The sequence below is a fragment of the Chamaea fasciata genome, unplaced genomic scaffold (genome assembly GCF_029207755.1).
Source record: "Chamaea fasciata isolate MVZ Bird 193981 ecotype frontalis unplaced genomic scaffold, bChaFas1.0.hap1 SCAF_28, whole genome shotgun sequence".
Classification (NCBI taxonomy): Eukaryota; Metazoa; Chordata; class Aves; order Passeriformes; family Sylviidae; genus Chamaea; species Chamaea fasciata.
In genome coordinates, this window is record NW_027094113.1 from 1113172 (window position 1) to 1253461 (window position 140290).

The 140290-nt window shown below is 56.5% G+C and overlaps 2 protein-coding genes across 9 annotated transcripts; both read right to left on the minus strand.

Moving 5' to 3' along the window:
* Positions 1-1409: 1409 nt before the first annotated feature.
* UQCR11 (ubiquinol-cytochrome c reductase, complex III subunit XI) lies at positions 1410-4632 on the minus strand. The gene is made up of 3 exons (XM_066205421.1): positions 4525-4632; positions 3154-3288; positions 1410-1655 (listed from the first exon to the last, which is right to left on the minus strand). Exons 1-2 carry the CDS (start codon positions 4572-4574, stop codon positions 3168-3170), a joined length of 171 nt encoding a protein of 56 aa, XP_066061518.1. The 5' UTR covers positions 4575-4632; the 3' UTR covers positions 1410-1655; positions 3154-3167.
* A 2752-nt stretch (positions 4633-7384) lies between these two features.
* Positions 7385-91871, minus strand: TCF3 (transcription factor 3). 8 transcript variants are annotated; one of them, XM_066205684.1, is made up of 20 exons: positions 91708-91871; positions 89490-89591; positions 82384-82456; positions 48010-48083; positions 46842-46935; positions 37383-37450; positions 34242-34371; positions 32601-32650; positions 27004-27106; positions 26301-26440; positions 26034-26160; positions 25078-25136; positions 24305-24383; positions 22868-22941; positions 22036-22239; positions 20526-20649; positions 19665-19827; positions 18519-18757; positions 14644-14788; positions 7385-13742 (listed from the first exon to the last, which is right to left on the minus strand). In XM_066205684.1, exons 2-19 carry the CDS (start codon positions 89562-89564, stop codon positions 14646-14648), a joined length of 2019 nt encoding a protein of 672 aa, XP_066061781.1. In that variant the 5' UTR covers positions 89565-89591; positions 91708-91871; the 3' UTR covers positions 7385-13742; positions 14644-14645. The 8 variants fall into 8 exon arrangements, with proteins under 8 accessions (XP_066061781.1, XP_066061780.1, XP_066061786.1 ...); XM_066205683.1 differs by having other exon boundaries at positions 46842-46938; XM_066205689.1 differs by having other exon boundaries at positions 19680-19827; positions 91708-91870.
* Positions 91872-140290: the final 48419 nt, after the last annotated feature.

The following is a 140290-nucleotide window of genomic DNA, read 5'->3' on the forward strand; positions in this document are numbered from 1 at the left end:
AGGCTGCCAGAGCTCCAGGAGCATTTGGACAACACTCTCAGGGATGCTCAGGGTGGGACTGTTGGGGTGTCTGTGCAGGGCCTGGGGTTGAACTTGAGGATTCCTGTGAGTCCCTTCTCACTCAGGATATTCCAGGATTCTGTGATCGCATCTTACTGGCCACAGCAGAGCAGCAAAGGCAGTTTTTGCATGTGAAAATTATTCTTTGCCCCTAATTCATTAACAATGATGCTGCTGAAGCAACACTAAGAAATTTTACTGTTAATTAAGTAATCCAAGTATCCTGCAGAGTGCCACAGTTTGGGCAGGCTTTCCAGCAGTTTCCCACAGAAACATCCCTGAGGGTGACAGAGCCCTGACAGTGACACACAGGCAGCACAGCTACAACTGGGAATTTTCCCCTAAAGAGATTCAAACCTTGCATTACAGCCAAACGTTCTAGTAAGATTAAATTGGGCACTAAGCAGAGAGAAAACTGACCCTGTTCTCACACAGAGGAAGTTTGTTTGTAAATTCTGGTCGTTGTGAAAAGGGATGAACTTTTCCCCCCCGAGTCTGAGTCATCTGTGGCTGAGTGGCAGAGACCTGAGGAAAATAATCCTCCTTCTCCTTTTTCAAACAGCTAAAAATGCTCATCTAAAGGGTTGTGTTTGGGGGTTGTTTTATCCTCGATTTAAGTTCACAAATAAATAGATCTATGGATTGAGAATATAGATTCTTTTACTGCTCAAACCCCAAATTAAGAACTGAGCAGCTCTCTGAACCTCTGGTTTTCATCCTGGTACAAAGAAAGACACAGCATTTGGGGCCTTCTTCAAGCCCCTAGATTAAGCCAGAAGAGCTTAAAAAATAGACCATTTCAGGGGTCCACGAATTGATGTTAAAAACCCCAAATCCTTTCTTTAAACTAAATTTCAGCAATCTGTTATCAAGAAACTCTGCAATATTGGCTGTGAAAAGTTAACTGTATCCATGAGGCCACAGTGATCCAGGAATGATAAGCCTAAAATCAACACATATCTAAGAGTAGCTCAAGAGCTGGAATTGATATAAATAAATAATCAAACTCAGCATTCTAGTAGCCAGTGGTTGATTCCCAAGGAACCTGCACAGGAAAAAAAGGCAAACACATGGCAGACTTGCCTTAGGACACACTGTCCAGCAAGCCAAAGACATAACATGGTGCCCAGAGAAGTTGTGGCTGCTCCTGGATCCCTGGAAGTGTCCAAGGCCAGGCTGGACAAGGCTTGGAGCACCCCGGGACAGTGTCAAGTATTCCATCCCAAACCAGTCTGTGATTCCATGATTCTATATCCCAAAAGCAAACCAGGAGTCTGGTCTTAAGAATGTGGACTAAGATACACACACACACACACACACACACACACAAATACCCCAAACCCACCCCCTCCAAAATCATTCACTTGGTTTATTTTGTACACCAGGTTTATAAATTACTCCCATCAAGGCAAGATGTGCTGGGAAAGTGCTCAGAGGAAGTGGTCAGTGAAGGTGAATTTGCTCACAGCTGCTCATCGGAGAGAGAGACAGACAGATCACAACTTGTTGCAGAATCTGTATTGGGCATTTCAGGGTCAGCCCCAGCAGGGTCTCAGAGGACGGATGGCTCCAAACACTCTCCAGCAATGACAACCCTACAATAAACACAGAGCAGTCGTTAAGCAGAGCTTCCTGCACAGTGCCACAGCAGCTAACGTGCGAGATTTCAAAAGCCTCCAGTATCCAGGCAGGAATTTTCTGCTTCAGGAGCTGAGCCAGGTGCAGGTGTGCAGGCCTTGAGCCCCTTTGGAAGGGAGCACAGGCCACCACAGACACATCTCCTTTCTCTGCTCCTCTTTCCAGAGGACTGACACTGTTGGCTCAGGAACAGAGCTGACAATTTTTAAGGAAGGAAAGACCTTAGAAGGTAATTTAATTGCCTCCACATAACTTGAGAGCATTTCCACTTGAAAACTTTTCTCCATCCAGGTTGAATGGGGCTTGGAGCACCCTGGGATAGTGGAAGGTGTCTCTGCCCATGGCAGGGGGTGGAACTGAATGGGCTTTAAGGACCTTTCCCACCCCAACCATTCTGTGATTTTATAGTTCTATGACTTGTCTGCAAACATCACAGTGACCCAAAATGCCTCCAGTTCAGCTCACTTCCAAGACAAGTTTCATTCCTCTCTTGGTTACAGAAGGATCTGTGCAATACCGAGTTTGCAAACAGTAAATCATTTCAACTGCAACAATTATTGCTAAAAAAACCTTAAAAAGTACGGTCTGTGCTTTCCAAACTGACTGACTTCCCTATAAAATACTGTGTAGCTGGAGCACAACTAGCTCACTTTGATTAATCAACATTTAAATGTAACAGTTATTCTGATCAGAAGAAAAACACTGAGGTGGACAGAGCTTCCTCTGGACTCGGAGTTTCCCCTTTAATGGAAATTTCCCTTTTTCCCTTTAATTAGCATCCTTTAATGAATTGAAAAACCTTCCTGACTCCCTTCTAGCTGCAGCAAGGAATAAAGAAATCCAAAGCCTGCCTACTAGAAAGAATATGCAGTTAGAGCCCCAACAAAAGGATGTCTAATTGCTGTTCCTGTTTCAGAACATTCAGAACAGCATTTCAATTTACTTTTAATACCAGTTACAAGGTGCAGAAAGGAGTCTGAATTTGCCTAGTCACAAAACTAGTTCTGAGCTCGTAGCCCTTCTGCTCAAGAACAGAAGTAAACAAATTCGTCAAAAGTTCCAAATTAACTTGATTTGACCTCTTAAGAACCACACTATGTTGTGGAAAAACTGCTGCTTGCAAAATAATCACTTGAAAAAAATATTCTAATGAATGTTTCATCCTTCTGGTGTTCTGTGAAGGTCCATTAAAAAAAAAAAAAAAAAGAAAAAAAAAGACTGTGCCCCAGGCAAAGAGGAAACCCTGTCACACCAACACAGGGTTATCGTCTTCAAGTGTTCCAGGCCAGGTTCTCCTGGACAGGGCTTGGAGCAACTTGGGAGTAGAAGGTGTCCCTGCCCATGGCAGGGGGTGAGCAGGATGAGCTTTACAGTCCTTCCAACCCAAACTCATCTGGGATTCCATCATTTTATAATGCTATTGATTAAGCCAAGAGATGCACAAACAGAACTCACCATTAGAGGGAAGCTCAGTCTTCAGTTTTGTACTTGCCGCCGATGTAGGGAACATACTGCAAGACCAGCTTCCAGTCTGTGGCCCAGATCACACCAACACCAGCCACACCACCCCATGTCACAAGGGTGGGGGTCCTAAAGAAGGGACACACACCCAGGTACACAACAAGTTACCGCTGTGAAAGGCCTGGCAGATGCTCATGGCTGAGGTACCTGAGAAAGCCACTTCAATCAGGAAAAGAGCTTAAAATTCTGGAATATCCTGAGCTGCAAGGGACCCACAGGGATCATTGAGTCCCACTCCTGGCCCTGCACAGACACCCCAACAATCCCACCCTGGGCATCCCTGAGAGCGTTGTCCAAACGCTCCTGGAGCTCTGGCAGCCTCGGGGCTGGGACCATTCCCTGGGGAGCCTGGGCAGTGCCCCAGCAGCCTCGGGGGGAAGAACCTTTCCCTGAGCTCCATCCCAAGGCCTGACACAGCTCCAGCCCTTCCTGGGCTCCTGTCCCTGTCCCAGAGCAGAGCTCAGCCCCTGCCCCTCTGCCTCCCCTCGGGAGGAGCTGCAGCCCCCGAGGAGCCTCCCCTCAGTCTCCTCTGCTCCAGCTGAACCAGCCAAGTGCCCTCAGGCTCTCCTCAGACCCTTCCCCAGCTCCGTGTCCCTCCTTTGGACACTCTCCAACAGCTTTGGATCCTTCTGATCTTGTGGTGACCAAACTGGACACAGAAATCTGAAACAACCTCACAGGCACGGAACAGCTTTAGTTCTCAGGGCAGCCAAGATATTTAACAGTAAAAAGGTCATAGTCTTTTACTTAAGAATACTACTACTCAACAAAGAGAAAACACCCTGCCACACACTGCTGCAGCCACATCCCGTCGATTCTGCCCCGCCGAACACTTCGTTTTGCCTCCCACAGCCCTGCACAGGGCACACAGGGGCACTGCTATATTTATAAATGTGAAATACAGACAGCGCCGGGTGGGCCGCAAGTCTTTCCCCGACCCCTCGGCCCCGGCCCGCACCCCAGCGCCGCTCACAGAGCGCGGAGGGAACGGGGAGGCCTCGGGCAGGGCTTGGGGAAGGGGTCGGGACGCCCTTCAGGCCCCCACAGAGCGCGGCCGTGCTCGGAGGACGCGGTGAGGGGAGCACGGAGCCCTGGGCCAGGCAGACAGGACCCGGGCGGGGCGAGCAGAGCCCGGGTCGGGGCGGACAGAAAGCCCCGGGTCGGGGCGGGAAAAGCCGGGCTCAGGGCAGGCAGAGCCCGGGGTAGAGCGCAAGAGCCGCGGTCAGAGAGGACAGACAGCCCCGGGTCGAAGCGGGCAGGCCCGGGCAGCCCCAGGGCGGGGTGGGCAGCGCGGTCCCTCCTCACCAGGTCCGCAGCAGTTGCGCGTAGCGCGGCCCCAGCAGCTGGCTCAACATGGCGACGGCGCCGCCTCAAAGTGACCCCGAACGCCGGCGCGGCGGCGGCGCCGCTCTGAGCACGCGCGGGGCTGGAGAGGGGCGGGGCCGGAGCGGGGCGGGGCCGGAGCGGAGCGGGGCGGGGCTGGAGCGGGGCGGGGCCGGAGCGGGGCGGGGCCGGAGCGGGGCGGGGCCGGAGCGGGGCCAGAGCGGGGCGGGGCCGGAGCGGAGGCGGGCGGGGCTGGAGCGGAGGCGGGCGGGGCTGGAGCGGAGGCGGGCGGGGCTGGAGCGGGGCGGGGCCGGAGCGGGGCGGGGCTGGAGCGGGGCGGGGCCGGAGCGGGGCGGGGCGGGAGAGGGCGGGGCGGGGCCAGAGGGAGCTCCGCACGGGGCTGGGGCGGTGCCCGCGCCTGTGGGGAAGGGACACGGAGGCGCTGCGGGGACGCTGGTATTGAAGCGACACGAGCCGAGGGGACGGGTTGTCCCCACGCCGGAGAGGGGACACCAGCCCTGATGAGACACGGTCTTTGATGGGACACGAGCCCTGAGAGGACGGGCTTGTCTCTGTACTCGAGGGGGGACGCGAATCCTGAGGGGACAGGACCGCTGAGGGGACGCGGGCTGAGGGGACGGGCTGTCTCCACACCGGCAAGGGGACACGAGCCCTGAAGGGACAGTCTGTCCCCTTGTTGGGAGGGACAAGAGCCCTGACACCAGCCCTGAGGACATGAGCCCTGAGGGGACACGGGCCCAGGGGACGGGCTGTCCCCACACCGGAGAGAGGACAGCAGCTGCCGTGGGGGAACAGGCTGCCCCTGCTCTGGAGAGGGGACATGAGGCCTGTCTTGGCACCAGAGCGGGAACACGAGCCCTGACATGAGCCCTGAGGGGACAGGATTTCCCCAGGCTGGAGAGGGGACACAGGCCCTGAGGCCTGGCAGTGTTCCCGCGCTGAGCTGGGACAGCTTCTCAGCCTTCTGTCCTGGTGGAAATGCCCCTTCCCGAAGCGGTTTCCCCAGAGCCCACCAGTGCCTCCGCAAACTCACGGCCACTCAGTCTCCCCCTGTAGGAGAGGGTTTCCAGCCAGGTTTTTCAGGAGAGGGTCATAAGATCACCATCAATTCAATGATGTTCCCCAGGCTCTGCTCAGAGCCTGCTCAGCCTCTTGTGAACTTGAAAGAGGAACACTGGAACAGATACCCCAGAGCAGCTGTGGCTGCCCCTGGATCCCTGGAAGTGTCCAAGACCAGGCTGGAGGGGGCTTGGAGCACTCTGGGCTAGTGGAAGGGGTCCCTGCCCATGGGATGAGCTTCAAGATCCCTTAGAACCCAAACCATTCTGTGATTCCGATTGTCTGGCAGCGGGAGCATGACATGGTATTTGCCCACAGCTCATCTCAGCTCATCTCCAGCTGATAAGTGACTCATCTCCAGGGAGGGAGTGCTAGAAGGAACTTCCAGTTCTGCCTCACTTGGTGGCCACTGCTCAGATCTTAGGAAGCTCTATGGTCTCAGCAACTCCTCTGTGCTGCTCCTTGTTCCTGTCCTTACTGGCTCTCCCAGCCCAAGCCTGCTCTGGACACTGGCACTTGCCTGCTTTATTATGCTCCACCTTGTGCATTTGTTGAGCATCCATCTTCCAGGCTGCTCCCAAGCACACACTTCTCCCTCGTCTGGATGTGAGTTGTAAACCGCTGGCACAGACTGCCCAGGGTAGTGGAGTCACCATCCCTAGAAGCATTCTGAAAATGTGTGGATGTGGCTCTTGAGGACATTTTTAGTGGTGAACATGGCAGTGCTGATGGCTTAATGGTTGGACTGGGTGATCTTCAAAGTCTTTCCCAATCTTAATGATTCTGTGATTTTATGATGGAGTCTAAGGAAGGACTGTCATTCCATGCACCCAGAGCAGCTTGGGAAGGGCAGAGCTGCCTCACTGCTGAGAGAAGGCACCCAAGGCTCAGGAGACTTAACCAACCACTGCCAGAGTCACTTCTCAGTTACTCTGGACTGTTTGTCCTGCTCTGCGAGGACAAGCCTTGAGCTGGAGCCACACAGTGAAAACACAGGCAGCAAACCTGGGAAGGAAGGCTGCATCCAGGCAGATGCTTTGTCACTGGAAGTGTCCAAGGCCCGGTTGGATGGGGCTCGTGGTCCAGTGGAAGGTGTCCCTTCCACGTGATGGGCTTTATGGTCCTTTCTAACCCAAATCAATCTGTAGTTCTGTGAAAGTCATGGGGGACGTTGGAGCCTGAAGGGCAGGAGGATGGCACCTGGTGCGGGTCAGGCTCTGTTCCCTTCCCAGGGAACAAGGGACAGGACAAGAGGAAATGGCCCCAAGTTGTGCCAGGGAAGGTTTAGGTTGGATATTAGGGAAAATTTCTTCACAGAGAGGGCTGTCAGGTACTGGAACAGGCTGCCCGGGGCACAAGGGTGAAGTCACCATCCCTGGAAGTGTTCGAACAATGAATGCGGTGGTTAGGGCAGGGGTTAGTGGTGAATTGACAGTTGGACTGGATGATCTTAAAGGTCTTTTTCAACCTTAACGACTCTGATTTGATGAATTTCTTCCATCACCAGTCTGTGCTGGGCTCCTGCGATGGGCTAGGGGCATTTAAGTGGATTTCCCACTTGTGGGTGCTCCCCAGGGCCAGAGGTGAGGAAACAACTGTCATGCAGGGGGCAGAATCCACACCCAGAGCAAGCGTCTGAAAACCTGTCTGGTGTTTTTGTTCATTTTTTTGTTTTTTAGTACAAGGCATTGCCTTTATTCCAACTTTTAATTCCTAGGGATACATTATCTGAAGGACACACATGGGGATAAAAGAAGTAATATTGTTATAAAATGTCACATTTATTGCTACATTACTGTTATATACAGGACAGTTCTCAAAATCTACTTTAAAAAAGTTAGGATTATTTAAAAATTCCAAATAATCCAGCCAGCTGTTTTGACACTTGTATAAAATTATTTAAAAAAATGAAAACAATTCATATCTTGAGGCACTCAGAAACACAATTTCATCCCCCAATTGTGATTCATTTCAAAGAGCAATGCATTTCCCACCCCCAAATACTTTATCTTTTTTTTTTTTTTTTGCTGGGTTAGGCATATATATATATATATTTACTATATATATAGTTCAAAACTATAATGTGTATCTGATTTAAGAACAAGGATTTCAGCCACTTAAGTACATCTGGATTTACAGGTAGGCAGCATAAACATCAAAAGCAAGGACCATTTTTTACTTTAAAGGCCAAAAACCAAAAACAACCCAAAACTTTCTACAGGGTTAAAAATAAACAACTTCCGCAGGCATCTCCCATCTGCTCTCCCACCCCCCATTCCTACAAAAATATAGAGCAAGAACATCCCAGGAATGCTTTGTTTCCCCAGGGAGCTGCAGCCCTCGGCACCCAACGGGTCATTCCCACGCGTGGGGTTGGGATCCTCCCTGTCCTGCCTCAGCAGGTGCCTCTTTCCCCTCTCCTGGCACATGCACAGTGGCTGCCGTGTGGCTTCCCACGGCTCCTTCCCTCCCCAGTGGCTCCATGGTACAAGGTTTGCTCAAAAGCTGCTGGGTTCAAGTGGTTTGGGAAGACGTGGCCCTGGGAAGGGGGACCCGCGGTGTTCCCAGCTCGCTGCCTCCAGGAGCTCCAGGGCTGCCCCAGGCACAGCCCAGGGATGATGCAGGGCACGGGGATGCTCTTTGGCAAAAGGCCTCGGTACCAGCACACCCCCTTTGGAAGCAGAAACCCCTTTGCTCTCCCGAGCTGGTGCTGCAGCCACGCTGAGCTGAGATGTCCTGGGGTGAGTGCTACAGCCTCGCCCTCCACCACGGCGGGGCTTGGCTGGGCCAGGGTGGGAATGGAGAGCCCTGAGGAGCAGGAGGGATACAAAACCAGGGGAACAGAGATACCAGTGTGGAGACCCACAACAGGACTGCCCTTGGCCTTGGGCTGGGCTGCAGATGGACACGCGAGGTTTGGCAGAAGGTCACGTGGAGCCTGCACCACCCTCCTAACCAGAGCCCACCGCCCTGTGGAAGTCCTGCAGGCCAAGGCACAGCAGTGCTGGCTCCCCACAAGGGCTGAATTGTCCTGGAAATCCAAGAACAGAGCACCAGGTCCCCCGACACCTGCCCCAAGGGCAAGGAGAGGCAGCTGTGCTGTGGGACAGGGCAGCACCCATCTCCCAATCCTCGTGCCTGCACCCCAGCCGATGGAGAGCTGCTGGCATAGGCTGCCCCTCTGCAAAGGGAAACAGCTCAGAGATGCTGGCTGGAGAGACTGGGGAGCATGAGAGGAAGGGAAACACTCCTTCAGCCTTGGGGCAGCGGAAGGAAGAGCAGCCCCAGCCAAGCCTGAGGCTCAGTTGTCAGAACAGGGCAGTCTGGGCAGCAACAAGGTGGAACAGCTTCTCCTTTCAGGGGGCTGGGGGGATGAAGGATGCTGGCAGTGCCCCACCAGCTTTGAGCAGAAGGCACAGGAGGGTGAAGGGAGCGTGCAGGAGCCCCAGGACCAGGCCCTGCCCCCTCCAGTTCAGTGCTCAGTACGAGTTGGGTGTTTCTGCAGTCTCATCTGTCCTCTCCCACCTCCAGGGCACAGGTCTCAAAACGCTTTTAGAGCTGACAGGAATGAAGCCGGACCCTGAGGGCAGCAGGGAGCAGGAACTCAGGAGCAATCATAGGCAAGAGCAGAGAGAACAGCTGGGCTGGGATCTGCAGAGCCCTGGGAGAGGGAAGAGGGATAAGATTTGCATAGGATTTTTAACAGGGCAAAGACCTTGTGCAAGCTCGGGGTACAGGAAACAGGCCTTGCTATTGCTGGTGTTGGGCAGGAATGGGGGAGCCCAGTGGCCAGGGCTTGCTCTGGGTAGGCCAGCACTGCAGGCAGGGACTGAAGACTTGTTCTGGCCCAGCTCCGTCCCCACTATAGCACAGCAGGGCCTGCAAGAGGAACTTGGGTTCCACTGGCCCCAAAGTTGGCAGCAAAGCTCAAGGGGTGCAGGGGATTGGCGGTTCCAAAGCCTCCTGTTTCTTGAGCCCCCACAACTGGAACCACCCAGCAAGGGGCCAAAGGCTCTGCTGGCTTCAGTGGGGACACAAAGGACCTTAGAGAGCAGTTTCTGCACTGACTCTGGAATTACAGCCTCCTGAGGAAACCACAGCTTGATTCCATCCTTCCTGCCAACACACCTCTGTGGGATAGCTGTGAAAGCAGGGGAGCAGAGAGCCCCGAGAGATGCTGCCTAATGGGGGGGTCACGGGTGTTTGCCAAACAGCTGGAATTCTGCTCCCTGGGCTGCGAGCAGGAGCAGCCAGGCTGCCACCACTGCCTGAGCACCAACCCATGAGGCTGCAGCTGCTTTGCTCTGGGGAAAAAGCAGGTGAGAAGGGAGAAAACCAAAATCTGCAATGATACTGTTCATAGACTGGATTCCAGACACTCTCCAGTACTGTGGCATGCACAGCTTGTGTGCAGGGAGGCAGGGGCTGGCTGAGTGGGGCAGGAGGAGGCCCCTGGGCTGGGGACACAAGAAATGTCCCATGGCAGTGTCCCAGTTCTGCTGCTTCACTGGGATGCAGCTTGGGAAAAGAGGAACTAGAGGTTGCACAGAAGGGAAGGCAGCCTCCCTGTCTGATGAAGGAAGCTTTGGGGGCTCACTGGGCCCCAAAGAGGAGGGCACGTGTCCCCAGGAGCAGCCATGCAAGCAAAGGCTGAGAGGAGGAGCAGAAAATGGAATAAATGGCACCGTGAGCCCACCCGTGACACCTCTCCTGGTGTGGGGGACACGCAGACAGGCAGAGGAGCAGGTTTGGGGATCTGTAAGATCCCAAGTGGAATGGAGCAGAGCTGTGGGCTGGGGAGGGTGCAGACCTGGCCCTCACTGACCACAACGCTTAACGACAAGAGTTTCCTTGCTACAGGGTGACATTTAATGGCTGGGCTGGTGGTATTTGGGGGCAGCACATGGCAGTGATTGTTTTTAGAAAAGCCACTTCCCCTGGGAGGTTACAGGCACTATGTTCACACTGAGCCAAACACACTGGCAAGACAAAGGAATTTTCCTTGCTGCTCTTCCCAATTGTTCCCTGAGCAACTGGAAAGCAGAGATGTCACTGAGGCCAAACTGGGCTGGCACACAAAGCTGCCACCCTGTGCCATCGAGGCAACTGCAGGGACAGCACTGGACCCCCTACACTGTGCTTTCGAGATGGTCTCTCCAAACCTTGGCTCTGAGGGCTTATGCTCAAGGATCTTTACCCAAGCCTTGCCATGGAAGGAAGTTGGCTGGATTTGCTGTCCAGGTAACATCTTAAACCACCTAAATGCAGCTGAAAAGCCCCATTTTTGTTGCAAGGCCTGGGGATTCAGGGATGGTGAGAAAGACTCTGGCTCATCACGATTACTCCCTAGCCTGCAGGACTCAGAGGAGATGAAGAAGTTCAGCAAAGCTGTGAACAACTCATACATCTTCTCAGACTTCCAATTTTGTTGAATTTATGGATTTTTCTTGACTAGTCCCTTTAAGTCCAGTTGTCCATGACTGCCACCTCCAATTCTTGGGGCAAAATCAAAGGGGTGATGAACTTTTAAATATTTTTGTAGGGTTTCAAGCTTTCCAGGGCTGGGACACTGCTCCATCCCTCCTGGCCCTGGGACAGGGGCACTGAGCCAGCCCAAAGCCCTGAGCAGAAGGTACTTTGCAGCCCCAGCACTGTCTCACCAACGGAGTAGGAACTCTCACGGAAGAAACAACAAGCAGCTGCTGAGCCTTCCAATTTGCACTCCAGAGCATGAATGGGAGTCAAGGCTGCCACACATGGAGGAAAACCTCATCCACCTCCCTGCCCACTGCTTCAGCAGCCAGAAGAACTCAAGGGAGGGAAGTGTCGTAACCTAATGAGCTGATTAGGCTAAAATGTGTCTGTTGACACAGGCAAGAAGAACCTGGGTTACTGGAACCACTGAGCTTTCCTGGCCTTCCCAGGGACAGAGCTGGGGCTGCCAAGGTCTCACCATGCAGAAGGAATGGTGGGAGCAGCAAGCTGGGGAAAGCCAGGAGCACCCAAAAGCTTCAGAGCGATGGTTGGATGTTGGGGAGCCCCAGGGCAGGGCCAGGGGCAGCAGGGACAGTCCCATCCTGCCCTGGCACTTGCAGTAGCTCAGCTTGGAGCTGCCACAGGGGCTGAGGCCACAGTGCCCAGGTGGGGGTGGGAAATAAGCACTGCCCTGAGTGCTTCCAGCAGGGTTTGCCAGAGCACAAAGCACAGCTGTCAGCATGGAGGAGCACCAGGCTATGCCAAAACCTGGGGTTGCTGGGAAGTGCCACAGGACCTAATCCCGTGTGCCAGTCCCTCCCTTTCCCTGTGCCAAAGCAACACAGCTTCCCCAGGAGCCCAGGCCGGAGCAGCACAGGGGAGAGATGGACCCTGCAGGGGAGAGGGGAGTTCCCCACATCCCCCCAGACCAGCACCCGCATCCCATGCACCATCCTGCCTGACTGAGCTCTGCAGAGCTGGGGAGAACCAGGCACAAAATGTTTCAGAAGGGGAAGGAGAGGGAAGAAACAAAGAGTGAATTCCTGATGGATGTTTTTCCATGGCCATCTCCAAACCGGTTGCTGCAGCTCAACACTGCCCAGCATCTCTTTGTTTGTTCCAAACCTCTGGGGCATCCAGAGGGGCTGCCAGGGATCCTCCTCCTGCTGAGCACACCAGAGTGGTCTGGAGTGACTGGGAATCCCTTGCAGCGAAGGGATGGGTGGCCCAGCTTGGCTGCTGGAGCACATGGTGCAGGAGAGGGGCTCCTGCTGCCCTCCTTCCCAGTGCTGAGAGAGGCGCCCACGTGCAGGTGACGGTGCCCACTCACATCCCACGGCACAGTGCTGAGCTCAGTTTGCCTCCAAGGATGCCTGGGAGATGTGACAGTAGGTGACAGTGGGGTGTGAAGCCACCCCTCTCCCCGAGCCAGCATTTTGCATCTCCGATGGCGGTGGCTCCACTGCGAGAAGGGATCCTGCTGCTGGTCATGGCTTTGCCAAGGCTGGAGTGAGCCAGGTCGCTGCTCCTTTCCTGCCTCCAGCATCCTCGGATCTGCTGCTGCCCAGCTTCCTGGCCCTGTATCCCACTGCTGCTGCCGTGCTCCGGCTGCCTCTTCCAGTGCTCCAGCTTTGTTCAGTTGGTCTTTGTTCAGTGCTGCTCCTGGAAGTGCCTCCAGCAGCTCTGGCATGTGGGAAGAGGCGCTTCCCTCGTGCATCCCTTGCTGCTCTGCTCACCTGGAAGCACCTCAGTGCCTTGGTTCTCCTCCACCCGGGGCCTGCTCTCTCCCAGCAGCTCGTCCTCCCCACGGCGATGCTCCGGAACAGCCGTGGGCCACGTCCTCTCCCACACGGACCCGTGGGATCTCCGGGAACAAAGCAAACCTCACCAAGCACCTCGGTCACCGCCGGGGGGAGCGGGAGCACCGCTGCCACTCGCTTTGCTGTTTAACTTCCTTTGCCCAAATCAGAAGTGGCCAAAGCAAAGAGACGGTGAAGTCACCACATGAGTTTGTTTTTTGTCATGGAAGGTACAAGCCAGGCAAGGAAGAACATTCCCTCACTGTGGCTACATTCGCTTTTAGTGGCTTTCCGAGCCGAATCTGAGAATTCCTCTCTTTATATCCAGTCTCTCTTAATACAATTTTAATATTCTGGTTGATCCTAAAGATGCAACGTTAACTATAGAAACAGCAGCAGAAAAGCGGAGGGTACAAGACATGTTTTTATACAAAAAAAAAATTTTTCGTTGCTTACAAAACATATGCAAAAGAAGCTAAAAAAAACCAAAAGGCATTGCTATTTGTTCTACATAAAAAATCTCATAACTAATGTTCTTTTTTTTTAAAAAAGAAATATCAAGCTTAGGCACAATTTTGCTGCTGGCTGCTTGTGAACAAGCCAAGAGAACACGCCACCCCCTCCTAACTGAGTGATATGTATTGACTGTTCTGCACTTTATACTTAAGGCAATTTTTTGTTTCCATTTTGTTTCTGACAAAGTGTTTTTTCCACCCCTTACGTCACGCCAGGATCCGTCTGCGTGTGTCAGTATGAGCAGTACTACAGTTTATGGTTCAACAGGGTTGCAGGTCACACTGAGGGTTTTCTTCCTACAGATCTCCGTATCCAGAGGAACAAAAAGATCTACAAATAAAATAAAATTAAAAAAAAAAAAAGAAAAATGAGAATAAAACTGTGCTCCTTGCACAAGGGGCCCCAAGGCTCCTGCTGCAGCTCGTTCCTGCAGGGCTGGGCAGGGCTGCAGCTGAGCTTTGTTTTGGTCAGGCCATCCCCAGGCACCCCCTGGAGCAGGGGACACCAAGGGACTGTGTCCTCTCCGTGCACTCCACGGGATCAGCTCCTGACCTACCACTCCTGGATCTGCTCAATCCCCCCACCATCTCTGCACTGCTCAGATGCTCCTAGGTTCCCTTAAAAACGGGAATGGCCCATCGCAGCCTGTGCCTGCCACAGCCTCACCAGGGGTTTTCACCTTCTCTGACTCACTTGGCATTTCTGGGACCTGCCCAGTCCCTCTCATAGGGCCACAGGGAAAAGGAACTGCTGGTTTCCAGTAGCCAACTGGGGCAGGACTGGGAGGGGCAGAACAGAGCTGAGCCCACTTAGAGACCTCCAAACCCCCCATCCCAGCTATGGGGCTGCACTCTCCTGTGGGCCAGAGGCTTTGGATATCCATGGGGCATGTGACACACAGAGAGGATCATGGAATGGGCTGGGTTTGAAGAGACCTTAACGTTCATCTTATTCCACCCCCTGCCATGGGCAGGGACACCTTCCACTGTCTCAGGTTGCTCCAAGCCCCTCCAGCCTGGCCTTGGACACTGCCAGGGATCCAGGGGCAGCCACAGCTGCTCTGGGCACCCTGTGCCAGGCCTTGCACACCTGCAGGTCATTGATTTCAGGGAAATGAAGCAGGGCCATGGCTGGTGCTGAGGGAGCGGGGCTGACCAGCCAGAGCAGAGCAGGGCGTGGGCACGGGGCTGGACCCACACTGGGATGTGGGATCAAAGGTGGGGAACGGTACCTTTACATGTGTCCAACAGGGTTGTGACCGTCTCCTAGACCAGGATGTGAAGCTGACAGTGTCATCTGGGGGTCTCCTACCACTCCGGACACTTTCTCCTCTTCCCGACGCTTCAAGCAGGCCGCTTTTGGGTTCAGATTGCGCTCTGTGCCCAAAACAGCAAGGGAGGAGAGCAACCTCAGTCTGGGCCACAGCATCACCCCTGGCAGCAGCATCCCAGAGGGACAGCGGGGACAGTCCCAGGCAGGCCCGTGTGAGATGAGCTCCGCGCAGCACTCGCTGCTGCCTGCAGTCCCTGCAGCAATCTGCCAGGCCCCACTTAAACATGGAATCATGGAATGGCTTGGTTGGAAGGAACGTTAAAGGCCATCTTGTTCCTACCACCCCCTGCCATGGGCAGGGACACCTTCCACTATCCCTGGTTGCTGCAAAGCCCTGTCCAGCCTGGCCTTGGACACTTCCAGGGATCCAGGGGCAGCCACAGCTGCTCTGGGCAATCTGTGCCAGGGCATCTCAATGTGCTTGTTACAGGAACCCCCAAGTGCCTCAGGCAGCACTCAGCGTTGCCGACTGAATTCTCCAAAGCTGCTTAATGGGATCCAGGTGCCAAATTATATTAAGCATGAGCAGAGAGAGAGAGGAGTCTCAAATCCACCCCGGGCCAGGGCTGGGGCGTGTTCAGCACGCAGAGGTGCTGCTGGTGCTGCAAACACACACCTCACACTGAAAGCAGGAGTCAGGACAGAGAAGCACGAGCATGCAGAGACAGGGGGAGAGACAGGCCCCAAAATGCACCTGCCAGTGGTACCATACCTCGTACTTGCTGCTCCAGGCCCAGAATGACCTGCACCGCTTGCTGTAGGATGATCAGTTTGGTCTGTGCTTTGTCCGTTTTTAAGTGCATCTGGCACATGCGTCCCAGTTCTTTAAAGGCCTCGTTAATGTCCCGCACACGCACCCTCTCCCTGGCGTTATTGGCCATTCTCCTCTCCCGGTCCCTCAGATCTTTGTCCTCCAGTGACAAGGCCTCGTCTGTACTGCTGGGTTCATAGCACCACAGGGGTTAGTCAGGGGGTGTCACCGAGGGGGGCTCTATGTTGCCGTGCTGGGAGTGCTCCGGGTGTCCACTGGAAATGACCCAAACGGCCTCACTTTGCAAAGCCAATGCCTCCGGGTGCTTCGCAGAGCAGCCCAGGCTGTGTCAGCTCTGTGAGCCCAGGGAAGGTGCTGCCAGCACAGGACCAGGTGCCCAGGGGGCTGGAGGGGCCGCTGGGGGCAAGGGCAGGCATTGATGCAGCATCACCCACCAACACCTTCGACCCTCTGCAAAATTTTGCCTTCCTGTTTGTTTTCAACTGAAAACTCAAAGACTGGGGGAGCGTCTGCCAAAAACATCGGGTTTGCCCCCCCAGGAAAGATTTTGGCAGGAAGCAAAACCTTCTTTGTAAGATTTCCTTCCCAAACTCCACCTGCAGCTCCCAGTGCTGGTGTTTGGAGCAGTGGTGCTGCAGCAGCAGGAGCAGCCTGGTCTGGCACCCTCTTAGGGGCCAGGGCAGCATTGGGAGCAGGAGCCTGGGCTGCTCTGAGGATCAGACTCAGATGCAGACACTGAATCCCGATCTTCTTCCATACAGCCAAAAGCCTGCCAGGAGGGGTGATTTTCTTTCCCACACACAGTCAGAAGCTCTGGGAGAGGCCCCACTGCTGACAGCACCCCAGGGATGCCTGACACAGGCTGGGATGGGGGGAAGCAAAGTTGTGCTGGCAGCATCTTGAACCGTGGACTTGCCCATCCCCTCAGAAGCCCCAATTTAAGCCCAGACGACCTTCTCCCCCAGAGCAAAACTTCTTGCAGGAAGACACCTATCTGAGGAGGGTCCTTGGGTGAGACCTGACACTGGGACAGCCTGTGGCCTTGGGCTCCTGGGGAGCCACGTGGGGATAAGCCTCTAGCAAAGAGGAGCCGCAGAGTCAGAGCCTTCTTGGAGAGTCTCCGGACAGTGCACGGCCAAGTGAAGGGGGAGCCGGGGTCCCTCAGGCAAGCACTGCCTGTGTGGGACAGAGTCAGTGGACACACTGCCCACTGGCCCTGCTGCACCCTCTCCTCGCTGCCTTGTCCCTGTCTGTGTCCCCTCCTCGCTGCCCCAGCTGGCACTGCAGCCTTCTCTCCACACGCCCAGGACAGGTGGGGGATGGGGCCATCCTGGCACCTGTGCCCCCCATGCAGGATCCCAGATCCTTCCTGCAGCACAGGCTGGTGGCTGTAGATCCTTGCTGGTGGCCAGTCCTGGCTGGTGGCTCCCCCAGCAGGGACAAGGCTTGGATGTCACAGCTGGGAGCAGGACAGAGCCATGCTCCCACCACCAGCACATACCAGTGGCAGCTTGCACTGTGTGAGGATGGGATGCTTTGGCTGCCTTGTGCCCCTGGGGGTCACCAACCAGCCTAAAACCTGTCAGTCTCCTCCTCACCCTTCCTGTAGCTGCTGTGGCAGTGAGAGGATCCTGGCAGCCCCTCTGGGCACACGGGGACCTGATGGCCCCATGCCCATGGTAGTGCTGCCAGAGGGGGGGTGAGGGAGGGATTCTCTCCTGGAAAGCAGCACAAACCCACAGAGGGGACACTGCCTGTCTGCACTAACTGCTGAGGGAGGCTGCAGGGCTCAGCCACCTCCCTGGCTGCCTCCAGGAAGGGTTTAAAAAGGGACAAGCGTGGGAGACCAAAGTGAACATGGTGCCAACTCTGCCTAAGCCCTGCCCCACCCTCGGTCCTGCCTGGGATCCTTGAGCAGCAAGTACAAGGTAGAGTGGGACCACCAAGAGGTCACGGCTGGGGCATGTCTGTAGGAGATTGGAAAGAACAGAACCAAAAAATAAAAACTCGAAATAAAAAAAAAAAAAAAATCAAAAGGAAGGGGAAATTAAAAAAGAAGACAGGAAAAAATATACATGTTATGAAAGGCAAAAAAATTACAAACTGAAGAGAGGCACAAAGGACTCCAACATCAAGGCACAGCAAGGCCAGCAGAGAGGAGCACAGCCAGGCACAGCCCCCGACGCGTGTTACGACAGCTCTGCAGAGAGAAAGGGGTTATCTTGCCCGGCACCCCGCGCTGCAGGCGGAGCAGGAGCGGGAGCATGCACTGCGGGATGCGGGACAAAGCAGCCACCCCTCGCTTCCCTCCCTGGGATGGTGCACGCACACCACGGTGCACGCACACCACGGCGCACACGTGTGTGGAAGGGAGCGAGGGTGCCCTGAGGGTGTCCCGGTGAGGGGCAGAGCCTGCAGGCGCCTGCTGGCAGCTCCAGGCTCAGAATGCACGGTGTTCCCAGCCTGTGTCGGACACCAGCGAGTGCAGGCAGCGAGGGCTGCTCAGCCCAGGGCATCCTGCTGCCCTTGCGCAGCTCCCGTGGTCCCAAGGCTTTGCCAAGTGCCACACTGCGGGGACAGGAGCACGGAGCCCCCATGAGGCACAGAGCGGACAGGAACGGGCTCTGTGCTCAGAGCAGCCCTTGGAGACGGCAGAGCTGGACACCTCTGGGAGAGTTTCTAGTGGGGTTTCTGTCACTTTGCTGGCCAAGCACTGAGCACTCCTGGCTGCGGGGAAGCAGGACAGCACAGGTGTCCCCACAGGGACTGGCATGCAGCACACGCAGTGGCAGCGGGGGACAAAGGAGAGAACAGCAGGGATGGATGCAAAAAAGGCAAAAAAATAAAAATAAAAAGGACACTGACAGCCTTGGGTTGGTCCCCAAGGCCACAGGGGAGAGAGACAGTGCGAGGCACCACAGCACGTCACAGGAGACAGACAGACAGACAGCCCCGTGCCGATCAGATACGTAAAATATCACCACTCCGGGACCCTCACTGACCTCTAACTTGTTGCTCCAGGTTCAGTATGACTGATACGGCCTGGTGTAGGATTAGCAGTTTGGTCTGCGGTTTTTCGCTGTTTAGGTGCAGTTGGCACATGCGTCCGAGCTCTTTAAAGGCCTCGTTGATGTCACGAACCCGCAGGCGCTCACGGGCATTATTGGCGACCCTCCTTTCTCTCTCTCTCTCGGCTTTTTGCTCTGGGGGAAGAAGATCGTCCTCCTCATCCTCATCTTGACTAATGGTTTAAAATAAGAACGAGACAGGGACATTCCTCGTGTGCACTCTCAGCACTGGTCAACTCACAGACAAGAAACACATGGTGATGCACCACGATGCCGAGCCCCCCGTGTGCCCTGCCAGCACCTGCTGGCCTGTGCCACATGCAGGGACACACGGGGGCTTCGGAGAGAAGCAGTTAAGGCTCTTCTTCTGCCTCTTTTCTGTTTTGTTTTTAAACAGCAAAGAAAGAAACCACAATGTGATTAAGGCCTGAGCTTGTTGCCGGGAGAGTCCAGGGTGACCTAGACAAGGTGAAGGCCAACACTGGAATCCCCAGCTGGAATTTGGGAAGATGCAGCCCTCTGCCTCCAGGGCAGGAGTGGGGCTGGTGCTGCCTCTCTAGGCACCATCACCCTGGTGAGGTCTCCAAGCTGGTGGCAAGGCAGCAGAGCAGCCAACACGCTGAAGGACTCTACCCGAGCCACCGCCACTCCTCTGGCTGGGTGTGACAGAGGATACAGGAGCCCAAAGCAGAGAGCAGAGATGCTCCAAGGCAGGGAAGGGGTCAAACCGTGTCTGGATGGGGCTGAGCACTTGCTCCTTCCCTGCAGGGCGCCAAGTGCCCACACAGGCAGGTGGGGGATAAGCTGCATCCCTCTGCTTTAGGAGCATGAGGACACCCTGAGGCCACAGGGACAGGAGCCAGCAGGAGGGTGGCAAGGACCCTTCCCCCTGGGGCAGTAGCAGGAGCCCAGGCTGTGTGAGACCACACCAGGCTCCAGGGTGGGCAGGGGCTGGGGGGGTCTGTGCTGCAGGACGACCACAGGCCAAACCAGGCCAAGCCCAGTGCCTGGGGAGTCCTGGCAGCTGGACCCCAGCCCAAACACCCCTGGCCTGGGAACAGAGAAATTGAAGGGAGAGACCTGTTCAAAGAGCACCTTGTTCTGTTCCGGGAGGGTTTCAGCTCCTTCTTCTCCTCTTCTGAGTTATCTGCCACTGACGTGTTCTCTTCATCCTCCTTCTCTTCCCTCTTTATTTCGCTCGTTCCTGAGGAGACGCTGCTCCGCCCCAGCCCCCCGGACAAACCTGCAGAGAGCAGAGCCACATGCAGAGCTTGAGGGGCCTGGCCCACACAGGAGGCTGGGGGTTTCCCAGGCCCTGTTCCTGCAGTGGCATCCCAAACTCATCCTGCATTGCTGCTCCACACTCAGGGAAGATGGGGGGTGCTGGTTCTGCCCTGCTGACACTTCCCGTTCTCCCTCTTACTTCCCAGACCCCCCAGTTTGGGAACCCAACCTACACAGCAGAGCACTATGAACTGTGCACCCACACCTAGCAGGGGGGACAGGAAAATACAGGTCAAACATGTAGGGTTAGATGGAATATTGGGCAGGAATTGTTCCCTGGGAGGGTGGAGTGGTCCTGGCACAGGGTGCCCAGAGCAGCTGTGGCTGCCTCTGGATCTCTGGAAGTGTTCCAGGCCAGGTTGGACAGGGCCCATGGGAGGGGGTGGTAGGGGATGAGCTTTCGGGTCCCTTCCAAGCCAGACCATTCTGGGACTCTGTGAAACCTCTGGAAAAGGCTCCAAGTAGAAACTGCCCTGTGAATGCTGCAAGGAAGCACCAGCCTTGCAGAGACATCCATCTCCTCCCAGGCTGCTCCTGCACAGGCCTGGACCCAAGCCCCACAGGTGACTCCCCACACTCCCCAGCAGGTGAACCCCCAGCACAGGTGAACCCTTGCACAGGTGAGTCCCATCCTGCAGCCCTGCAGAGCTGCCTTACCACTGTACGTGTCCTGCTGCCTGCTGAGGTCCGGGAGGGAGCTGGGCTGTGATGGAAGTGTGACATGGTTGTGGAGCAAGCTGGGGTTGCTGGACAGCGCATCTTCAGGGTGGCCTCCTCCCACCTGCAGCACAACGAGCAGAGCGAGCCTTAGGGGGGATGTGTCACAGCCAGCGGGCAGTGGGGACACTCACCTGGGCAGTCACCTGGGCAGTCACCCAAGGACATCCCCAGGGCTCCAGGCTGAGGCACGGCCGTGTGCTCCCCTCACACCTCCACAACTGAACTCTGGAGTGTGGGGGGGAAGAGGCAGCCTGCTCCAGCAGCAGCTCTGGGACTGTGCTGGGGACACGGCAGCTCCAGAGCCCCTGTCACTGCTGTCCCCTGCTCTGAGGAAAAGCCCCTCTGTGCCTGGTGCAAGGCCAGCACACCAGAGAGGACACATGTCCTGTGTCCATTGAGCACCACTGTTTCTGCCACCCCCCAGTGCCACCAGAGCAAGGGACATCCCAGCAACATGAGCTTGGCTCAAACAGGCTGGAGGCAAAGAGTGAGGGCCCCTTGTGAGCCCACAGCCCCGAGGCTGTGCCACACAGGCTGGGGACTGACAGGACAGAGCTCCCCTGCTGGCAGCACCCTACAGAGAACACGTCTCATTCCCTGCTCAGGAGCAGAATCCAGGGAGCCTGGAAGGGGATCACAGCTGGTTCTCTGGAGACTGGAGATGTGTCACTGCTGCAGCAAGCAAGCAGCTCTGCCAAAAACGTGCTGCTGTGGTCACCAGCCTCTAGACAAGGGGAGACCCAGGTGACCCAGCATGGGACGCCAGCATCAACGTGCCCAGGGTGCCCTGGATCCACCACATGCCCTGAGCTGGAACGAGCCCCCACACACCAGCACTCCCCATGTGCACAGAGGGACGTGGTGCCCGCCCAAACCATTCAGAGCAGGGAATTCCTGGCACTCCTGTACCCACTGGATCCCTCTTCTCCTCCCTGCATATCCCAGGGATGCCTTGAAGTTGTTTTGAGAGATTTCCAATCATGTTGCAGGGAAGGAAGAGCAGCTCTCTCACCACCTCTGCCTGTCCTGAGAAGGGGCACAAGGGAAGGGCACACAGAGCTCGTGCCAAGGGCGGACTCGATGTCCCCAGGGCAGCTGTGGCTGCCCCTGGATCCCTGGAAGTGTCCAAGACCAGGCTGGAGGGGGCTTGGAGCACCCTGGGATAGTGGAAGGTGTCCTTGCCTGTGGCAGGAGGTGGAACAAGATGAGCTTAGAGGTCCCTCCAACCCAAACCACTCTGGGATTCTGTGACTCAACTCTCCGTTGCAGGAACACGGGAAGTGACTTCTGTGCCTGTCACCCATGCAACGCTGCTAACACCTCACCCAAGCCGGACCACAGTGAGCTATTCTTGCACCACAATGTCCCCCTGAAGGCCAGGGCACCCCACGCATGACACGTGTCTCCAGCGTGTCCCTGCCAGCTGCCACAATGCTCCCGCACTCACCAGACTCGGGTGCCTGTTCCCCAGGGCCATGACTGAGGCGGGGAAGGGCTGCCCCAGGCTGCCCACGGCGGCACTGTGTGGGGGTGCTGAGCCCAGCAGCCCGTGCATGTCTCCGTGGTTGCTGGGCATGGCAGAGGTCTGGCCCACGGCGTGGTTCCTCAGCACATGGATGGCTTCATCCAACCTGTCTTCCATCTTGTTTTGCTGGAAGGGCAGGACAGAGACAGGTCTGTGTTAAGTGCCCCATCCCTGGAAGTGTCCAAGGTTGGGCTTGGAGCACCCTGGTCTAGCAGAAGGTATCTCTACCCATGGTGGGGGGGGGGGAACTGTATGAGCTTTAAGATCCCTTCCAACCCAAACCTTTCCATAATTCCAATCCAATTCCATGACTGCAATCCCATAAAGCCAGCAGCCCCCTGCTGTTCTGCTCTACAGAATGACTAGTGGCAATCCTGGACTCAGGTGCCACAGGGCAGGGATGGGGAGAAACAGCCCCCTCAGCCAGTGCCACTCCCCAAAGGCACGATGGAGCACATGAGTGGAGCTGCTCAGGGCAGGGAGACAGAAACCTGCCAGGAATCCCTTGGCCTGGGCCAGACCCCCAGAACAGGCCTGGGCCAGGGGCAGGGGTAGAGTGCCAGGCTGCCAGGGGACTCCAGGTCAGGGATGCAGCACCTGGCTCTGCTCAGCTGCTGCCACCCAAATACCCATCGCTGACCAACCAGCTGATTTCAGGCATTCAGGGCAGAGAGCGTCGCCCAAAAACCTTTCACCACCAAGCCCTGAGGGATGAGACAGGAAAGGAGAAGCTGGAATTTTTGGTGCCACTCACCAAAGTGTGGAGGCTCCCTTCGTAGCTGGGAGATAAGGCACCCGCTCCACCCGCCCGCGGCCACTGCGACGAGCCTGGGGACAAACACAGAGTTAAAAACCGGCCACGGCCACGGCGGCCACTAGATGGGGCTGGAGGCTGGGGCACCGCGGCACCGCACCGGCCACCGGCCGCGGACAGCACTGCTCGGCACAGCACGGGCCACCACGGCACTGCACGGGCCACCACGGCACTGCACGGGCCACCTCGGCACTGCACGGGCCACCACGGCACTGCACGGGCCACCACGGCACTGCATGGGCCACCACGGCACTGCATGGGCCACCACGGCACAGCACGGGCCACCACGGCACTGCACGGGCCACCATAGCACTGCACGGGCCACCACGGCACTGCACGGGCCACCACGGCACTGCACGGGCCACCATAGCACTGCACGGGCCACCACGGCACAGCACGGGCCACCACGGCACTGCACGGGCCACCATAGCACTGCACGGGCCACCACGGCACTGCACGGGCCACCATAGCACTGCACGGGCCACCACGGCACAGCATGGGCCACCACGGCACAGCATGGGCCACCACGGCACTGCACGGGCCACCATAGCACTGCACGGGCCACCACGGCACTGCACGGGCCACCATAGCACTGCACGGACCATCACGGCACAGCACGGGCCACCACGGCACTGCACGGGCCACCACGGCACTGCACGGGCCACCACGGCACAGCATGGGCCACCATGGCACAGCACGGGCCACCACGGCACTGCACGAGCCACCACGGCACTGCATGGGCCACTACAGCACTGCACGGGCCACCACGGCACTGCATGGGCCACTACAGCACTGCATGGGCCACTGTGGCACCACGTGCTCTGCATGGGCCACTACAGCCCCACACAAGTCCCCATGGCAGTGCATAGGCCACCATGGCACTGCTTGACACCTCATGGGCCACCACAGAGCTGTGTGGCGCCGCACGGACACTGTGGCACTGCGAGCTCTGCTCTGGCTCAGCCTTCAGACCTCGAGAGGTGTCCAAATGTCCCTGGCCTCGGTGACTCGCTGTGACCTCAGGGCCAGGTGACGCTGCACCCCAGGCACAGGGAGCCTGGGCACCAGCTCTGCTGGGCACAACAGCACCCCTGTCCTGCCCCAGGGGACCAGGAATGGGCTTTCTGCAGGAGCTGAACATGGGTTTTAACCACTTGGCTGCTTCCCAGTTCCCACTGTGCTTCTCCCCTGGGAGACAAATCCAGCCACAGCCTCTCTGAGATGGGATGCTCAGGGACAGGGTCAGGAAGGGCAGGAGAAGGTCCTGGGGCTGCTGCCAGCCCTGGGTTGAGGGTTTGGGGCTGACCTGGGAAATTTTCTGCCCGAGAGCTCCCCAAAGCAAACCCGCCCCCCCTTACCCTATACATTGTCACTCACCTGCGAGGCCCTGCGGGGACCCGACCGGGGTGGAGGGGTTGGAGGAGAAGTTATTGCTAGAGTGGTCAGGGGAGTAAATCTGCAGGGACACAAGGGGGACAGTCAGCAGTGCCACCCTGAGCTAGCTGCCCCCCCCTCCCTCCAGTGGCACTCTCCACCTGCTGGGACCTCCCTTCCCAAATCCACAGCCAGCACAAAGACTGAGCCCAGTTCCCCCATTAACCCCGGGGTCTCTGTGTGCCCACCGTCACCACCCCTGAGTGCAGCCCCTGCTCTTCAGGTCCCCTCTCGGGAGGAAGCAGGAGCTCTCAGGAATTGCTGCAGGGTGCACTGCCAGCACCCCTCTGCCACCATGCAAAGATCACTGAATGGGACAGAGGCAACTCTCTGGTTACCCCGTGAGACCAGTGCCCTCCAGTTTGAACCAGCAAACACAGGGCAAGGACTACTGGCACCTGCAAGTCCTGCCACAAGGTCTGTGTAGGGTGATCTTGGCAAAGCAGAACCAGCCTGGGAGGGCACAGAGCAGGTAATGGGGCTGCAGGGCCACCACAACTTGCAGTGCCTCAGTTTCCCTATCAGTACCCTGAGTTTCCCCATCCACCAAAAGGTGCCCGGACTGAGATGACAGCACATGGAGAGGGGAAAACCCTCCCTCAGAGGCTGCTGTGGATTTGGGCTGCATTCACCAGATGTGTCCATGTTCCCTGCTGGGTAAAGGGTCCCTACAGCGGCAGGACTGGGAGTGGGTCAGGACTATCCCAAACTCTTACCGAGGCCAGAGCCTTCCCAAGTGCATCTCCGGAGCTCCCGGCTGTGGTTCCTCTGTTACCTGCCAAGAGAGGACACAGCTGCCACTGCCAAGGCCTCAGACCCCAGCAGGACATGGTACCCTACAAGACCTTCTTTGGGGTCAACTGCTCTGGGCTGGAAATTTTCTGCTTTTAGTGCTTTGCTTGAAAATTAAATGTTTGTCCAGCTCAGAGCAGCTTGGACGTGGGGCACCTTCCCCTGGAGGCTGTCAAGGGGCTGCAGGGACATCTCTCCAAGCTCTCGGCTGGAGGTGTAATGCCACCAACAGCAAACAGACATCTCTGCTGCAGCACAGCCACTGCCATGGGGCATCTCAAACCCCAACAACCACCAATGCACTGGATGATCCCGCAGGTCTCTTCCAACCTTAATGATATTTTCATTCTATGAATCCCAAACTTGCTTCTCCACAGAAAAACAAGGTTTTTTCTACAAATCTGTGTTAGGATCCTCATTTCCTGGGGAACAGGAGCTCATTCCAGTAACAGGTTTTGTAACAGGTTCAGCAGGGTCAGAGAGTCAAAGCGCTCGGTGGTTAACGTGGCATCCAAACCCAGCACAAACATTCCCATTCTGGATGTAGGGGAGCAGCTGCACACAGGTGCGAATCCATCCCACAGCTTATCTAACCCACAGCAGCTCCAGGAGATAATGCCAGAGCTCCTGGGCTCCTCCCAGACTCGCCCCACGAGATGTAAACCCCCAGACCAGCACCCAAGTTCTCCAGCAGCAAGAGCCTCACTGTGCCTCTTCCCCGGGCAGGGACTCCAGGCACAGGTGACATACGAGGTACCAAAGGTGTCTGGGTGTGTTGGATGTGTCAGGCACCAGGTTTGCCCAGGTTTTCCAAGGTTTCCCACAGGTGAGCCTGTGCCCGGCCACGGAGCGAGGGAGTCACTCTGGTGACTGGCCATACCCATCATGTTGTCTGTGCCGCTGATCGGGGGCGTGTGACTGGACACTCCGTACGCTGTGGAGGCTGAGGAGAAGCCGGACACAGAGGGGAGGCCACCGTTCACCTCTCCTGAATGCAGCTGGTAGTTCTGGCAGGGAGGGAGAGAGGGGTGAGAGGGACCCTGGAAAAGCTGTGGGGTTCAGCAGCTGGGGCAGGACCTAGGTGGCCCGAGCCCACAGCCAGGGGAGAAGGTGACAGGGAGGTGACACAGCCATGGGGACACGTTACCATGCGTTCGTGCTGATGTAAACTGTTGAAGCCACTGGACTGCGGGAGTGGGGACGAGGAGCTGCCCAGCATGGCACCGTAACTCGACTGGCTCATGGCACCCGGGGAACTCCACAGGTCTGGCGAGTTATGGAGTCCGTCTGCAAGGAACCCATAGCTGAGTGGGGCAGGGATAGTAGCAGGCAGCCCCCAGGCCCTGGAGGGGGGACAAGTCAGCCCTGGCTGAGGGGCTGGGACTGTCCCCGCCACATCCTGCCTGTGCTGAGCATCACTCGCTGGGAAAATCAGGACAAACTCTCTGGGACAGGGACAGGACTCCAGGAAGGGCTGGAGCTGTGTCAGGGGTCAGGATGGAGCTCAGGGAAAGGTTCTTCCCCCCCCGAGGCTGCTGGGGCACTGCCCAGGCTCCCCAGGGAATGGTCCCAGCCCCGAGGCTGCCAGAGCTCCAGGAGCGTTTGGACAACGCTCTCAGGGATGCTCAGGGTGGCATTGTTGGGGTGTCTGTGCAGGGACAGGAGCTGGACTGAAGATCCTTGTGGGTCCCTTCTCACTCAGGGTATTTGATGATTTTGGGGCTGCGTTGTGTCTCATGCACTCTGGCTGTGAGCTCCCTCCAGATGTGCAATCCCTCCCATGGTCCATAACGGGCAAGGCTGCCCCTGCTCTGCCTGCCTTGTGGATCACAGGGCTGGGAATAACTCACCTGTCATATAAAAGGCTCCAGGATACACAGTGCTGGGAGGTTTCGAGGGAGTATATCCAGCTGGATCCCTGCTGTAGTCATCACCTGAGTTGGATGGATACACCTGGGGGTTGAAGAGAAGGGCTTGGTCAGTCCATGGCCCCATATCCTCACCATGGCTGCCCCCATGAACAGCTTAAACTTCAAACCTCAAACTTCAGCAGTGTTTGACCACCTCTCCCATGGCAACAGAGCAGCAAGTGCTTCACTCAACTGACCTTTCAAGGGTGTGGAGGGACAGGACACACTGCCAAAGGGCAAAGATAGATGGGAGATTGGGCAGGAATTGTTGGCTGTGAGGGTGGGGAGGCCCTGGCACAGGGTGCCCAGAGCAGCTGTGGCTGCCCCTGGATCCCTGGAAGTGTTCAAGACCAGGTTGGAGGAGTCTTGGAGAAGCCTGGGCTACTGTAAAGTGTCCCTGCCCATGGCAGGAAGTGGAACTGGATGGGCTTTAAGGTCCCAACCCAAACCATCTGAGGAGTTCAGGAGCTTTGCTTTGATTCATCCCACAGCAGATCTGGGGCAGGGAACTGGACACAGCTCTATGTGGAGCAGGGCAGGGGACAGAGGGCAGAGCAGAGGGCAGAAGGGACAAGGCACAGGGCTCCTCTCTGTTCCTGCCACCCTCCTTGGCCTCCAGAACCTGCCCAGCTCCAGCAGAAGTTTCGACTCTGCTCCAGTTCCGTTTTCCATGGTTATAACTTTTTCTGGGTAACCACAAAAGCCACCACTGCTGCAGTGACCCCACACTGGGGGGACAGGCTGGGCGGTGGCAGCGGGCGCCCGTGTGGCCTCGGACCCCCCTGTGCCAACCCTGCCCTGTGCCAGGCTCTTGAGCACAGCCCCCGCTCAAAGCCCACAGGGAAACCAGGCTGAGGGGAAACTGAGGCACGGGGGCCTGAGCAGCCCCTCACAGCCACTGTCACAGGGGAGGGGACAACTCTCAGACAGCCCTCACACAGCTTTTGGGTCAGATTTCTGCAGCACTGCTCAGCTGTGTGATTTAACAGCACATTAAGCAGACGAAAAAGCTTTTCCTTCTCTTCTAAATTAACCAAACCTATCCTAGAAAGCCCTGACTGAGAATCAGCTTCTGCCAGGACAAAAACAGACTTTTCTTTTTTTAAAGCAAAAATTCAACATACAAAGAAACCGAAATGGCACTCAAAGAAACTGAAATAGCACTCAGATGATGTGAGAACTTTTGTCACAGCTTATTTTCAACCCCTTTGATTCATTCTGAAACCGATAATCATTTTTTTTAAATCCAGCCGAAAGCAGAGGTGGGGCAGGGGCCGGGCTCTGCCTGGCACACACAGTTCTCTTTGGAAAGGAAACTTGCCTGAGTTTCTTTTTCCCCACAGCCAGCTGCTCCCTTCCAGCCCTGGTCCTCACCAGCAAAAAAGGACAAAATTGATGGTGGGGAGTAAAAGACACAGAGAATCCTTAAGGTTGGAAGGGACCTTTAAGATCAAGGCAAACCATAAAAGCAGCACCACCATGCTCACCGCTGACTCATGTCCTCAAGTGCCACATCCACATGATTTTTGAACAATTCCAAGATGGTGATTCCACCATGGCCCTGGACAGCCTGTTCCAGGCTTCTTTTTCTTTAAATAAACAACCCCAAAGCACCCAGAAATCCAACAAGGGTCAAGAGAGCTGGTAAAGGGTCTGGAGCCCCAGGAGGGGCTGAGGAAGCTGGGAAAGGGGCTGAGCCTGGAGAAAAGGAGGCTCAGGAGGGACCTTGTGGCTCTGCACAACTCCCTGACAGGAGGGGACAGCCGGGGGGTCGGGCTCTGCTCCCAGGGAACAGGGACAGGAGGAGAGGGAACGGCCTCAGGATGGGCCAGGGGAGATTTGGACTGGATATTGGGAAAATTTCTTCACTGAAAGTCTGGTCAGGCATTGGAACAGACTGCCCAGGGCAGTGGTGGAGTCACCATCCCTGGAAGCGTTCAAACAACGTGTGAATGTGGCACTTGGGGATATGGGTCAGCAGTGGCCTTGGCAGTGCTGGGGAACAGTTGGACTCTGTGACCTTTAGAGGGCTTTTCCAACCTTAATGACTGTGATTCTACTGGGAACTCGTAAACTAAAGACAAAAAAAAAAAAAGAGAGGGGGAAGGGCAAATCCTGACAGACACTGGCAGCTGCCCTTTGTCCCTTGCTCAAAAAAGAGAATTCCAGGCCCTGGTCCCCAGGATGCTGCCGGGTGCTGTGGGCAGAGGGGCCGCCCGTGGGCTGGGGGGGATGGGGGAGGCACTGCAGATCGGGAATCCAGCAAATTGACTTTTCCTATAATTTGATTAAATAGCGGGAGCCAGGACAGGGAATGGAGTACAGCACGTCTGAGAGCCCCGCGCCATCTGGCAGGGGCTGGCTCGGGGCCAGGCGCCCGGCAGCTGCACCAACAACCAAGCCAGGAACCCACGGAGAGAACAACGGGGATAAAATGGCAGGGATGGAGGGACCAGGGGTGCAAAGCAGGCCGGAGGCAGAGCAGGGGGACGTTCACCTTGCTGTGCATCCACCCTGCTCCACCACCCCTGGAACATCTCCTGCTGCCTCCTGGGAGGCCAAATTTCACCACAATCCTGGCTCTGACCGCTGCTAATTTTCCCTTTTGCTGCCCAGCACAGGGGAGGCTGTGAAAAGCCAATTCCATCCTTCTCTGCACGGGCCAAGCGCGGCGCCAGGAGCGGGGAGCCGTGCGCGGGCACGGCAGCGGGGCTGCGGCCAGGCCAGGCGCTGCAGGCAGCTGTAAATCAGGGCCAGGCCCCGTTCCCCAGCCCGCGGCCCCAGCCCTCACGCCGGCGGCCTCGGGGACCTCCAGGTGAGGTCATTTCCTCCGGTTAAAATCTGCCAGCGCGGCGAGAGCCGCTCGAAAAGCCCCAGCACTGGGATTTGCAGCGCTTTGTGGTCTTGGGTTGTTTTTCCCTCCCTGTTTTTCTTGCTTAAATGCAGGAGCTGGGGTGGGACTTTGGGCAGACTGAGGCTAAACAGAGCAGTGATCAGACTGGGAAAGCACAGCCTGAAACAGCTCCCAGCCACTGAACTCAATGTGGCAACAAAATCCTGCAGGAACCAACTTGCACAAAATCCCTCCCCGGGCTCCTCTGGCACTGCAGCCGATGTGGGGCCACATCCAGCCCTGGATCCTGTGCGCAGACACAGCTGCCCGTGGCCAGGAGCTCCAGAGCTGCAGGGAGGCTCCGAGGGGCTCCATGCCCTGCGGGCAGCCCCGCGCCAGCACCTACTGCAGAGAATCCCAGCATGGTTTGGCTTCAGAAGGACCTCAAAGCCCATCCAGTGCCACCCCCTGCCATGGGCAGGGACACCTTCCACTAGCCCAGGATTCTCCAAGACTCTTCCACGCTGGCCTTGGACACTTCCAGGGATCCAGGGGCAGCCACAGCTGCTCTGGGCACCCTGTGCCAGGGCCTCCCCACCCTCACAGGCAACAATTCCTTCACAGTATCCGAGGTAACTCTGTCTCCTGGAACCCCTTCAGGCCCTGCCAGGGGCTCTGAGCTCTCCCTGGAGCCTTCTCCTCTCCAGGTGAACAGCCCCAGCTGTCCCAGCCTGTCCCCAGAGCAGAGGGGCTCTGTGGCCTCCTTGGGACAAAAGCCCCGAGCCCCAAGGCCCTGGGTCCCCAGCACAGGTACCTTTGTGGTCGTCCCTGCCTGGCATCACTGCTCACACTCCCTGCATCCCCCCACGCTGCCGGTGCCTCTCAGTGCCTTTGGCATCGCTCCCTGTTCACCCACCCACCCTTAACTCCTGCAGCCGCTGACCTCGGCGAGTTTTCAAAGCAGCTCGGGAATTACAGATTAAAGCACTTCATTTTAATAAGATGCTGATTAACCTATTTATTTTGCACGGGGTCCAGCGATAACGCGGGGCGGGCTCCTGCATGGGCGAGTCAGACAAGAAAGAGCCTTTGATCCGCTGCCTTTGAGGCCACTCCTGCTTCACACTTCTCCTGCCGCCTAGGCACGGATCTGTCTCCCCAGGTGTGGAAGTTCAAAAACAAACCAGGAAGCCAGAGCTCCCAGCACAGGGAGGGTGAGGGAAAGAGGCAGAACCAGCCCGTGCTCTGAAAATCAGAGCTTTGGCATCAATGGGCAGCTGAGGCGACAGCCAGGGCAGAGAGGGAGATTTAGGTTGGATGCTGGGGAAAAATCCCTCCCTGAGAGGGTGGGGAGGCCCTGGCACAGGGTGCCCAGAGCATCTGTGGCTGCCCCTGGATCCCTGGAAGTGTTCCAGGCCAGGCTGGACAGGGCTTGGAGCACCCTGGGATAGTGGGGAGTGTCCCTGCCCATGGCAGGGGTGGGACTGGATGAACTTTAACATCCTTCCAACCCAAAGCATTCCATGATACTATGAAAGGCTGGAGTGCAGGTGCCACTCAGACACGGGGAAGGGGCTGAGCTGTGGCAAATGCCCAGCAGCTTCTCCTGTGGGAATCAGGGCCCTCCAGGACGGGAGGACGGGCCCAACCCCAGCACTTTGAAATTCGAGGCCAATAAAGGCCATTTGTCCGGGGCGATGTTTTCCCCACATGTCGACTAGGGTTTAAAGCTCCAAATTTCACACAGAAACTCATGGCAGTGACACGGATTGTGACTCAAACACGTTTTCCCTGTAAAAACACAGACTCTTTGGAGCTGTTTTCTGCCTCACGTGGATCCACATGGACCCTCCAAAACCCCCAGGTCTGTGAGCCCAGCCTGGCAAGGCCTTGGTGCCCTCCTCTGTGTCTGTCCTCCAAAACCAGCACCTCGGGGTCCAATCCCGAAGGCAGAGCCTGCGGTGGAGGACACAGCCCTGCACCGGTCCTCAGGGAACGCCACAGCACAGATTTCCCCCATGGATGGGGGTGTTCCCTGGGGAATGGGGGAGCGTCACACCAGCTTTGGCGGAGAGTGAGGCCACAGCCCCAGCACAGCCCGGGCCTGGGGACAGAGCCCAAAGGGACACAGCCGTCCCCCCAAAGGGACACAGCCGTCCCCCTCCAAGCACGCAAACATTCCAGCCAGGAATGCAGCCCCGGCCGCCAGACAGCTCCCGTGTTCCTGCAGGAACTCTCCAGCCCGCTCCAATTAGCTTTCCTGCAGATCCCATTACTTGCAGCCACAAAGACATTGTTCAGTTTATTGGAACAGCCTAACAGTTAACTGGAACAGCCGCGGGAGCAGGGATAGCGTATTCCTGCAGGCTGCTCAGCTTTCCTATAAAGCAGCGCACACCTGGAGCGGGCTCAGCTGCCTGCCCCCAGCGCAACTGCGCCGCTTCCCCTCCCGCACGAAACCCGAGCCCCGGTGTCGCCTTTCGCTCGCGACATAGCGCCAAACGCGGCACAGGCTGCGGGGCAGGGGCCGCGGCTCCGCTCCTTCCCCACGGAGCTCTCCCACCGCTTCCCGTCCTCCCAACACGGGAAATCCCTTCCCCATCCCGCTAAAATCCCAGCCCGCGATGTCTGGGGCTCCGGGGCACAGCGGGCAGGGATGATTCCCAGGGCGTGGGGAAATGGGGAACGTGCTGCTGCCACTTACCGAGGAGGGGAGTCCAGGAGGCACCTTCCGAACCTTTTTGGGCTGTCCATCTGGGGCAGAGAAGAGAGGATCTGAGTTTTCAAGGGGGTTAGAGGGAGGGGAAACGAGCTGCAGCAAAAGTCTCCGGGGTTGGAAACTGCAGGTACAGTCAGGGCTGAGATCCCAAATGTCCCGTGGCCAACGAAGCATCAACAGTGAAAATGTCCAGGGATAAGCCTCTCCAAATCTTGTCGCACCCTTTGGGGGCAGGTTTGACACCCACACAGAGATCCCAGGATGGCAAGGGCTTGTTGGGAGAGACTGAACCCATGAATATAATAACATTTAATGTTATAACCCCTTATTGGGCTTTTTTTTTTGCAAACACTTTTAACTTGAAGTGGGTTTGTGGAGAGAGGATGCAGAAAGGGAACAGATGCAGGGCTGGGCTGTATTTTCATTTGCTTCCTACACAGGGATAGATCTGGGAAAGCTTCACTGCTGCAGGAGGCAGGGATGTACTTCCCAGGGACAGACCCCAGTCCATCTCTCCAGTTCCAGCTCTGGGGGGGGACACAGTGTCCTGGGGAGAGGGGATATTTCAGGGAGGTGGTGGGGAAAAATCCAGAAGTGGCTCAAGGGGAAGCACTGGCTAATTTTTTTTAAATCTATTTTTCATAATTATTATTTTTATAACTACTTTCTCCATAATTTTTAAATTATTTTTCATAATTTTAAAAATTACTTTTCATAATTAAGGAAAGCCTTGGCTGGGGGGTGAAGGGTGCTAACGCAGGAACCTGCCAAGACAAGGACTCTGCTGGGATGTACCTCCAGAGCAGAAATTCATCCCACGGAATGCTAGAGAATCATTTTCCAGGCTGAAGTGGCAGCACCAGAGTAGGTGCCTTTTTCTGAAAAGCACTGAGAAATGCACCCATCACTGGGTCACTTCTGGTTTCACTTGTTGGGGATAACCCAAAATAGCAGCAGGAAAGTGGCTCTGGAGGGTGCAGGGGGAACTGTGATGAGAAACACAAGTTCTGGGGAACTGGAGCTTGTCTTCCCTCTGAAGTTAAACTCACACCTGACCCCAGCCTTCAGTAAAAGCTTATTCCCAGGTTGATCCAGACATGGGCAAGCCCTGCCTGTGGACAGCGGAGCGGCAGGGAGAGCTCCCAGAGCAAACATTGCCTGTGTCCCAGGCACAGCCCTGGACCTCCCGCTGCCTCCTACACCCTGCCCCTGCCAGTCCTGCCTGCTGCTGCTCCAGGAGGGCCACCAGCCACAGAAACAGCCTACACAGCAGCCCAAAGTTTGCCAGTAAGGACAAGTGATGGGCACTGTGGCTGGAGGTGTTTTTACAAGAACCTCAAGCCGTTTGCTGCTTTCAGCTAATCTGGCATTTTCCAGAAAGAGGGAAATTGTACCTGACTCTGAGCCCCCCTTTTTTGAGGTTAGATCTCTCTTTATATATATAAAAGAGATATTCATATGTGTTACCTCCCCAAAAAAGAGCAAAGGCCAAATTCATGCCAGGGGCACACATGGCAACATCAGTCCCTCATTCCCAACTTCAATGTCCTCGTTCCCAAAGGCAGATCTGACGAGGGCACCTGCCCAGGTGGTGTGGTGGCACCCGGCGGACACGCAGTCACTCACCTATGCTGCTCTCAGCACCTCTCCTGCGAGGATTGTTGGGGTAAGAAAAATACTGAGACCCCGCTTTGCCCCCAGTGGGGGAAAGTGTGCTCGGACTGGCGATTCCCATCTCGCTGGGCAGGAAACCGGGCTGCAAACAAGGAGAGAGAAAAGCCCTTCCATGGAATTACACTGGAAAACGACTCGCTGGGAGAGAACAGAGCTGCTTTGAGCCACCTTCACACCAATTCAGCTGAGGGGAAAAATAAACATGAGCCAAGGGGCCAGGAGGGAAAGCAAATCCGTAAATATGGGGGTGGAGGTGGGGGAATAGGTGTGGGGGAACAAAAGGGGCTTTCAGCTCGTGCTTTCCTGCTGGACCCCAGCAAGGAGCCTTTGCAAACCAGGGATGCATACCAGAGGGTGCCACGGTGGGGGACACTGTGGTCCCACGGTCACCTTGATGTCCAGGAGGACAGGACATGTCACCAGCCCATGTCGTGCCCAGTGCTCGAGAATGGCACTGCCACTGCTCAGGGTGGTTTTCTCCCGAGTTTTATCAGGGAAAAGCCAAATCCCTCTTTCTAAAGCCAGGAAACTCCTCCCTGGTGTTTTTCCCAGGTGACCTTGGGCACGCTGGGAAGCGGTGCGGAGCCGGGGGAGCCGGAGCCCAGGGTGCTCCCTCCTGGGACAGAGCCTCTCCTCCAGCACTGCCCCTCTCACCTCGGGAGGAAGTTCAGTGTATTCACATGGAACTGCACAGGGCTGGCAAAGGGCCCTCAAGTCCCAAAAGCTCAGCTTTGACTCATCTTCCGAGGGCAACACATGGAAATAAAGGAGGATTTCAGGCTTTTGAGAAACTGGAAAGAAAAACCTTTGCTTTCAAGCTCCGTCTCCTCCAGAAAGGGGTCAGGGAGGGAAAGAGGAGCTCGTGTGTTCACAGCTGGTGACATTCCTGCAATCTGTTCCACTGCTCAGGTTTCCTCTGCTCTGGACCCGCTCCCTGCGCAGCCAAGGAAAGCACCCCGAGGGATCCCGGGAGCTGCTGCCCTGCTCCTCCTGCAGGCAGGAGACACACTGGGATATTGAGGCAATTTCCCAGGGAAAGGGGTTTTCTTCCCGTTTCCTCTCCCTGGGGATGCCCAGAAGATGGTTCAGGGTTAAACAAGCGGGAAATGCCTTGTCAGCTCTGCCCCAGAGCAGGGCACTTTTGGGAAGAACCTGATCCCCATCCAGGCCATCCCCACCAGACTATTTTTCATCTTTTCAGAAACAAACCAAAAAAAAAAAAAAGTCAACCCCCCCTCACTCCCCCAAACTGGAGCCAGAAGCAACAACTGCTCTGGGGGCCACAGAGGCTCCACTGGCCTCCCCCCACCCCCACAAGGGGGTTTTGTCTCCTCTCCACATCAAGTGGGATTTGCCACCCGATCCCGAGTGCTGTGCCCGCCTCTCCCGGGGCCTCTCCCGGCCATTTGCCCCCCCATTTCTGTTACCTTATATTCCCCCTCCTCCACAAAAGCCCAGCAAAACCATCACATCCAAAAGCAACACTTGGCACAGGGCCCGGTTTTCTTTGAGCAGCTTCAGTGGTAAATGAAATCCACTCTGGCACAGCCAGCACAGCTGCTCCAGCAAAGGAAACATCCTCACTTCAGAGAAGAGGAAATTATGACAAATTTGTGTAAAATTAAAACATGTAATATGTGTGTGTGTACATGGATAAAATAAAAGCTGTCCAGCCAAAAGCTCCTCCCTTGGCTCCAGTGCTGGGACGGTTTCCCCAGGGCCACGCTGGGCTCTGAGGGGGCACTTGGAGGCACACATCAAAGGGAGGTGCTCACTCCTTCCCGAAAAACTATTTCTGGATGCTGGTGGCAGCAGGGAAGGTTATCTCAGGGCTGCTCCCCTGCGTTCCAGGCTTGGATTGACGCCTGTGGTATTCCCCACAGGAAGCAAAGTTGTTTCCCCAAGCAGGTCCTGCCACGGGGTTCACATGGGGTGACCCAGTGGAGCCAAGCTGTGTCTGAAAGAGGCGGCTCTGCTGTGCCAGGTCTCTTCCAGGATTGTGGTGATCGTGGAGTCCCAGAAGGATTTGGGTTGGATGGGATGCTCAAGCTCATCCAGTCCCACCCCCTGCCATGGTGGGGACACCTCCCACTGTCCCAGGCTGCTCCAAACCCCGTCCAACCTGGCCTTGGACACACTGCCAGGGATCCAGGGACAGCCACAGCTGCTCTGGGCAACTTCTACCAAGGCCAATTCCTGCCCAATCTCCCATCCATCCCTGCCCTCTGGCAGTGGAAAACCATTCCCTGTGTCCTGTCCCTCCATCCCTTGTCCCCAGTCCCTCTCCAGCTCTCCTGGAGCCCCTTCAGACCCTGCCAGGGGCTCTGAGCTCTCCCTGGAGCCTTCTCTTCTCCAGGTGAACAGCCCCAGCTGTCCCAGGCTGTCCCCAGAGCAGAGGGGCTCCAGCCCTTGGAGCAGCTCAGTGGCCTCCTCTGCACTGGCTCCAGCAGCTCCACGTCCTGATGCTGGGCCCCAGGGCTGGACAGGGAGCTCCTGCTGCAGGTCCTGCATCAGCAACCCCACCATAAAACCAAAGCTCCACCCGACAGTCAAATGATGCTGCAGCAGCACAGAAACCACCTCAGAGACCCTCCCCAGACCTGGGACACAGCGCACTGGCCAGGGAACTGGGAGATGCTGCTGAAGAGGGAGAGGGAAAGCCCAGGGCAGGCAGTGCAGGGGGAGGGAGCCTCCTGGCACGCTCCCCTGCCCACGGCCAGCCTGGCACAGGGAAAGGTGTTGCTTAAATCTGACTCCCTGGAACTCCCCAGCAAGGCAGCGTGGCTGTGTCACGGCTGATCAAATACAAACCAGGAGCAACAATAACAAAACGAGTGAGGCTGAGGAAGAGTGGGAAAGAAGCGAGAGGGTACTACAACCAACAGTTTCTAACCTCTGGCTACTCTTCTGAGCCAGCAGCACACACTACTATGAGCCCCCAACACTCCACAGAGGTTTTGGGAGCAGAGCAGAGGCTTCCCAGGACCCCGTGCATGGAGATGAGGTGTAAATCCAGGCTGGTTCTCATTATCAGACTCTCACTCTCGGGAGCCAGTAAATGAAGCAGAAAATCTCACTGCATTTTATCATTACCTGGTTTAGTCCTGGCATCCCTGAGTCTCTTCCAAATGTGGAGTATGAGGCTCTTTCACTGCTCTTCCCTGCAGATGGAGAAAAGGAAAGACAAGGTTTAGGGTAAGAGGGAAGTGGTTTTTGGTTTTTTTTTGCCTCCAGGCACCTGGATCCTGCCAATGGACAAATCCTGTTCCCATGAGGCAGCTCATCCTGCCCTGCCATGAAGAGACAGCCCGAAAAGCTCCTGCTAAAGCACGAGGTGCTTTAAGTTCATGGAGAGCAGGTCCATAAACACCAAAAGCCTGGAGCTGCAGCAGCACAGGGACGTGCTTGTGGCCATGGAAACTGGCAGTGTCAGCCCCGAGCCAAAAACTCCCTGCAGACACCGGAGACCTGGCCAGCTGGACTTGGCAGAGGCAGGACTGGAGCAGACCAAGGGCCAGGACAAGTGACCAGACTCCGGGTGTGCTTTCCAGACAACAGGAAATGCAATCCCGGCACACAAGAGCTGAGCTCCTGCTCCACACAGGGCACTGGACACCTTCTTCCCCTTTCCTGGGGGAGGCTCAACTTCCCAAAACCTGCTGTTCCTCACAGCCAGAGCATTGCTGCCAGCTGGGATCTGTGTGGGAAAAGCCCTGTGCCAGCGGTGCCTGCGTGCCCCTGTGAACTTTGTAGAATTCCAGAAGGATTTGGGTTGGAAAGGACCTCAAAGTCCATCCAGTGCCACCCCTGCCATGGGCAGGGACACCTTCCACCACCCCAGGCTGCTCCAAACCCCATCCAACCTGGCCTTGGATACTGCCAGGGATCCAGGGGCAGCCACAGCTGCTCTGGGCACCCTGTGCCAGGGTCTCCTCACCCTCAGAGGGCAAAATTCTTTCCCAATATCCCATCTCTCCCTGCCCTCTGGCAGTGGGAAGCCATTCCCCCTTGTTCTGGCACTCAGGATCAGTGAGGGTTTCTCTCAGAACCACCTCACCCTGCACACATGCAGCTGAAAGTAAAGTTTTGAAGGAGTCCAGACTCCTGGTGGGATGTTCCCTCTCTGAAACATCCTGGCACTCTCTTGCTTCATGCCCTGGGCACGGTGTGGCCCCAGGCAGCAGCACCCAGGGGTGCCAGGACAGCAAAGGACACAAGGAAGGGAGGAAGGGAGTGGTTCTGTGCTGTGCCTGGAGCACCTGGAGGTACAACAATGTCCTTTGGGATTCTCTCCATCCCCCTAAAGCAAAACCAGACCCTCTTCTAGTGGGGAACAGGCACTCTACCACCCCCCACCCCCAAACCCTTACCGAAAAGGGGATCACAGATCACATCCTGCCTCCGGTCTGGCTTAGTGAGCAAAATTGGGAGGGGCAGGATTTTGCCAATCTGCTTAGCCTAAAGCCAGCCCTGAGGCCACTAAGATGCAGGTTAATGCACTGGGGCGACGCTGGGGCTGGCAGGACCCTCCCCACACCACTTAAGAGGTTTTGGGGAGCAGATGAAGAGGGGAGGGGAAGCAAAAGGCCTCAAATCAGCCCCCCTTAAGCACAGGGCCCAGAGACCAGAGAATGCCAGAGTGGTTTGGGTTGGAAGGAATCTTAAAGATCATCTCATCCCAGCCCCTGCCATGGGCAGGGACACCTTCCACTGTCCCAGGTTCCTCTTAGCCATGTCCAGCCTGGCCTTGGACACTGCCAGGGATCCAGGAGCAGCCACAGCTGCTCTGGGCACCCTGTGCCAGATGGGAAAAGAGAGAAGGCTGCTTATTTTGCAACCTTACCATGGAGGTCTTGACCTCAACCCAAAAATATTCGTGTGGATCCTCCAGTACAACCCCCAAGCCCCAGACCCCAATTCCTGATGGGAAGGTCCTGGCAGCCTCCCCCTCCCTCCATCCAGTGACAGCCAGAGGCTCCGGGGGCTGCTGCCATTTCCTTTCAGAGGCTTAAACGTTAAGTAAACAAAGGTCAAAATGTCAGAGGATGGATCTCCTAAATGACCTAATTTCTAAAAGAGCTTAAGAGCTCGATCCGCCACAGCACCAGCCACGGGCACAAAGAACTCAGCAGGTTGTGGTATCAGGCAGGTCTTGATTACTCCTAAGGCAGAGGAAAAGCAGGGTAATGCCAAGGGGGGTTGGCTGAACAGCAGCAGCCAGGTCTCCCATCTGGTAACACACTGCTGCTTCCATGTGGGACTGGAGCGGAGAATCACGGAATCACAGAATGGTTTGGGTTGGAAGGGACCCTAAAGCTCATTCAGTGCCACCCCTGGCCACGGGCAGCGACACCTTCCACTATCCCAGGGTGCTCCACACCCCATCCAGCAGCCTCTGCCATCACCTGAGAACTCGGGCTGAACCAGGGCGCTCCTGGCTGTGTGTGGGAAGGTGAAGGGACACTGGGCAACCACCAGCGATGTGATGTTCAACAAGGGCAGGTGTCAGATCCTGCCCTGGGTGGGGCAGCCCTGGATGTAGGGACAGACTGGGAATGAGAGGCTGGAGAGCAGCGCCGTGGGAAGGGACCCGGGGCTCCTGGTCGATGGCAAGTTGGATCTGAGGACAGCTGAGTCCTGGCAGCCCAAAGGGGCACCGTGTCCTGGGGGGCACCAGGCCCAGGGAGGGATTGTCCTGCTCTGCTCTGCACTGGGGCAGCCTCACCTCCAGTGCTGGGGGCACTTTGGGCACCACAAGATCAGAAGGATCCAAAGCTGTTGGATACTGTCCAAAGGAGGGACACGGAGCTGGGGAAGGGTCTGAGGAGAACCTGAGGGCACTTGGCTGGTTCAGCTGGAGCAGAGGAGACTGAGGGGAGGCTCCTCGGGGGCTGCAGCTCCTCCCGAGGGGAGGCAGAGGGGCAGGGGCTGAGCTCTGCTCTGGGACAGGGACAGGAGCCCAGGAAGGGCTGGAGCTGTGTCAGGCCTTGGGATGGAGCTCAGGGAAAGGTTCTTCCCCCCGAGGCTGCTGGGGCACTGCCCAGGCTCCCCAGGGAATGGTCCCAGCCCCGAGGCTGCCAGAGCTCCAGGAGCGTTTGGACAACGCTCTCAGGGATGCTCAGGGTGGGATTGTTGCGGTGTCTGTGCAGGGCCAGGGGCTGCACTCATGATTCTTGGGGGTCCCTTCCAGCTCAGGATATTCTGGGATTCTCTGACCCCAGTGCCAGATCTGCACTGCACTGCTCCAGCCTTCTCTGGATGTCTCTCATTCCTCACTCAGCACCTGCTGCACCCTTGGCTCTGTGGGTGCCCCATGGGATGGGGGACATTTCGGAAAAAGAGGGCAGCCCTGGGCAGCCCCAGCTCATGCACCCTCCATCATCACATAACAAGTGAAAAAAGCAGTAAAAAACTCAGCAGAAGAAATTTCACACTTAACTGTTTATGAAAATAAAGCAGAAGAAAGAATGGCAAACTTTTCTGGATTGGAATGTACCTAAATTCAAAAGGTGCACAATCTGAGCAAGGAAAGGCTAAACTTGCCAGCAGAAGGAGCAGCTTCTGTGGGCAGGAAGATGGCACAGGTGACAAACCCAGACCCACCCTGTCACCCCTGAGCATCAGCCAGGAAAGGTGGAAAAGCCCCAGAGAGGAGGCAAGGATCAGGATGGAGACATGTCCCAGTAACTTGGGAAAAACCCGCCAGGAATCTCCCAAACTCCATCTTGCTCCCACCAGAATTACTGAACTCCTGCAGATGGGCGTGAAGGGGTCTTGTGGGAGGAGGAGGAGAAGATAGTGGGAATAAATCCCTTGAAGAGGAAAGGGGTTTCCTTTGGAAGGAGGTGAAGGACAGTGGAGGCACCTCGAGTCAGTGCACCCTGACACTGGCTGAGAGCATTCAGCATTTCCAGATCTTTCTGGCATCCCTCTCCTGCCTTTCCCCCTGCCAGCTCCTTCTCCTGCCCCTCATCTGCCTGTGCTGCCTCCAGCCCTGCCTAAGGAGCCATTTCCCAGCCTCTCTCCTCTCCCAGCATGTTCCCTCTTGCAGGATCCGGCTGCGTGGGGCTCTGGGATGCCTCCCCCAGCCCTGCCTTCACCCAGGGCTTTTCCAGAGGAGCCCCCCACGCCGTCTGTGTGACTCCTCCCAAAGGCACATCTGCTCCTGAGCTTGGAGACGGGGTGGAAAAATAAAAACTGCTCTTCCCAGAGGTTCCCACCCGCTCTGGCAGTGTCAGGCATTGGCTCTGGCACCCTGAATCATGGCAGCATTTCACCTCCACCAGAGCAAACTGCTTTTAAATAAACTCATGGGTTTGCCATTTCTCTCACAGACCACAGAATCACGGAATAGCCTGAGCTGGAAGGGATCCACAGGGATCATCGAAGTCCAACTCCTGGCCCTGCACTTGTCAGCCCAAGAAAAAATATTTAAATGCTGCCTACAAGATTTTCCAGCACCCACTGGCAGAACCAGTGCCCCCACATCACCCCAGCCCCAGCACAGCCACCACCCACCATGCACCTCCCCCAGCCCCACACTGCTAATTCCATTAGAATTCCATTAGAATTCCAGCCTGGGGGAAAAGGGGAAGCAAAACACAGCCAGGGATTAAAAATGGGGAGGAAAAAAAGAAGTTAAAAAACCAGGAGCAGCGACAAGCCCCTGATTAAACCCATTGTCCAGGAAGACCCCAATCTACAGGCTCTGACAATACCCACCCGATTAGGAACACTGCTCTGAAAGGCAGCTAATTACTAGAAATAATTACTAGAAAGAAATCTGTTATGGCTTATCAGTTTCCTTGCTGTTTAACCATCCCACTCCCTGCCTGTCCCTGCTAAAGATGAATGGTAAATTGTGAAATTGGTGAAATCTTCAAACAGACAGAAAAGCCCATCTCACCCTCCTCACCCTCTGGGATGAGCCAGTTTGTTACTGTGCTGTGTCCTGGCACCACCTCGGGACAGCCAGGGATGTCCCTGTCACCTCTCCCCACCCCAGGCTGGGAAGTTCAGAACCCCCCAGGAGGTTCCCTGTCCTCCAGGAGCAGCACCAAAGGCTCAAAGCTGGAAAACTTGGAGGAGGGAGCAATGGAGGGCTCAGACAGTGGTTCTGCACCTGCTCACCTGGTTCAAAGCCTCCCACCCAGCAGCCTGGGATGGTTCTCATTCAGAACACTGATGGTGTTTCCATTCAGGCACTTAGATCCTCAGAATCCCAGAATATCCTGAGTGGGAAGAGATCCCCAAGGACCATCCAGTCCAGCCTCTCCCTGCACAGACACCCCAACAATCCCACCCTGAGCATCCCCGAGAGCGTTGTCCAAAGGCTCCTGGAGCTCTGGCAGCCTCGGGGCTGGGACCATTCCCTGGGGAGCCTGGGCAGTGCCCCAGCAGCCTCGGGGGGAAGAACCTTTCCCTGAGCTCCATCCCAAGGCCTGACACAGCTCCAGCCCTTCCTGGGCTCCTGTCCCTGTCCCAGAGCAGAGCTCAGCCCCTGCCCCTCTGCCTCCCCTCGGGAGGAGCTGCAGCCCCCGAGGAGCTTCCCCTCAGTCTCCTCTGCTCCAGCTGAACGAGCCAAGTGCCCTCAGCCCCTCCTCAGACCCTTCCCCAGCTCTGTGTCCTTCATTTGAACACTTTTTAATTTATTTTCTTATTCTTTTGACAAATTTAGGTTATTCCATCCAATGCAACACAGCCCAGAGCTCCCTGCCTAGCCCGTCCTGCAGGGAGCTCTGATTTTCCCCATCAGCTGCGGAGCTGAAGCTGTGGCAGAGGAAAGTTACTGAAGATTCCCCTCACACTGTGCCTTTAATGAGAGCAGAAGGGGCATCAGCCTCAGCCCTGTTGGAGCCCTGGATGGGGGGAGCATCTCGCACAGGAGCTGTGTCAGTGCAGCCCCTCTCGGGCCCCAAAGCCAAGCTCCCATTGTGACCCAAGCTCATCCAAAGAACATCCATGAGCTCAAACTCAACAGCTGAACAGAAATCAGTGCTTTTCCTTTCAAACTGCTTTTGGATCAGGCATGCACCCTGTGATCCCCATGGTCACCACCCCAAGACCGGGCTGGACTGGGGTGAGGAGCAGTGACCGTCCCTGCGGCTGCTGCTCCTGCTCTGGGGCCACCGCAGGGAACCACAGGGATTAAATCAGAGCTTTGTACTCCCCCAGCTCCAGCCCAGGGGCTGAGCAGCCCCTTCCTCACTGCCCCTGGGAGGGGACTTGGGCTGGGGAGGGGAACCCTGGGCAGGGGAGGAGGGCTTGTGCTGGGATGACACCAAAAGGCCCAAGTGGGACAGGAACAAGGGGCAGGGATGCAGCCTGCAGCGATTTCAGGGATGTGCTGGCAGTGTCCTGCTCCCCTCAAACTCAGACCTGCTTTCCTTCTCTCCTGGGCCAGGCAGATCCCTCCAGCCCTGCCTTTCCCAGGGAGTTTGCTGCTCGTGGAGTTTGTGACACCAGCTCCCAGCACAGAGGTACTGGGCAGAAATCCCGAAGGACGCATTCCACTGCTCCCTTACCCAAAGGGCCGCTCCACCCTGCAGCTTCCCAATCTCTCTCCTTGCTCCTTGCTCCCTGCTCCTGTCAGATCAGCCTGAGTGGTGACAGGGCTGGTGCAGGAGGGGGAGCACTGGCTGCACCTGCGATCCCCCTTGGGATCTTCAGGGTCCTAAAATGCCACCAGCCTGCAGGGACAAGGGAAGGCTCCACCCTGGCAGGGATGTGATTGATCACTGCTTCGAAGCTCAGGCTGGCAGGAGCTCCTCAGCCCACCAAAGACTGGTTGGAGCACAGCCTTCTTTGCCACGTAGAAAACTGTGGCAAACAATCGCCATTTGCTCCATTTCTCTAACATGTGCTGCCTGCTGTAGTGTCCCTTTGCTGTGGAAAGGTGCTCCCTGTCCCTAAAGCCCATCCTCAGAGGATAGGGGGCTGCAGCCTGGCCCTGGGACATGCACAGACTCCAGGAACGCAAAATCCAAAGGCGGGGGGATCCCAGGAGGAGCCATCTCCACCCTGACTGCTCAGAGCCCCAACGCTGGTTTTGGGGGGCCCTTTCAGCTCAGCGTCCCTCTCCACTGGCCCAACCTACCACTGCCAACACAGAGCATCAATGCTGCTCCCAAAATGGTTCTTCCTGCTGTTCCTGATCCTCCTTGAAGAAATAGAGGTTGAGTGGGAAAGAGAAAAATTCTGATCTTGGATTAGGGCTTAGATGTTTCACACACCTTTCATCCATCAACTACCACAACATGTTCATCCTCATCTGCTCCCTCCACCTCCTCAGATGTTAAAATTCCCTGGTTCCACTCAACCACCTCATTAACATGATCTTCCCGCCCTGAGGGGCACCTTGCTGGCAACCAGGGCCTGGCAGACAAGGGGACACATTTCCAAAACTCCCCTTTCCCTCCCATTTTTCCTCTGCTTTTACAGAAGCATTCTTTTATTTTCCTGCCTTTCCTCTTCCTTATCCCTTTGCATTTTGCCACTCTAAAAGTTTTCAGAAGCAACTTGGAAAAGAGGAAGAGAAAATTCCATCCCTGCTCTTCCCCATGTCCTTCTTTCCCAGCACATGAGCAAAGAGGTAGGTTCAGATGAGATATTGGGAAGAAGTTGGCTGTGAGGGTGGGCAGGCCCTGGCACAGGGTGCCCACAGCAGCTGTGGCTGCCCCTGGATCCCTGGCAGTGTCCCAGGCCAGGCTGGACAGGGCTTGGAGCAGCCTGGGACAGTGGGAGGTGTCCCTGGCCATGGCAGGGGTGGCACTGGATGGGCTTTGAGGTCCTTTCCCACCCGAAGCACTCCATGATTCATTGATTCTACAGTGAAAACTGATTTGTGTATTTTGGAACCTGCTCCCAGACAGCTTTCTGCTTTAACCACGTTCAGGTTTAGGAACAAAAGGCACTTGGAAATACGAGGAACCCTTTCCCCCTTGCCTGTTCCCTATTTCAGTGGTGGAGCTCCTGGTGCTTCCCCTGACCTCCCTGGGGAGATGCAGCCCCTTGAGCGTGGGGCCAGAGTGTGGCCACAGTCCTGCTGGCCACGGGGTCAGTGCTCACCCTCAGCTCCAGAGCCACTGGAAATCACCCACTGAGGCTCCAGCCCCACGTGCTGGGGACCGGTTGGGCTCGCAGGAGAGCCGCAGCGGCTGCCAAGGACCCGGAGCCCCGGCTCTGAGAGGGAGCCAAAGGCATCTTCCCCACACACATCAAAGGGGAAACCTCCGTGATCCTCCCGGGCGGCTCCTTCTCAGCTGGAAACTCTCAAGGCTGCCTTGGCCCCAGGTGTGGGATGGGCTGGGATGGGTCCCCCCACGCACATCCCCCCACAAGCCGTGCTGAGCTGCAGCAGGACTCTGCTGTCCTACCCAAAAACGCCTCTGTGCTCCACTTACATCCGCCTGGGGCAGAGAGGGAGAAGGAAGATCCCTCCTTGCAGAGGGGCAGGGGGAGCTGCTCGGAAAGGCTCATCCCCCTGCACAGGATCCCCAAGGGACACCCAAACATTGTCTCCAATAGCACAAGGAGTGAAAGGGGGGAGCAGAGCTCACACTGAGCCCCAAGCCCTGACCCAGGCCAGGAGGGGCCTGGCTGCTGCTCCTGTCCAGCATGACCCTCTCTGCTCTTCCCCTTCGCCACCACATCCACAGGGGGATTTTATGTTGGGGGCATTTTCTGTTCCGAACACGATTCCCTTTTCTTACCCCTCCCTCCCAACCACGAGCGAGCCCTGCCCCGGCCCTGCTCCTTCCACATGTGCTGGAGCATTTCAACCACCCCTGCGTGGGCAAAGACGGGAGGACTAACCCCAATTCCTGACCTAATGCCATTAGAGCTCTCTAAGCCCTCCAGGAGGGATATTTTCTGCTCTTAATCTCTCCTCCCACCCCCGAGCTGGGAGAGGTGACTGGGTGAATGGTCACATGCATCTGGCCACGCAGGATCACCGTCCCCAGCGCTCTCTGTGAGCTCCTCACGCTGCCTGCCTGGAGCTGGGGATGGAGGAACCAGACAAGGCTGCTGGAGCCTGGCAGGATATGGGAAGAGGCCCCTCCAAACCCCGCTGCAGCAAAGGGAGCACCCCCAGATCTCTGGGAAGTGACACAGCCACCAGCCCCTTGCAAGCCACAGTCACCCAGTGGGCCTGGTTGGAAGTAACCATGGTGGGATCATCTGGTGCCACCTCCCCACTTAAGCAGGGTCATCCCAAATCCTTAATAAATCCTTAACAATGAGCATCTCTCCCACCCCTAATTCCCAGCTCCCAGGAGCACACTCAGCCCATCCCGGCAGGCGTCGATCCCTGCTGCTGCCTCAGGGTGCTACCATAAAGCAGGGAAAAATACCCACACACTGGCACAACTGGCACAGCTGGCACTGATGGAACCCTCTGGGTACCACCTCCCTGGACCACAGCTTGGAGACCACCTGGAGCAGGTCCAGCGCAGGGAACAGCAATGCCGTCCCAATGCTCCCCCCACCAGGGGCCAGCCAGTGCCACGTGTCCCCTGCCCTGGGGACTGCCAGGCAGCTGCAGGCACTCACCCACGAGTCCAGCTCCCAGGAATGGTGATGAGGAGATGCTGTTGTGGGATGGCAGGTCCCGGTGCTCACCGTAGTGGGGCCCTTCTCCATAGCTCTGCTGGGACAACAGGGGACGGTCACACCCGAGTGCGGGGATGCTGAGCCCAATCCCAAAACACGAGGCTGCCAGGGCCCAGCCTCCCCCAGGAAGGGACAAAGCCAAAGGCTCTTTGTGAAAAGGGCAAGGAATGGATTTTATCCTCATGCCAAGAAGAGGGCTGGGCAGTGCAGAGGCTGTGGTGTTGGGAGAGGACATGGCAGCTGGGGACATGGAACCACACTTTGCCCCATGCTGGCAGCTCTTGGGCAGTTTGGCACCCACCAGGTAAGAGCCAGGCAGCCCCTCCCTGAACCAGAGGATGAAGGGGCAAGGAAAAGGCTGGATAAATATAACTGTACCCTTTTAGATATATTTATATAAATATATAAATTCTAAATATACAAGTGAGAGTTGACACCACAGCCCCAGCTCTGTCACTGACTGGAGGGGAGGGGAAGGTGCCATTGCAAAAATGAATCTCACAAACCCATCAACACAAAAACGACACCATTTCCATGAAGTTTGTGGCATTTCTGTCTTCCCACACTCAGGCCCCAGCCATGAGGTGTTGCAGCCTCAACTCCTTCCCTGCAAAACCTTTCCCAGTTCTCCATCCCCACCGAGGGTGCCATGATCAGACAATGTGGTGCCTTGCAGGGACTCTCTCCTCAGGTTCCCAAAGTGTTGTGGGGTGGGTGCTCACGAAGCTTTGCCACCAGACGAGATCCCTCAACCCACTCAGATCCCTCGACCAACCCACTTATGTCTCCTCTGGGGACCTGTCCCAGCCCCTGGGCCCCCTCTCCCCACAGCAACACTGGGTGCAGGGAGGGAGGTGCCCGAGCAGCCACAGGAGCCCATCCAAGTGCAGGTCTGGGAGAGGGTTTTGGAGGAGAAACCTCAAGGGGACCTCAAGGCAGCAAAGGCTGGGGAGATGGGGAAGGGGGAAACCCTTGAGAGTTCACAGAACCCGTGGTGTCCAAAATGGGGCAAGAAAAGCTGTTGCAGGGTTAGACCCAAGGCTCTGAAAGGCCTGAGAAAGACCCCGTTTGTTTTGGTTGGAGCTGGGTGTTTGTGCTTTGTCCTTACCCTTCCTTGGTCAAACGTGGAGCTGTTTTGATCTGCCGTTCCCCAGGAACCTGATCCCGATCTTTCATCCAAGCCTACCGAAAAACAGGAAGAACAAAGGTTACTCTTTGCTTTATCAGCAAAGCCTCAAAGGTGTTCTCGTAAAATTAACTCTTCCTTCTACAAACAAAACAATATTTTCATTAATAAACCACTTCCACTTGGCGTGACCGAGCCTCCCCTCTGCCTCCTCACCTTCCCACTCCCGCTGGGAGTTATTCCATAAACTTCAAAGCAAATCCCACCACAGCCTGGAAATGGTTCAAAACATGGGACAGTGGGAAGAGGATAAACAAGTATTTTAACTCCTTTATTCCAGAGAGCACCCATGAACCTCCTTCCCCCGGAGAGCGACGGTGAAAGGGACTGAACTATAAATCAAAAACACATTGCATCCATTTGGATGCTCCAGCAGAACTTGAATTTTGCCCATGGTGCTGCAAGATCATGGGCCAATTCTGTTCAACCTGAGCACAGTGAAAGAGTGTCCAGAGGTGAAATCCTCAGGTGGGAATTGCAGGGGGTCCAAAGTTACAGAGTGTCCAGGTGTGTTCTTGCAGCCCCCCAGGGTTCCCCTGAGGAAGTGGGGCCATCAGAGCACATCCCCAGCCTTCTCAGGTGTAGCCCTCCCAAGTATATCCTCAGCAAAAAGGGATCCAATCCACACCAGCAGAGGAGCAGGCAGACGGTTTTGCAATGTTTCTGCACAGGCTGCGGTGGGAAATCGGCTCCTTTCATCCCCTGCCAAGTCCCTGCAGGCAGCACCTCCTGGGCTGCACGAGGCACCCAGGGGAGTCAGATAATCATGGAATGGTTTGGGCTGGAAGAGACCTTATTCAGCTCATCCCACCCCTGCCATGGCAGGGACACCTCCCACTGTCCCAGGCTGCTCCAAGCCCTGTCCAGCCTGGCCTTGGACACTTCCAGGGATCCAGGGGCAGCCACAGCTGCTCTGGGCACCCTGTGCCAGGGCCTCCCCACCCTCACAGCCAACAATCCCTTCCCAATCTCCCATCCATCCCTGCCCTCTGGCAGTGGAAGCCATTCCCTGTGTCCTGACCCTCCATCCCTTGTCCCCAGTCCCTCTCCAGCTCTCCTGGAGCCCCTTCACTGAGCTGGGAATGTCCACCATGACACAAAAAACCTTAGGATGTTGCATCAGCACAGCTCCCACAGTTCCAGCTGATACCACAAGCACAAGGAAGGAACCTTCCCTGGAAATCATCCTCAACCTGACTCAGCTGGAAGATATCTGACTGTGCTGCTCCATCTCCTGCTCCAGTGGGTGACCAGGGGCTGGTGAGCAGCAGTCAGTGTTCAAAGGGGGAAAATCCAGGGATTTGAGAGGGGCTGGCCAGGGTGGGGGCATCCATCATCTTTGGAGGTGCTGCACAAACACTGTGAACTCTGCTGGGTTGGACAGGGAGAAATCCCAGATCTGCAGAAGCCTGAGAGTGATGGTGGCACCAGCCATGGACACTTCCCAACCCATGGACACCCTGAGCCCCCCACCAGGGGTGACGGCCACACCGGCCCTGGAGTGACCCAAACTCTCCCAGCAGCATCGCCCTGCGGCAGCACCAGGGCCCCAGGGCTCTCTGGGGACCCGGCCTGTGCTGGTTCTTCCAACGGGGATGGCACTTCCAGGGGCCCCGGGGTGTCCTTTTGGGAGCTGGGTGGCAGCAAGGACATGGGGGCAGGGGGTCAGGGCTCACTCCCATTTCGCTTGGCAAAGCTGATTATTATGGCAAACATGCCTCAGATTTGTCTCGTCCGCTCCCCTCACTGTTCATTTAACCAGAAACTTCTTTCAAATTACATCCTTCTATTTCTGTGCCTTTGTGTTAATCATTTCCCCAGAGAATTGGTGTTTAATTGCTGTCTAATTTGCATAATTATGCATATTAATCTCCACACCTAATGAATATTCATAATTCTCATTTAGATTTTGTTTTCTAATCAAAAATTTCCAATGTGATTACTGTGCAGAGCAGGGATAAGCCTCTAATAATACCTTGGATACTAGGGAGAATTACTGCCAATTCTCCCACCTCCTACTTCCTAGAATAAACTTTTGCTTTGCTAATGTGTTTTTCCAAAGCAATTCATCTGCAATCCCTGCAAACCCCGGCGAGGCAGGAGGCAGAAACGCTCCTTTGAGTCATTTTGCTGTCACAGGTGGTTTTAAAGCTCCCCAAGGGTGGGGGAGAAGACATGAGCAGGATGAGCAGCCTTGGACATCCTTGGAAAAGTGGTCCCTTCGGGCTGGAAGGACAAGGACTGTGGCACCACAGTCTCCAAGAGGAACCCCAGGAGCCTCAGAGGCAGAGGGGAAGCCAAGGTGTGGGGGGCCAGGTCCTGCCCTACGCAGGATGTGCTTTGGAAGTCCTGGGTCACCCTGGATCACCCTGACCTCTCACAGAGCCCTTGGTCCTGCCACCAGCCCTCCAACAGCAGAGCAGCATTCCCAGGCCAGAATATGCCTGGAAAGGATGCTCAGTGGGCTCTGGAGGGAGATAGAGTGCCTGGAAGTCCGGGGAAATTTTCCTCAGGTTGCTGAGTCTTCCTCCCTTGAACATCCCTTCAGACATTCAAGAACCTTCAGATATTCTCTTGAGTTACGCCAAAACAATCTGGACACAATCTGTGCTCTGGGATGCCCCTGCCTGAGCAGGGAGATGGGACCGGTGAGCCACTGTGGTCCTTCCAAGCTCACCTGTTCTGGGATTCTGTGCCAAAATTCCTGAAAAATTAAAGTAAATCCTTGCCTGGTGCCCCCAACGAAGGAGGGAAAGGAGACACAGGAGGAAAGTGAGTGGCACAGGGGGAAAGGCTGAAGATGAGGGTCACACATGCCCTAGACAAGGACAAACCCCTGCCACGAGCTTCTGCACCCTGTGGTGCCACCACCATGGCAGAGACCCTGGAGCATTCAGCCAAACCCCTGAATGCTCCAACAGCCACTGCAGAGGATGAGCCACTTACTCGGGGCATGGCCGGGTCCCCGACCCCTGCTTGGCCCCTTTGGGACCCCAAAGGGGGTCACAGCAAACCAGCCCTTTTTTTTTGAGGAAGAAATTCCTCCCTATGAGGGCAGGGAGGCCCCGGCACAGGGTGCCCAGAGCAGCTGTGGCTGCCCCTGGATCCCTGGCAGTGTCCAAGGCCAGGGTGGACTGGGCTTGGAGCAGCCTGGGATAGTGGAAGGTGTCCCTGCCATGGCAGGGCTGGCACTGGATGGGCTTTAAGGTCCCTCCCAACCCAAAGCAGTCTGGGATTCTGGGATTCTATAACCCCTGGGGAAACCCAAAAGGTCTCTTGTTCCCTCCGGGTATTTCCTGTGGCTGCCAAGGTGAAGTGAGCTTCCACTCTCCCACCAAAGCAGCAAAGAGCATCCCAAGGTTCTGGAAGCACCTCTGAAGGTGCCCATGCCAGCTTTGACTGATGTCTCCTGGAAAATAAAGTCCTGCACCTTCCCCAAGCTGCAGCCACTGGCTTGAAAGGTGCCAGCAAAAAAATCTCCCTATTTTCAACACCTGCAGGTGTTTTAGGAATTCAGGAATTTCTGGGATGAAGCCAGGAAAAAGCAGACTACCCTCTTTCAATGTCTAGCATCTGTCCTACATACCCTCCCAGCCCAGTCTTCCCTCCCCTCCTATTCCTGATGATCTACAATTTCACAGCAAATGCCCTCAGCCAGCCCTGCAAAATCCCAAGGTTTGGCCATGGGCAGGAGTGTCTGGAAAAGCTCCCACCAGCAGGATTTGCTCCATCCCAGCACAAAGCCCCTGGACACGGTGTCACCCCAAACACGGTCACACATCCTGGCTCTGTGAGCACGGAGCAGCCAGGCTGGACACGAGTGCAGGGAGAGGATGGGGCAGAAGAGAGGGAAGCTGGGGTGGGAAGGACACGTCGCAGCAGCCTCTGGGCTCATCCAAGGGGACCCCAGCAGCTGTTGAGGTGACCCAGGTGCCCAGGGAAGGGTCAGAGGCACCTTGGGGCACCTGGGAATGTGTTTCCCGCCTCCGGGCATCGCCCAGGAGCTGCCCCAGGTGAGATGGAGATCCCATGAGAATCTCCTGGACCCCAACTGCCCCATACTTGCAGACAGATCTGCTGCCTTAAAACACCCACAGTGCTGGCAAAAAAAAAGCATAAATCCAAGTCACCAAAGAGAGACCATACCCAAAGGGCCACAGAGCTGCTCCAAGGGCTGGAGCCCCTCTGCTCTGGGGACAGCCTGGGACAGCTGGGGCTGTTCACCTGGAGAGGAGAAGGCTCCAGGGAGAGCTCAGAGCCCCTGGCAGGGCCTGAAGGGGCTCCAGGAGAGCTGGAGAGGGACTGGGGACAAGGGATGGAGGGACAGGGCACAGGGAATGGTTTCCACTGCCAGAGGGCAGAGATGGATGGGATATTGGGCAGGAATTGTTGGCTGTGAGGGTGGGGAGGCCCTGGCACAGGGTGCCCAGAGCAGCTGTGGCTGTCCCTGGATCCCTGGCAGTGTCCAAGGCCAGGATGGATGGGGCTTATAGAAGTCTGGGATAGTAGGAGGTGTCCCTGCCCATGGCAGGGGTAGGACTGGATGGGCTTTAAGGTCTCTTCCAACCCAAACCTTTCTGGGATTTTGTGATTCTGTGACTGAAAACCCCCACGGCACTGAGCTGGATTCTGCCTGCACGAGGGAGCTCCATCCTGGCAGGGCTTGGCTTTGTCACTCTTCCAGCGCTCTCCCACCGTGAGGTGTGCAAGGTTTGGAGATGCCCACGTGCCTGTGCTGCTGGCAGGAGCCAACTTGATTTTAAAATAACCCCATTTCCCAACTACCCAAGTTAAGGCACACTTTCCAATTGAGAAACGACAAAAATAGGAGCTACCTCCTCTCACCATTAATACAGTTATTAAACTGCGTACAGATTAATTGTGCATTTTAATAACCCTGAGCATGAATATTCATAACACATTTCTTGCTCATGCTCTAATTAAAACATACTAATAGAATAAGATGTAGCTGTCAGACAGTCTTTTTTTTTTTTTCCTCACGGTTTTCCTGCCGCAGCCAAGAGCTGATAGACAAGAGCCGTCCTAAGCTTCAGCAGGGATAAAAATGATTTCACCACATTCAGGCTCAGAAAAACCATCCTCAGTGCAGCAATGAACCCTCGCAAAGGCTATGGACAAGTGTCCAGTGACACAGAGCAATGAGAGCTGTTCCCATCCGGGAGGAATGGAACCTCTTTGGACACACAACTCCAACAAGAAAACGCAGGACAGTGATAGGAAAGGGGAACTGTTTTACCGAAAGGAGGACAGATTTGCTTCAGATATTGGGAGGAAATTCTCCCCTGTGAGGGTGGGCAGGCCCTGGCACAGAGTGCCCAGAGCAGCTGTGGCTGTCCCTGGACCCCTGGCAGTGTCCAGGGCCAGGCTGGAGGGGGCTTGGGGGAACCTGGGCTAGTGAAAGGAGTCCCTGCCATGGCAGGGGTGGCACTGGATGGGATTTAATGTCCCAACACCCCAAACTATTCCATGTAAAGGCGTTAAAAGGGGGCAGGGTTCTGTGATCCATCCCACATCCCTCCTGCTCAGTTCACAGCCTGTGCCTTCCAGCTGCCATCCATGGGAGCCAAAAATGCCGCACCAAGAGAGGCTGCCCTGGTTTCAACAACCAGAGCCCCCAGACCTACCCAGGCACAGGGGCTGCTCCGGGAGCCCCGAGCACAGCACGTGGACACGGTGTGGGAGGGAACGTGGCTGTGGAGTCAGCTCTGACCCCCTGGACACAGGCAGCCTCTGGCCTTTGTGTGAATGGGACAGGGTCAGGAGTTGGACTCGACGGTCCTTGAGTGCCCCTCCAAACTCCGGATATTCCAGGATTCTGTGAAAGAACTTTTAAAACAAGCCCAGTCCCTAACAACTGCTTTGCTCAAAGCAAAGCTCAAGGGGTGTGCAGCCACCTCTCTGGATCCAGAGGACAAGCAGGGCTGGAGAACAGGATGTTTTGCTCCTGAGCCCTCTCAGATACCATTTGTAAAGCATATACAGAGTTTTTGCTCTTAAATCCTGAAATAAAGGATACCCTGAGGAGAACACGCACTGCTGGGAAGCTGCAGCACCGCAGGCTCAAACCATGGAATGGGTGGGCAGGAAGGGACCTCAAAGCCCATCCAGTGCCACCCCTGCCATGGCAGGGACACCTCCCACTGTCCCAGGCTGCTCCAAGCCCCATCCAGCCTGGCCTTGGACACTGCCAGGGATCCAGGGGCAGCCACAGCTGCTCTGGGCACCCTGTGCCAGGGCCTCCCCACCCTCACAGGGAGAAATTTCTGGGATTTCTTCCCATCACTCGAAATGTCCCAAAGACACCTCATTTTCACTTGTCAGGAGGAGGAGGCAGTGAGGGACCCTCACAGCAGCCCCAGGGGTGACACTGGAGGACACTGCTGGGGTGTCTGTGCTGCTGGAGCTGTGACTGAGCCAGGCTGAGCCTCTCCCTCCCCCTGGCCTCCACAATCTGCCCTCCCTAATCTGATTCCAGCAAAATGACTGGGCCAGGCTTTTTTTTTTTTTTTTTTTTTTTTTTAATTCTATTAGAAATATTTAGGCCAAATCCCTCCTGTGGCTGGAGGAGGTTTGGAAGCAGCTGTAACTGCCACGAAGGTGCATCTTCCATCCTCAACAGAGACCACGCAGTGCCCACAGTGGGGATTTGAGGGCCAGGAGGGAAATTCCAGCTTTGCAGCCACAGCAGTGCCCCAGGGCTGGAGCGGGACAAGGATGTGCTGGCAGCTGGGAGTAAAAAACCCCACAGCCAGCAGCTTTTCAAGCTCATGGAATACTTCGATCCATGGAATGGTTTGGGTTGGAAGGAGCCCTAAAGATCATCTTGTTCCAAACCCCCTGGCATGGTTATTTAACCCAGAGAAGCCCTGCTCCCCACCTGCCTCCCTCGGGGGTGGGACAGCACAGGCCACCACAGGCAGGGCCACCGGTGCCACCGTCATTTGATTTGAAGCAGAGGTGACAGAAGGCTGCCTGATAAACACTTCCAAATTAAGCGGCTTTGTGGGCTAATCGCTCTGGCGATCAGCCCCACAGCAAAATCTCTGCTAAAAGGGATTGGAAATCAATAAAATTAGTTGACTAGTAATTAGCTTTAGTCCCAGGAAAACCAGCAAAGTTGTTTTTCCTGAAGAGAGTTGGCTCCATTTGGTGACGGACACCCCCCAGGAAAGGCTCTGAGGTGCTGGCACAGCCCCTGTGAGGGAAAAGGGGGTGCTGGAAGCAGCTCCCAGAATTCCTGTTTATTTACCAGCCCCATCCACCCCCAAATAGGAAAAAACAGCTGTGAGTGGAAGGCAGCCGGGAGCTGTTTACAGGACGTCGATTGTGGAGAGGACCATACAATTTGTTCACTTCCTTTTCCCGCTGCACGACAAAACAATTAAAATAAAAATAAGGGGGGAGGGGGGTGGATAAAAAACCCACCCTGAACACCTGGAAGGCAGCACCAGGTCCCTGGCAATGCCACCCTGGAGGGCTCTGCTCCTGGGGCCGGCCAGGGGACGTTTTATCCCCTTCACTGCCTTGAAATTTGAGGTTGGACCAAAACTGACTGGTTGTGACAGAGAGGCTCAGCTGTTCCACTGCTCTGGAAGTGTCCAAGCCCAGGCTGGACAGAGCTTGGAGCAACACGGGATACTGGAAGGTGTCCCTGCACATGGCAGGGGGCTGGAACGTGCTGCCACTGCCAGACCTGTCCAGGGGCATCAAACGGGCCAGGTGGCATTTCCCTCTGGGACAGGAGCCCAGGAAGGGCTGGAGCTGTGTCAGGCCTTGGGATGGAGCTCAGGGAAAGGTTCTTCCCCCCGAGGCTGCTGGGGCACTGCCCAGGCTCCCCAGGGAATGGTCCCAGCCCCAAGGCTGCCAGAGCTCCAGGAGCGTTTGGACAACGCTCTCAGGGATGCTCAGGGTGGGATTGTTGGGGGGTCTGTGCAGGGCCAGGAGTTGGACTGATGATCTTTGTGGGTCCCTTCCAGCCCAGGATATGCCAGGACTCCATAAACAGATGCTCTGGACCAGGAGAGCCCAGTGACACCATGCCCCAGACCGTGCACCCCAAGGGGGGACACACAACAGCACCCACATTAAACTCACAGATCCCTGCATGATTTCTGGGGCAGATTCTGCCCCTTTATCTTTGTGATGATGAATGAACCCAGAACCCAAAGCCACGACAGGCCCATCCACCCCACACACCCCCCTGATTCAGGGAAGCACCTGCTGCTGCCGCCCCCTCCCCAAATGTGCACTCAGGGATAATTTTTGACTTCAAAAAGCTGATGCCACCACTTTGGTGATTGTTAATTCCTCTGCTCAGCATCTGCTCAGCATCTCCTGCACTGTATTCCAGTTCAGCAGTTTCTGCACACACACAGATGGGGTTTAGGAAATCTTTGGGGCTGAGGAAAAATACCAGAGAACCAGGGAAGGAGTGGGGAAAAATGATCCATTGGCTTTCCATGAGGGATAACTATGGGGAGAAATTGAACTTACACCAAAACCAAACAAAGCCAGAAAGAGGGGAAAGAGTCAAAGAAGTGCTTTAGCAACTCCCAGTCTTTGGGAAGATGCTCTGGTATCACTGAAACTGCTCTCAAAGGACAGGGCAGGCTCCAAGGCAGCGCCTGGGCTGGGTTTGGGGGTGCTGGTGTGGCATCCTAGAAACAGAATCCTGGAATGTCCTCAGCTGGAAGGGAACCACAAGGATCACTGAGTGCGACTCCTGTTCCTGCTCAGGACACCCCAACAATCCCACCATGTGCATAACCAGTAATAATTGTATGCAATAATAAATAAATAATAATAAATTTATTTATTATTTGCAATAATAAATAAAAACAAACCAGTGCCCAGCAGAAGGGTGTGGAAGTTCTGGAAAAACCAACAAAACCCAACCAGCAAATCCAGCCATCCCTCACTTTAGACACGAGTCATATTTGCAGATGTAAAGGAAGGCCCCCATGGCATTTTAGGGAGTGATTTTATGGTAACCAAAATAAAAGCTTGCCTTTGTGTTAAGTCATCGTTAAGGAAATTAATAACTTGCGCCAGCCCAAGTCTCATCAAGGCCTTACAAAACGACTGCACGGGGGTGCCCATGGTGGCACTGGGGCACAGCCACCATCCCTTGTGACCAGAACACGGGCAAGGACCTGATCCAGGCTGCCAAGGTCACACCAGCAGTGAATCATTGGGCTGTGCTCCTCCTGGAGGATGGGTCAGACTGGACAGGAATTATTAAACTAAAAAATGGGGATGGATGGATGGATGGATGGATGGATGGATGGATGGGAGCAGCCCTGGGGAGAAGGACTTGGGGGTGCTGGTGGGTGAGAGGCTCAGCCTGCCCCGGCCAGAGGCACTGACCCCAGAACCCCCCTGTGCCGGGTTGAGCCCCCAGCGTGGGCAGCAGGGGAGGGGGGGATTCTGCCCCTCTGCCCCACTCAGGTGAGACCCCACCTGCAGAGCTGCCCCAGCCCCGGGGAACAACATCAGCAGGACGTGGAGCTGCTGGAGCCAGTGCAGAGGAGGCCACCGAGCTGCTTCAAGGGCTGGAGCCCCTCTGCTCTGGGGACAGCCTGGGACAGCTGGGGCTGTTCACCTGGAGAGGAGAAGGCTCCAGGGAGAGCTCAGAGCCCCTTCCTTTCCTCTCAGGGTGGGGGGCTGGGACAGTGGGCACAGTGGGCACCCCTGTGGCAGGGGTGGAATGAGAAGGGCTTTGAGGTCACTTCCAGCCCAAGCCATTCTGTGATTGTGTGATAAAAATCCAGAGAGAGAAGTGAAGGCAGAGAGACTTTTGGGCCTCCCAAATGCAGGGAGGATCCTGGTCCCTCCAGCAGGAACGCCCCAAGAGCTGCAGCCAGTCCCTCTCCCTGCCCCTGGGAGAGCCAGCAAGATGCCACACGGAGAAAGAAAACAAACCTGTGACGACAACCAGAGGGAAGAAAATAAACTTTAAAGCTCAAAACACTTCCCCCAGCTGTAAAAACAAAGGCCAGCAGTGACCAAACACGAGCACAAAGGAGCGGGAGGAGAAGGGGATGGAGGATAACACAGTCAGGGCTTTCTAAAGGTCATCAGCCTGCGGGACGAACCCACCGTGTCCCCTGTCCCCAGCCACTCCAGGACAAACCTACCCATGTCCCTCATCCCCAGCCTCCATCCAAACCTGATGGCCCTGCCAGAAGCAGGATGTCAAGGAGGGTCCAAGGGACAAAAGTGCAGGGAAACGGACCAAGAATAACACTGGGCTGAGTCAGACCCACAACAGGTGTCAGAGGAGTCGCTTTTCTTCACTGTCCCTCAGATCAGCCGTGTTTTGGAGGGACAGCTCTGCTCCCTCCATGCAGATGGAAACAGAGGCCCAGTGTGAGGTGACAGTGGGGACCCCACAGCCAGGCTGGCATGGAAAGGGTGGGTGACAGGGACCATGGCAGCTGGGAGAGCATGGGGGGATGTCCCAAAGCTCTGGAAGCAGCTTGGGATAAACCCAACCCTGCAGAACAACAAGGAGGTAGCCCAGACCCGACCCTGTGCTACCCCCTTTGCAGGAAGGTGTCACACAGCGCAATGTCAGTCACTACAGAATCAAGGAAAGATTTGGGCTGGAAGGGACTTCAAAGCTCATCCAGTGCTATCCCTGCCATGGCAGGGACACCTTCCACTAGCCAGATTCCTCCAAGCCCCATCCAACCTGGCCTTGGACACTGCCAGGGATCCAGGGGCAGCCACAGCTGCTCTGGGCACCCTGTGCCAGGGCTCCCCACCCTCACAGCCAACAATTCATTCCCAATATCCCATCCATCCCTGCCCTCTGGCAGTGGGAAGCCATTCCCTGTGTCCTGTCCCTCCATCCCTTGTCCCCTGTCCCTCTCCAGCTCTCCTGGAGCCCCTTCAGACCCTGCCAGGGGCTCTGAGCTCTCCCTGGAGCCTTCTCCTCTCCAGGTGAACAGCCCCAGCTGTCCCAGGCTGTCCCCAGAGCAGAGGGGCTCCAGCCCTTGGAGCAGCTCTGTGGCCTCCTCTGCACTGGCTCCAGCAGCTCCACGTCCTGCTGATGTTGTTCCCCAGGGCTGGGGCAGCTCTGCAGGTGGGGTCTCACCTGAGTGGGGCAGAGGGGCAGAATCCCCCCTCCCCTGCTGCCCACGCTGGGGGCTCAGCCCAGCGCAGGGGGGTTCTGGGGTCAGTGCCCCTGGCCGGGGCAGGCTGAGCCTCTCACCCACCAGCACCCCCAAGTCCTTCTCCCCAGGGCTGATCTCCATCTATTCTCCCATAAATGCACAGACAGCCTCATGGAGAACCTTCCCTGTTTCTGCCTCACGTGCATGCAAGAACATCAACACATTTGCTACCACAAAACAACTGAAGTTCAGTAGACACAGGGTTATTCCCAAAGCCAGGGGTTATATTCCATTAAACAGAAAGCTTCAGGGAGAAGACCAAGTGCAAATCCACATCCTGTTTTTTCCAGGTCATTTATTGTACCACAGAGTCACACACTCATGACAGGAGCAGGCACTCCACGCTCACACATGGATTGCTGTCCAAAGGGACACAACTCATTTTGCTGAGTGAACGAGGGAACTCGGCAGCCTGAAGCCAGCGAGGACTGAAACACACGGGGTCTCCTGGGACACTCCGTGACCTCTCATGTTCCTCGGGCCGTGGGGTGTTTTGCACACCCCCACAGATGCACAGAGGAGCTGCAACACCCCCACTTACTGCACTTAGCAGCACCCAGCTCCGTTTCCGCTCTGATTTGCATATTTCCAAGTATTGTTTAATTTGCAATGTAAAATCAAATTACAGCCACAGAAATGCAACCGGAGCACCGGGGAACAGAAATCTTCTCCCACTTGGTTTCCATTACTCACGAAGAAGACAAATGGGGACAGAAGCTTGTTTACTTACAAGTGACCAAAAAAACCCTCAGAATTTTGTCAGAGAGGCATTTGAGCTTAAACAGGCAGGCGGTGCCAGCTGTGTGTACGTGAGCCCTCCCAGCCCTGCACTGCTGCAGCCCCACAGGTAGGGAGGCCAGGGGATGTTAAAAATTAGACAAATTAAGGATGGCTTCCAAATAATGTGGAAATGACACGGGGAAGTGGCCAAACACACGTACACCCCACCAGGGTGGCCTTGGCAGTTTGTTTGTGAGCGTCCTCTCAGCAGGGAGAGGGAAGGTGGGGAGTGACTTGTGCACTAACGCACGAGATTCCTGCGAGCCTCCTTGGGAAAAACAGACCCCAAAGGGGTGAGGAAGACAGCCGGGGTGGTTCTGCCAAGCCCAGGGGCTGTGATCCTGCGGGGTGCTGGGCTCCAGTGGATGCCTCCAGCGCTCAGGATGCGGCCGCGGGGCCCGAGAGCCAGCACTGGCCCAGACGATGATTCAGCCCACAGGAAGGATCATCTCAGAAGAATTGTTGGACACAATGAGGAAAACTTTCCCAAACAAAGCGTTCTCAGCACCACCTGCCTCCCTCCCTCAGCCCCAGCTCCTGCTCGCAAGTAACCTCCAGGCTCTGGTCACCACAACAAAAGTCGGTGGTTTTGTTTTCCCCTTTCCCAAGCTGAGCGTTCCTGGGGCACAGCGGGCTCAGGATTCCATCCTGGCCCCCGAGAGCAACACAGAAGCTGCCAACAAAGCCCCCAGCCATGTCCAGTTACAGCCAACAACTTCAGGGCTGCAAACTTCAGGAGCTGGATATATCCAAAATACACAAGCTAGGCTTCCTAAGGAATCCTTACAGCAAATCCATGGGTCAGAGCACACCAGGTGCACAGTTTTGGGGATAACTGCATGTACAGCCAAGGAGTTCACCCTCCCAGACAGCAGCTCCTACAGAATTTGGTCCATGTGACACCACACAGTGAGGCATTTACCTGAAGAACAATTTAAAGACAGATGTGACCTATTTAGAGCTCTGCCAAATATTTCCGTAATTGAATAGACAATTGATTATTTAAATTGCATTACAAAGGGCTGAATTCAATCCACTTGCTCCTACAAAGCACCATTTCCACGAACCATAACTCTTTTTCCCCCTCCTTAAACATAAACACTTCAAGATAGCCACTTGTCCCTTGCCCTGAAAGGATCCACATCTTTGTGTAACCATACCCCCCATGCCCTAAATTCCCCTTGTAGCCCTAAAGCCAAAGGGACAAGTCACAGGAAGAGTTTACCTGAAGATAAATCCCAACCCATCAGCTTTAAGGCCACCAAGGCTTATGGTGTGAGTCGGGCAGGGCCATCAGCCCTCATGACCTTGGCGGGAGTCACTGATGCATGGCACTGTGGCTTTAGCCGGTCAGCCAGCCCTCGAGACTTTGTTTGCCACACATTGCTCAGGGGACACCAAAAAGCTGCTCCAGCCCCTCGTGCCCTCCTCCCCTCATCCCAAAATCCAGCTCCCAACACACTTCTCCAAGCAATGCCTGAACACTGGTGGAGGGAGGGATTAAGGCACCGAGTGGTGGGGAGGAAGGTTTTATGAATCTGAACGTGTCACCTGGTTTGGGATGTGGAGAGGTGCCTGGGGCAGCTCGTGGGAAAGAGCAGGACAGAGCCAAGGGCAGCCTGGATCCAGTCTGTGTGTGATGAGTTGTGGTGGCACCAGCTCTGGCTGGGATGTGCCACCCTCGGCAAGTGCTGCTGGGCTCCTCCTGCTCTGCAAGGGGCAGGGAGTACACGGGTGAAGGAGCAAAGGGAGCCCACCCTCACCACCCCTTCAGGCTGGGCACCCACTGTGCCTCCCCACCCGCACTGTCCCTGGGTCAACAGTGGCACGGGTGAGGTGCCAGTAGATGGCACTCAATGAGTAGCACGGATCCTCCTCTTTCCCAGGAGTAACCAGCACCTTTCTCCTGCGTGCACATTTCAAACCATTTCCTGGCTGCAACTTTGGCATCACTCAAGAGCGGCTGGCAGGAGCTGGTGCTCCTTGGGCTCATCCCTTGTGCTGGGCAAACAAAAAAAGCCCTGAACAAACCCCAGTGCCCAGCTCCTCAGAAGCCCCAGAGATCTCAGGAAAGCAGGTTTTATTATTTTTACTGACATCTCTCACATTACCCTAGGCACACACTGACCATTGTTTGGGTTGTGGATGGGAGACCCCGGGAAGGTGGGAGGTGGTTTCCCATCCCAGCTCCACAGCAGCATCAGCCTGGCCTCACACCCATCCCAGCCCTTCCAGGGCTCACACGCCAGGGCTCTCTGCTGCTCAGAACAAGCTGGAGACAAAAAGACCCATTAGATTATCTTGTCTGTGTCTTCTCTACATGAGACTTCGATTTCTGCTGCTTTTGTCAAGCCAAGCACTAACACTCCTTATCAGGAATCCTAATACAACTGTCTAGGAAAATTGACCATTAACAAGCTCCTCTGATATTTTGCTCAAAGATTGCTTTCTTTTAACTATGAGACGCTCAACTAAATGTTTTCCTACATGAACAAAAAGAGCTGCAGCAGTTAAAAACCTAAAGGTGCAGTTTGCTGGGATGGTAAGAGCTGAGCTCACCACTGAGGATGAAAAGCTGCTGTCTCAAAGTAAAGTGGTTGCATTTTCAAATGCAAGTTTGAAATTAAAAAAAATTAAAAATTATATGTATAAAGATGAGAATGGAAAAAAAAAAAAAAAAAAGAAAAAAAAAGAATAAAATGAAAAAGCACACCATTCCCAGCCTAGTGCTGTAAGGAAAACAAGGACCAAAGTCATCCCCAAATCCCTGGACTGCTTCCAGCATGTGAGCTCTGCTGGCAGCTCCCACCTCTGCTCCAGGGACAGCCAGGACCATGCTGGCCTGACACAGCTCCCTCCATATCCTCCCTGCACCAGGTTCATGAGTGGCTCAGGGCACGGCAGCACTGTGGGGGGAAAGAGCCTTTCTCACCCCGCATTTCTCTTGAGTGAGAAATGGGCTGGCTGGACTTTCCAAGGGTTGCTGAACATGTAAGGCAGCAGGAAACCCAAAGAAAATCGGTTCCCCATTTGGAGCACAACATGCCCCAGAAGCCCCCAAGACGGGGCAGGACAGGATGGAAGGGAAGAGGAAGATCTCAGCTGGCAGCTGGTTTGCAAAACCACAGCCCCACACCTTCGCCTCTCAGAGCCGCAGTGCTGGTGTCACCATGGCACAGGGAGCAGGGACAGGCTGGAGGGGATAAACTGCCCTGGCTGCTCCCATCAGAGCCCTCATTTCCTGACAGAATCAAGGGGAAATAAGCTGTTATCAATCTCTCTGGTGCCCAGGATCCACCACACTCTGAGGTTGTTCATCCAGCTCCTGCCCACACTGCTGCGGTCAGGGTGAGGAGCACACACCAACCTCTGCTCACCTCAGGCACAGAGCTTTAACTCTCTCAGTGAGACCCACAGTTGTTGGAGTTAGAAGGGACCTTAAATCTCATCTTGTTCCACCCCCTGCCATGGGCAGGGACACCTTCCACTATCCCAGAGGGCTCAGGGGAACCTGCTCCTGGGCTCTGTGCACCCTGCAGTTCCCCCTGATCTTGCAGCATCCCAAAGCCTCAGCTGCTCCCTGGCATCCCGGAGAGAGCCCAGTCTGCACCCAGGATGCCGCCTCACCTACACACATGCCCATGTTTATTTAAAACTCAGAGGTGCAGGTTTCCCAAGGTGTCCCTGTGCCCCATCTCAGTTCAAAGCAGCACCACGTGCAGCGATTCAGATGAAATGGTCCCTCCTAAGTCACAACTCCACACACACAAGTCACTCCAATCAAAGCCAGACCACCTCCAGGGAGCTGTGCCCCGTTTGATTCCTAGCTAAACCCACCTGAAATAAAAACCATCCCACAAGCCCCTTGTAAGGCAAGGAAACCCCTCACCCAGGCCATGTCACCACAGCAATTAACAATACAGCAATTAACTGTGCCAGCGATGGGCTCACAGTGTGGGGACCGCGGGTGACCCTACACAGGACACCCTCAGCTGGCACTTTGTGCTGTGTCCCCACCCCACAGACCCCTCTCCTGCAGCCCTGGTCACAGCGGTTACAGGTTATGGGCACTTGGGCACACACAGTGGGGAGGCAGCAGACAAAGCTGAGCTGTTCCTGCCCCCAAAAAGGTTTGGGCGTCCTCAAGCAGCTTTAAGGTTCTCAGTTCCTGCCCAACAGCACTGAAAAGGACTGAGAACGTGAGGAAGCAGATCCCTGCACAATTCCAGCCTGACCCTCCACAGCCCACCCCTCGAGAGTACAGCTCCCAACCGACCCACTACAAATCACGCCTTCACGCTCCATCCTCCCACCCTTCACCAAAAAACCCCTGCCAGACGAGCGGCACGTACCCCCGGGCAGCTTGTGGCGGGCTGCCATGTCCCCGGAGCGGCGGGCAGCGAGGAGCCCGGGGCGCTGCGCCGAGCGCCGCCGCCGGCCCCGCGGAGGGAGGAGCAGCTCCCGGGGCCGCGGTCCTGTCCTGCCCACCGCCGCCTGCCTTTGTCTGCGGGCTGCGCGCGGCTCACTGCAGCGACGGGCACAGGCAGTGAAAGGAAAGTTAATGAAGTTTATGGGGTGGATCAGGTTTACCAGGGGGTTTATGAAGCGCTGCCTGGAGAGCAAAGAGCAAACGGACAGCATCTCTTCCAGATCAGGATTGTTCCTAGGGAGCCCTGGAAAAGAATCACCCAAGTGCTTCAGTCATGCTCGGATCTACAGAGGAGGGTGGGCAGGCCCTGGCACAGGGTGCCCAGAGCAGCTGTGGCTGCCCCTGGATCCCTGGCAGTGCCCAAGGCCAGGCTGGACGGGGCTTGGAGCAGTCTGGGACAGTGGAAGGTGTCCCTGGGCATGGCAGGGGGTGGCACTGGATCCCTAAGGTCTCTTCCAGTCCAAAGGACTCTGTGATTCCATGATGTTATCTTCTTGTTATCGCCTTGCCACGAGCCCTTTAAAGGCCAGGTCAGCACCAGTGCTGCAGCTGGAGCAGTTTTTGCCCTCTCACAAAAGCCACCTCCACCCAATCCTGCACAGTTCTGTCATGGTGATCCAGGGGACTCCTTTGGCACAGCCCTGGGCACTGGTTATTGTTTGGCTTTCCTTTATCTGCAGATCTCAAATCATTTTGTAAATGTTAAACCTCAAAGCCTCTCCAGGGAACAAAACTCTTTCTTCCATTGTACAGATGGAGAGACTTGCCCAAAAATGAGGGCAGAGCTAGGGAGGCAGCAGAGCTCAGAGCTGAGCCAGCTCAGCTTTTTATTGGCACCAAGTACAGTGACACAGATTATCCCTGGGAGACCTGCATGGACAAACACTTCTCCTGGGAGAAGCACTCGCTCTCCAGGTGGGAAAGCCTGGCATGCTGGAGCACCCAAAAATTTTTTTTACAACTGGTGCTCCAAACCACAATGTCTCAGCCATCTTTCAGTTTTCTTCTTTGGATAAAAAAACCACCAAAAACTAAAAAAAAAAAAACCAAAAAAAAAAAAAACCAAAAAAAAACCCAACCACCCTCGTTCTACAGTTTCAATTTTTTAGAAAATTATTTAAAGAAAACAGAACAAAAAACCACAATTATTTTAAAAATACAAAGCAAGCTGGGGGAGAAGGGCTCTTCTCTCTTTTTGAGCTGACCCACCAGGGCTGGGCAGGGCAGGGAGCTGGGAGAGATGCTCCTGCCTGGCTCTCAGGTCCTGCTGCCCATGGGGGCCGTGGGGAGCTCCCCAACTTTTCACTCAGCTTTATTTCCCATGCACTGCAATTTAAAGGAACCTGAGGGCCAGCAGGAACTGGGCGTTCAGTGCCACCCAGCATGGCTTTGCCCGGTGCTCCAGAGAAATGCTGCAGTGAGCCAGATGGGATGGAATTGTACCAGCACTTCACTCAGGACATCACTCAGTGCCTGTAGGCTCCAGCTAAGGGAGAAACCACAAACAACTGAGTGTCTGGGATAGGAAGGAGCCAGCACAAGGGTGCCCTGGCAGCTGGAAAACCTCACAGGAATGAAGACAAGCAGCAGCAGGAGCAGCCCAGCGCAGGCATCCTCTGGGATGCACAAACCTGCTCCGCTCGGGCTGTAAAGGTGTCGGGAGCAGCTCCCACAGGAAGCAAGGGAAGTGCCAGGCCTAAGGAACCTCCAGTGTTAACTAAAATAAGCAACCAAAGAGAACCCCAGAAGTTTGCTGTGAACTCATGATTCCAGACATCATTTCCCTGAGAGGACTCAATTCCCAGACCCTTCTCAGAGCATCATCTCTCCCCAAACCCAGGATCTCAGGTAACAGCCACTCCTCCAGTTTCTGACTCACACCTGGTGTTCTGCACCACAGAGAACCTGGAAGAGCAAAACTAGCCATGAGCAAGGCATGGAGTGACAGGACAAAGCCGCCCACTGCCGGAGGGCAGGACTAGGTGTGATTTTGGGAAGGAATTGTTCCCTGTGAGGGTGGTGAGGCCCTGGCACAAGGTGCCCAGAGCAGCTGTGGCTGCCCCTGGATCCCTGGAAGTTTCCCTGGCCAGGCTGGATGGGACTTGGAAGAACCTGGCATAGTGGAAGGTGTCCCTGCCCATGGCAGAGGTGGAACATGATGAGCTTTGAGGTCCCTTTTGGCCCAAACCAGTCTAGAATTCTGTGAAGAGCATGTAAAAACCTCACAGGACAGAATTCAGGACTCACTTTCCACTCCAAGCTGTTCCTATCCAAATGGTGTTTCCAGCATGACAGAACTCCACTTGGATCAACCTCACGCTTCCCTGCGGAGCCAGGCAGTTCCTGGAAAGTCACTGCAGGGACAGCAACACCTCAGTGCCACAAGCCCTGGGAGGGGGGAGCACCAGACCTGCCAGCCTCTTCCATGGCTTCGCTGCAGCTTGGGAAGGAGCCAGAGCCAGAGGGGACATGAGGCAGCTCTTGGTGGCCGATGGGGAGAGGCCAGGCACAGGCCTCCAGTCACCTTGGCCAGAAACAGCAGCTTAATATTCAACAAGCCCCAAGTTTTGAGTTCTGAACGAATGGAAACCGAGAGGACCTGAGCAGGGTCTCTGCTGCCCACAAGGCAGCCCAGGCTCCTTCCCCTCCAGCTGCTTCACCCCTGGTCACTTCTGCAGCTGCTCCAACCTCAGAGGCTGCTTGTGACATCATGGCCAGGCAGCAGATAATGAAGGGAACACAGCTGGGACGGGCACCACTGAGGCTCCACACTTGGCCAAAAGGGAATTGGACTCAACCAAACCCAAATCAGGAGTCTCAGGCGTGAAGGTCAAGCAAGAAGGTGCAAAGTGGAGCTGTTTGGGTGAGGAGAAGCTGTGGACAGCAGCCTCGGGGCACTGGGGGACGCTCCCCAAGGAAGCTCAACAGGCAGGTCCCCCCAATGGTTCAGATGGGGCCAAACCCACCCTGCCCTTTCTCTCCATCCTGCACCTTCAGTCCCCACTGATTTCCATGGAAGTGCTTAATTAATTAATTAATGTGGTGATGGCTGCTGGGCTTCATGATACCAACAGTGAATCAAGAGCAGGTGAGTGGGCAAAGAGAAGGGGGACACAAGCCAGGAGAGCTCCAGGATTTGGGGCAAACACTGCCCGGATGGGACCACAGCCACACTCCTGAGGACAGGGGCTCAGGACCCACTCCCACGCCCACCAGTGCCACATCCCCAAGGCTGGCTGTGCCAGGAGGGAGATAGCTTTTGCTCTGCACATCCCTGGGCTCAGGTACCTTTGGATTGTCCCAAGTGACCCTTCAGAGAGGCAGAGACAACAAGGCTGACCCAGAGCTCGATGGCGCAATCCCAGACCAGATTAACCCTGCTCCTGGGATGTGCTTCCCAGCCCAAAGCATCCACAAAGTGCAGAGTTGAGAGTCCTCCCATTAATGGCACAGGCAGAGCCTCCTGCCTCAATCTGCAGCACCTAGAAGGCCAGAGAGCCCCTCATGCCATGGGAAGGTGCCCCAGCCTTTCTTGGGAGAGATTTTAGAGTTAAGGCAAGAGCGGTAGTGGGATTGTCAGCAGCACAAATGCACAATCAGGAGGGGAAGATGTGGGGGGAAAGCATCCAACTGGCAAATATAATACTTGGAAGGAAAAGCAGATTTTTAAAAAAATAAAAAATGAGGGGGTGGCAAAAAAAAAAATCTCAGGAAGTCATCTAGTCATTCCTGCTCTTTGCAGAAACAATAGACTCGGGATGCTGGCTAAGTTATAAATAATCCCGCTGGCTACACAACACAAATCCAAGACAGGAGCAGGGTAACTATAAGCTCCATGGAAAGTGAGTCACTACCTTCTTACAGCATTCCCAAAAAGGGAAAACACCACAGCCCCACTCCTGCTCTGCTCCACCGGCCAGGACCCCATCCCAGGGGGCAGGAGCTGCTCGGTGACACAACGTGACTCTGAGACATGGACACCCTGAGCCACAGCGACCTCCAGCAGCAGTGAGGCTGATCCCAAAGCAGAGCAGGACACACAACCTGACACTGCCAGAATCACAGAATCCTGAAATATCCTGAGCTGGAAGGGACCCACAAGAATCATCAGTCCAATCTTGCACAGACACCCCAACAATCCCACCCCGAGCATCCCTGAGAGCGTTGTCCAAACGCTCCTGGAGCTCTGGCAGCCTCGGGGCTGGGACCATTCCCTGGGGAGCCTGGGCAGTGCCCCAGCAGCCTCGGGGGGAAGAACCTTTCCCTGAGCTCCATCCCAAGGCCTGACACAGCTCCAGCCCTTCCTGGGCTCCTGTCCCTGTCCCAGAGCAGAGCTCAGCCCCGGCCCCTCTGCCTCCCCTCGGGAGGAGCTGCAGCCCCCGAGGAGCCTCCCCTCAGTCTCCTCTGCTCCAGCTGAACCAGCCAAGTGCCCTCAGCTGCTCCTCAGACCCTTCCCCAGCTCCATGTCCCTCCTCTGGACACTCTCCAACAGCTTTGGATCCTTCTGATACTGCAGACACTGCGGGATCAGTGGCAAGAAAGCTCAAATTGGGGAAAATAATGGGAAGCCACCAACTCCACAACATCCTTCTCTTTTTAGAAAGGAAGTTGCCATTGTGAGATGCTTTGGCTGAGCTGTTTTCCAGATCCCTGCTCTGAACTTGGGAGCAAGAACAGAGGTGAGCAAAGCCAACATGCCCCAAGATGCTGGTGAAACTGCCCCAGGAGGAGTGGGTGTGCCAGGACTTCTGCCCCAAGCAGAGCACTGCAGGAGGGACAGGGCCCCTCCGGCCTGGCAGCCCTCAGGGCAAAGGGAAGATGCATCTTTTTGGGCACCCAGAACATCTTTGTCACTTCTCTGTGTTTGTGGCCAACCAGCAGCACAAAGTGCAGCACCCAAGACCGGGGTGTCCCTGCGTGGCCTCAGGCTCCAGGAGCCCTCGTGTCAAGAGCAAAACATGGAATCTTGGAATGGTTTGGATGGAAGGGAACCTCAAAGCCCACCTCACTGCACCCCCTGCCATGGGCAGGGACACCTTCCACTATCCCAGGCTGCTCCAAGTGCTGTCCAACCTGGCCTTGGGCACTTACAGGGATGAAGAGCCCCCAGCCTCTCTGAGTAACTGATAAAGGGAAAGAACTTCCCAACTGGAGACTTGGAAGTGACATAACTTCTCCTTTCTTGAAAAAAAAAAAGAAAAAAAAAAGAAAAAAAAAAAAGAAGCTTCCTGACTTGTTATTCCATTACCCAAATCTGGAAATGTAATCATATTAGTTCAGCTGCATTAACACAACAAAAAACCCCAACAAAAACTGTCTTAAAGATTGAATTGATCTCCAAGGAGTGAAGAGAAAGGAGAACAAAAGTCAGAAACCCAGAGCAAGCAGCTCCCCCTGTGAGCACCATGGCCAGCCCGGCACCCAAGCCACTCTCTGACGACAGACTCACGGAGGATGTGAAATAATCAGGATGTGAAGTGATTTTTAAGAGCTTTTTTTGCCAGGTAGGTGAGGTAAAAGGTCACGAGAGCCATGTGAGCACACCCAGCTCAGCAACGTAACGCTGAATTTGTCACAGAGCTTAACTCAGCTTAAACAGACCTCAGGGAAGGGGAAGAATCCAGCCTCGAGCCAAGTGGGAAGTCCAGGCAGCCCTGAGGGAGCGTGGGGATGTGCAGTGTTGGCTCAGCAATCCCATGGCTCCCCAAAACCTTCAGCAGCTCAAGCAGCAGCAAAGCCCCTGCTCCTGTTCTCTGGCATCTGGAGAGCACTGCCCACACCACGGCCCTGTGTGGGAAGGGCCTTGGAGCAGCGACTGCTCCAACTTAAATGAAAAACCAAAAAGCCTCAATTCCCGGCCTGGGAGCTGCAGCCGTTTCAGGGCACACTGGGAGCAATGTGAGGGGATCCTGCACAAACCCACCTGAGGGGTGGGAAAAGGTAGTGAATCCCTGAATGGTTTGGGCAGGAAGGGACCTCAAAGCTCATTCCCACCCCTGCCATGGGCAGGGACACCTTCCACTGTCCCAGGCTGCTCCAAGCTCTGTCCAGCCTGGCCTTGGACACTGCCAGGGATCCAGGGGCAGCCACAGCTGCTCTGGGCACCCTGTGCCAGGGCCTGCCCACCCTCACAGCCAACAATTCCTGCCCAATCTCCCATCCATCCCTGCCCTCTGGTAGTGGGAAGCCATTCCCTGTGTCCTATCCCTCCATCCCTTGTCCCCAGTCCCTCTCCAGCTCTCCTGGAGCCCCTTCAGGCCCTGCCAGGGGCTCTGAGCTCTCCCTGGAGCCTTCTCCTCTCCAGGTGAACAGCCCCAGCTGTCCCAGGCTGTCCCCAGAGCAGAGGGGCTCCAGCCCTTGGAGCAGCTCTGTGGCCTCCTCTGCACTGGCTCCAGCAGCTCCACGTCCTGCTGATGTTGTTCCCCAGGGCTGGGGCAGCTCTGCAGGTGGGGTCTCACCTGAGTGGGGCAGAGGGGCAGAATCCCCCCTGCCCTGCTGCCCACGCTGGGGGCTCAGCCCTGGACACAGCCAGGAGTGGAGCTGCCACCAAAATAAAGTTGTTAAGGGTAAATCTAATCCCCATCCCTTGTGGGGCTGGAGTTCCAGCCCCTCATAGGCCTTGGAATGGCCACCCAGCCAGACAAATCCAGTTTGGGAGGAAAGGTGTGAACACTTTGAACCACGGGACCAGCAATGAAGCAACCTTACTTTCAAAGTTTTTCTTGAAAAAAGAAAAAAAGAACCAACCAACCAACCAACCATATGTGATGGGAAGGCACATCCACCTTCCCACAGCTTTTTGGGCCATTCATCATTTGGATAAAATCCAGTTTCACATTGAAATTCAGCTGGACTTTCAAATGCAAATCCAAGGAGAAGAGCAACATATGGTAGAGGTTAGTGCATATTTTTCCTAATTAGATGGCAAACTGCTGCTTTGTATAACAATGTTAACGGGGCAGGAGGAGCCTTTGCAAGGGAGACCACAGCACTTCAGAATAAAATGTCCCAGAAAGCAGAAGGGGCCCAGGCCAGCCCCACTCTCAGGGAAGGTCACGCACTCACTGCCACCAGGATGGGTTTTGTCACTTGTCAAAAATGAGACTTGTCCCTCCAGGTCGGGAAGGACGAGGCAGGAAGAGAGGGGACTGGCAACACCAGTGACCCCAAGGCTTATCCTGAAGGACTTTGACTTCTTCCAGGTCAGGTTGTCCCCTGGGGCACCCCTGGATGTCACACGCACACCTGGGAGGGCTTTTGGAGGGGGAAAACATTACCAGTGCCTCACCCCAGGGGCCTGGGGTGAAGGAAGGATGGGCAGAAGATGCTTCAAAACTCCCTGAGAAGGGGAGGATCATCTCTGCTTTGAGCAGTGCTCAGCAGCCACCACCAAACCTGCCCCAGGAGAGGCAGGTGCCACCACCAGAGGTGACCCCAGAGCTTACTGGCCACATCCAGTGCCCTCAGACAGGACACAGGGAGCATCATCCACTTTCCTGGAAGGTTATTCCCAGCTAGGACAAGTCAAGGTTTATAGATGACTGTCCCTTGGCCTGCATGGTCTGAAAAAAGCCACCTCCTCATGTCCCTGTGTGCTGGAGGCTGCCCTCCCTCCCAGCCCTGGCCCCAGAGGCTCTGATATGAAGCTCATTTATTTATTTTCAGTCCCTGTCTAACCAGGCAAACTCCCTTGCTAGAAAAAGCTTATGCCACATTAACTTCACCTCCTTCTTACTCCTGACGCAATCCCCAGCTAAATTTAGAGGAAGACATTGCCTGAGGTCACTTTGGAGGTGGGGTTGTGCTTCCCAGGGTTCACAGGCAGATGGACAGTGTTTTTTAGATTTTTCTCCCTGCTGGCTTTGGAGCTGGGCTACCTGGCGAGTTAATTGAAAAATTCAGGATTAAAAAATGAGGGCAGATGTCCTAGAATGTCTCTCTCCCTTCTTTACTGGGCGAGTGAGGCACTGGAGGCAACTTCCCTCCAGGAACATTAATCAGGGCAGGGAGAAGAGCATCCAAACAGCCACTGCAGAAACTCTCAAAAGCTGAACCAAGAAATCTCCTCTCACAGCTCAGATTTTCCCTTTCTGATGTTTGTTCAGATGTACTTCCACCCTGCAAGACAGGGACAGACAGACCAGGATCTCTGCAACCAACTGGCAGAACTCCCACCCTCCATCCTCCCCCAAACCCAAGGCAAATCCCTGTTTGGATGGCAAAGGCAGGAAGGCCACAGTGGCTGCCCCTGGGGAGGACACACCTGGGCACCCTGCCACCAGTTTGAATCTTGCCCAGGACTTGGATCCTCTGGCAGAAAAAGCCCAAATAGTGACAAACCTGTGGGCACAATGACACCTTTGGCTACTGCTTTGCTGTGATGGGGGCGTTGGCCTGGTCCCCATTCCCTGGGGAGAATTGTGGGGGTTCTGTCCCCTGTCTGTCCCCCCAAATGGGCTCTCTGCTGTCACAGCCCCGTTTTGGGGCCACAAAAGCTCTGTGCTTGCCTTGCTTCAGGTGATCCCCGACCCTCAGCCGTGCTCCCAGGCCCCTGTACAATTACACATTCAGCACCACAATGTATTTCAAACTGTATTTCATGCCTCATTTGGCAACAAAATTAATTAAAATCTAAGTCACCACAGAAGGAGAGCGGCACCTCTTCCCTCTCTGGGTGTGTAACTCAATTTGTTTAAGCTAATGTGCTAATCAAAGCTTGCCAGGTATTTGGGGACCTCCTGGCAGAGGGGGCTCTGAAGTGTGCCCAGGATGGGCTCTGCTTGGACGGCACCAGGCACCGACTGCCCAAGCACAGGGCCTGCCACCATCCTCTGAAAAAGCTTGGATTTCCTAAAATGCAATCCCTCCTCCACCAGCAGCAGGCACCTGCAGTCAGGCCAACATATCATCGCAGGGTTTTGTGGGTCTGGGAGCTGCCACTAGCTGGAAATCACAGAATCCTGGAATATCCTGAGCTGGAAGGGACCCACAGAGATCATCCAAGTCCAACCCTGCACAGACACCCCAACAATCCCACCCTGAGCATCCCTGAGAGCATTGTCCAAACGCTCCTGGAGCTCTGGCAGCCTCGGGGCTGGGACCATTCCCTGGGGAGCCTGGGCAGTGCCCCAGCAACCTCGGGGGGAAGAACCTTTCCCTGAGCTCCATCCCAAGGCCTGACACAGCTCCAGCCCTTCCTGGGCTCCTGTCCCTGTCCCAGAGCAGAGCTCAGCCCCTGCCCCTCCGCCTGCCCTTGGGAGAAGAGGCACCAAGAGGATCACTGCCATCCTGGCTTCCCAAGCTGATCAGGTTCAGGCTGCTGCATGGATCCAGCTGGGCTGGGGATGTGCCAGGGAAACCCCAGCAGCCATCCTGCCACTGCCCAGGTCCCTTGTCCTGGCCACACAGGGACTGGTGGGCAATTCAGTGGCCACACTCCCAGCTGTTTGGAGGTGCTGGGAGAGGGCAGGATATCCCAGCCCACTCAGATGGGAATCCAACAGGCAGACAGAACCACAGAATGAATGATTAGAGTTGGAAGGGACCTTAAAGCTCATTCCCACCCCCTGCCATGGCAGGGACACCTTCCGCTGTCCCAGGCTGCTCCAAGCCCTGTCCAGCCTGGCCTTGGACACTGCCAGGAATCCAGGGGCAGCCACAGCTGCTCTGGGCACCCTGTGCCAGGGCCTCCCCACCCTCACAGCCAACAATCCCTTCCCAATCTCCCATCCATCCCTGCCCTCTGGCAGCAGGAAGCCATTCCCTGTGTCCTGTCCCTCCATCCCTTGTCCCCAGTCCCTCTCCAGCTCTCCTGGAGCCCCTTTAGGCCCTGCCAGGGGCTCTGAGCTCTCCCTGGAGCCTTCTCCAGGTGAACAGCCCCAGCTCTCCTGGCCTCCTCTGGACTTGTTCTTGATGTGGGTAAACTTTTTGACATCTCTGAGACAGCTCTATTATCCCTACATCCGCCACTGGCTCCCCCTTGGCTCTCTCCCTTCCCATGATGGAAATGGCCCTGGGTGAATCCCTAAATCCTGTACGTGGAGTAGGGAGCACAGACTGGGCAGAAGTGAAGAGGATCCTCTCCAGGCCACCAAGACAACAGAGGCAACAGTCAGGGACCAGGTATTTCTAGTGTCCTTCAGCTGTGTGCATTGGGGAATGTAGTGCCAGGTGAGAGATGAGGCCCTCCAGAGTAACAAAATAGCACTTTGCATTAAATCCACCCCCTTAAGACACCCATTTGTTGTCTCTAATTAAAAATAATACCACTAATTATTGCAGTTTGAGTGTCACTGTACACAACCATTATCAATGGAGATGCACCAGGCCGAGGAATTGGTCACACGTGGGGCATGTGCTGCAGCAGGGCACCCCACAGGGCACGAGGAATTGCAAATTAGCAGCAGCCAGGTCCAGCAGCAACACTTGCCAGACCTGCTGGGCCCCTTCCAAAGCCATCTCTCCCCTTTGGAAAGGGCACAACAAGTGTGGAGGCCTCGAGCTGGAAGGCCGAGCCAACACGTGCTGCTTGGGCAGCCCTGGGTTGTGGCAGGATTAGAGGTGAACTCAGGCAGAGCTGCACCAAACCCCCGAGTCCTGCCTGCCCTCCACAGACCAGCTATGAGCTTGGAACGGAGATGAGAGCCCTGAGGAACAGGGCAGTGACAGAGGGAATTCACGGAATCCCAGGATGGTTTGGATTAGAAGAGATCTTACAGCCCATCCCATTCCACCCCCTGCCATGGCAGGGACACCTCCCACTGTCCCAGGCTGCTCCAAGCTCCATCCAACCTGGCCTTGGACACTTCCAGGGATCCAGGGGCAGCCACAGCTGCTCTGGGCACCCTGTGCCAGGGCCTCCCCACCCTCACAGGGCAGAATTTCTTCCCAATATCTAAGCTGAATTTGCTGTCTTTATTTATTTATTTACTAATTTATTTATTTACTTATTTACTAATTGCTGCCCACCAGCTCCAGTGCTGGAGCTTGTACCTGTTCTTTTAGAAGGTGCACACCAAGCCCAGCTTCCCCTCAGCCCCTCAGATTTTTACAGAAGACACACCAAACCCATCAGAGCCCCTGGAGCAGGCACAGCCTCACTGGTACTGAACTGCCTCCTCCAGAGCTCTGCCGGGAAAAGAGCCCTGCACTGCTTCAGCAATTCTGGCAAAGTTAAAACTGTGCTTAAACAAGGTCTGTGGCAAACTGGCAGTTTCTAAACAAAAGCTGTCACTTATCTCAGTACAGCTTTGGCTCTGGCACCCCCAGCATTCTCTGTACTCTTTCCCAGTTAAAGATCTTAAAAACAGTCCAGAAGATTCTTCTCCAGGTGGGAGATAACAAAAAACAAAACAAAAAAGAAAAACACCCACAAAAGAACCCCGCCCAAACTTTCCTTGAAGACATGCACCCTTCACCCCTCAAGTTAAACACACCCTGAGACAGGGGCCGGGTTATATTTGCCTCTCCCCAACTGCTAGAGGAGCCCTGATCTGCTGCCAGAGCATCCCCACAGCACTGTCACCACGTCCCTGCTCTTCCCACACTCGCTCCTCGTGTGTGCATTAGAAACCAGCTGTGCCTGTGGCAGGGCAGGACACCCTCGCTCCCAGTAGTGAAATCAAATTCAAAGGGAAAAAATTAATTGCAAGAAAGAGAGAGCCCTTCATATTTCAAGGCAGGCTGGACAAGGGTTGGAGCAACCTGGCATAGCGGAAGGTGCTCCTGCTCAGGGCAGGAGATGGAATTGAGATGGGTCCAAATCGTTCTGGGATGCTGTTTCAACCTCACTGCAAAGGCACAGGAGAAACATCTGTGCAGGTGGGGAAGCCCTGGGAGCAGGAACGTGCACCCCAGGACAGGAGGATCAGAGATGGGCTGTGACCCTGGATTAAGGCACACAGGTGTGAAGACCTTCCCCTGCCATTTGTTGCCCCAAACATGTTATTTCCTGCTGACCTGCGCTCCCTGCCCCCAGCTTTCGGGCCCTCCAACTCTTTTCTTCTCTTGCTTTCCATATCCTGGTAACTGGGATGCACCCCATGGGAAAAACAGGGAGGAGAATGGGGAGAGGGAGGAGAACAGGATCTTCCCAAGGGCAAAGACAAAACCAAAGCAGAAAGCCTGACTTGCAAAGAGGAGATGAACCTCACTGAGAGTGTCCAGGCTTTGTTACCAGCAGGGTGGGGACTGCAGCACACAGGTGTGACCCTGCCATACCTGGAGCATCCTCCTGCATCCCATGGGCTCTGCCAGTCGCAGGAATGAAAACACTCCAATGCTGTGGAAAGCAGGAAGTGCAGGGACTGTACTTGGAGGGTGTGAGACTGCACGGCTTTACAAGCTGGATGTGGCCATGGCAAAGCTTTTCCGTGGAATCCCTGAATGGTTTTTGGATTGGAAGAGACCTTAAAGCTCATCTCCTTGCAAACACCTGCTGTGGGCAGGTTCACCTTCCATCATCCCTGACTGCTTCAAGCCCTGTCCAGCCTGGCCTGGGACACTTCCAGGGATCCAGGGGCAGCCACAGCTGCTCTGGGCACCCTGTGCCAGGGCCTCCCCACCCTCCCAGCCAACAATTCCTCCCCAATCTCCCATCCATCCCTGCCCTCCGGCAGTGGGAAGCCATTCCCTGTGTCCTGTCCCTCCATCCCTTGTCCCTAGTCCCTCTCCAGCTCTCCTGGAGCCCCTTCAGGCCCTGCCAGGGGCTCTGAGCTCTCCCTGGAGCCTTCTCTTCTCCAGGTGAACAGCCCCAGCTCTCCTTTGATTTCCTTTGATAATGGTTAAACAGTAACATTTACTTTGAAGCGAATGGTCGCACCAACGGCCTGGCAAATGAAGTTTTCTGCTTTGCCTTTTTCTGTTGTGGTGGTTTTGTGTTTGGTGTGTTTGGTGACAGTTTGCACGGGCACACCACAAAAACACGCAGCCCGGATCCCAAACTTGAACGGGAAGTGCCAGCTCTAAATACCAAGTCCCATATTGCACACCTCATGTCTGCCTTTCATCATCCATCAAAATAGCAAGCGGAGCCCAGCACTCCCACTACAGCATAAGCAAAACATGTGGGAACTCGAGGCAGTTAGTAGGAAAACGTGATACAGCCTTGCTAATAAAAGCTCCTGCTTTCCTCACTATGGAAAACAGTTGCAAATGGGTTTCTGCAGCCTGGGACTCGACTGCTGACAGCACGGTGACAGAAATGCTGTGCTTGGCTCTTCCCAGCCCTGCCTGCCGTGGTGTCCCTGCAAAAGCAGCTCCAGGAGCAGAGGGCAGCCCAGCATCATCCTGCTGCACCAGACCCTGCCCATCCCACTTGGAGCTTCCCAACACAGGGCTGCCTGCACACTCAAAATAATTAAACCTTCAAACAGCTCCCCCATAGCACCAATTAAAGAGACAACTCCAGTTTTCAGAGAATTTACGACTCTCGGTGCTGTTGCCACAGGTATCCAAGTTTGTGCGTTGTTTAAAGCCAGTTTCAAAGGGGATCCGGGCTCGCCTCCCTCCAGGGGGAATCCATTTGCTTTGTTCACCAGACTATAACTTTAAATTTGTTACATGCACCAGCTTGTAACCCTTTGAAAAACTCCCTGCTTCACCAGCTTCAAATGGACTTGATGAACTTCCCCCGATCAAAGCAATTCCCTCACAGGGAGCCTCAGCTCACCAGCAGGGAAGCACCCAACGAATTTTGGGGGTGGGAATCACAGCACGGGTGAGAAGGGGACTCTCCCTCCCAAACCCACCCGAGAGCCCAAGCAGAGCCCAACCCACTTTGGCACAAAGCATGAAGGAAAAGGTATTTATGCTGAATTAGCTTATTTAAAAGGGGAGGAAAAGAAAAAAAAAAATAGCAGAGGTTTCTCTTGCTGAGAGCAGAATAATTTGTCAGCAGGAGACCCCATGGCTCCTGTCCCATCAGGACAGGGAGGGTGTGCAACCATCTCCCTTCCCATCCCAGTCCTGGCACCCCATACCATTTGGGATGGGAAGGGAGATGGTTGCACACTCTCCACATTACCCACAGGTGGAAAGGCTCTCATGTGCTGCTCCAGGAGATGTTTTACCTCACACAGCCACGTGCCTTGGGTTTATTTCGCTGCTCTGCAGAGCCCAAACCCCTTTGCTGGAGCAAAAGTGTAGCTGGCACGCACCAACCCTGCCGAAAACCCAGCAGCCACGAGGCCACAGCGCAACCCTGCTGCCTCTGGCCACTCCCACTGCCTCGATGTCAATTAAAATGGTCATTTCCATGTGAAATTCAGCCCCAGTGGTTTCCTGCTTGAGGCAGGGCTCGATGAAGCACTGGGAGGGAGCTTGCTGCAGCTCAGATTAGTCATTTACGAACTATGATACGACGGGGGACACGCTTTGAGATGTTTTGCTACTGCAAATAACAAACACTTTTTGGGGAGGGGACGGTGAACCCCTTTGAGGAGCAGGACAGCAGGCACGGGCTGAGCACCCTGGCTAAAATAAAACCCTGGGAGCAAACAGCTCATGCTGGAAAACACTGGTTGCAGCTCCCAGCCCCAGGAAGACCAACTTCCCGTGGTGACCTATATGTGCTATAAATGCTGCAGCCACGGGCTGGGTGACGTCAGCTCCATCCTTGTGGCAATTGTTGGGTCTCTCCTTGCCAAGAAAAGGCAAAGCGGAGGTGCTGAATTGTCCATGCGGCGGGGGAGCGAAACCAGTTCCTCCCCGGAGCATTTGAGGACAGAAATGAGAGAAACAGTGGCAGGGCTTAAAATAAAATCAGGAGGCAAATAGGAAAGCAAAGGGATCTCGAAGCTGGAGGGTTTGCATGAACACTTTGAAGTTTTCTGGCCCGGGGCAGAAAAAGGGCTTCCCTTGGTAATGGGGCCACCAGCATCTTGGCCAGGGCAGTTATTAGAAACATGGAATTGTTAAGGTTGGAAAAGATCTTTAGGATGTTCAAGTCCAACTGTCAGGCCAGCACCACGTTCACCACTAAAGCATGTCCTCAATGCCACATCAACACCTGTCCTGAACACTTCTAGGGATGACGATTCCATCACTGCCCTGGGCAGTCTGTGCCAATGCTTAACAACACTTCTGGTATAGAAATTTTGTATTTGAAAAGGATTTAAATTTGGGACAATTCTATTGCTGGGATTCCCTGTTTCAAATGCTTCTGCTCCTTTATTTACCAGCTGGAAGCAAGAATCTCATTTTGGCCAGGACTGATCAGTCAGTACTTTGCTCCCTTCCCTCCTTCCCTCCTCACTTCCCTGAGGAGGAAAGAGCCTGGAGATAACAGCTCCTCCGGAGGGGAAAAAGAATAAAAGCTGCACGCTGCCCCAGCATTTCCACAAGGAGATGGGAAGAGGGAGATCATGAATCCCCATGTCCAACTCAATTACACCAACCCAGTGACAAGCTCCCATCCCAGGTGGGCAGAAGGATAAAACACCAATATTTCTGGCACATGAGACAACATCAGTTTGTTATCTTGAGGTTACCACAATAAGCCCAAATAAAGAGATCCTGGCACTGTGGTGCACAGCAGCGAGCTAAGACTCAGACAAATCAGTGTTTGCTTCTCCTTTGCAGGCAGAGGGGAAATGCTGCACTGTCTTCACTGCTGGTCCAGGCCCCTGACTGAGAAGTGCTTGGAACACACGTGGCACATTAAAGAAGAAGCCCAGGGCTTCCTGCATGGCAAGATTTAGGCTGATCACCTCCAGGTCCAGGTTATGGTGTGGCTCTGAGGTGCTCTGCTCCCCCTGCAAGACCAGATTCCCAAATTCAAGCACCATCTGCTCTCTACCCTCTGACCACATCAAGGTTAATGATGATTCCACTTCAAATCAAATTTTGAGCTTGATGACTGCCTATGTCTTGGGGGGTGAACTACCTTGGGGGATGACCAAGGCCAGGTTGAACGAGGCTTGGAGCAACCTGGTCTAGTGGAAGGTGTCCCTGCCCATGGCAGGAGGTGGAGAAAGATGGGCTTTAAGGTCCCTTCCAACCCAAAGACTTCCATGATTCTGCAATTCTATCTAGTACCTGATTGCATCAGTGAATAAAGCTAAACCAACAAACCAACAATCAATGAGAACAGCCGCTTGCCATTTTCTGGGGCCTTGTTTGGACACCTGGGATCCTTCTAACAGGCAGAGCACAGCCTTCAGCGTGGCACAACTCGCTGATGTCTGACTGCAGTTATTCACCCCGCCAGCAAAAAGCCAAAGATGCAGGAGCAGGGAGAAGTCCCAAGGCTGACACGTAGATGAAATTTGTCCCCTGATCTCCAGGTGAGGCCAAGGATGGTTGATCAAGGAATAACTCTGCTGCTGGAGCAAAGCTCTTGCCCTACACCCAGCCCTGAGCTGCATTCCCAAGCCAGGATGCCCGAGGCAGGATGAGGGAGCCTCTGCCGCGTCCGAGGCTGGGACAGCAGGGATTGTGCAACGTCCCTCAGTGCAGTTGTATAACATCAGTGCTCTGTTTTTATGAACTGCTCCCAGTCAGGCTCAGAGAACTGCAGCCCAGAGGAAGGGTGGTGTCAACATTACCTTTCATTCACCCGAAAGAAAAGAAGGGGTGGGGGGAGAATCAAAGATTTGGTGTCGTTTGGGCTGGAGGAGGGTCTGGCTGTGCTGCAGGGGCTCACTCCAGCCTCTGCTCCTGGCCAGCACCACAGAGCTGGCAGCCAAGGCAGGCTCTGAGCAGGAAATGGATTAATGGGAGCTCCTGCACTGCTCTTCTCCCCACAGCGTGTAGCCCGTCTTTTGTGGATTATTTTAACAGCACAAGGTGCACAAGGAGCACTCGCTGGAGAGATCAGCTTCCATCTGGGTTAACCCGAGAGTTTTCTCCCCTCCAATTTCCTCCAGCGCCCACTCAACAGCTTCCCTCCCTGCAAAAGCGTTTGCTCAAAACCATCTTGACATGCAGAGAAACAGCTCAGCCTGAGAGCATCACATTTGCCTGGTCCAGGAGGGCAGGAGCAGGGCAGGGCAGGGCAGAGCCCCCATCCCGCTGCTGCAGGCTCCCCAGTGCCCAACTGGGGCATCAAAGCTGCTCTCCTGAAATCCCAGCCCAGTCTCTGGGATGCCTCCCAGTGTCACAGCACAGCCAGCAGTTTCCCCGCACAGCTGGAGCCAGCCCAGGGCAGGGAAGGTCAAGTTTGAACCATCCACAAAGCGTTCAGCAAGAAGGACAAATCAGCTGGACTTCCCTCATGCCAGGGGCTGTGTGAGCCCTGCACAGAGCAGCTTCTCTTGGCATTAAAACCCTGGCCCAACACTGTCCAGGAATCCTCCACCTGAGCCTCAAACCAACCAGCACATTTTCAGCCTCCAATTGCAGCCACTTCTCCAGTCCACTCCTCCCACTGCCCTGCTCCCACAGCCCTTGGATGTCAGCGTCCCAGATCCCCTCTTGGCACCCTGGAGGGCTTTGCAAGATCCCTTTGGGAATGCTGAGATCCCACCCAACTGCAGGGAGCTGCTGGAGGGGCTGCACAAAGCAGACCCCCAAAGTGCACCAGGAATGAGCCATCACCACCCTGTCTTCAGAGGGGAACAGCAAAAGTCTTCCAGGGCAGTGCAGACACATCTAAGCAACTTAAGAGACCAGCCCTGCCTGATCCCAGGCTCCTGGAGCAGTGGGACAACAACCTCCAGCTCAGGCAGCAGCATCTTAATGGCAGACAGCTCAGCAAGGGCAGCTTTGCCCACCCTGAGACACACGGAGCAACAAGGAAACCATCCAGAGAAACAGCAGCAGAACACCACCAGAAAAATACATCACTAAAATATAGAACCCTCTCCCCTATGGCGCCTCTGGAACCAAACACAAATTTATTGCAAGAAACGTTATGGTATAAGGGGAAAAAAAAACGTAAGAAGACAGTACCTGATCCTCCAAACTGAGTGCTCGCAAGGGTCGTGGGTCTGTTTTTTCCATTAGCCACTGGCAAGGGAAACATCTAGAAAAACAAGGAGATGAGGGAGAAGGGAAGAGAAAAGAGATTTCAGTATGTTGGTTTTACTGTGCCGCTGCAAAGGAGTCACACTGCGGGAGGGGAGGGGGGAAGGCAGCCCGTCATTGATGCAAAAACCTTTCCTCGTGTCCCTGCTCCATGGCTCAGGAGGGGCAGGAGGGAGGCACAGCCCTGCTCTCACACACACATCCCCATGTGCACAACCCCTGGTTCCATAGGGGCAGCTGGAAACCAGCTAAGGAACATCCCTGCTGTGGTCCAAACCAACAGTTTGATCCCAAAATTGCTCACGCTGGCTACAGGTGAGCCCTGGGGAAAGGCCGACCCCATTCATAAAAAGCCAGCAGGATAACGACAGCAAAGCTATTTTATCCCTCAGTGTCCAGCTCCCACAGGAGCCCTGGTCCCATCCCACAGCTCCAGCCACGTGCAGTGCCTGGGCAGGACAAGGGCTACCTGTGGCTCTGGCTGGCACAGGCAGGGAGGGCTCACGGGTGAGCCCCTAGCCTCATGGAGCAGCTCCCACCCTGCTGCTCTGGGGGCTCCAGCAGCACCAGGACCTGACACAGCCCTGGGGCCTGCGGGGAGGAAGCTGCTCCAAGGGCAAATATAGTTACTCATGATTTAAAACATTAATATATTTCACAGAACTGGTCGCTCCTGGGACTTGTTTGCTCTATCAGTGCAGCTTCATTATCACAACTGAGCCTCTCCTGCCAGGAGCTTCCTCAAAAATACTGCACACCTCGTCACCTAACCTGTATAAATATTTTTAATAAAAGTTGGGAGAGTTTCAGAGGCTGCTATTTAATAATTTACATGCACCTGCGTGCAGCAGTAATTCTCCTCCACACAAATGGAGCTTCAGCCAATAAAACAACTGGTGGGAAAACGCTTAGTGAATTAACATTTTAATATCCTTTTTCTACTCAAGATACTTTCACCACCAAGTCATTTGAATTTTTATTATTTTTAGCTTTGTAATGTCTGAGTAACTCAAAAGTTTAATGCTTTGAAGATTAAACAATGTAATGGCACAAGGGCCTACAGAAAGGCAGCGTTTCATGCCCTGACATAGCTGATGTCTGGCTGTGGTCAGAAACATTCCTTTGTACAGAACTGTCTGCCCAGCTTTGTTTTCACAAATGCTGGGGAGGAGAAAAACCCAACAAAAAACAGTTAAATGTGGTAGAGATGCAAAGAGAGCAGTTAAGGAACCAACTGCCATTCATAAAGAGCACAAATTTGGGATCATATATATGCATGTGCAGGGTGTAGATGTTTTACACACGGATTTAAATGAAGGTGTAAACAGTGTTTAGTGTTCACCCTGGCTGCCTGCACACACCTGCCCTCACCTGCCTGCCCACGGCCCCCTGGCCCCCTCGGATGTGCCCCGAGGCTGCTGCTCACCCCAGGGGCTCCCGAGGTGTTTGGGGTGGCCCAGCAGCCCCACCATCAGATGAGCTTTGTTTCCTCAGGAAGTTGGGCTAGAAAATAAAAACAAACCCCAAAGGTTGCAGCTCACCTTCCTCTGCACCGCTGCAGGGCTTCCCTGCGCTCCCCTCCCCCTTGCTGGGCAGGAGGGGGGTTCTGCAAACATCCCCAAAAGTGCTGAAAATGGAACTTCCGTGGCTGATCCCACCCTGCCTGTGCTCACTCCCTCTTCTCAAGACAGGGAAGAAGATTGAGATCAAACTCCTTTTTTGCCAAGTGGTAAGGGGCAGGTCTGCATGTGTGAGCAGGGGGGAAGGGATGCACCAAGAACCGACCAGCAAAAAGCACACTCACACAAAAAACCCCCCAAAAAACCCAAAACAAACAAACAAACCCAGCACTGCTGGCTCTTTTCATCAGCATTTCTGCTCAGCACTTGCTGAGGCTGAAAAACCCAAGGTTTGAGCAGCAGACACAAGTGGAGAAAAGGAACAGCCTTGTTCCATTGTGCACCCAGCACCTTCTGCTTCTGCAGAACAGGAGGAGGGTCCCCCCAGAACAGTGATGTCCAGCACCCCCAAAACACCCCCACCACCCTCAGCCCGGGGAACTCCTCCTCCAACTGCCTGGAGAGAGATTTTGAGGATGATGCAACACCTTCCTGCTCTGCCTCCCCAAGAGGTTTAGGAGTCATGGACCCCATCCCACAGGAGGGCAAGTGGAGATGCTAAAGCACAGAATCCTGGAGTATCCTGAGCTGGAAGAGACCCACAAGGACCATCCAGTCCAGCCCCTGTTCCTGCACAGACACCCCAACAATCCCACCCTGAGCATCCCGTTATCCAAACGCTCCTGGAGCTCTGGCAGCCTCGGGGCTGGGACCATTCCCTGGGGAGCCTGGGCAGTGCCCCAGCAGCCTCGGGGGGAAGAACCTTTCCCTGAGCTCCATCCCAAGCCCTGACACAACCTCATGCTGTCAGAGAAGGATGATGGGGAGCAGGGAGCCCTGGGTTATCCCTCCACACTTATCACTCGCCAACCCTTTGTGCTTTTTGCTTGCTCCCAGCCTCTTTTTCCACCGTGGTGTGGGCTGAAGCTGCCCCGAGGAGCCCAGCACAAGTCATACGTGAAGTGCCTTCGCTGGCGTGTGTCGCTCAGAGGCAAAGTTCATCCACCCACTGCAAATTTCCTTTCTGCTTTTAAATGCAGCTTTAAAAATAAACTGGGGGGAGGGAGGAGATGAACCGGAGCTGGCACCTACCAGGGGACCCAGACATTGAGGAGGGACCCAGGCATGAGCTCTCAAGAGTTGTAATTGGGTCATTACTCGGCCTTTGTTAGATTTGAATAATGTAGATTTAAACGGTTATGTAAAATCCCCTATCTTAAGTCGCTGTATTTGGTTTTTAAAGTCCTATCTCCAGCCTCCTGAGAGCTGACAACAACTTCTGCGTTCCCTCTTAGCTCAATTCCCACCCCTCCCAAAGAATTTACTCTCCCTCCATTTCTCCCTGGGTAAAAGAGGCAAATCCAGAGCAGGGGAAGATCCAAATGCCTGCACCCTCCCCTGAGGAGGTTATAGCCAAGAGACCCCACGCTTCATGCAGCAGACTCCTAAGGAAGAAAGGGAATTTGCCAGAAACTAGGAACATCAAGCAGCATTTTATTTATTGTGCACATCTAGAAGTGCATCTCTTTTAAAATTAAATCAGTGCTCACTCTCTCTCCTCTCCCACCTGCTGAACTCCAGGCTGAACCAACCTCAGGCCTGAACTCCAAACCTGAAATCTATTTTGCAGCATGGAAAGTATCCAGCTGTTCATTTGGGGAGAAGAGGGAGTTTGACTCAAAATACATTGCTAGCAGAACATTTTACACGTGCTCACTTAAGACAGACCTTCCTGACTACAGCCCCAAATGCCCACTGTGTGTGAAGTCAAACTTAAAACTCCACAACTGCTTCGCTATGAACAAAACTCAGTTTTATCATGGTAATGAAGGCGCTGGGCCTTGGCCGGAGCAGGGCACGGCTTCAGCATCCTCCAGCGGAGCAGCAGGAGTTGCTCCAGCCCCGCTTGCTGCCAACAGTTTGGCTCCCACCCCCGGATCCGGGGTTAGAGCTGTGAGAGCCACGGCGCAGCGGGAGCAGCCGCGGGCGCAGAGATGAGCGGCAGGTCCTGTGTGACTGCTCAAGCCCCTGCCCACCCTGTGCTGAGCCAGAAACCCCCTCTGCCAGGCAGCTCCCCACAGCATATGGTTAATACTCTGCTAATAATCATGGCTGTTAACAGCACCTCGCTCCTGCCAGAGCCCCCGGCTGGCACTGGCACATGGCTGCTCCCAGCTCGGCTGGCGCTCAGTGGCACCGACACACCCAGGGCTGCTCCGCTCCCCTGTCCCCTGCCTGGGGTGTCCCTGTCCTTCGGAGCAGCCCAGCCCAGCTAGGACACCTGGGTGGCACCTTCCCACTGCACACCAGCGCTAGCACAGGTGAGACACTGCCTGGGATAACCAGTAACCATGAAAAGTCCTAGAATCCTGGAATACCCTGAGCTGGAAGGGACCCACAAGGATCATCCAAGTCCAACACCTGGCCCTGCACAGACACCCCAACAATCCCACCCCGAGCATCCCTGAGAGCGTTGTCCAAACGCTCCTGGAGCTCTGGCAGCCTCGGGGCTGGGACCATTCCCTGGGGAGCCTGGGCAGTGCCCCAGCAGCCTCGGGGGGAAGAACCTTTTCCTCATATCCAAGTCCTTGTGGTTGAGCATCTCCCGAGAGCACAGGCCAAGAGCAGCGCCCCCCATACACAGCCCGTGCCCGTCAGGCTGAGCTGCAAAGCCTGGCAGCCACCAAAACCCTGCCTAATCAATAGGCTGAGCTGCCCACTCGGGTCTATAGGCAGGATGCTTTCTCGAAAGCTCCTCTCCAGCTTTGCCAGCCCATCTGGGCCTGCTGCCAGGGAGCAGTGGTGAAGGCAGGCTTACAAATTACCTGCACTTTGGGGCAATTAGAAAAGGCAATTTATCTGGGGGTAGAGGTAAGTGTGCTGCCATGCACACCCCAAAGCATCACTGGACCTTTCCTTTGACTCCTGCTCACTTACAGATTTCTTCAATTTTTGCCCTTTTTTGGCAAATTAGGGGCACAAAGCTTTTGGTGAGTGCTTTGGAGTTCATTATCTACCCAATGAATTTATTTATTAAAGAGGGGATGAGTCTCTTCTTTCAGGCCTGGAAGCCCAGCTTGCAGCATCTCACACAACCCTGTCATTTACTGACCCCAGGAACTCATGGTAGGCCGTGCCACCCCCTTAGGGCCTTAAAATTCCCTCCCAGCACAGCAAAACACAGGGCAGGACTGGACCCAGACTGCTGGGGCTGAACACATTTTCCCTAGAAGAAAGGAATCAAAATACTGTTCTGAAGCAAATGCTTCCAGCTGCTCTGAGTATCTCTACTTTTCCCTCCCCTCTACTGTCCTGAGAGGATTATTGAGCCAATGCTCCACTCCTGTTTATTCAAAGAAAAACATAAATACACTGGAAAGAGCGAGCTTTGTGGTCAAAAATCCTGTATCCCAAGGACACAGGGAGAGCAAACCATGGAGCGCCTCTTCAACAGACCCATCCACTGTCTAGGAAGCTTTTCCATTTCAGCTCCTCATCCTTGAGGAGAGATGTTAATATTCCCTTTATGCAAAGTGAGGAGTCGGGTGTGCGGAGATGAGGGTTTGTGAAACAGAGCTGGCTGCGGTCCAGGCTGCGCCGGAGCCCGTCGGCCAGCAGATCCTGCAGGAACGTCTTCAAGTCCTTTGCTGAAAAATGACATTTGCAGGCCCTGACGCCGTGAGCAGTTACCCCCAGCACCTCTACACCAGCCTTGGAGAAGCACAGGATGAGTTCTGGTCCTTCCCAGAATTACACCAGTGGAAAAGCATTGAATCCAAATTTAACCTTTTTGGTGCGGATTCACCTCCAAGGACAGAAACATTTGTGTACAGAGGGACCAGGTCAAGACTCCTCCTGGGAATACAGCTCTAGGCATGCAAATGAGGACAGTTGGTTAAATTGGAAAAGATAGATGGTCTTGGGGGCTTTTTAAAGCTCTAAATGGTGAATGGGATTTGATTTTTTTTTTCCAAGGAAGAGAAAAAGTGAAGCAGGAGCTGCTGCAGCCCCCATCAGGGAGCAGATTCTGGGTTACTGACTGAAAGTGCAGTTGATGGAAAGCCCCAGGGCTCCTGCCAACCTGCAGGACCTCTGAGAGGGACCAAATAACCACAGGAAGCCCTGAACAGATTCTTGGTTTTACAGGGATGCCATCACTGTAGTCCCCGTACCCACTTTAAAACATTCTACCAGAAAAGCTCATTGACAGCAATTTAACAGACTCAGCCTCCCAGTAGAAGTATGAAACTGGGAGAACTGGGCCTCTCCTGCAGGAGGATTGCTCTTGGGGTGCTGAGAGACCCCCCGCACTGCCCCCTCTCCAGCACAGAGCCCTATCAGGACAGGTACAACCCCCAGCTGTAGAAAAAGGTTTATTTCCCAGGACTGAACCTCAGCAGGCAGATGCAGAAAAGCGGCTGAGCCTCAGCACATCCACAGGTGTCACAGCCACCGGGACAGCAGGGGAGCCTAGCTCTGCCACCACCTTTTGTCCCTTCTCCCCCAAGGGGCCGGAACATCAGCCCAGCAGGGCTGTGGGCTGGGTGACCCAGGCTGGGGTGACTCTCATGGCCATTCCCCCTCCTGGAGCTGTTGTTTCTATCTCTGCAGCACGTTTGCTTATCTCAACAGCAAGACACACGCTTTGAGTGCCATGAGGGTGCAGCACACAACAGAGGAACCCAACAGACAGTTATTTGCCTTTGAACACCAGCTCTGCCCTCCACGAGTCACCTGCCAAGGAGAGGCAGCACCACTGGCAGTGCCACAGCGGGATGTGCCAGGGACTAACCCTGCTCTGCTGTGACTAAAGGGACTTCTCCTCCCTCTGAGCTGTGTACACCCTTCAGGAGGAACTCTTAGGTCCTGTTTCTTTGAAAATAAACAGCTCCTAAATGCAGCTCAAGGTTTCCAGGATACAGAAGAGCAGAGCATGGGGAGCACAAGTGTCCAACTCCTGCAAAAGTAACGTGCTGGAGAGCTTGGACACGTTTCAAACTGTGACAAAATAACCTGTGGGAGCAAAAGTTTAATAGTCTGGATCTAGGGAGAGGAAAAAAGCTTGATTAATCAGCTACTGAAGTTACATCTCTGCATGGCTGCAGAAACAGTCACCCAGTGAGCATTTAAACAGAGAACACACAACTCTGTTAATTCCCCCAAAATGTCCCATCCAGAAAAGAAACCTCCCTGCCTTCCCTAGGAGGGAACAACACACATTTCAGGGGAAGAGGGGGAGAGGAGGGGCAGAGGCTTTGCTTTAACTTGAAAATAAACAAGTTGCAGCACATGTGCACGCACACAAACACGGCACATCTGAAACCCATCATGTCCAATTTACAGGCTCACATTTCCTCCCCTGTGCAGCTCCCAGCCCCAGGGCTGCGCAGCCCCCTGGCCGTGCTCGCTCACCATACTGAAGTCCAGCAGGTCACTGAGCTCTTTGTCTGTCCCAACTGCAGCCATTCTCTGCTGCTGCTGATTCATATTCCCACAGACTCAACAGTGGCAGTCCTGGAGAAAGCGAGGGGGAGGGGAGAGAGATATTTTAATGACTACAGCAAACTACCCACCCCATTGATGAATATTTTTAAAAGACAGAGCGGAGGGGCGAGAAAAGAAAAACCCCGAGTGCGTCTGCAGCGTCCAACTCCGGGGCCAGAGCACAGTCGGAGTCCTCACACAGCACCCAGCGGCAGGAACAAGCCTTCTATTGACCAGACACACTTGTATGTTAGTTTTTTGCTGCCAATTCCACTAGTTCAGGCCAATTCTGTTCCTGGCGTGTGGCGAATGAAGGGGGGAAAAGAAAAAAAAAAATAGGGGGAAAAAAAAAGAGTCAACTCATTTATCAAAGGGTTCAGGCAAGTTATCACTCAGGCGCTTGTCTGGCTCGGCTCGCCCCCTCGCCTTCCCCCACACTTGCTCCCCGCAGGAGGCTCTCTTGTCCTTGCCGAGTTTTGTTTAAAAAAAAAAAAAAAAAAGTGAAAAAAAAAAAAAAAGTCTGATGTTACAGCTCTTTCCTTCGGGTCGCCGAGCACCTGCAGCTGCTTTTTCAGGGGCTGTGTTTGGGGATGCCCAGCCAGGCCGTGCTCAGTGAGAACTGAACCTCTTCACTCCCAAAAGGGACTGGAAACAAAAAAAATCTTGTTTTCGGAGTGTTTTTGCAAAAATAAAGCCCTCCAGGCAACCTTGCAAGATAGGTAAATATTATTCTTCCTAATTTTACAGATTATTTTTTTTCAAAAGGGAGATTGATCTTTTTTGCCAGCTTGCTATGATAGAAAAATATTTCTTTGGGAGGGAGGAAGAGAGGCCAGGGATGAGATAAAAGATTCCCTTTTTTCTTTTTTTGGCCTTTTTTTTTTTTTTAGGAACTCATTCATGGTTACAAAGGGCAGCTGGCCAATAAATTTAACTCATTAATCGTAAGCTTTAAAAAAAAGTAAAAAAACCCACCCAAAACAAAACAAAAAGAAAACTCCACACGATCCAAAGTGTTTGTAGGCTCAGCACTACATTTCAATGAAGTTTCATTAAAAAAAAAGACTGAAATCAGCCCAGAGTGTAAAAAGCCATCACAACTATTAAAAAAAAAGCCCGGGAATTTTCTTTTTTTATTTCTTTTTTTTTTTTTTTTAATTTTTGTATTTTCTTTGAAAAGCCTTTTTCAAGTGTCATCGGTGCATCTGGTCAGTGTTTTTAAAGGCACTTTCCCAGCCTTCTGCCCCGGTGCCTCAAGTGGGGCTGGGGGCATGAGACCCGTGGAAGGAGGGAGGGAGAAGGATTCATCTCTTCCCAGCCCCCCAAACCCTGCACCCCTGAGGCATCCGGAGACAACGTGAACAAAACCCTCGGCCGCCCCAAAGCCAGGCTCGGTGGGGGTTATTTTTATTTATTCCACGCACACTTTCTGACCCCAAAGCAGCCCGCGGGGGTCGGGGCGCTGGGCCGGGACCCCCTACCAGATGTCCCCGCGCCCCCGGGGTTCCTCCCCAGCCCGGACAAAGGCCCGGCTGCCCCGGGACGGGGGTGGGGGGGAAGTTGTTCGCTGCCCCCGACCCGCAACCCCCGCGCCGTAGGGAGGGGTGCCGGCGGGCAGCCCCCGCCCAGAGCGGGGAGCGCAGGAGGGCGAAGCGGGCCCCAGGAGCCCCCTCCCCGCCGGGGGGGAAGCCAAAGCGGCCGCCCCCGCGCTGCGTCCCGCGGCTCCCGCAGCCCCCGAGCCGGGAAGGGGCTCAGGGACCCCCGGGAGGGGGGGGCGGAGGCGGGCCGGGGACGACCGGCGGACTGTGCTCGGCTGAAGTTCGCAGCAGGACCGAGCACCGGGCCCCTCTCCCCGGCGGGGACCCGCACACCACCCGAGCCCGCCCCAGCGCTGCCGCCCCCCTTCCTCCGGCCCCGGCAAACTTTGCCGAGGGGACAATAGCGCCGAGCCCGTCCCGTCCCGCTCCGCGCCGGCACCCCGAGCACACCGAGCGCTCCGAGCCCCGCCACACCGGCACCCGCAGCTCCGCAGCCCCGCGCCCGCAGCGCCGGGACCCCCGCTCCGCGCAGCCCCAGGGCGGCGCGGCCGGGTTGGCTCGGCTATTATTTTATTATTTCTACATTTTATTTTATTTTATTTTTTTACCTGTTCCAGGCCCGGCGCGCCCGGGGCAGGGGAAGCGCATGAAGGGTGTCGGGGGTCGCGGCGGGGGCGGGGGCGGCCGCGGCGCCCAGGCCCGGGGGCGGCGGCGGCGCCTATTGTTCTCCGCCGCCGGCGGATACAATGTAGCGAAGCGGCGCGATCGCCCCGCACCGGGCGGCGCGTGCGCCCCGGCCCGCCCCGCGGCCCCGCCCCGCGCCGGGCCGGGCCCTAGCGCTGCTGCTGCTGCTGCTGCCGCCGCCGGGGCCGCCGCCGCTCCGCCTCCCGCCGCTGTCCCGCCCGCCCGCCCCGCGGCCCCCGCATAGTTCCCCCCGCGGCGGCGGCAGCGACGGCGTCTCTCCCCGCAGCCCCCCCGCGCCGCCGCTGCCGCCTCCTCCCTCACGACTCGCGGCCGCACGCCCCGCCCCCGCCGTATCCCTCCGCCGCCCCTGCAAGCAGCGGTGAGCGGCGGGGTGATGGCGCCCCGCGCGCGCCTCGCGGCACCGGAGGCACGTGGCCGCACCGGGGGGGCGGGACGGGGCCGCCGCGGCGCGGCGGGGACTCCGGCGTGGCGGGGACTATATTCCCTAGCGGAGGGGGACGGGCGGCGGGGGAGCTCAAACGGTGACGACACGGGAGCTCCGCGAGATGGACTGATAAGGCAGAGGGGCTGCGGCCAATGAAAAGATTCTGCTCCTGTGACTGGCAGGTGACGCGGCCAACCAGAGCGCGGATCGTCGCGGTCCCCGCCCACCGGGCTCGGGGGCGGGGCGGCAGGCCCGGGGGTGGCCGCTGGTTGCCGTCGCCGCCCGCAGCTCCCCCCGCGCCGCCGACGGGGCCCCCGGCGGGGCAGGGCCGGGGTCCCTGCGGGTCCCGCCGCCGGAGCCCCCGCCCGGCAGCTGCTGCCTCGGAGCCGCCGCCCCCCCGGGACCCTCGCCGAGGGGCCGGAGGGGCCCGGCGGGACGTGCGTGGTGGCCGTGGCTCGACCACGCCGGCCGCTCTGGGGGCTGGTGGGGCCGAGGCAGCCGGACTGGGATGGAGAGTTGGTGTGTGACATCTCGGCGTCGCCTCGTAGCGGGTTGGATGGGGAGAGGCCTCAAATTTCGTCTCGTTCTGCCCCCTGGCATGGCCATGGATACTTTCCACTATCCCAGATCACTGCAAGTTCCGTCCAGCCTGGCCTTGGACACTGCCAGGGATCCAGGGGCAGCCACAGCTGCTCTGGGCACCCTGTGCCAGGGCCTGCCCACCCTCACAGCCAACCATTCCTTCCCAATCTCCCATCCATCCCTGCCCTCTGGCAGTGGAAGCCATTCCCTGTGTCCTGACCCTCCATCCCTTGTCCCCAGTCCCTCTCCAGCTCTCCTGGAGCCCCTTCAGGCCCTGCCAGGGGCTCTGAGCTCTCCCTGGAGCCTTCTCCTCTCCAGGTGAACAGCCCCAGCTGTCCCAGGCTGTCCCCAGAGCAGAGGGGCTCCAGCCCTTGGAGCAGCTCTGTGGCCTCCTCTGCACTGGCTCCAGCAGCTCCACGTCCTGCTGATGTTGTTCCCCAGGGCTGGGGCAGCTCTGCAGGTGGGGTCTCACCTGAGTGGGGCAGAGGGGCAGAATCCCCCCTGCCCTGCTGCCCACGCTGGGGGCTCAGGCCAGCACAGGGGGGTTCTGGGGTCAGTGCCCCTGGCCGGGGCAGGCTGAGCCTCTCACCCACCAGCACCCCCAAGTCCCTCTCTCCACGGCTGCTCCTGATCTGTTCTTTATCCAGCCAGTGCTTTTGCTTGGGATTGCCCTGACCCATGTGCAGAACCTTGCACTTGAACTTGTCGAACTTCACGATTTTGGCACAATCCCACTTCTCCAGCCTGTCTAGGTTCCTGTGGTTCCGCATCCCTTCTCTCCAGTGTGTGACCCCCCCCCCCCACAGCTCTGTGTCACCAAGTGCCCTGGATCCCACTGTCGATGTCACTGATAGAACTCTACATCTCCCCACCCGTTTCCCTGCCCACCTGGCTGTTGCAGCCAGTGCTGGCACTTGGAAGCAGCCGGCAGGTGCTTGGGATCAAAGGTGCCAATGGGACCGTGGAATGTGTGTCTTCCTGGCTCTGCGGTGAGGGAGTTTGTGTCATTCTCTGGGCCCCTGAGAGCTGCTTCCTCCACCTCTTCTCCAGTAGGTTTTTAGAGGAGCTGGGATTGGGCGTGGGGGTAGAGAGATGATGCTTTGCCCAGTTACACGTGGTTCAGGAGGTGCAGGAGCAGAGGCATAAACACATGGTTGCAGCAGGTGTGGGCAGGGGTTCACCTCATCTCCCTACATCCACCCTGGATCCCAACACAGGGATTTTGGAGGAGCTGGCAAAAGATGCTGCTCCTGCCCTGCCCAGGCAGCTTCAAGCTCATCGTTCAGCCGAGCTGGTTTGGCTTTCCCTGTGCCTGACCCCTCTGCAGCCAGATCTGGGGCCAGCTGTCACCTGCAGCTTTGGGCCATTTGGCTTTTATTTTCTTTTTTTTAAAGCGGAAAGAATTGCCCGCATTTAAATGGGGTCACTGACCAAAGTCATCTCCTGTCACCAGGGATGGATCATCCCAGGGGTGAGGATGGGCCCTGCCCCAGTTCAGTAAGGATGGGGATGTGGGCTGGCAGCAAGTTGCTGGTCCAAGGCACATGAAATCATAAAATCCTAGAACAGTTTGTGTGGGAAGAGGGACCTGAAACTTCATCTTGTTCCATCCTCATGCCCAGGGGAGGGACACCTGCCACTATCCCAGGTTGCTCCAAGCCCTGTACAGCCTGGCCTTGGACGCTTCCAGGGATCCAGGGACAGCCACAGCTGCTCTGGGCACCTTGTGCCAGGGCCTGCCCACCCTCCCAGCCAACAATTCCTTCCCAATATCCCATCCAGCCCTGCCCTCTGGCAGTGGAAGCCATTCCCTGTGCCCTGTCTCTCTATCCCTTGTCCAAAGTCGCTCTGGGCGAAGGACGGCAAGCGTTGCCTCGTCGCTGCTGCTCTGTAAAAAGGAGCCATTCACTACCTTCTGCTGCGTTTTCTCTGTGCCCAGTGGCCCTTGGGACTGGTGTCATCCCCCAGCACCCCGAGCCCAGCCACTCCCCCCACTGTGAGGCCTCCTGCCAACATCATCCCTCTCCTGCTGCTCCTCCTCCGCCTTCCGCTCTCGGGGATGACAAGGAGAAGATGAAACATTTCCCTAACACAATTATATTCTAATTTTGCATGTGTGGCCATAATTTCCCTGTCAACAATTGTAATTAAACCTTCAAGCTTTGCTTTCCTGCTGTTGGTGGCTCAGCAAAGTCAAGTGATGGAGGGATGGGATGGGATGGGATGGGCAGGAGCTGGTATAAGCCTCAATGGTTTTCCACAGGCATCCGTGGCCAGCACAGAATGGGATGAAAGCAGTGAGGAGATTTTCCTGCTCCAAGCTGTTTTGGTCACTTGGTCTATGTTGAAAATAGAATTTGCATTTCACATACTGCTTGGGGTTGGAGGGGTCCTCTGGGGATTATCCAGTTCAACTCTGTGCCAAGGCAGGGTGATGCAGAGCAGGTGACACAGGAATACATCCAGGTGGGTTTTGGAGTCTCCCTCTCTTGGACAGAGACTCCACAGCCTCTTTGTGCAGCCTGTTCCAGGGCTCTGCCACCCTCATGGAAAGAAGTTCTTCCTCATGTTGAGGTGGGACTTCTGGTGGTTTAGTTTATGGCCACTGCTCCTTGTCCTGTTGCTGGGCACCAGAACAGAGTCTGGCACCATCCTCTGACACCCCTTGGAGATACTTGCACAGATTGGTGAGATCCCCTCTCACTCTTCTCTGGACTAACCAAGCCCAGCCCGTGGTCTCTCCTCATCAGAGAGATGCTCCAGACCCCAAATCGTCTTTGGGGCCTCTGCTGGACCCTCTGCAGTAGCTCCTTGTCCTTCTTGTCCCAGAACTGGACACAGCACCCCAGATGTGCCTCACTATGGCCGAGTAGAGGGGCAGGATCATTCCCTGCCCTGCTGGCCATGCTCTTCCCAATGCATGGGTCCCATTGTCCCCCCAGTCCCAGGACACCCGGCTGGCTCACGGACAGTTTGTCATCCACCAGGACCCCCAGGTCCTTCTCTGCAGAGCTGCTCTCCTGTGGGTCACCCCCAGCCTGTGCTGGTGCTTGGGGTTGTTCCTCCCCAGGTGCAGGACCCTACACTTGCCCTTTTAGAACCTCCTTGGGTTTGTCTCCACCCAGCTCTGCAGCCTGTAATTAATTACCTTGTAATTAATAATTCCTCCCTCCTGGTGGGTGACAACATCATGGCAATAAGTGTGTCCTCAGGCCTGCTCATGGGGAACCATGAGGGCTTAAAACTCCTCTGACATGGTGGGGTTTTTTCTTGAAGCTGAGAAGTTCCCCCTTCCAGCTGACAGCATGGCCCCCTCAGTTTCCCATTTCAGGCTATTTTGGTAGGGCAGGAGGAAGCAGAGAGGATGAGGGGATGCACAAAGGGGCACCACGGGGATGCTGTGCAGACATGTCCACCCAGAGGTGACACCAGAGGGGCTCCGGTGACATTCCCCACCTGGAGAAGTGCTGGAGCCTCAGGCTCAGGGGCAACCTCAGCATCCCCTGGGCACCTCGTGAGGTGGGGTAGGGGCATAGAACACAGCATGGGCAGCACAGAACCTGGAAACCTCCTGAGTGGGAAGGGACCCACAAGGATCATCGGAGTCCAGTTCCTGGCCCTGCACAGGGCAGCACCAAGAACCACCAAGATTCTCCCAAGATCATCTCGAGATCTCATTATTTCCATCCCCTGGACCTTCGGGATGGGGGTAGCAGTTTCCACCATCTGCAGAACTGGTTGTGCTGATGACACACAGCTGATAAATATGAAAATAATGCTGAGGTTGTGTCCAAGTGCTGGGAGCTGTGGCTGAAATGAAGCAGTTTCGCAGTGACTCTTGCAGTGCTCAGAGCTGGCGATGCCGGGGAGAAAAGTGTAGTGGAGGCTCCAAAGGAGGGCATGGAGAGCTTCCCCCACAGGCAGGTCATCCTCCACGATGTCATCCTCAGCTCTACTGCACAGAGCAGCTGTGGCTGCCCCTGGATCCCTGGAAGTGTTTTAGACCAGGCTGGATGGGGCTTGGAGCAGCCTGGGATAGTGGAAGGTGTCCCTGCCCACGTCAAGGGGTGCAACTGGATGGGCTTTAAGGTTCCTCCCAACTCAAACCATCCCAGGGTGCTGTGATCTCCCCTGGAAGAAGAGCAGTTCCTCTGGCTTTTATCTCTGTCCCTGGTCTCTGTGCTCAGTTTCCCCTCTGTGTGATGACATCGGGGCCACACTCTGCTCGTGTGGAACCCTTGGAGACCACTGAAGGTGCTGTTGGGTGTGAGCCCACCATCCCTGGGCAGGGGAGTCCTGAACAAGCCCCATGGCAGAACCTGCCTGACCTGGGGGGGCTGAATGAGGTGTCCTGAGCCAAAAACCAGTGGAGATCACTGAGATCACCAAGGAGTTGCAGTGTCTTCAGAGCTGCTGGTGCAGAAGGAAAGGCTGAGACCCAAAGGTGGATGGATGGATGGATGGATGGATGGATCGATGGATGGACGGATGGATGGACGGACAAATGGATTGTTCAAAGACAGCTTTGGGGCAGGTTGTTCTGCCTCTGACCCCCCCCACCTTGTCCTGTCAGTGTCCCCAGGGCACATTCCAGTGGTTCATGAGGGTCTGGGGAAGGCTCGATGCAGTCCTTGGCCAGGAGAGCTTGGGAATGCTGGGCTGGTCCAGCCTCTGTGCAGTGGAAATGTGTGGGGAAGGCTGTGTCCCCAGTGGGAGCTGTGGGCCACCAGCCACTGCCCTCGGAGCCTCCCACCCTCTCTTACAAAACTGGAGATTAATGAAGTACAAGTCAACAAGCCGGGCAACAAAATAGACTTTAGGGAAAAAAAAAAAAAATATATATATATATATACTGGGAAAAAAGCCCCCATTTCCCTGGAATTTCCTTTGAGCTGGCCTGGGTTTCCACCCTGTGATTCCCTGGGCATGGCGCTGCCCCCTCCAGGGACCCAGATTCTTTTTCCTTCTGTCAGTGACTGGGGCCTGATGCCTGGTCCAGAGGAGATGGATGGGCCAGGACCACCCAGCGAGGCGGGTGCTGCACTGACCCCCCTGCCCTAAACACCAGGACAGCCTGAGGGGGTCCCCTCAGCGTGGGGATGGCGAGGGGCACAAGGAGGCGAGTGTGTCCCACCCAGAGCTGAGGTCTGGGGGCCCCATCCTGCCCCGGGCTCCCTCTCGGGCGCAGGGAGGTGAAACGGAGCGGGCCGTGCGGGGCACTGCTCGCTGCGGACGGCTGCCCATCCTGCAGCCACCGGCCCGGCTGGGCCATGGCACGGGGGCCGGTGAGAGCTCGGGGCTCCTCACTGGATCCCGAGGACTTTAAGGAGCAGGTTTGAGTTCATATTTGCATTTAGTCACAGTGTGAGTCAGACATTCCAGCCCCGGCTGCCGAAATGCCTCAGCTCTGACTTCTGATTTCCCACTGCAACCTTGGGTTGGTTTTTGATTTTTTTTGTTTTGGGTTGTTTTTTGGTTTTTTTTTCCCTCCCCTTTTCTCTTTCCCTTTCCCTTTCTCTTCTTTTTCTTCCCTTTCTCTGTCCTTTCTGGCCAGCCCCATTCCAAAGGCAGGTCACTGGCACCAGGCACAGGTGGATGGGGGAGCGGGATGGGCAGGGGCATCCCACGGAGTTTATTCTTCCCTGTAGCAGTGGGAAGCCAAGGGAGAGTTAAACCCTGCCAGGTGGAGGGGGTTGAGCCAGCAGCCCCCATATCCCTCCAGCAGCGGTGGGGGGACACGGGGGTGGCACTGAAGTCACCAGAAGCTTTTGGCTCCCCTGGCCATTGCGGAGAGGTCCCAGGGCAGGGCAAAACTGGCGGGGAGGAGTGGGAGGAAGTTGAACAAACTGCCAGGACAAGCCCACCAGACCCTCCCCTCTGCTTCGGGGTACGTGTCATGCTTGTGCAGGTTTGTTTGTCCTCAGCAAAACGCCAGTTCTTGATTTGTAAAGTTTTTAATTAAAACTGATCTGGAGCTCAACAGGCTCGGAGCAGGAGCTGCCTCCCCCTTGTGTCCCCCCCCTTGCTGTCCCCTGCACCCAGAGCCGGGTCCCACGGGGACATCGGGGTGTGCAGCCCAGACGTGGGGGCTGCGGGACCCCTGCACCGGGGGCTGGGGGCAGGAGCTGTGCCGAGCGCTTGGCCAGAAAGGCGATTTTGTTTTTGGTTTCCTGCATGATGCATTCCACATGGCGTTGCATCACGCACAGCTGTTACATCACTTTAGCCAGGAAATTTAAAACAAGTGGCCTGGGCTGGAAATGGTGGTTTAATTATTATTTATGGATAACAACAACAACAGCGAGAGAGAAGAAAGGCCTCAAAACTCTTTTTTTCCCCCTCTCTTTTTAAAGCCCGCCCATCTCTCACATTACAGCGACTTTGTCCCCAGCTCGCTCCCAGCCCCTGCGGTGGGGAGCAGCCCCCGGGATGGGCTCGCAGCGGGGGCGACTTTTGGGCTTGGCTGCTTTGGCCACACTGTCCCCCTCCCCTCCAAGGGTGTCCCCTCGTTCCTGGCCACCCCCGCAGAGCTGGGACACCCTCTGCCTCCTGGCACCCGCGGCGACACTTCCTGCGCCAAAGGGTGAGCACAAAGGGTGCCACAGCAGCTCCCCAGGAGCATCCTTGGCTTCGCCTGCCGTCCTCCCTTCGGGTGCCATTTGTCACCAGCAGCCCCCGCCACTGTTCTGACCCTGCCAGCTGTGACAGTCACTGTCCCCCATGGGACACTCTGGAGAGACACAACAGATCCCAGTCCATCCCTGTCTGCTGGGGCTGCCCCACAGGGCGTTTGAGGGATATTGGTGACAGGGATGGATCCCTTTCTCCAACCTATTTCACTCCCTCTCTTCCAGCTGTGGGGACAGAAGTGATGCCGAGAGCGTTGTCATCCCCATTGTCCTCCGTGCCAGGAGGCATCAGGGATCCTCTTCTTCCTCTCTTCCTTTGGACACAGCGTGGAGCAGGGACACCAGTGGCCCTGCTCCCCCACTGCCACCACCCCGGGGGTCCCTGTCACCGGCGTTCCGGGCAGGACACCCCCCTCCATCGGGCTCTGCTCCTGGCTGAGTGTGACTGATGCCTGCACATGGCCAGGGCCACGCGTGTCCCCAGAGCCACGCGTGTCCCCAGAGCCCCGGGGCTGGGCAGGGGACAGCCCTGCTCTGAACTGCCTGGCTGCTCCTCCAGAACCTGCCTGGGGGGTTTGCATAGCCCCCAGCCCCATTTGCAGCTGGGGAAACCAAGGCATAGGAAAGGACAGCGGGATGGCCGCTGAGTATCCACAGGCACCTGCCAGGCAGGGTCACGTCCCTGCGGGGATGGAGGGGACACAGCAGCGCTGGGGGAGGCCCTCGGGGGACAGGCATGGGATCCTCACCTGGGATCCGCAGGAGGGCCCCAGCCCCCAGGCCGGGCACAGCTGGAATGGAAACTCCTCAACCCCGTGTCAGAGAGCCTTGGGGCAGCTCGTTGGAAAATTCATGGGGGAATTCTGGGTGCAAACCAGCAGAGTGCTGAAAAATGCAAAAGTGCTCCATTGACACTCTGCTGTGGCGCTTCGGCAGTGACAAAACCCCCGCAGCCACCTCACACGGCCCCCACGGTGCTGCTCGCTCCCCTCGCAGCCACCACAATCATCCCCAATCCCTTTATCTGCAGGCTGCTGGGGGGACTCCTGGGGAACGCGCCCCAGCCCCGAGGACTCTCACAGGGCTCAAGGAAAGTGGGCCCCAAATCATCGCGTTCAGGTGGCCTGGTTGAACAGAAATCCCACCCTGGGTGGCCCAGGTGAGGACCACGTCCTTCTGCGCTATTTTCCCTGAGCAGTGGGATATCATCCCACACAGGCACAGCAGAGCCTGCAGATCCTTAGGGAACTGCTTGGGGAGTGCGATCCTGCCCGGGGGGGCTTGGAAAACGGGTTTAAAATCGACAAAAAGAAGAGCTGGGGTGATGAGAGCGCCCTGGGAATGGTGTGGAGGAGGAGGAAACGCGGCATCCCCGGCCCCAGGTGGGGTCCCCCAGCGCGGCTGCAGCCCAAGATAGAATCCGCCCACGGGCAGGAAACCCTCAGTGCGTGTTCACGGGGCGGGGGAATCTCCTCTGAATGGAAAGAAAACGCGTCCTCGGCCCCAGAAACCATCTCAGCCCCACCCCCGAGGCCGGGGGATCTCCAGGGGTGCCCCGGGGAGCCCGGTGGGACCGTGTTCCCCCACCGGGGTGTGGGGTGAGGGTTGGCAGAGGCAGCTCGTGGTGGGAGAAACTTAGAAAGGGGTGGGAGAACCTGCTGAGGGAGCCCCGTCTGGGCAGAGGCACAGGCAGGAGGCTCTGGAAAAGGAGATGGAGACGGGGAAGGAGAGGAGGGAAGGAGGGAGAAAGAAAGTGAGAGATGGAGCGAAGGAGAGCTCTCATAGGAGTTAGACACGGAGCAGGGGACAGGGACAGGAGCCTTGCCCGCAGAGGCTGTCCGAGATGCCAAATGGGGCATCCCACACCATCACAGGTGAGAACAGCAGGGCAGCTGTCAGACCTGAGGGTACACGTTGCCCATGGACAAGGAAGGGTGCAGCACCCAGGACTGCCAATGTATTCCCTGCCAGCTGGAAAAGTCCCAAAAGAGGGATGGGTGCCCCACAGTGAGAGACAGGAGGGGGAAGGTTTTTCCCTGGCTGAGTTAGAGTTTGGGATGTCACTGGGATCTGAATGTGCCATTCTTGGGGCACTTTTCCTGATTCTTCAAGCTAACAGCTCAGTGAATCCATCCTTCCAGTGGGAGAGGATCAGGAAGTTTCAGTCTGCAAACGTGCCCTGAAGTGGAGCTGATCCAAGCACTGGGACAGCGGGGCCATGGTGGCCTTTGTGCCTTTGCCTCAGGGGACAGGAGAGGACACCGTGGTGCCTCTCTGGGACCCAGTGGGGGATTTCCCCTCCCTCCCCAGATTTGTTCGCTTAGTGGGTGCTGTGATCTGATGTCAGCTTTCAGCTTCCTTTGAGGAGTAATAGAAACCACACAGGGAGGTGAATCCCTGCTCCAGGCTCTGTCCCCAGCCCGTGGGAGAGGCTCACCAGATCCTAGTGACAGCTCTGCTGCAGCAGGAGAGGGCTCAGCCGGGAAAGAGGAGCCAAATTTTTCATCTCAGCCCCATTTTCCATCCTCCTTTCTCATGGTCTCAGCCCAGGGGTGGTGTGGGCACTGCCTGCCCCACCTGCCTTCCCACTGCTGGATCCAACCCTGCTGGCACTGGGGACATCCCCCCTGGCTCTGTCCTGTTCCATAGTGCACCATGTCCTCGTCCCACTGCATGTGACTCTGTGTGCATGGATGGAACCCTAGGAAATCCTGAGTTACAAGGGACCCGCAGGGATCATTGTGTCCAAATCCAGGCCCTGCACAGACACCCCAACAATCCCACCCTGAGCATCCCTGAGAGCGTTGTCCAAACACTCCTGGAGCTCTGGCAGCCTCGGGGCTGGGACCATTCCCTGGGGAGCCTGGGCAGTGCCCCAGGTGCTGAAAACTTCCCCTGTGTGACCCCTGAGTGACCTAAATCTATGGCTCATCCCCCAGCAAGAGGCTGAGGGCTGGGTGTGCTTCTCTTGGGGACACAACCCCACATCACCCTATCCTAGAGGGTGCTGGTGGCTGTGGCCGTGGCACAGCCCCAAATCCAGCCCTCTCTCCTGGGAAGGGCTGGGCACAGGGATGCTGTAGATGTTCCAGCCCTTGCCCATCCTCAGCACAGCTGCAGATGCGTCTCTGCCGTGTCCTCCCACCACAGCCCCGCTTCTCTCTCACTTCCCCAGGCTGAGATGTTGCATGGGGGAACCAACCTCACAATCCTGGTAAAATTAGAGGCCGGCAGCCCCGGGAGTTCACGTCACTGCAGCGGAGAGAAAGGAGCAGCAGGAATTCCTGGCAAGGCTGAGCTGGGGGCTGCCGTGGCCAAGGGGAGCAGAGCAGCCTCCCCGAGCTGTGCCCTGTCCCCAGGGCAGGGGATGAGGGCAGTGGCACAGGGCAATGGGCCGCAGCCTGGCCGTGGGTGCCCGCTCCATGGCCGAAGCTGTCGGGTCCCTCCTCTGGCATTTTGCAGGGTGCTGCCCCTCCCCTACGCTCAGGGTTTTGTGGAAGAGGGAGGCAGAGATGGGACATGGGATGAAATCCAAAGGTGGGCTAAGGGATACTGAAGGAGGAAGAGGATGAGGCTGAAGAGATGCTCAGCCCAGGGCACAGCAGCACAACCCCTCTGCCCCCAGCTTTGGCCACAGGTTTGTCGGGGGGGGTCAGAAGGGGACATGAGCACCCCAGGGCTGGGCTTTGGGCTGTGCCCGAGGGACATGGGACGTTTAGGATATAGGAGGGTGCTGTGACCCTGACCGTGGGCTGGGTCACACCAGGGGTATGACCAAAGGCTGGGGACACCCGATGGCCCCCATGGCACCGTGACCCCCAGCCTGTGTCCCCACAGGGCCCTGCCGCCTCCCACCCTGGCAATGGGAGCCCAGGGCTGCAGGGAGGTGGGCTGGGGGAGGGTGCAGGAAGCAGATTAACGGCAGCCACTCGTGAAATGTAGGGCAGCCCCATCTGTCAGGCGACTCCCGTTCGGATCCGGCTGCGATGCCTCCCCCACCTCCTGCAGCCCCTCCCCACCCTGCTCCCTGCAAACCCACATCCGGGGGGGCTGTGGGAGCATCCTCTGGGGGAGAGAGGAGGCCTCGGGCTGTCAAAGGGCCTTTTACCTTTATTAAACCCTGGATGTGCCTCTCGTTCCCACAGGCTGCCCCTGGCCTGGGCACCCGGCTTGTCTCCTACCCGGAGTTTTGACACCCCCGAGTTTTCTCCTCTTTTGAGGTCTCCCAAAAGCTCCAGCTCAAGGAGTCAAGGGGTTTCATGACAGTTTTATTTTAAATCAGGAGCTTAAGGAAGATATAATTAAATTTGGAGATGAGAGAGGAAGGGGCAGAAAGGTGACTTTGGCTGCCCACACCTGTGGCTGAGACCCAGCACTGTCATCCCTGGGCTGGCTTTTGGAGCTGCTTCCAAAGCTTTCCATGACTGGCAGCACTGAAGAATGCCCAGGAGCTGCTGGGGACAGATCTGCCAGCCCTGCCAGCCCCAGGAGGTGCCAGGGGTACCGCTGGCTGGAGCACAGAGGAACCGGGACAGGCTGGCCCCTCACCAGCCCCTGAGCGCCCAGCCCCTCATCAGCCCCAGGGAGAACCCTCAACCCCTCATTCAAACTGGGAAATACAAAAATCCTGCCTGCCCCAAAAGCTGCCCCTCTCCCGCAGACCATCTTGCTCAGATTTTGGGAAAAAAAGCGAAAAGAAGCTTGGAACCCCCTGACCCTGCCATCAGCCCTGCTCTGCATTTGGCACTGTAGAAAAAGGTGCCAGTTAATCACAGCAGGAGACGAGTGAAGGGACAAAAATCTACCTAAAATGAAAATAGAGATCGGGATGTTGCCCAGAGGTACACAGAGTGCTCAGAGAAGCTGTGGCTGCCCCATCCCTGGAAATATTGGAGAGGCTGGACAGGACTTGGAGCAATCTGGGATAGTGGAAGGTGTCCCTGCCCATGGCAGGGTGTGGGACAAGATGGCTTTAAGGTCTCTTCCAGCCCAAACCAGTCTGTGGCTCTGTGTGTGTAACCTGCGGCTGAAGGGATGTGATCACCTGCTGGGGTTTGCAGTGACCTCAGTTTACCTTGGCAGCCTCAGACACCTTATCTTATCTCTGCATCGAGCTGTGCTGCAGCGAGACAAGCGCCAAGTGCTTTGGCTTCCCCTGCTCCTGCCTGCCAGGGCACCCACAGCACCCATGGGACACCCACAGCACCCCTGCCCGGGCACCCACACTACACTCACGGGACCCCACCTCACTCAGGCACAGCCCCATGAGCTTATCAGAGGAATGGGAGACACGTGGGGGGAGAATCTGCTCCATACAGGGGAACAGGGAGTGCTGCCAATACTCAAATTCCTCCTCCATCCTGTATCCGCCCTCCATCCCCCAGCACCCCAGGAGGCAGAGGCTGAGCTGCTTGGCACCATCCTTGTCTCTGTTTCCCCCCATTTCTCTGGTTTTGGCTGTGCTGTAGCTCTGCAGGTGCCCAGGCCCTGCGGGTGCTGTGCTGTGAGGCAGCCAGGACGGGCTGTGGGACAGAGCCTGGTGTTTATCCCTAATCCTGCCCCCCACGCTACCAGAATAAAGCCCTGATGCAAAAGGCTTCAGCTGCTCCAACCTCTCCTTAGCAGGACATCTCTGGGATTCAGACCTTGCTGTTCTCCTTGCCTGGTAGTTTATAAACCCAAATATTGGCATGGTTTCCCCAGAACAGTGGCAGGAGGCAGGGATGGGGTGCTCAGTAAAGGAATCCGTGAGCCCTTCACCCCACGATGGGCCCCCACAAGCCATGGAAGGAGGGTGGGGGTTCACTGCACTGGATGATTGCCATTTTCCTGGGTGCAGCTGGAGCTGGGCAGGGGGACCTGCACCCCCAGCCCTGCCTCTGCGGTTCCAGGGCCTCCTGGGGCAGGGTGACAGTGACATGCAGAAGGCAGGATGTCACCTCAAACCTCAAGAGGAGCTGCTGCTGAGGGGGAGGGCGGCCGGGATGCTGGAGGGGGTTTCGAGGCACCCAATGTAAACACGGGTGCTCCTCTCCCAGCCGGCTCCTTCCGCAGCCCCGCCTCGTGCTGAACATCTCTTGTGTCCCCAGGGGGACAGGGAATGGCCAGCGGGGTGGGGACACGACCCTTTGCAGGGCTGCGTGGGGTCCATGACTGGAGAAAATGCTCTGATGCCCTCAGGGGTCCCTCTGGAGTGTGGCACGAGGGTGTCCCCCTCTCCTGGGGATGCACAGCACCCGACCCCTCCCATCCAGCAGGAGATGGATTTGGCAGCTTTGGGACAATGGGTGGGGACCCTGCAGCCCCCTAAGCTCCTGCGGGAGGGGGAGATAAATGTGGCAGCTCTGCCCTCAGCCCTCTCTGTCTCTGGGCTCCTCAAGAGCTCCTTTCATACCAATTTGTTGCCCATCACCAGCATAAATTCCTTTTGCTCATCCAAAATCCACAAATCCCTCCCCAACCCACCTGGGGCACGGGAATCCTGAAAGCTTGGACCCGGGACCCTCGACCACATCAGGGTCTGGCGACCCCCCGGGTGTGGGGCTGGGACACAGTAAGGAGGGGGCCATGAGTCACCCCTCAATTCCTAAAACACCCCCAGAGCCCTCCTGGCACCCACTGACCCTAATGGGGCTCAGGAGGGTGCTGGGGAGGGGACACCCGGGGTTGGCAGTGGTCCCAGAGCTCCAATGCTCCTCGGGGGAGGTGTCACTCACCTGTGCAGGTGCCCGCAGAGCTGCCACAGCGCCCACCTGCAGAGTCACGCACGAGGTGTCCACCTGCCCAGGGATGGAGCAGCCTGGCTTTGAGCTTCCCTCGGGAAAAGGCAACGATTTCCCACTGCTCGACATCGGCAGGGAGAGCACGGGCAGGAGGAACCGAGGAATGCCCCTCCTGCCCGTGCCCCGGCCCCCGCGGGGAGGGGAAGGGTCGCGGCTCCGCAGGTGTGCGGGGGGGCTGGCTCGGGGGAGAACGGGGGAACACGGCGGGTGGGGGTACGGGGACCAGGGGCTTGTGTCTGCTGGCTCAGCCACCCCGGGCAGGGGCACCCGGCTGTGCCGAGCGTGAGGATTGTCCTGTTGGCGACAGCTCCACCTGCCCCGTGTCCCCCGCCGGCCGCGAACCCCGCCCTGTGCAGGGCAGGGGGGACCGATCCCCGTGAGCGAGCCAAGGGGATGGCCGGGATGGGGATGAGCTCAGCTCCGGCTCCCTGATCCTCAGAGAGCCGGCGAGGCCAAGCCTCCGGCCACAGCTGCCTGGCCACCCTGGCCACCCCACATGGGGCAGGGGGACCATGGCAGGGGGTCCCGAGCCTGCGAGCAACAACTTCTGCGGCTTTGAAAGCAAAAAAAAAGGAGCCCTGCATCCCCAGGAGCAGCTGTTCCTGCTTGCCTGTCTCCTTTCCTGCTTTTATTCCCTTTTTTTCTTTAATCATCTTCTCTCGCCTCGACCGCATCGACGCTAACTAAGATGGAGCCGCTTCCCTCCCATCCAGCCCAGCTCCGTGCGCCTCCCCCAGCCCACACCTCACCTCGGGGGTGACAACGACAGCTGCAAGGGTGGCGGGTGTCCCTTCCCCCTCTCCCACACCCCTTCCCGTCCCCCTCCTGTCCCCAGCCCCCCGCCGGTGCCGAGCCCCCCGAGCCGGGCGGCCCCGCAGCCTTCTGCCTTGACATTTGAAAAATGCCAGGCTGAGCCGGAGCCGGCAGCTGCAGGGTGGCACGCCGCCAACTATTTCGTTTTGGGTGGGTTTCGGTTTGTTTTCCGTGGCGGACGCCGCTGGCGGGAATGAAAGGGGAAGGCTGAGCCCCAGCCCTCGCCCGCCAGGTTTGGGGGCTGCCCGGGGGCACCCGCGGGTGGCTCAGGGGCGGGCGCTGACCCCACAGACAGACACTGAGCCCATCCATGGCCAAGGACTGGCGGCTCTTGGGCTGCGGCATCACCTGCGTGGCTCTGCGGTCTGGCTGACCCCAAATCCTGGGGGTACCCCCACCTTGGAGTCCCCCCCTCCGGGTGTCTCCGTGTCCCTGTGCTCCCCAGTGCCAGCCCTGGCCGGGTCCTGGCCCCCCTCGCACTCATGGGGTGGGAAGAGAGGAATGAGCCGGGTGCTGATCCAGCTCTCAGGGGAGCAGGACGAGAGGATCCCGATGTGTTCAGACCCCGAGTCCCCGCAGAGCCGTGTCACTGGCCAGCCCAGGTGTCACTGGGAGAGCCCCACCACACTGGGACCCCGCAGGGAAGAGTCACCTCCTGGCTTGGCTGTCCCCAGTCCCGCTGTGGGCCCCGGGGAAGCGGCAGGGCCCTGGCACGGGTCTCTCTGGGGGTTTGCCGGGGGCTGCGGCACGGAGGGAAGGGCAGGGAAGGAAGGAGTTGTTTTTCTCCCGCCCTGTTGCAGGTACCCAAGTCCCCGGCTGCTGCCGTGCCTCGGCGCCGGGCAGTGCCAGTCGGCATGGCGCAAGGGATGGAGACCTCCTCCGTGCCCCGTGCCCTCCTCGGCTGGGGCAGGGGACAGCAGCCGGCAGCAAGGACACCACTTGGATACTCATATTTTTTATTCATGTAAGCACCATAAATCTGCCTGGCTGCTCTTTCCCTGACAATAGAATTCATTATGATGGAAATATCCTCCGGAGGACTGCAGCTTAATTACCTCCTCATTTGCATTTTTGCATATTAATGACTGCAGAGCTGCTAATTTTGCTGCATTATTTTAAAGGCAAAGCAGCCCCGCTCCTCCGTTGTCTCTCCTGCCATTTTCTGTTCCCTCACTTTGTCCCCGCTAGGGCCGGAGGCGGCTCAGCCCCGGGCTGGGCGGGTGCCCCCGGGCGTGTGCCCGGTCCCATGGCCCCGCTGTGTCCCAGTGCCGCCCTCGGGAATTCCAGCCCTTCCTCACGGTGCCTCCGTCAGCCCTTTGGGCCACCCAGCCCCGTGGGGGGAGGGTGGGGTGTCCCTCGGGTGGGATGCCCAGGCCGGGTGCCCGTGCAGGGTGTCCCCAGGATGTCCGTGGCTCCTTGGCGAGCGTTGGGGGCGGCGTGGCCGCCTGCGTCCTCCGCGCTCCCGCCCATTGTTCTGGTGGCGGTTTTTGGGCAGCGGTGTCACCGCCTGTTACTTCCACTCCACGGCTCCAACCGCAGCGCTCCGGGCACGGGCGGGGGGGATTTGCCTGGCTCGCTGGCCAGCCCCGCGCATCCCTGATCCCGTGGCACCGGGCGGGGTGTGGAGAGGTCACTTCCCGAAATATCTGATGGGAACAGCAAGGCTCCAGGGGATGGGGGGATGCTGAGAGCTCTCCTGCCTCTCCACGGGTCTCCAGCTTCCCGCCTGTCACTGTCCCGGGCCGGTGTTTAGGGGCTCACCCTGGCTGCCGGGATCCAGCTGAAGCCCAGCAGGTCCCCAGATGTGCCCTGACCCCAGCCCCTGGCGGGGCTTGTCTCCGCTCCCTTCCCGTGTCCCACCCCCGCCAGAGGGGCAGAAGCAGAACCGAGAGTTTCCCGTCTCCGGCCGAAGCCCGAGGTGTGGCCGCGTGTCCCGGCCGTCGGGTGACACGGGTGACACAGGTGCCACCGAGCCAGGGCTGCCCGACGTGACTCGGCCTGGCCGGTACCGCCAAGGGCGGGTGCGGAGAGCGGCTGGGGGTGGGACCGGACTCCGTCCCTGTCCCCTGCGGAACGCTGAGCACCAGCCCAGCGTCAGGCGGCGAGGTGGGCAGGGACGGGGCTGGGGACAGGGACAAGGGATGGGGGCCAGGCATAGGGACAAAGACAGGGCAGGGGATGGACATAGGGACAGGGCTGAGGACAGGAACAGGGCTGGAGACAGGACTGGGTACAGGGGAAGGGACGGAGCTGGGCTCAGGGGCGGGGATGGGACAGGGACGGGACTGGGAACAGGCTTGGAGATGGGGTTGGGGACAGGGACAGGGCTGGGGACAGGGCTGGGCGGGAATGGGACCGGGAGGGCGACAGGGCTGGAAACAGGGCTGGGGACCGGAGTAGGGATTGAGTCAGGGCTGAAGACAGGGACGGGGACAGGACAGGGTGCAGGGACAGAGACGGGGCCGGGAACAGGGCTGGGCACAGGGGCAGGACAGAATCGGGTCTGGGAACGGAGACAGGGACAGGGCTGGGCACAGGGACAGGGACAGGGCTGGGCACAGGGGCAGGACAGAATCGGGTCTGAGAACAGAGACGGACAGGGCTGGGCATGGACAGGGACAGGGCTGGGGACTAGGCCGTGCACAAGAGCAGGGCTGGAGACAGAGCAGGGCTGGTGACGGGGACAGGGACGGTTACAGAACACAGGGACAGATACACAGACACCAGGATACAGGGACAGGATAGGGACAGTCACAGAATATCGGGACGGACACACGGACAGACACAGGGCCAGACATACGGACAGGACAGGGACAGACGCAGGGACAGACATGGACAGGACCTAGAGACAGATACACGGACAGACAGACGGACAGACGCAGGGACAGGCACACAGACACAGACAGACACACGGACAGACGCAGGGACAGGCACACAGACAGACACAGATACACGGACAGACACACGGACAGGCCACAGTCAGGGCTGGGAGGGCTCTTGGCGTCACCTGGCGGCCGCTGGGGACACTGCAGGGCCGCGGGTCCGGGGGTCGGGGGGACGCGGGGGGCGCGGAGGGACCCGGGGGGACACGGGGAACCCCGGCGGTGGCCCGCGGGTCCGCATGGGGAGTGCCCCGACGCCGGGTTGGGTGGCATTAACCCCAGACCCTCTCGCAGCTCCCCCCATCCCCTTCACCCCGGGGACCTGTCCCCGACGTGTTCCCCCCGGGGGGCGGCAGTGGTCTCACGCAGGATCCTGGGGACAGGGCGGAGGCGGCTCTGGGACCTCCAGGAGAGGGGACAGCGCGGGGACAGCGCAGCCGGGAGCGGCAGGACCTGCCCGCTAGAGGGCAGCGCAGCCCAGGAATTGGGGTCCCCGGGCGGGACCCGCATCCTGCACCCATCACCTTGCACCCCTCACCTTGCACCCCTCACCCTGCACCTCTCACCCTGCACCCCTGCAACTCTCCCACTGCCCCCGGCCCTGCCCCCCACAACCCCTCACACTTCACCCCTCCATCCTGTCCTTCCCCCCTGCACCCTTCATCCTGCGCCCCTGCACCCCACCACTCCTCATCCTGCACCCCACAATCCCTCACACGGCCTCCCTGCATCCCTGCACCGCTCCATCCTGCCCTGCACACCTCCACCTTTCATCCTGCACTCCCCACCCAAACCTCCTCCCTTGACCTCTCCCTGCTTTCCTCCCTCTCCACACCCCCTGCCTGCCCTTCCATCTCCCCAGCCTTTCTTCCCACTCCCCACCGGCTCCCATCACTCCTGGATTTCTGCTGGGCCACCCAGGCATCCCTCTATGCCTCAGTTTCCACAGAGAACACCACATCTACCCTCACAGGTGATCTGACACCCTCTGGCACCCCGTGTCCTGCTCCCCTTGGAAGGGGCCTGTCCCTGGGCTGGGAATTTAACCCTCACCCTCCCCAAAGCAGCAGCATCCCCCTAACGCAGCAGCCTTGACACTCTGACCTGCCCCAGCAGCCCCCTGCATCCCAGAGCCCCCCATCCATCCCTGGGGACCACTGGTGTCACCGTGGCAACCAGTGCTGGTCAGCAGCCAGTGACCTGGGTGCCCTGGAGGGAGCCCTGGGCCTGGCTGGGGTCAGCGGGGTCAATCAATCTCATTGCTATGCACAGGGCCCTTCGTTACCTCCATAACGAGTGCCAGGGTTGGCAGGCCCGGGAAAGGGGGAGAAAAAGGAACAAAACGGGGGCAAAATGATAGAAAAGCAACTCGGAGGTTTCTTTCCCAAAGCCTGTGCCAGTGTCCCTCAAGATGGGTCCCTCCAGGGCTCTGCGGGGACCTCAGGACAGAAGGTGTCTCTGGGCAGGGTGGGGGTCTGGGTGCCCACAGTTGGGTGGGGGAGCTTTCAATTCCCAAATCCCCCTGCCCATGCGGGTGACCCACCACTCCCACCAACCTCCCCACATCCTGCCAGACAATGTCAGGAAGGGGTGGGCGAAGAGGGGGCTTTGCTGCACCCCAGCAGCCTCCCCCTGCCATGGAGGGTAGGGGGGCAGACAGCCCTGTGGGCCCCCAAAATGGGGAAGACCCCTGGGGAGGGCTCAGAGTGCTGAACAGGGGAGCTGGTGGCAACCTTCCTCCACCCCCCCTGCTCTGAGCCTTCCTCTCCCTCCTGCGGTCCCGCGGTGGGTCGGGGCCGGAGCCGCGGCTGCGGGCCGTCCTGGCCTGGCTGAGGCCCAGCAGACTCATCTCCCCAGTGGATCTCTGCCCGCAGCTCCTGCCCGCCCGGCCGGGTTCGATCGGCGGCCGCCGGCCCCGGGCTCTGCTGGGGGGAGGCCGGGCAGCAGAGCCGCCCCCAGCCCGGGGGATGGGATGGGATGGGATGGGATGGGATGGGATGGGATGGGATGGGATGGGATGGGATGGGATGGGATGGGATGGGGCACCCAAACCTTCCCCCAGCCGGGGGGCTGCTCCCGGGGAACCCCCCGGGCTGCCGGTGCACAGGGGGACGTCCGGGAGGCCAGCGGGGTGGGAACCCCGACTTCTTGTGCAGTTCCCATCTCGGGACGCTCCGTGGCTCGGGCGTGCAGCCGCCTTGGGGTGCAGCCACCCCCGGATGAGGTCCCAGCCCCAAAAGCCACCAGGTCTCAGCAGAGGCTCCTCGGGAGCTGCATTGCCACCCCCTGTCCCCCAAACCGAGCCCCCGAGGGACACCCCAGAGCGGGGGGGTGGCTTTGGGGAGGGGGCATCGGCTGTCCCCATAACTCCGCCACTGCTCCCCAAGCCCCGCGCTCCCCCCAGCTCCGCTCGGGGGCTGAAGCCCGCGGAGGACAGACACGGTGTCTCCAGCACAACCACACCGCCTCGGCGAGGGGAGGGGGCTGCTGGGAAGAGGCTCCCCCCGCCACGGGGGCATTGCCGGCATTTACCGGTACTGGGCCGGCAGCACCGCCCTGGGGCCTTCCCAGTTCCCCCAGTTCCTCCCCGGGGGGGGCAGCGGCTCCGAGCCCGCTGGGGTCCCGGTTCCCCGGTGCCTCGATGTCCCTGGGGTCCGTCTGCCCCCTGCACGACAAACCCACACAGAGGGGGGCTCCAGCTGCTCCTTTGCTCCCCGGACACGGCCCCAAGTTCCCATTTTGGCTCCAGCCCCAGCAGGCACCCCGGGGACCCCCCCAGGATCCGGATGCTCCCATTCCTGCTGCCCCCACCCCCCACATCCCGCTCGGAGCCACACGTGGCCGGCCCTGACGGCTGGAAGATGGATTTATTGCAATGATGCAAAAATTAGTTTATAGAATATATATAAATAAAGATTTCCTTCCTTGATGGGCAAACTCAGCACAGCAGCAGCTCTTCTGGCAGGATTTATTAATCACCCCGGTGCTCCCTGTGCAGTGGCAACAGATTCCTAGGGCAAATTGGGCCAGTGGTGCTCTGAGGAGGGGTAAAAATTCCTCAGTTTTAGCTTCTCCCGTGTCCAGAACAGGTTATTGCTGCTGTGGACAGGCCTGGCAGAGCAGGGCATCCCCCAGCCCTGAAAGTGGCTGGAAGAGGAACAGCCTTCCAGCTTCTTTGGGCATCCAGTGACAGGACAAGGGGGAAAGGCTTTAAGCTGAAGGCCGGTAGACTTAGGTGGGAGATTGGGCAGGAATTGTTGGCTGTGAGGGTAGGGAGGCCCCGGCACAGGGTGCCCAGAGCAGCTGTGGCTGCCCCTGGATCCCTGAACGTGTCCAAGGCCAGACTGGAGGGGCCTTGGAGCAATCTGGGACAGTGGAACGAGATGAGCCATCCAGCACCCCCGGGCACCCAAATGATGCTGGGATTCTGGGATTGGCCCTGCTGGATAAACAGGGGGAAACTGAGGCACGGCTGCAGCATGACTTGGCCGAAGCTGAGAAGAAGCAAAGGGACGATGTTGGAGCCTGCGCTGGCTGGAGCACCGCAGGGGGCTGAGCTTCCTCTCGGACCTGCGGGGAGGAGGCAGCGATCCTGGCGTCCCCTGCACCTGCCCGAGGTGAAGCACCCCTTCCCGGCAGGGAAGCCCCGGGATGCTGCCCCCTGTCACCAGCCTCCCGCGGGGGGCTGCGGCCCGCAGGGCGGGTGTCAGCGGGACCCCCGGGCCCCGGGCAGCGTCGCGGGGCGCCGGGCAGCGGCGGGGCACGGGCTGCTGCTCTCTGTGTCTCCTTGCTGGGCGGTCGATCCCCAGACAGACTCCTCGCCTTGCTGCGTGTGCTCTTTCGAGCCCATTGATTTCCCTGAGTAAGTGAGTTTGTATGGATCATGCAGCATGCAGGCTGGGCTGCCCAGCGGTGCAGCAGCCGGCGGGGGGGAGGGCTGCGAGGGGGGGCACCGGGGAGAGAGCAGAGCCGATCAATATGGACAGTGTGAAGTGAATTAATGGAAGACGTAGAGCCTGGCTGACAGCGCTGCCGGGGCCGCGCTGCCCTTCGGGGGCTGCTGGAAGGCAGCTGGCGATGCCGAGAGGGGGCCCCGGGGGCCCCGGCCAAGCCCTGCCCGGGGATGCCGCTGGGGCAGGGGACGGCTGCAGGGTCCTTGTGGCTCTGGAGCTTCTCCCCGACGCGAGGTTTGGCTCTTGAGGCTGCGCCCGAGGGTTCCCCCGCGGGATCCCGGCTCGGCGAGGTCACCTGTGCCCGCAGCCGGAGGGTATCTCGGGGGTAAGAGGGCTGCAAACACGAAGTTCTCAGGGAGTTTGGTCAGGGTTTCCACGAAAACGTTTTGGGGGATGTGATGAAATGAAAGGGGAGAAAAATTCCCAGTTTTCTGTGAAAATCTGTTGGCTTTCCTTCCAACAGGATTCCTCGTGCTCAGAGGAGCGGGGTGCAACCAGACCCTGCCCACCTCCAGCTCACAGCTCCCACACCTCCTTTGCCTGCACAGTGTCTTGTTGTGAGCTTGGAAAAAAGCTAAACCTTAAAATTCCCCCAAAAGTGTTTCCTGTGGTGCCCGGGGGGCAGGAGCAGCCGGGGACAGCCGCTGGCAGCCGCAGCCTCAGTTCATTCCCAGGTCGTGGAATGCTCAGCTCGGGGTGCAGGGGGGAGATTCCCAATCCTGGCAATGCCAATCAAACAGGAGCACGTGGTCAGCGCAGAAACCTCCCAAACCCCACCCCAAATGAGGCGCTTTGCAGCCCACGCCACTTGCTGAGGCTCATTAGGATCTTGTCACAGAGCCCCAGAATGGTTTCACTTGGAAGGGACATTAAAGCGCATCCAGTGCCACCCCTGCCATGGCAGGGTCACCCTCCATTGCCCCAGGCTGCTCCAAACCCCGTCCAACCTGGCCTTGGACACTTCCAGGGATGCAGCCACAGCTGCTCTGGGCACCCTGTGCCGCCTCACAGCCAAGAAGTTTTTCATCATATCTGATCCAAACCCACTCTCTCCGTGTGAACTCATTCCCCCTTTTCCTGTCACTCCAGTTCCTGATGAAGATCCCCTCTCCACCTCCCTTGTAATTATCCTTCCTCTTCCCGCCTTGTGGAATTGAGACACAGAGGAGGCGACCTTGGCATGGCTGGGTGCCGCTGTTCGGGGGTTTATGGACGGGCGGGTTCCCGTCGGGGCTCTGGGGCTCGTTTTGCTCGGGGGGCGCAGGGAGGAGCCACCGCGGCCACCTGAGAAAGCGGCTCCGGCTGCTGCCACCTCTTTGTCACTTTTATAACGGGACCACGAGTGCGGGAGGGAAGGAGGGCACAGCCTCGGGTGTGGAAATGCGGGATGGGTTTGTACGGGATGCCTTGAGTGCAGAGAGGCAGCGTTTGGGACGCTTTTCCTGCTGCGGGGTTAAATGCAGGGAGGGCTGCAGGGCGGCCATCGCCACTTTGGGGGCTTTGGAGCTTTTCTCCCCTTGGATTTCGAACGGGAGGAGAAGCTATTGCCAGCAGTGCTTTGGGAGCCAGGCTGGAAACACACTCCTGGCGCTCCCAGGAGCTTTGGCAGCAGAGGGGCAGCACCCTGGGGGTTTGCCCAAGGGCAGGGGCTGGCCCAGAGCTGAGTCCCTGTCCCCAAGCTCACAGTGACAGAGCTCAGGGCTGGGCACCCTCTGCTCCCCGGAACGTGAGGAATCCTGTTGAGCAGGTGGGAAGAGGGAGTGTTGGGATGTTGAGGAGGGGAAAGCTGTGACCATACGGAGCTGCAGAGCGGGAGGAAGCTGCTGGTGGTGGCAGAGACGTGCCCTGGGGACGGCACCCACGTGTCCCTCACACTGTGGCGCAGGGACGTGGCACAGAGGGGATGTGGTGGGTGAAGGGTGCCACCACCAGCCTGGCGTCGTGTCCTGCCTGGCAGGTGATACCTGGGGACATGAGGCTCCTCTGAGCCGTGACACGAGGCAGATGGGCCTGGGGAGGGGGAGGAAGAGGAGCTCTGGCCCTTTAAGAGAATAATTTCGGAGCTGGCCTACTGAGTTATTGATTGGCGCTATGGTAACGTATATTAGATTATGTATGGCTGGAAATGTGTTGTGGACTGGGAGGCTTGTTTGGGAAGCCAGCACTCCTCTTCTTGTAAACCAGCTCCCTGCAGAGGTTTGGGCTGTGCAGTGGCAGCTCCAAAGGAGCTGAGCACAGGCAGCGCTCGTGGGAGACCAAGGGATCCTGGGGATTCTCACCCTGGGGGCTCCTCTGGGGCACAGGGACCTTGAAGGGTCTGCGTTCAAAGGGGTGTTATCAGATAGGTGGGAGTACCTGTGGAATTGGTCCGAAGTGGTAAAAGCCCAGAGCAAAGCCTTTCCTCCCAGAGCAGCCACAGCAATCCCCACCTCTGGTCTTCCTTGGAAAAGGTAAAACACCCGGGGAAGGGCCCAGTCCCATGACACAGGGCAGGTGAAGTGTCTGGGTTCACCCCAGGCTCTCCATCTGCCAGGGCCTTGCCTTCGGAGCTGGCCAAACACAGCTTCTCCCTGTGGCTGTGGCACAGGGGGGTCAGGGGTCGGCAGGGAGGAAGGGGCCCGGTGGAGGGGTGTGGGTTTGCCAAAATCCTTTTCCAGCCAACTGCTCGTGATCCAGGTCCTTTGGTGAGTCCGAGCCCTGTGTCCCCGTGTCCTGGGAGTGCTCTTGCATTGCAGGGGAGGCTCCATCCAGCCCCACTCCTGGAGCTGCACAGACCCTGAGAACAGGGAGAGGAGCTGGGCTTGGACCAAAACCCCTCTCCAGGAGTGCCAGGGGGGAGCAGCTCGTGTCTGGGCAGCTAAAGCTCCCAAATCCCAGCCAGAGCCCTCTGTGCCCATTCCCTCACCAGGAACGTGAGAGATGGGATGTGGCTCATCCTGCTCCTGCTGGGTTTCCTCCCCGGAGCCGTGGGAACCCCAAAATTCACTGGGGGGGAGAAGGCTCCACGTGTATCCCGCTCTCTCCCCGGTGCTGGCCAGGGCCAGCCGTGGGGCAGCCTCGGGAGGCACTGGAGTGCAGCCAGGACTTTGTGCCGGAGTAATTGGGCTTGGAAAATGAGAGACTTTGGGATGGTTCAGAGGTGGGGAGGGAGGGGAAGGCAGCGGGGAGAGGCAGCTGCTGGAGGGGCTGAGGGAAGCAGGGTCAGCCCAGGAGAGGTCACGAGCTGCCACAGGGGGGTTGGATGTACTTTGGGGTGTCCCCACAGCAGCCTTGGTAGGAGCTGTGCCTGCTCCCTGCTCCACTCTTTTCCTCCCTGTTTGCCCTGGAGTCACTCTGGATCCTGGTGCTGCTGGATCCGGGGCAGCAGCTGCCTCATGAGGGGCCCCACCAGGGTGGGGGACCCCAAACACCCCCGCTGGGAGTGATGGTGCCGTGTTTGGGGTCAGAGCAGCAAACCCAGGCAGGGATTGGGATGCTCTGGGGACAAGGAGCCAATGGAAGGGAACAGGACCCTTGGTGGTGCCCCTGAGCAATGCTGGGGCAATGAGAGACTGGTTGGGGGTGGGACAAGGGAATCAGCTGGAGAAAACAAGGTTATTTGAGGCTTCCTTCACATCTGGCCCCAGTGCTCACAGCTGGAGATCCAGGGCTGGGCTGGGACCTCTGGGAGCCACCAGGGTTGGAGCTGCTGCACTCCCGGCATTCTCAGCCCTTGCTCCAGTGCCAAACACTCTGTCTCTTCCTCCATCCTCTCCTCCCTCACTTTCCCGTTTATTTTTACCTTCCTGCTCCCAGTGTTAGAGAAAATCCTGTCGATCCCTCAGCCGGGTGCTGTGTGTGATGGGAGAGGGGTGGATCCTGTCGTTGATGGGAGGGATGGACCCCAAAACGCCAGAGGCTGAAGCACCTGTGCCACCTCCACCTGGGCTGCCCAGCAGCACCTCCCAGCCCGGTGTGGGACAGCAGGAATGGCCTTGGGGCAGAGCCTTGGAGCTGCAGGGCTGGAGCCCCAGGCTGGGGCCGAGCTCCGGGAGTCCTGAGCTGCTCCAGGAGCTGAAGTTGCTTGGACAGACATTGCCTGTGGCCAGGCTGGGAATAGGTTTCAGGGCCTCAGGCCCTGAATTTTGGGAGGCTTTTGAGTGTATTTCTGGTTTTCCAAGTAGCTGCTTGAAGGTCTGGAAACTCTAGGGAAGCCCCTCTGTGGATTCTGGGAGCTACGATGAGTCCAGGTGCCACAACCACAGCAGTGCCAGGTGTGAGAAACCCCCAGGGCCCAGCTGTCCCTGGGGGCTCTGAGAGAGTCTCTCTGAACTCCAGACAAAGTGGGGATCCCTGCTTGTCCCCTCTTTCTTTTCCTTTTACTTTTTCATGTGTTGATTCTTGTTCCTGCATCCTGGCTGGCTCCAAGGGCTGGAAGAGAATTAAAATAAATTGTTGCACCTCTGCTCTGGGGACAGGCTGGGACAGCTGGGGCTGTTCACCTGGAGAGGAGAAGGCTCCAGGGAGAGCTCAGAGCCCCTGGCAGGGCCTGAAGGGGCTCCAGGAGAGCTGGAGAGGGACTGGGGACAAGGGATGGAGGGTCAGGACACACGGGATGGCTTCCCACTGCCAGAGGGCAGGGCTGGATGGGAGATTGGGCAGGAATTGTTGGCTGTGAGGGTGGGCAGGCCCTGGCACAGGGTACCCAGAGCAGCTGTGGCTGCCCCTGGATCCCTGGCAGTGTCCAAGGCCAGGCTGGACGGGGCTTGGAGCAGCCTGGGACAGTGGAAGGTGTTCCTGGGCATGGCAGCCCGTGGAATGAGATGAAGTTTAAGGTCTCTTATGCTCCCAAACATTCTGGCATTCTCTGAAAATAGAAAATGACACAGAATGTTAAAAATCCCACTCCTATTCCTGGGTGGTTGCACACAGATGCTCTGCCTCAAACCTCTGCATGTCCTGGGAAATGGTTGTGGTTTGGGCCAGGGATTTTTGGTTGTGTTGGTTTGATTTTCCCTTCCAGCTGCCTTGAACTGCTGCAGTACCAGGGCCAGGAGTGGGGCTGGCCCTGCCAGAGCCCCTCTGGGGGCAGCAGCTGCTGCTTGGGCTGGGCAGAGGAGAGGAGGGAACTGCACCGGGGTGGTGGAGGGAGGAGGAGACAGCACTTGGCTCCCCAGCATACCTGGGATGTGCAGCCTGGAGCGCTCCAAATCAATGGAGCCAATGCTCCTGGACACCCTTGGATCTATTAAAGGAGTCTGGCTGCCTGGGAGAAGCTGCTATAACTTCCCTTCCCTTCCCTTCCCTTCCCTTCCCTTCCCTTCCCTTCCCTTCCCTTCCCTTCCCTTCCCTTCCCTTCCCTTCCCTTCCCTTCCCTTCCCTTCCCTTCCCTTCCCTTCCCTTCCCTTCCCTTCCCTTCCCTTCCCTTCCCTTCCCTTCCCTTCCCTTCCCTTCCCTTCCCTTCCCTTCCCTTCCCTTCCCTTCCCTTCCCTTCCCTTCCCAGATTCCCCCAGGGTCACCTTCCCTTCCATCCACCTTGGGGACACGCCAGCCTTACCCTGATGTCCCCAAGGGTGCAGCCCTGCTCAATCCCTCCTGGGCCAGTGACAACTGCCTTGTCCTGCCTTAACTCTGGCCCCTGAGCTGGGACAGGGGATGTCCCTGAACTGCCACAGGAGTGTCCCTGAGCTGGGACAGGGGGTGTCCCTGAACTGCCACAGGAGTGTCCCTGAGCTGGGACAGGGGGTGTCCCTGAACTGCCACAGGAGTGTCCCTGAGCTGGGACAGGGGGTGTCCCTGAACTGCCACAGGAGTGTCCCTGCTCAGGTGCCCCCGAGTTGGAGGCTCCATCCAGGTTGGTCACAGCCAGGGTCACAGCCCTGGGAGCAGGGAAGGACCCACTCCAGGGGTGGGACGCCGTGGCAGGGACAGGAGGGACCTTGCTGGTGACCCTCTCCACAGGAGCGGTGGCCAGGCCCTGGCACCACTGGGGTTAATCCTCCCTGGGACAGCCAGGTCTGGCCGCTGGGGACAGGGACACACACAGGCCCCGGTGCAGTGTGTGGTGGCTTCAGGCACGGCGGGGCGGGTGATCCCAGGGCAGCTCTGGGTCCTGGCAGTGGCTGCAGGCAGGTGAGGAGGCTCTGAACCCGCCCGGCTTCAGGGATTTCAGAAAAATTCTGAATTTTTTTTTACCTCTCTTTAGTTTTCCCTCCTTTGTTTCTCTTTCCTCCCTTTTTTTCTTTCCCCCTCTTTTTCCTTCCCCCTCTTCCCCCCTTTCCCTTTTTTCCCTCTCTCCCCCCTTTTTTTTCCCTCTTCCCCCATTTTTTTTTTCTCTTCCCTCATTTTTTGCCCACTTTTTCATTTTCGGCATTCCTGAGAGGAGCTGGCAGTCCCAGACCCATCTGGACACTAGGGAAAACAAACGGGCGGGGGGGAGCAGCAGGAGAAGCCGTGCCCAGGCTGCGTTTGTCAGATCCATATCGGCATGTGGCCCATCCCTCAGCAGCCCCTTAGCCCCGGGGGAAGGAGAGGGACGGGATGCTCGGGGTCATCCCTGTACGGGACTGAGCTGCCACGGGGAAGGCAGGATCTGTCCTCTGGGAGCAGAGCCGTGTGCTGGGGGGTTCCAAGGACGCCCCCCTGCCTCCCAAACACCGCAGTGCCACCACACCAGAGCAGCTCCCATCCGTCCCGAATCCCACAGGGCTCCGGTGCGGGTCCTGCCCGGGACTTTCCGGGCTGGAGAGGCTGAAGTGAGACAATTCCTGCCGTGCTGGAAATGTGGCAGCAGTGGCCTGCACCCGGAGCTGGTGGCACTGGGGTGGCCACGTTGGGAGGCAGCTGGGGACCCGCAGCAGGTGCCAGCAGGGCTGACCCGCCAAGCTGCCCTTGGTGGCATAAATGGAAAGGGAGCGGGAGGAGGGAGGAGCTGTGGGGGTGCAGGGGTATCCTATCAGTGTTTGTCCAGATTTTCCATGCCTGGAAGTGCTCAGGGTGCATAGATGGATGGAGCTCTGAGCAGCCTGGTCTAGTGGAAGTTGCCCTTGCCCATGACAGGGTATTGAACATGAGCTTTAAGGTCTCCTCCAGCCTAAATCATTCTGGGATTCTGGGATTTTCAGCCCAGGAGTCAGGAGGAGGATGGGGGACGCCTACTGAGTATCCAACCTTCCTGGGAGCAGGGTGCTCCATCCTGGGGCTCCTCTCTCACTCGCCCACCCCAAGGAGAGGGGGACAAACCCTCCCCTCTCGGGGCAGGGGGACCACTGGGGCCATTGTCCCGCTGCTCTGCAGTTTGGGGACAAACACAGAGGAGGCGTCACAAGAGCCATGGGGAGTTTAAGTCCTTCTCTGGCTTTAAGTGCTCCTGGGGGTCACCCACGGCCGCACAGGCTCGGTGTCCCCAAGGTGGGCACAGACCTGCACCCAAGAGCCGCCCAGGGGCCCCGTCCTCCCACCACGCCTTGGCAGAGCTCCAGCTCCCCTCTCCTGATCCCCTCATTAGCTGCAACACGGAAAGTGTTTTGAAACCTTTGCAGAGGGGTCTGTGTCCCCCCTCCCCTCCCGCCGCCTTGGCCACTTTTCCCGTCACGCTCATTAGAGCCCTGAGTATCAATCAGGGGGAGATGAAAGCCAGCTGGGGATACATTACAACACCTTGGGAAGGGATGAAAGCGCCTCTTTAGTCCTAACAAACCTCTCCAAGCCCAATTGCATATGGATGTGAGCCTGGCGCTCTCGCTGCCTTTCATCTCAGTTTTTGCCTTTTGGGCTCTTTGGCTTCTGCCCCCACAGCAGCGACCCAGTGACACCACGAGTGCGACCAGCACGGTGGCCTGGGGACCCTGGCATGGGTGGCACAGCCTGCTGGACACACCAGGAGGATTTTTAGGAGGTTTAAGAGGTCTCACTTTGCCCATTTGTCCCCTCGGATATCTGAGGGCTGAGAGGAGGACCCAAAACATGCCCAGCAGGAGTTTCCATGGACACCTCCGGGTGCACCTCGGTCCCACCCCAGCTTTGGGATGGTTCCCACCGAGGGAGGGGGGCAGGATCAGGCCCTCGCCGTGCTGCCTTGCAATGGATTTTAAATTTAGAAATTGTTCAGATTTGTACTTTGGAAAAAAAAAAATCCATGGGGCATTAAATATTTACAGAAAATCAGCAGCTGCGTAAATAATAGAAAAATCCAATATTCGGCGAGTGGAGCGGTTTTCAATAAATTTGAAAATTTTATGATATTGTTATTATTATTTATTGCCTATTTTATTTGCCGGTGTCTCTCCTCGCAGGCCGCATGGATCTGGGTGTTTTGGGTGTGTGACCAGCTCGTGCCAGGCCAGGGGTCAAACTCCTCCTGCCCAGAGCTCTGCCTGCTGAGCCCGCCCCACTCGCTGCACAGACGGGACGTGCCTGCAGCAGCAGCCAGGGACAGGATCCCTCTGCCGCCCCCTGCCCCGGTGGTGCCCACCCTGGCACAGCCCCACGGTGTCACCACGGGTCCCACAGGGCCACGGGAGCCCCGTGGGAGCAGAGGGCTGTGGAGGGTGACGGCAACGTAGCACCTCCTCTAATGGGATCCTCTCCACAAGTAATTAAGCTCCGGCTAATGCTAACCGTAATGTGATGTATGTATGCCTTTAACTAATCATTTATTAGCCTCGTTGATGGTTTGTCAATATTAATTCATTTATTTAAACAACTCCGAGCTGTAATGAAGATGTTTGCTTTAAGGGGGGAAAAAAAAAAAGAGATGGAGCTGCCAGGAGATTTTTTTGTTGACTCGATGTGTGTCGCCCTGCCCCGGCTGACGGGGCTCGCCAGGACGAGGAGCTGCTGCCACTGCTCAGCCCGGGGCTGGTGGCCTGTCCTGGCGTGGCTGGGGAGCTGTCACTGCTGGAACTGGGAACCAGCGGGAGCACAGGGAGCTCCAGGCTCCCCGCACCAGCCAGGGCAGCAGGATCCAGCCCTGCTTCCTGCCCTGGGGTGATGGAAGTGTCCCGGGGGATGTGGGGCTCCAGCACAGCCCAGCTCACACTGGAGCAGCTCCAGCACCAGGCAGCTCCACCAGAGAGACTTTGGAAGAATTTCCCTTGGTTTGACCTTAAAATGTTCGAGCTGTGCCTCAAAGCCTGAAATCAAACCCAAACGTGCTGCCTGGCCCAGAACTATCGGGTTTTGCTTGACTTTCGATTTGTTAATGATTTCGGACCAGTTTTCATTTCAAATCAAAGTGCTTCTATTTATTTTTTTTGGAGCTGGGGACTGGGGAAACTGTCGATACACTGAAAAGAAAAGTACTTTTGGTCCTGTTTGATAAGCTCAGGTTGGATCAGATTTGGTGCCTATTTTGTGCCCTCTGGGTGTTGCAGCAGGTGGGATGCAGGAGAAGGGAATGTCATAGGAAGCATCCCGGGGCAGAGGGGTCCTGCCCTGGCTCTGGGCTGAGCAGATCCTGAAGCAGAGCCTCTGGCCAGACGTTGGATCAGCTGCTTCCAGCTCTCCTTGACAGCTTCTTAATATCAACTAGATCACCGTATTAAAGTTAACTTTCTCTTAAACAGGCTTAATTAGCGTCCTTCAGACAAACATAAATTAATCCTGGGTTGCTCAGGAGGATGTGGAGTTTCCCCTTGATCGATCTCCAGTCCTGGCTGGAGACAAACTCCTTAGAAAGTCGGGGCTGGTGTTCAGCATCCCTAAGGCTGCTCCTGGGAGCTGGGGGCTCCTCATGTCCTGCCCCAGGCTGGGGGCACAGAGACCTGGCTCTGCATGTCACCGCTGCCATGTGTGACCGTGTGTGACCATTCACTGCTGTGCAGGACAATGTCTGACTGTGCACAAGCACACCTGAGCATTCCCAACCATTCCTCATCATCCATGACCTCACACAACCACACAAAACCCGATATTACCATGTCTGACCACTCACCATCGTGTGTGACCTTGTACAACTACGGATGACCACGCACGGCCATTCACCACCATGGATGGCCATGTACAACCATGGGTGACCACACATGACCACTCACCACCATGGATGGCCTTGTACAACCATGGGTGACCACACATGACCACTCAGTACCATGGATGGCCATGTACAACCATGGATGACCATGTGCAACCATGGATGACCACACATGACCACTCACCACCATGGATGGCCATGTACAACCATGGGTGACCACACATGACCACTCACCACCATGGATGGCCATGTACAACCATGGGTGACCACACATGACCATTCACCACCATCTATGAGCATGCACAGACACTCACCACCGTCTGTGACCACACACAATCACACATGACCAGGTACAACCCTATGTTACCATGAATGACCACATATGACCCCTCACCACCATGGATGACCATGTACAACCATGAATGACCACACACACGACCATGTACAAGCATCCATGACAACACACAACCACTCACCACCACCCCTGACCACGTGCAACCACGAATGACCATGTACGACCATCCATGACCACACAAATCCACACACAACATTGTACAACCAAATATTACCCTGAACAACCATGTATGACCACACACAACCACTCACCACCGTGGCTGACCATGTACAACCACAGATGACATGCATGACCATTCACCACCATCCATGACTACACACGACCACAGATGACCACAGACAGCCCTATATCACCATGCCCAACTATGTATGACCACACACGACCACTCTCCACCATCCGTGACCATGCGCAATCGTGGGTGACCATGTATGACTGTGCATGGCTGTGAAATGTCCCCCCCAGCACAGATGCAGCCCCAGCTACTCTTTCAGCCCCCAGGTTGAAGGTTCAGCAGGGCTGTGCATGGCCATGGATAGTTTGTCTGCCATGAAAATGTTCCTTGTTCCTGACCACCTTTACAGTGTCTGCAGCATCTTGCTGTTGCAGGGGACATTTCCATGGAGAAGGACCTTCTCCTGCATGGTTTGATCCGGCTGCCTGGTCTTTTGATGCCCTTCATTCTGTCCAAGAGGGACCAGAGAGCAGGCTCCTTCTCTAGGGAAAAATAGGGAAAAGAAAGATGGAGATTTGAAAGGAGGTCAAAGGAACCTGGGGGTGAAAGTCACCGTGTTTTGGGAAACTGTTGAAAGGCTTCCAGCACAGCAGGAACCTGCATGGATCCCTCAGGAAACAGGGACGGAAGAGACTCGGTTAATTCAGCTCAAATTGTTGGTGGCATTTGCCTGTGTTGATAATAGCAACAACTAGAGCTACCTGAGACTTCAGTGGCCTTCAGTCTGGAATCCTGTAGGAAAAGGGGGTGAAGATACTTCACTTTGGAGGCAGCGAACTGAGGCATGGAGGGCTTGACAGCCCTTTTGGGGTGCCACACCCATCTCAGCCCCAAAGTCCTTGTGCAGTGGGCTCAGAGCCTTGAAAGTTCCCCAGACCAGAGTGGGATTTTCCCTTGGGAATCACCCAGTTCTGTGCACGGAGCAGCTCTGGATGGCTCAGCACCCCCCGAGAAACAGCGGGGGGAGGCGAGGGGGGGGATAAAGGACCCGTGGGGGGACGTGGGGGCCGGGTCCCCTCAGGGTGAAGGCGCACAGGGAGCCAGGAACCCCATCCCAGCCGCCGGGATGAGCAGAGGGATGGGAGCGGGCAGGGGGGAGCACGGGGCGGCCGGAGCAGGGGGGCTGCCCAGCCTGACACTGGGTCACGGAGCCAGGAGCGGGGCGAGGTGCCGAAGGGATCAATAGCAATTCTAATATCATACGAGTCAATTCTGACCTGTCATGGGCAGCGCGGCAGGCTGACTCCAGAGCTGCAGGACCTGATAAATGGGCTCTCAAAACCATATTTATAGCAAGAAAAAGCTCATAAAATGGAAACAGGGGCAGGGCGAGCGAGGGGGAGGCTGCAGCCTGGCCGCGCTCCGGCCATTATGTTGGCTGCGGGAAGGGGAAAGGGGTGTGGGAGGCTGCCCGCCCTGGGGAGTGGTTTAGGGGCTGGGATTTGGTGCTGGAGGGGTTGTGGGGTGGAGACCCTGCCCATGGGGCAGGGGAGCACCAAATGATGGTCTGGGTGGGCGACGGGTGTGTGTATGGAGGGGGAGTGTTGGGTTGTTAACCCCAGCAAACTCCTGGCCCCAGTCCTCTACAAGCCCCGTTCAGGCACACACCGCAGAGACACGGCTGTGGGACAGCTCTGGGGCCACCCCCAACCCCGCTGCGGGGTCCTGGCCGATTTCTGGGGGACACACGTGAGGAAGGCGCTGTTCCCCTGCATCCCTCCCTAGGCAAAACAAGAGCTGCAGCTGCTCATGCCTGCTCCCCTCTGGTCCCATCCTGCCCCATCCTGTCCCTCATGCTTCCCCATCCTGAAGAGCAAATCCTGCCTGACATTTCAAGGAGCAGCAATTTTCCTCCAGACCTTGATGAGGAAAGAGAAAAACTGGGGGAAAAGGAAGACAGACAGGTAGGAGTGTGCAGGGGCGTCAGCTCCCCCATGCCTCAAAGAGGTTTGTCCCCTCTCCTCTGTCCCAGCCAGCAGGACACCCAGGGTGACTCCTCATGCCAGGAGAGGCGTGAAGGGCCACGGTGCCCCTGCCTTGATTTGCTCCTTCATCCCTCACCTGCCTCTTTATCCTCCTCCCCATGGATCAAACCCCACACAGTGCTGCACTGTTTCCCTTCTCCACCTTTTGGGGCATTTTTCCTGCTGCAAATCCTCCCCAGATATTGCTCCCAGTTAACCAGGGAGATTTATCACCCTCGAAGGCCCCTCCCAGGAGGTGGGCAAGGGGAGCAGGGGGAGGTGAGCTCCTCTCCATCCTCTCTGTGCCTTCCCGGCTCCTGTGGATGCCTGTGGGCACTCAAGGAAAACCAAAGCACCCAGACACGATGTCTCATGATTTATTCCATGCCCTCACGTGGATTTAACCAGGCTGGCTGGAGCCCATTTGTGTTACAGGTGTGATGAGTTTGCTGGGCTCAGCTTGAGCCCTCTGAAGGGGGGTCTGTGAAGGAGGGCTTGGGAGGAGGAGGAGAAGGTGCTGAGGGAGGGTGTGACATGAACAGGGGTTGTATTTGGCATCCAAGGTGCTCCCATAGGTGAGACTGATCCTCTGAGCTGTGTTCTCCATGTGCCTTGTGGCATTTTTGTGATGCTACACACTGGCACTAGGATGGATCTGCCAGGAATTTGGGATCTGTTATTTTGCTTTCATCTAGAACAATAGAAGGGACAGGAAAACTCCCTCCTCCAGATTTCCCATCCTTGCTATTTTCACCCCCTTGGAGCCTCTCTCTCCCTCCCTTGTGCAGCAGACACAAAGTTCTGATCACACCTGGATCGATGCACCCTGAACCAACCACCCTGAGAGAAAGCTGCTGGAAACCTAACTCTGTTTCTTCCTCCTTTCCCTCCTCACCCTCCTCCTCCCAGCAGCCTCACACTCTCCTCCTGCTCTTTCCTGCTCCCTTGGCAGCAGCCTGGGGTGGCTTTGTTCCTTCTCACCCTCCCTGATTGTGTGACAGAGCAGTGGCTGCCTGTGCTGCTGTTACATGGCCATGGTCTGCCAGGTCTCTGCTCCCGAGTGCAGGGGGACTATGGGGTGAGGAGGGGATGCATCCCCAGGCTGGTGCCATATACCAAAATCCCAGACAAGCCCCACCAGCCTGGCCTTGGACACTGCCAGGGATCCAGGGGCAGCCACAGCTGCTCTGGGCACCCTGTGCCAGGGCTCCCCACTCTCACAGCCAACAATTCCTTCCCAATATCCCATCGAAATTTCACTTTTTCAGTGGAAGCCATTCCTTGTGTCCTATCCCTTGTCCCCAGTCCCTCTCCAGCTCTCCTGGAGCCCCTTCAGGCCCTGCCAGGGGCTCTGAGCTCTCCCTGGAGCCTTCTCCTCTCCAGGTGAACAGCCCCAGCTGTCCCAGGCTGTCCCCAGAGCAGAGGGGCTCCAGCCCTTGGAGCAGCTCTGTGGCCTCCTCTGCACTGGCTCCAGCAGCTCCACGTCCTGCTGATGTTGTTCCCCGGGGCTGGGGCAGCTCTGCAGGTGGGGTCTCACCTGAGTGGGGCAGAGGGGCAGAATCCCCCCTCCCCTGCTGCCCACGCTGGGGGCTCAGCCCAGCGCAGGGGGGTTCTGGGGTCAGTGCCCCTGGCCGGGGCAGGCTGAGCCTCTCACCCACCAGCACCCCCAAGTCCTTCTCCCCGGGGCTGCCGGTAGTTTGGGAACCCTGGGGAGCTGCTCCCCTGCTCTGTGCCGGGGTTCCTCTCATGGCTCACAAGGACAATGGACTTTCCTTCCTTCCAGCCTGTGCTGGGACAAGCACTGGACTCTGCTGTGCCGGGATAAAATCCCTACAGGAATATCCCCGGGGAATTCCTTCTCCTGGGGCAGCACGGGAAGCTCACATTCATCTGGGACTGGTCCGGGCAGACTTCACATGAACCAGCAGCTGACACCAAACAGATCGAGTCCAGAATGAATAAAATAACCCCAAAACCAGAGGGATTTCTGGCTGAGGAGGGAACTGACTCGCTCCTCCGCTGCGCTCCCGCTCCCGGCCAGGAGGAGGGCTGGGAGCTCACGTGGGAGCGGCGGCCGTGACGAAGGAATCAACTCTTTTCTCGAGTTTTAATTCATGTATTCTCACAAAATGCAAAGTTTTCTGCTTCAGAAAAGGAGAGGAGAAAAGAAAGATCATTGTGTTGGAACAGACAACTCTGGTCTTGTCTTCCTCTCATCTTTCAAAAAAAAGAATCCACTGGTTTATTTATGAATTAGGCTCACAAAAGCCTTTGAGCATTTGGGGGATTTTTTTGTGTTAAAAAATGCAATGTTTCCCCTAAAAAATTTAGATATGGGTTTTTATTTTTAAAATAAATATCTTCGGGGAAAAAAAACCCAAAACAATGTCTTTGAAGCCCCATTTCTCACCGTGTGGGGGAGTTTATTAAGCAGGTTGGTTGCAGGGATCTTGGTGAGGGTGGGACGTTTTTTCCAAGCTCCCTGCTGGCAACAGGCAGGAAAAGGGATTTCAAAGAGGCAGCCGTGCTGGGGGCAGCCTTTTGGGATGGAGCAAGGTGGGGAGCAGGATTCAGAGCTGGATGTAAACGTTTGGTCCTGCTCAGGGTGATTATTGCATCACAAAAGCTTTCTCTGCTCCCTGAGTGGGGAAGAGAAAGTCACAGGATCATGGAATTGTTAAGGCTGGAAAAGACCGCCAAGATCATTGAGTCCAACCATAACCAGCACTGCTTCTCCACTGAACCACGTCCTCAAGTGCCACATCCTCATGGCTTTTGAACACTTCCAGAGATGGTCACTCCACCACTGCCTTGGGCAACCTCTGCCAGCGCCTGACCACATTTTCAGTGAAGAAACTTTCCATATCCAATCTGAATGTCTCCTGGTGGAAGGATTTTCCAGGGGTTCAATGGCCACAGACACTTTTGCAAAGGGAGTTCTGGAACTGTTTTTTCCCTCTGGTGAGAACCTCAGGAAAGTATCTGAGCAAAAGTTGGGCCATCAGGACTTGGTTTCCCTCTTTCCTCTTGGTGGGCACCTTGAGAATCTGGAAGAGGCCGCCTGGCTGGGTGGGATATGGAGGGTTTACACCCCGCTGCTGTTGGGGGGCAACAAGAGCAACAAGAAATCAGGAATCTGAGGCCACCAAGAGCTGCCAATGTGCAGGGACCAGTACCCAGCCATGTCCTGCCTTCCCTTCTCCACATGGCCACCACTGACACGACCCAGAGGCTCCCAATGACCCTGCCCCATTCCCATCTTCATGCTCCCATCTTCCTCATGTCCCAAACTCATCCTGCCCCAACTTCATCCTGCCCCATGGGCCTTCCGGATGCCAGGCAGGGTATTTTTGGATGGCACAGAAAGAAGGCAGGAAACACCAGTTTGGAGGTGGTGTCTGGAGAGCCACCACTGTGGTGGGAGGTGAACCCATGACCAGCATCTGCTGGTTCTGACTGGAGCAGAACAGCTCCTGGGTGACCCCTATTGCTGTGGTCAAGGGCACTTTTGGGCATTCATGTGGTGGTGGGCAGGGCTGACCCTGTGTCCACCACCAGCTGCACCATCTCCTGCCTAAAAGGTCTCCAGCAGCATCAGCTGCCACCACACCAAGGACTGAGCACCCCAGCTCTGCTCCTGCCCCCAGGGATGGACGCAAGGCAAACAACAACCACGAAAAAAGCAGTTTTCTGCAGTGCTGAACCCAAGCTCCTGAGATGTGTTCCCACACCTGGCTGGGGCACATTCCCTTACTGATGGAGACAGACATGTCCCAGAGGTTCTGCTCCATCCCTTCTGCTCCTTGGCCACCTGGGAGAGCCACTCCTTGGGTACAGACCCGTGCTCTAGCCCGGCCTGTTGGACACAACCCAACCACCGCCATCCCAGGCCTACCCCGTCCATTTGACCCATTCCCCAGGCCTCCATTTCTTCCATCACCCATTACTGGGCCACAGTGCCTCTGGAAAAACAACCTGGTTGTGTGGAGAACCCAAGCGTGGCAAACAGCGATGGGTTCGGGAGAGGACACCTCCCCATCCATCTCCTCTGCCAGGCCTTATCTTGGAGGGAAGGCGCATCCGGAGGGAACGAGGAAGAGCTGAAGGGGACATCTGGCTGCTCGAACCCTTGGCCCCCATCTCCATGTGCCCGGTGAAGATCCTGGCGTCCTCTTGACGGAAGCTAGGCTGCATCCCCGGCCTTCCTATCTCCTTGCAGAGCATGGCAGTTCCTGAATTGCCTGCCCGTGGCGGGCCCTAATGGCCCAGAGCTGATGTTTTATTGTCGGGTTTAAAAGTGTAATTAGTTCAAGTGTAAACAAAAAAACCTTGCTTAATTAAGAATTTTTAAACAGGGCACAGAGAGATTCCGGAAACATTAATGAACCCCAGGCAAGCACCATAAAATTGATCGAGGGAAGAGAGACGGCAAGGGCTGGGGGAGGGCTGGGGTGGGATGAGGGAGCGAGGAGAGGGTTTTACCGCAGGAATCGCCTCAGTTTACTTTGCCCGCTTTAATGCCGGAGTGCATTTGGAGGCTGCGTTTATGGCGATGGGTCTCCATAGAAATGCCTAATGATTTTTTATGCATTAATGGGAGCGATGGACGGCGGCAATACATTGTTTAAGGAGATGGAGAGGATCCTTTTAAGGCTGACGTGTTATAGATCAAGAGTGACGAGGCAGGCCCTGCGATGAGGTTCCCTCTGCCGTGGCGTGGTGGGGCCCACACCTGAACGAGGAGCAAATGTCAGGCTGGGCCTCTGAGAGTCCATAAAAACAACACGGGAAATCAAAATGCTGATTTCCCACCACCCCAACTCTGCTCTCAAGGCTCTTTTTGGTTGGTGCTAAGACAAGTTAAATATATCTGCCTTTCCCACCCATGGGCAATGGGTGAGAAGAGGGTCTGACCCTTTGCCATCCAGGTACTTCCAGGTTTGTCTCCAGGCTGGCACATCCTGTGTAGGTTGAAACACCTGAAGCAGCTGAAGATGCCTGGAAGAGCCTTCGTCTTCCTGTTGACCGGGAGGCGGCCACAGGCTCTGTTGGGCTCTGCTCAAGGCCAACTGGCCGCTCCCTGGACGGTTGGGTTGTGTGGTGGGAGGAGCTGATGAAGGTCAGCCTTGAAGGCCTCCTGTGCATTGGGTGTCCCATTGAAGATGGTGGGTGAGAGAACTGGAAGGGCTCAGAGTAAAAGGAAAGAGGAAGAAAAGTGACCTTCAGGCTGAGGCAAGGTCATTCCTCTTATTCCACAAGCAGAGATGGAGAACCTTTTGCCCATGGGAGGAGTCCTGCTGCCTCTGTCTTGGGCTGAGAGCCCAGCTCTGCTCCCAGGGAACAGCAGCCCCTTGCTCTGGGCAGCTGAAGGACTTTGAAGGTCAAGACATGCCTTGGCTTTTCCCTTCCTGGCCCAGCATAAGGCCCCAAGGATGTCTTGCCCAGTGCTTTGGAGTAGCCAAGTCCTGGAGAAGTTCAGCAATTTTCTGTTTTTTTTGTCAAAGTTCCCTTTGGAGACCTCCATACCACACACAGTATCTCTTGGAGTACCGCAGGAATATCTGCCTTTTTCTCCCCCTGACCTCTGTAATAATCATGTTCAGGGCCACCAAAGGCCACCAAAATCCTCAGAGAGAAGCTGGCTGCTGCCCAGGAGCCCCTCTTCAGCCTGGCTTGGTTTCTCCTTTCCTCCCTTATCTGAGATGGAACCAACCCGTGTCCTGTCCTTCAGGGTTTGCTGCTCAATTCTTGTCCCTTCTGGAGCACATGAACTCACTGCCTTCTACACCTCCTCAAAGGCCACGTCTTCCAAACCTTCTATTCCTGTTCATTCCTTTCATGGCTCTCCAGCTTGTCCACATTTTCCTTGTAAATCTGGTGCCCCACCCAGGGGAGAGGCTCCAGTGGGGCCCTCACTGAAGCTGATTTGAACAAGGGGGTGGCTGCCAGGTGTGGCCTCTGTGCACTCCCCGACCTGCTCAGGGCTTCTCCCAAGAAACCAGGGCACTGTGGGCTCCACTGGGCACTCAAAACTTGCTCTTCTCAAGGGACTGGAACGAGCAGGGCCACCAGGTGACAGACCTGTCCCCGATGAGACCCTGCCCTGTGAGCTGTCAACTTCATAGCAGGGTTGGGCAGAGAGAGGATGACCAACGAGAGAGAAAACAAGTCACAGAATCACAAAATCCCAGCCTGGTTTGGATTGGAAGGGGCCTTGAAGATCATCTCTTTCCAAGCCCTTCCTTAGGCTGGGATGCCACTCTCTAGACCAGCCTCACTGGATGAGCTGTGCTCAAACTCACCCTTCCAACAGCTCCAGGAGGCGTTATCCAGAGCTAGGAAAACGAGGTTTGGGGAGTTTAGACCATCTCTAGTGGCAGACACAGCACACGGGACAGGCTGTACTGCCACGGGAGGGACAAGGAGGGAGGTGGAGTTACACCCCGCGCTGCTGGGAGGGATCCCCGGTCAGCAGGTGTTCCCTGGGTTGTCCCCTGGGTTGTCCCCTGGGTTGTCCCCTGGGTTGTCCCCTGGGTTGTCCCCTGGGCTGTTCGGGTCTCCCGGGGTACTTCTGTCACTGGAGCAACACTCAGTTCTTGTCCCTCTCCGATGATGCTGGGCCAGGAGGGACAGTCGGCAGTGCTGGCCCTGGGCACTCTGCTGTGCTGAGGGTGGCCCACACCTGCCCCAGGGGCATGGCCCAAAGAGGCTGTGGGTGCCCACGCAGAGTCCCTGCCCCGCTGTCCCCTGTCCTGTCCCGTCACAGCTCCCACGGCAGCGCTCCCGCGGGGCGCGCCGGCCTCCGAGGGCTCCCCGTCCTCTCTGCCTCTTCCTTCATTATTTCCCCGCTCCTCCCACCCTCTCCCTGCCTCTCCTCCTTTCCCTGGCTTTTGTTCCTTCTCTCCTCATCCCCTCCCTCCTCCCAGAAGCCTTCCCCCGTCTCCAATCCCTGCTCCGGCTGCCCAGCCTGTGTCAATTAAGTATCGATCCCCTGTTCTCTATCAGTGGTCAGCTGAGCTAACCAGTCCTGCTCGCTGCTTTTCACCGGGATGAATAATAACAATAATAATAAAGGGGTAGGGGGGAGGCAGCTGCACTTCGTGCCTGCAGCCCTTCACCTCTCCCTACCCCGCGCACGCCCGCCCTCGCCCCCTCCACAGCTACAGGCAAAATCGATAGCTCGCGGAGTCAGGAATGGAATATTTTTATCCTCTAATTGGGAAATGTGCTTTGACAAAGCCCGAGGAGCAGGGAGGGGGCCGGCAGATACTGTACTGAGAGCCAGGGAAGGCGGCAGAGCCCGGCCAGAGCAGGGACGCCGGGGATTTTCTGCAGCAGCTGCGAGGAGGTGGCGGTGGTGGGCATTTCGGGTGGGTCCAGGGCACGGCTCTGCAGGACCGGGGCAGTGCTGGTCCCAGGGAAGAGCCAGGCTTGACCTAGGGGACGTCAGTGAAAGGATGAAAAGAGGACAAAAAAGCCCATCCTCCCCCTCAATTCCCGGCCACTGCTTCGCTGTTGCGGTTGCAGGAAGGGTGTTCCCTGCTCCTGGCTGGCATCCCAGGACTCCACAGCCCAGGGCACTTGTGCCTGCCCAGGTGAAGTGGGACAGTTGTGCCTGAGACACCACAGAGAGGTGTCCCAGGAAGCCATCAGCCCTCCCTCATTATCCCGGGGAGATCCTTACCCTGCCAGGCCCAAGGCAGCTCGTCCTGATGTGGCTGCAGAGATCTGGGTTGGACTCAAGGATCTTAAATCTCTTTTGCCAGCTGAATGATTCCATGACACAGAATGATTCTGTGCCTGCACAGATGGCAATCCTGCCGTCAGCCTCATGTGCAGCTCCAAGTTCGTCACACCTGGAAACACCTCCCTGTCTCTGCCAGGGCAGATGTGTTGTCTTTGCCCATGGCAGGGGTTGGGATGTGATCATCTTGAAGGTCCCTTCCAACCCAAACCACTCTGTAATTCTTTAAATTATCCCCTTCCTTCGGCCAAACCGGCTCTGGTAGGTTCTCAGGCACCACTGAAACCAGACAAGGCCATGGAGAAACACCAAGACACAAATCCCAGTCTCTGGAGGGATTTAAAGGAGATGTAGATTAGGAACGTGGTTTGGTGGTGGGTTAATCATTGATGATTTTGGAATCATAGAATCATTTAAGCTGGAAAAGAACCCCTGGAGCTGCTACCAGCCTGAATATTTGGGCTACACTGGGCACATTTTGGTGATGGAGATTTGAGTCTTTTCTCCCAGGTAATAAGTGACAGGAAGAGAGGAAATGGCCTCAGGCTGCCCCAGAGGAGGTTTAGTTTGGATATTATTTCCATGAAGAAAAATTTCTTCACGGAAAGAGTGTCCAGGCACTGGCACAGGCTTCCCAGAGCAGTGGTATGGTCACCATCACTGGAAGTGTCCAAAAAAATGTGGGCATGTGGTGCTTGGGGACACGGTTTAGTGGTGAGCACGGGGCTGGGTTATTGGTAGGACTTGGTGATCTTAGAGGGCTTTTCCAACCTAATGATTCTGTGATTCCACTGAGGCCTGACTCTGCAGTCCAGCCCCACTCCCTTCCTCAGGAATTTGGAGTGGATTAGTCTGCTGTCTCTGAATTGGTTTCCAGTCCTCAAACTGGGAGCATGTGGCAGGCACCCTGCTGGCTCTTAGTGAGAGTCCTCAGGCAATGCCAGGGTGGAATTCCAGGAGAGGAATCCAGCTGGGAAATGCCAGGCCCTCAGGACCTCAGGCTTTCAATAGCTGCTGAGGCAGGAGCCTGGCTGCTCTCTTGGAGGAAATGTGAAAATCAAAGCAAAGATGAGCAGAAATGGAACCCGTGATGTGACAAGTCCTTCATCAGACAAACACCAGGAACTGTGTTGACTTCAGCCGAATGAAGTGGGTGAGGGAAAGCTCCGGAAGGAAATGCTATTTAAAAGCTGAAATTAAATACTTTGACCTGCCAATGCAGGATGTTTCAAATGGTACTTAATTTCCATGTGTAAGGTGCCCGTAATGCTCCTGAGTAAGTGAAGAAGTTACTCGGGTTTAATCTAATTGTACCTTCCCCGGGTTTATTTCATGGGAGATGTTGACAAGCTGTAGCTTCGGGGGGGAGGGGAAAAAAAAGGCTGAAGATGATTTTTTCTCATGAATCTGGGCCAGACGTGTGGAGGATCCTGCTCCCACTCAGCCCTGTGTGACCCTGGTCCTCAGCAGAAGGGTTGGACATGGTTTGTCTGCCCTGAAGGATCCTGAAGGAAGCAGAGTGTGACCCAAAAATGCGGCCCACCTGCAGATTTTGGGATGTTAAAGCCTGCTGAAATTCTGTCCTCAGCAATAAATGCAGGTTGGGAAGGGACAGCAGAGCCCTGCAGCGCAGGTGCTGCTTTGAAGGGGCACTTCAGATGAACTCAAGAGGATTTGGGTAAAGACCAAGGTGATCCTAATGAGGCACCCACAGCATGAAACCCAAAGCCAGCACAAACAAATCCCCTCATGCAGCTCGGCGAGGAGCTTGTGAGCGAGGTCTTCCCTTCCCCAGAGTGCGAGGGAGAGGGTGCTGGGCTGGCCAGGGACCCAGAGGGGTCACGGCTGCTGAGGTGTGAGGGAGGGTGGTTGGACAGCCCAGATCTCCCCGTGTCATTTACTTCAGCCTCAACTCACAGTCTCCTTGAGGAGTCTGAAGTGATGTGGAGAAGCCTGAGGGGTTTTTACACCATGCAGTGCCTGTCTTTTTGATCTGGCTTTAGGTTTGCTTTCAAACCTTTTAAACATCTCATCCTCTCATATCCAGCCCATGCCGTTGCCCTAAGAGCACTCTCTGGCTGCCCCTGGCTGGGTTATTTTTATTTTTAAGCATCTCTGCCTTGTTGTGGCCGTGCTCATGAAACCTTTGCTTGGATGGAGGGGCAGACCCAGCACGGAAACCACAACTCTGCTCTTTTCCACCCACTTCCAAACCCTTGCAGCCCCCAGGTTTTATTTGTTCCTGGCTGCCCTTCAGCAGCCCAGCAGTGCCCAGCGGGTGAGGTGCCAGTTTGCCCACCCAAAGAGAGACGGGCTCGGGGCATGCCTGGGGCTGGGGCTGAGCCAATCTTCTCGGGAATAGAGACAGATCTGCCGCTCTGCCTCCACAGCAGGGCAGGGAGTGATGCAGTTGCCATAGCAGTGTCCTCTCCCTCCAGCCCTCCCTGCCAGCCTGGTTATTTTTGGCTATTGTTTTCCAAGCTGTTTTGAATGAAACCAAAAGGGAGGAAGAAAGTGAAGTTGGATTTCCCCGCTTCTCCCCTTGTCAGGGGGTGCACAGGGGAAAGCTACCGGGCGAATTGAGGTGGTTGTGGGTCTGCTGCACCCTTTGGGACACAATGAGGCTGAAAGCCAAGGGGAGGTGATGCAGCATCTCCATGGCTTGGTTGGGAGTCACCGAATCCTCAAAATCCTGAGTGGAAAGGGACCCCCAAGGATCACTGAGTCCCACTCCTGCACAGACCCCCCAACAATCCCACCCTGGGCATCCCTGAGAGCGTTGTCCAAACGCTCCTGGAGCTCTGGCAGCCTCGGGGCTGGGACCATTCCCTGGGGAGCCTGGGCAGTGCCCCAGCAGCCTCGGGGGGAAGAACCTTTCCCTGATAGCCAACCCTGCAGCCATCCCAGGAGAAAACAGTGGTGTCCAGTGGGTGCCATCCCTACCCATGGCAGGGGGCTGGAACCAGATGATCTTTAAGGTCCCGTCCAACCCAAACAAGTCTGGGATTCTCTGATTCCATGAAAATCCAGCTCCGCAGGTTCCCAGGCCAGAATTGCTCTCATGGGATCCCAGGCCAGGGGATGAACAGACTGGGCACACAGACATCAGGACAGACAGACCACAGGACAGACAGAGCTGAGGACAGACATACCCATGCAGGACAGAACAAGGGTTTGGACCCAACCCCTCCATGGCAGAAGCCTCTTGCTGGGTGAAGGATCTTCCTCACCATTCCTGTTGATCTTACAGGACCTGTTGCTTCTTCCATGTTCTCCAAAAGTAGACCCCTTATCCTATGCAGTGTCCAGGGCCTGCAATAGGATGCTTCTCCTGGAGAACCTGGGACCAGGAACGTGACCAGGTGGTGCCGGGATACCAACCCTCATAGAGAATTTCCATGTGAGGTTTGCTGGGACCCATCCTGATCCACACAGTCTTAAATTATTCAGAAAAAAAAAAAAGCAGAAAATTCAGTGATAAAGCTTGGTGAGGAGGCAGGAGTTTTCATGGAAGTTGCCACAAAGAATGATTGGGAAAGTTTGCAGAAGGATATAAGGATATGAGGAGGCTGGGCAATAAAAGAGCAGATGAAATACAATGTTGATAAATGCAAAGACATGCACAGGAGAAAAACAACCTTAACCACCTCTATGGGCTCCAAATTGGCTGCTGCTGCTGCTCAGGGATGAGCTCTTGCAGTTAATGTGGGGAGTTCTCTGGAAATGTCATCTCAGCGCTCAGCTGCAGACAAAAAGGCAAATGGGAGGTTAGCAGTGATTAAGAGAGGAGCAGAGGAGAAATCAGAATAGATCATTTTAGCCCTGTGTCAACCCATACTCGATAACCCCTCTGCTCCTGCCCTGGGAGCTGGGCAAGGAGAGGCACCAAGGGTGGGATTGGCTGGGACTCACATGGAGGGAAATTAAGGGGCATTTGAGGAGTTCGAAAGATTGAGATCAGCCAGGAGGAGAGTCCCCTCTTCTCCAGATGGTTATTTTCTTGTTTTCCTGAGAGAATGTGGAGGTTTCCAACTCTCTCTGAGGGCAGGTTCAGGGCAAACCAAAAGGAATCCTTTTCTCTAAAGTGCTTAGGAACTCCCTGAATTTTGGAGGGGCTGGAATAACCCCTGAGGGCAGTTGCACGAGGCCAGTGCAGCCTCAATGGAGTAACTCATGAAGCTGAAGTTAAGGAGAAGTGGTTCAGAGTGACAAGGGTCACCTTATTTCTCACCAGCTTCCCTCTGGCATCAGCCCCAGGGGACAGGGAGGGTCCCAAAGCTCTCCCCACGTTCAGGGCAGGGAGGAGCAAACCTGTGGGGCCGGAGGAGGGTGGCAGGAGGAAAGACTTCACCTCATGAGTGGGGCTCATGGAAGGCCAGCGCTGCTCTGGCCTGATCCTGGTGCTGGGCTGTGAGAGAGGGCCGAGTTCAGTCTGTGCTGCCTGAATCAAACCCCAAACCAGGAGAGAGACCTGGTCCTTCCTTCCCAGGTGCAGCAGTCCCTTTTCTGACGCTGAACTAGGACAACCCCACATTTCTGTCCTGACCACGCGGGAGCAGCAAGGTCCCCTGGCAGCCAAAACTGGAGAGCTCCTTGTGGGAGCTGAGGGCCATCGCTCCCTCCCAGCCCCACAGAGCATCCTTCAGCTTCCCTCCTCACCTCAGCTTCACCACCTGTGTGGCAGAGAGGAGCACTGGCTAGGAGGCAGAGGAGGGACACGGGAGGCTCCTGGGGAGAGGAGGGCTCTGGGGAGGGGAGTTGGGGCTCCAGTGCCACTCCCACCCTCAGCACTCCCGTTAATGCCTCCACACTACCTTGTCTGTCAGTGGCAAACAATAAAGCTCAAGGTGAGCATCACCTCTGCCCTATCTCTTAGATTCTCCTCTCTCCTGTCCATCCATCACTCGCCTGCTCTCCTGCAGCCGATTGCAGCCAACCTGCATCAGCTATTGATTTATTGACACAGGCCGGGGCTGGAAGATTCAGGGAAGCAGCTCCCCACAGAAACGTTTTTCAGAAGTAGAGATTTGATTTTTTATTTATTTTTCTCTTCAATGTATGGATTTAACAAGCTCTAGGCAACAAAGAACTTACTCCTCCAGCACGCAGGCTCTCACATTCCCTCCATCTCCTTCCCTTCTCCGGCACAAGAGTCATTTTTAAGGGATTACTCTTTAAGGGCAGAACGCAGCTCTGTGGATGGAGGCAGCTCCCCAGGGCTCAGATGCTCCGTAACCTCTGTGCTGACCTCTTTCACAGGGGTAAATGTCTCCCTGGCTCTCTGTGTTTGTCATGAGTTTGTGTTGGTGTCAGCCTGAGACCAAAATTCCCTGGGGTTTTTTTCTGTATCCTGATGATGAAGTTCCAGGCCAAACAGGTGCTGTGGGCCAGAGGCACCTGTGGGTGAATGGTGTGAAAAAAACCCGACAATCAATACATAAAGTGATATAATCCCATCATGAATGAGAATATACGTGTGGAGGATATCCTAAAAATCTTGGTTTAGGAGGCTGCACACAGCTCCTGTGCTGGGCACTTCCCCAGCGAGGCAGGGCACAGCTGGAAACATCTGCACCTCCTTCTTTGCCGTGGCTGCTGGCCAGTGCAACACTTGGTTTGGTTTTCTCTCCCAGGAATTCACTGGCCGGGAGTTTGGAGAGGACAAAACTAGGAGAGAAGGCCCTTTGACTCTTGTTTTTCCCAGCTCCAAACCACCAGTCTGTCACTCAGCCTTGAAAGCTCAGTGACTCTCCTGCTGCACCAGCTGGGATGTCACTGCTGGGACTGTTTCTCCCAGGACATCCCATCACATTCCCTGTCCCGTGTCCCTTCCATCACCTCTGCCTTTGGTTGCAGTGGGGCCACCACGGAGCTCCAGGATAGTGTGGGCTTGAGGAGGAGCAGGAGGAGGAGGAGGAGCAGGAGGAGGCCAATGCTGCCTCTCCAGAGTGATTCCCATGGCCAGCCCCGAGGTGAGGAGGCAGCAGCAGCCGTGGGGTTGGGGAGATGCTGCCTTAGCAAACTGGAAGTCAATTCCTGGGAGAGCAGCAGGTTCTGAGACCTCACCTCACCAACCCCTCATCCTTCACAAACCTGTCTTTTTCTGGTTGATCTCTCTGGTTTTCCTCCAAATACCCCAGCTGGGCTTTGGTTCGTCAGAGCCATCCCCTCCACGGG

Coding starts and splice junctions, on each gene's coding strand:
- TCF3 (XM_066205683.1), bottom strand. CDS start 89,564: ATGAATCAGCAGCAGCAGAGAATGGCTGCAGTTGGGACAGACAAAGAG. Junction 48,084..82,383: donor CACTCAGTTTGGAGGATCAG/GTACTGTCTTCT, acceptor GTTTTTCGGTAG/GCTTGGATGAAAGATCGGGA. Junction 24,384..25,077: donor TTGGGAAGGCTCTGGCCTCG/GTAAGAGTTTGG, acceptor GTGTCCCTGCAG/ATTTACTCCCCTGACCACTC.
- UQCR11 (XM_066205421.1), bottom strand. CDS start 4,574: ATGTTGAGCCAGCTGCTGGGGCCGCGCTACGCGCAACTGCTGCGGACC. Junction 3,289..4,524: donor GCGCAACTGCTGCGGACCTG/GTGAGGAGGGAC, acceptor TCCCTTCTTTAG/GACCCCCACCCTTGTGACAT.